Here is a 144,179-nt window from a genome sequence, read left to right on the forward strand (position 1 = left end):
ATAAAAAGAACTGAGAAGTTCAATTATGCAAGCAAGTAAGGAGCAATATATCTATAGGAAATTTATTGATTATCCATAGAAATAAATGTGGTCTAGAACTTTTAATATTCTAAATATCAAATATATCAAGCTAGTTTCAGAATATCAGTGATGTGTTTAGGGTGCTTTGGATATATTTGGAAGATAATTACTGATTTCTTTCAGGCTGTACTGTGACTACCAGAAGTTTGGCTTTAAAAAAATAAGAAGTAGAGACATTGATTCTGGAGTCTGTGAATATAAATAGGTCTGAAATTATCGAAGCTCATTGCTTTCTGGGATGTATCTTGCATATAGATTTTTCAGAAATCTTGGTGAAAGTGAATCAAGGTAAGGAACTGTATTTCCACTTTTCTTAAATTTGCAGGGCTAATTGACCTTGGAGATTAATAAATGCATTACAGTAGAGTAAAGCAGGGAAATTCCAATCATAGATACTCTATGAATTAACTTTTAAAAAAACACATTCAATAAATTCTACAATATGTAGTGACACAGATATTTGAAACAAATATTCCTCATGTATCATAAGTTTCACAGGTTGCTTTGATACTGGGTAGCTGATATTCTGCTATTTTCTCTTTAAGGCATAGAATATTTCATTAATTTATTTTAAAATTTTCTGTCTCTCTAAAAAATGCTTCATACCAAATATGCAATCTGAAGAAAATATTAAATTTGGAAAATACAGTGAAAAATATATCCATATGTGTTTTAAAAATGTGTACATGCTTTATAATTCTCATTATCAATTTATTCTGTTTCATTTTCTGGATTGAGGTCATAATAACAGCAAATGTTCGGATGAGTGTTGAACTTGAAAATTATCCTGATTTTTAAAAAATGTAATATCCATGTAGGTGAAAGTTTGAAAGTATCAACATACTTTTTCAATGGGCTTCATATTTGTAATCTAAAGAAATACTTTAAAAGTTATATAGTGCTTTAATGTTCTATGCACTTATCTTTGTTTAAAAATGCCAATATCTAAAGAGTTACCTTATTTCTGAAGAGTCCGAGTTTTCTGCAAACTTGTCTTTGGTTCAGAATTACCCACTTTAACATTCCATTGTAAGCACCTGGTACCTTACAAAAACAATTCAAGTATATATTAACGTTAAAAATATTTTTCCCTATTTAGTAGAATGATGGTAAGCAAATACATTTCTTTCCTTTACTTCTGCTACTGTCTTTCTTTTAAAATATAAGTTTAAAGACTAGGTAATACTTTTTACAGTGTCTTCAGACACTAAATAGATGTTTGCTGTAAGAATGATTGAATGAATGGCTTGATGCATTCTTGTAAAAATACTAAATATTGATGTTCATGTTAATAGTAATTCATAAGGCCATGAGAAGTCTGATCCATGTGGTATTCTGATGCTGCTTTTTGTTCATTTTCTAAATACTCTACCAATAAGAAATATAAAAAATTATTGGCAGACCTTTAGAGGAAATAGTATAATATTTGCTCAGTTACCAATATGTAACTGAGCACACACACACACACACACACACACACACACACACATATCATAAATACTCTGCATGTGTGTTTACTTATATAGAGAATTTTTTGCTATATGATACACAATTATTTAAAATATAGTCTTTATGGTTTAATATAAATAAGCTTACTGTTCCATATGAAATGAAAATCAAACAAAACAGTGTTCATTGGCGTTATTATACTTTCATATATTTACTCTTAGTATTAAATCAAACATTTCACAACTAATCCCATTGAAAAAAATAAACAGGTTTTGAAATATTTAAGTTATTTAAAGTTAGTTGGAAAAATTGTTTCTACATCATGGAAATGTATTTTTATTGATTGAAATATTTCAACTGCACAGAGACAGATAACTACCATGAATATGGATTTAAAGGAGTTTTGAAAAATGGACTACAAATCAGGGTAGTTTGAATTTTATTTTCTTTTTTCTCATATAATTATGTTATTGATGAAAATACTGTGTAAGAAAGTGACCACCAAAAAAACAACACTGTATTTTTTTCTGCCTTCATTTGGAAGAACTACAGAGCTATCATAGCCTCTTGGATCTGGCTCAAGATATTTCTTGTTCAAATATGGATGGAAGGGAAAACTATCTCTGGTAACAGCAAAGATAATTGTCCAGATGGAATTCCATCTCCACACCTGGATCACCACAATGCTTGCCTAGAAAAATCAAAATCCATGACTGATGACATTTGCACAATATGAAGTTATAATTACATATAGGGAATTCTTAAGATGATTTATTACTCTAAGCAACGGCTGCTAGAACTGCAACTCTACTTCACATACATTATTTCAAAACAACTTTAAAATTTAAAAAGTAAAAATAAATGAACCATTCTGACATAGGGACAAAAAAAATCTCAAAGGAAATATCAAACACCTATTATACTTCTCTTTTTGTTCTAAACACATCAAAAACAATGCATGGAGTGAAATATCAGTATCCAAAATATAACTTCTCTTTAAAAAGATGAAAAATAAGAAAAAAAACTTGTATACATGCACCAAAAAAAACCCCAATAATTTTCAATGTGGTAGATATTTATGGATTTTTTGTGTGTGTGTCCAATTTTTTATTTTCCCTTTTTATTAGTATCTTGGTAGGAGAGTAATTCCCGATGACCACCTATTGGAAACCAATCAGTCATATTAACCCTCCACACTACATAAAGGAGCAAAAAGGTACTTGAGATAAGCTCAGCCAGTCAGCTGTGCCATCACCAGACTTTGACTCTTCAGCTGGTGACATGAAGAAGAGAGGAGTCATTCTCTGTATTGATGGGGAAGGCAGTGAGTTCAGAGTGGATCACATCTGCTCTGAAATTGTTGCTGTGGTTTCTCCCACTGGCGTCAAATCTGCATTGGCACCATACTGTTACTCAGCTGGTTCTCAAGCCTCCAGCAAACTCCGTGATCTAACCTACGTCTCTAATACACTTCCAATAAATTCCATTTAAAAAAAATAGCCAGATTCCATATCTACTGGTTCAAACAATTACCTTAACTGATTAAGTTTTAAACATATTAAATGAACTGTAAGTTGAATAATCTTCTGTTATTTCCATGGAATGATACATGTGAACAACTAATTACCCCCCCAAACCTATGAAACAATTGAGAAATTATCTTTTTAACCATCCACCTATTTGTCTGCATATACATACTTTTGATTTAAATGTCTTTTCTTGTGGTAAAAAACCATGTAAAATCTACCCTATTTAAAAATTTTTGAATGTGCTGTAGAAGATTAACTATATGCTTGCTCATTGTCATACAGAAGATCTCTAGGACTTTCATTTTGCGTGACTGAATCTCTATACCCATTTCACAGCAATTTCACGTTTCCCCATACTCCTAGCCTTTGAAAACCAACATTCTACTTTCTGCTTCTATGTGTTTGATTGCTTTGGTACTTTTATAGGTTGAATCATGCAGTATTTGTTTTTCTGTGAATATGTTATTTTACTTAGCGTAATGTCCTCAAAGTTAATCCATTTTGCAGCATATGACAAGGTTGCTCTATTTTTTAAGGCTGAATAATATTCCATTGTATGTATGTACCACATTTTCTTTATCCATTCATCAGTATATGGGCATTTAGGTTGTTTCTGCCTCTTAGATACTGTGAAGAATGCTGCAATGAACATAGGAATGCTAGTATCTGTTTGAAATAATTTTTGGTGTTTTTGGAGAGATACCTGGAAATGGAATCAATGGATCACATGAGAGTTCTTCTAAAAATTTATTTGAGGAAACTCAATAATGTTTTTCATAGCAGCTGCACCATTTACATTTCTACCAACAGTGCAGAAGGGTTCCAAATTCTCTATATTCTCTTCAACACTTGCTATTTTCTGGTTTTGTTTTGTTTTTGTTTGTTTGTTGTTTTGATAATAGCCGTCCTAACAGGTATGAGATAATTCTCATGAAAGTCTCTGATCTATATTTCCCTGATGATTATTGATGCTGTGCATCTTTTCATAGACCTTTTGGCCATTTATATGTCTTAAAATCATTTGCCTATTTTTAAATTTGGTTATTTGATTTATTGAATTGTGGCTCCTTATATATTTTGAATATTAATCGCTTATCAGATACATGGTTTACATGGTTTGTAACTATTTTTTTCTGATTCCATATGTTGCCTTTTCACTGTGTTGATTGTTTTATTTGCTATGCAGAAACTATTTAGTCTGATGTAGTCCTACTTGTCTATTTTTGCTTTTGTTGCCTGTGCTTTTGGTATCATATCCAGGAGATCATTGCCAAGGTCAATGTCAAGGAGCTTTTCTCTTAGGTTTTTTCCTAGTAGTTTTAAGGTTTCAGGTATTACATTTAAGACTTTGATACATTTTGAGTTGATTTTTGTGTATGATCTAAGCAAAGGTTTCATTCTTTTGCTTCTGAATATCCAGTTTTCCCAATAAAATGTATTCAAGAGACTATCCTTTCCCATATATACTCTTGGTACCCTTGTCTAAGATCAATTCACTATATATATGTAGATTTATTTCTGGGCGATATTTCTATTCTGTTGCTTTGGTATATATATCTATCTTTATATGAGTGCCATACTGTTTTGATTACTCTTGGTTGGTAATAATGTTTTGAAGTCCAAAAGTGTGAGGCCTCCAGGTGTGTTCTTCTTTTTCAAGATTGTTTTTGCTATTCAGAGTCTTTGTGGTTTTATTAGGATTTTGTTTCCATTTATGCCAAAAAAATGCCATTCATATACTAACTCCAGTGAGAATGGCCTTTATCAAAAAGTCCCAAAATAACAAATGCTGGCATGGATGTGGAGAGAGAGGAATACTCTTACACTGCTGCTGAGACTGCAAATTGGTACATCCCCTGTAGAAAGTAATTTGGAGGTATCGCTAAGAACTAAAAATAGAAATACCATTTGATCCAGCAATCCCACTACTAGGCATCTACGCAAAGGAAAAAGAGACATTGTAGAATAAAGACATCTGCATTCGAATGTTTATGGCGGCACAATTCATAATTGCAAAGATGTGGAAACAACCCAGGTGCCCATCAATACATGAGTGGATTAATAAAATGTGGTATATGTATACCATGGAATACTACTCAACTACAAAATGGTGAACTAGCACATCTTATATTATCCTAGATAGAGCTTGAGCCTATCCTTGGAAGTGAGGTATCGCAAGAATGGAAAAACAAGTACCACATGTACTCGTTATCAAATTGGTACTAACTGATCAACATTAAGGTGCTCACATGGAAGTAATATTCATCAGGTGCCGGTCAGGTGGGAGGGGCATGGTGGGGGTGGGTAAACTCACAACTAATGGATGTGGTATGTCCTGTATGGGGGAAGGGCATACTTGTAGCCCTGGCTTGGGTGAGGCAAAGACATTATATGTAACCAAAATATTTGTACCCCCATAATATTCTGAAATAAAAAAAATGCCCTTCAAATTTTGATATGTATTTCATTGAATCTGTAGATCATCTTTGGTAGAATGAATATTTTAGCAAAAGTAAATCTTCCAATCCATGAACACCGGACTTACTGTTTGTTGCACAACAATGGAAAGGCTTCCATTTATTTGTGTCATCCATAATTTCTTTAAGAAATATTTTGTAGTTTTCAGTGTACAAGTCTTTTAGCTTCCTTGGTTAAGTTTATTCTTTTTTTTTTTTTTTTTTTCTTATTTTTGAGACAGAGTCTCGCTTTGTTGCCCGGGCTAGAGTGAGTGCTGTGGCATCAGCCTAGCTCACAGCAACCTCAAACTCCTGGGCTTAAGGGATCCTACTACCTCAGCTTCCTGAGTAGCTGGGACTACAGGCATGCACCACCATGCCCAGCTAATTTTTTCTATATAGATTTTTAGCTGTCCAAATCATTTCATTCTATTTTTGGTAGAGAAAGGGTCTCACTCTTGCTCAGGCTGGTCTCAAACTCCTGACCTCCAGTGATCCACCCACCTCGGCCTCCCAGAGTGCTAGGATTACAGGCATGAGCCGCCACCGTGCCCGGCCAGGTTAAGTTTATTCTTAAGTATTTAATTATTTTTGATGCTACTGTAAATAGGATTTTTTCTTAATTTCTATTTTGGATTACTCATTATTAGTGCATAGAAAGGCTGCTGATTTTTGTATGTTAATTATGTATCCTACCACTTTGCTGAATTTTTTTATTAGTTATCACAGGGTTTTTTGTGTGTGTATATGTGTGTAATCTTTAGGGATTTCTACACATCAGATTATGTCATCTGTGGACAGAGGTAATTTAATCACTTATTACTGACTGAACAGATGCTTTTTTACTTTTTTTTTTTTTCTTAATTGATCTGGCTAGAACTTCTAGTATTAAGCTGAATTAAAGTGGCAAGAGTGTGCATCCTTTCCTTGTTCCTGACCTTAGAGGAAAAGTTTTCATGTTTTTACTGTTGAGTATGAAGATAGCTGTGGGTTTTCCATGTGTGGCCTTTATTATTGAGGCAATTTCTGTCCATCCCCAGTTTGTTTAGAGTTTTTATCATTAAAAATGAGTTAAATTTATTTAAATGCTTTTCCTACATCTATTGATATGATCATATGATTTTTATCATTTTTCCATTAATGTCATATCTTATATTGATTGATATTTGTATGTGGAACTCTCTTGAATAACCTGGAGAATCCCACTTGGTCATGAGGTATGATCCTTTAAATGTGCCATTGAAATTGATTTGTTAGTATTTTGTTGAGGAATTTTGCATCTATATTCATCAGGGATATTGCTGTGTAGTTTTCTGCAGTGTCTTTAATTGGCCTAGGTACCAGAGTAATATTCACCTCAAAACATATGTTGGAAATGTTCTTTAGTTTTCAGTTTTTTGGAATGGTTTGAGAAGGAATGGCATTAATTTCTCTTTAAATTTTTGATAGAATTCTCCAGTGAAGCCAGCTGGTTCCTGGCTTTTCTTTGTGGGTAGGTTTTTGATTCATGATTTAACTACCTTACTAATTATTGATCTCTTTAGATTTTCTATTTTTTCATTATTTTATTTTGGTAGGTTTTATGTTTCTAGAAATTTATCCATTTCTTCTAGGTTATTCAGTTCGCTAGTGTATAATTATTCATTGTGGTCTCTTATGGTGATTTTTATTTCTGTAGCACCAGTTTTAATATGTATTATTTCATTTCTGATTTTACTTTTGGGGGTCCTCTTTTTTTTCTTAGTTGAGTAAGAGATTGTCAACATTGTTGACCTTTAAAAACAAACCCTCAAGTCTTGATTTTTTTTTTTTTTTTTATTTCAGCTCATCATGGGGATACATAAGTTCAGGTTATATACAATGTCCACGTCCTGCCCATCCCCCCGAGTCAGAGCCTCAAGTGTGTCCATTCACCAGACAGTTCGCCTGGCACTCACCATGTAGTCATACCTCCATCCCCTTCCCCCACCCCCCACCTCCCCGAGTCAGCACCCTCAAGCATGACCATTCTCCAGACGGTGCACAACGCACTCATCATGTAGGCATACACCCAACCCCTCCCCCCACCCCCCATCTCAATCTGATATCTAATTGGTACCCTTCCCCGATGTGCATTTAGGTGATGGTCAGGGGAACCAATTTTCTGGTGAGTACATGTGATGCTTGTTTATCCATTCTTTGGATACATCACTTAATATAATGGGTTCCAACTCTCTCCAGGAGAACCGAAGAGATGTTGTATCACCGTTATTTCTTATAGCTGAGTAATACTCCATGGTATACATATACCACAGTTTACTAATCCATTCGTGGATTGATGGGCATGTGTAATAAAGATTGGAGCAGGAAAGGATACTTGTCATGAAGTTACTGCAAGACCTATATTGCCTCTTTGTATTTTGCAACTGAAATTATTTAGTGCAATAGTAATGTGATTTTACTTATAAATCCTTCTCAACCCCTATACACTGTTCGAATTTCTCACGTTTGATCTATTTGACTTTAAGGTAAGATATGTGTGATAATTGGTGTTTTATGACTCATGCAGGGAGTTGTGTAAGAAAGTGCCTTTTGAGTATTGTTATATACTCAATTTAGATTTATGAAGTGTGAGAACTGGAAGAATTATTAGGTGTTATTTAACCCACTCCTTGAATTACTGATGATGAAACTGAAGTTCTAAAGGGGAAAAATTCACTATTTAAAGTCATGGTTAAGTGGTGGTATACAGTGGGGATATCTCAAACTGGAATTTCATTAGTACCTTTCTAAAAATATCAAGAGAAGGAGGAATGTTATAAAACAATATCTGGACAGGATTCATACAGTTGTAATTGAGGAAAATTTTTTCACAGTACAGAATCTTTGGGCTCGGTGTGTGTTTTCTTGGACTCAACTTAGTATATGTCTTTTCCTGGACTGGGCAGGAACTGGACAACCATAGACATGATTTTAGCGAGATGAAATAATGAAATAATTGCAGTTATCAAGACTCTTTATGTAAGCATATCATCCATATATTAACTTATTCATTTATCCACAGAATAAATTTTTGTTCAGTTCCTACAAATGATATACACTAGAGTACATTTGAGTTTGATATATTTTAAAATAGCCAAGATGATACAGGTTTCAACTAAGCAGTTGTATTTTTGGGTCTGAAGGTGGAATGGAAATGTGTATTTGGAACCAAACAACATTTGAAGTCCTGGTGGTGGATTATATTGTTCATGGGTGTAAGAGTGTGTATGGTGAGAAGACAAGCAGGCTGTGAACTGACACCTGGGGAATAGCAATATTTAAAAAATGGAGGATAAAGTGATCATGGAAATAACTGAGAAGCAGCATCTGAAAGGAGGAAAACTGGCAGAGAGAGGTGCTATAGGAGTCAATGAGGAAGAAATCTTTTAAGATGAAAGGTGTAGGCAACTATGTCAAGGCTCCTGAGAGTCAGGTAATAAAAAAGTTAAGTATCAATCTAATTTTACGAAACAAAATAGTAGTTACCTTGGAGAAAATAATTTCTGAGGAGTGGAAGATTCAGAAGGAATGTATTGGAGATAAGAAGTAGAGGCAGTGTCTGTAAACTAAGTTTTTTAAAAGCAGACTTGTTAAGGGAAGAAAAAGAAAGAGAGTAGTAACTAAAGAATGAGAATACTAAAGGGAAATATCCCATTGAAAAGAAGTGGAAAATTAATATGATGGTAAAATTCAAGCCATGCCTGTCTTTCTACCCAGATTTCCATCTTGGATTAATAATGAATTTAGGTTTGTCCCTTGGGATTGCGGCCATCCTAGAGGAAGAGTATATCGGTGAGAGTGGGGGAGGGAGTGGACAGGAAGTGAGAGGAATCTCAAACCCTAGTAATTGGTAGAGATTTGTTTCAGTAGTGAGCTGGCCATGTCAGGTGATCCAAGGGACCTTTAAAAGTTAGATGTCTAAGCCTTAAAAAGGAAAGAAATTCTGACACATGCTAAAGGGTTGATGAACCTTGAGAACATTATACTAAGTGAAAAAAGTCCTGTCACAAAAAGACAAATACAAATACAATCCCACTTATATGAGGTATGTATAGTAGTTTTTTGAAAGATTGACTAGAACCATATTGTTACCAAAGGAAACAATGGACTCATCATTTGTATTTTATGACCTTCATGGAAAACTGTAGAGATTAAAGCTATTAGGTGTAAGCCTTACATTATTAACTCTAATGGCAATAAATCTTCATCTTCTGAATGTCTGTGCCTTTAGTGAGGGAAAGAGGGAACTCTTTTCATTTAGCAGATGGGGCATTAAATAGATCTCATTGAATATGGGGACCAAATACGGCTTTTGTATAGTGTTAATAAACATGACCCCTGAGAAATTCTGTCTTTTGTTTTGGAATAACACCTACTCATGTGGCAGTGGTAGCATGATTGACAATGATGGATTAGAAAGTTTTTAGAATGTTCTTTCCCAACTAGAAGTTAATGTAGAACTATTTCAGACAAATGTTTTGCTATTATTGCCAAGAAATAAATGTGTCAGTTACATGGGGTAGCAAGGAGGATATTGTTTCTTTGAAATTTTGCACCTTTTAGAAATATTGGACTAGGGGTCAGGAACAGTCCTGACCATAAAAACATTGAGTTCCTGTATGACACTGGGCAAGTCTCTTAAGTTCTCTTGTCCCATGTGTCCACAATAATTCTTTTAAAGCCTAATAATTCTTTTAAGGACTAATAATTTTTTTAAGAACTAAATGAAATATAATAGTTTTCAAGATGCTTTAATATATTCAGGGAAATATATAACAGCAAAGTTATTATTCATAATAATTAACCTGCATTATGATTAGGAAAATAAATTAGTTGCTAACTATATGGATCAGTTAATAAAAAATTAACATAGTATAAGAACGAAAGTAGTATAGCATCCCAGTTCCCTCCATCCACATTTATTTTGAATTCTAGCATGAGTGTGGAAAACTTTATTCTTTTTCTGCCTAAAGAAGCTTTTACATAAAAGTGACCAGGACTATATCTTCATCAAAAGATTTTTATCAAGTAGGTATTAATGTTTTGATGTTTATCAGGCTGTGTCAGGTGTGATAGACTGGGAGTGGTAAAAGTAACCCCAGGTAGGAGGCTACTGACCTAGTCTAATTTGTGAAATAATAAGGCATAATTCGGGTGCCTGTAGTCCCAGCTACTCAAGAAGCTGAGGCAGGAGGATTGTTTGAGCTCAGGAGTTCAAGTCCAGCCTGGGCAACATAGTGAGAGCTTGTCTCTAAAAAAAAAAAAAAAAAAAAAAAAAATTTAAGTCTGAAAAAAAGAATAAATGCCTAAATTCCCCTAGATAACTTACCATAAGAAATTCAATCAATACATGTTTGTTGAAATTACACTATGTACAGGTCATTGGGCTGGTGTGGGTTCTTACCATTCTGAGATCTTAAGTAGGAAAGAACTATAAAATCTTGTATTTTCACCATCTTTCAGGTGGAAGAAGAAATTATAAGCTATAGCTGCCAAGTCCTTTCTTTTCCCTCTTTCCCATATTGTTCAAGCTGCAATTAGATGACCATTAAGCTTTACATAAATCATCTGAAAACATAACAGAAGAGACCTGCAAAAGAATTAGCGCATATGACTGTACTTTAACCTATTTAATATGATATTTAAGATCAATCTGTTTGCATTTATGTATTTTTAAATGAAGGAAAATATTTTATAAATTTTTTATTATTGATATTAGTTTCATAAGTAGCCTGAAAAGCTTACTTGGCATCCTACTAGGTTACAGTTTTTATTTTTATGCACTACACACAGCTATATAGGCTTTATTTATAGTAGGACACATGAACCCTATTTTAATGATGAGGAAACTGAAATCAAGGAAGGTTAAATATCATTTTCAGGGTCACACAGCTGGTTAGTGGCAGAGCCAAAATTTAAATTAGAGGTTTTGACTCAACCATTTTGTGCACAATTACTCAATTATATGTCTTTCCCACAAATACCTATGAAAATAAACTATTTTTTCTTCTCATCTTCTTTTGAAACCATTTTTTCCTAAGTAGTTATTAGCAACATAATTTGGGGATGATTGACTGATAGACTGAAAGAGCTCAAGGGTGGGGAGGGAAGGGGACTTATTTTCAGAAGATGTAAAATAGCTTGAAAAATAATGGTGTAAAACAAATAATTTTATTTAAATAGGTTTCTAATAGTAATGTACATTTGGTCTCTATCATTTAAATTGGAAATAATTGAGTCAGACAAATCATTGGTTTTTATATTTGTCCAAAGTCTGGTGAAATTGATTTTTATATTTCGGCTTGAATAGTTATAAGTAAGTAAGGCTTAAAATCACCCCACTTACCATGTTTAGGGTTGAATACATGAAAATGAACTTTGGTAGTAAATTTACTAGTTCTAAAACAAACCATATGTTCATAAAGATGTAGGTATTAAATGTTCTGCAAACACTTCATTAATTTTACATTAATCTGTGTTCATTTATAGTCTTCCACACTTTTAATTGCTTTAGTGATTTTTTGCCCCTAATAACTGGAAGCAATTTCATAGAATGTTAAAATGTCAATGTATTATATTTATTGGATGTTCTCATTATAGCTGAACATCATTTTACCCATAATTCAAATGAAATTTATAAATATTTGTGTTAATATCTTATCTCATGGATTTGTCAGTTTGTCTGGAAATGACTTATTCTAAGCCATGTTAATCTTTAGGTCATTATTAAATCATCATTTAAATTAATTAGTTAATTAAGCTTTTTGTGAAATAGAAATTGGGTCTTTAAAACAGTTTTTTTAACCATTGGATATTTTTACTTTAGCAAGAACAACAGTACAACATATATCTAATTCATGTTTCCTGTTTGAAACATAGCATAAGATGATAAAACTCCATTCTATTAATAGTATGAGGTAGCATGGTTAATATTTGCTATGAATTTAAAATATATTGAAGTTTTATTATATATTAGTTTGATATTTATTATTTTTTTGGAAAGAACTGGTATGTCTGCATTATATAATCTTAATAAAACTCAGAATAAAATGTAAAATAATAAGATACTAAAATGTAAATTTGTTTTACATTCTTTAGGTATCTTAACTCAGAAATATGTATTCAAAAAGATCTATTATTGGGCCGGGCGCGGTGGCTCACGCCTGTAATCCTAGCTCTGGGAGGCCGAGGCGGGTGGATCGCTCGAGGTCAGGAGTTCGAGACCAGCCTGAGCAAGAGTGAGACCCCGTCTCTACCAAAAATAGAAAGAAATTATCTGGCCAACTAAAAATATATATACAAAAAAATTAGCCGGGCATGGTGGCTCATGCCTGTAGTCCCAGCTACTCGGGAGGCTGAGGCAGTAGGATCGCTTAAGCCCAGGAGTCTGAGGTTGCTGTGAGCTAGGCTGATGCCACGGCACTCACTCTAGCCCGGGCAACAAAGTGAGACTCTGTCTCAAAAAAAAAAAAAAAAAAAAGATCTATTATTTAAGACCCTTGATAATGAAGTTGTGAGCATGAGAGTCTTGTTTACCCCTTCGCTATCTAGGAAATTGGTTTTTTACTAAAGAAATAGGATTGGAGATAGGAACAGTTTATTTAAAGGTTTATTAAAGCCTTAAGGTAAGACAAAATTCCTTAGCTTATTTTGAGCTGGAATTTACATTTGAAATAATATCCCTAGATTCTCTAATTTTGATTTTTCACTACTCCTGAACTAGTGTCAATGTGTGAAGTGTACATTTTTCTATAAATGTTCTCACGTGCATTATTGGATGCTCATTCATTGTTTACCCAAGTGCATGTAATTCACGTTGCAAGAAAGTAGTAGGTAATGCTTCTCTTGCTGGGATGTCCTTCCAGCAATATTCAATGTGAATTCTTAGGTTGATGTAAAATTCTAGTTGTGTATTTCTTTGATTACAATTTAAAAACTGTAATCACTAGTAAGAAATGATAAAATTAATCTACTTTGTCTTCTCCTGTCATGGGAACTTTGGCTATGTGGGACTGAATGACTGTACACTACAAACCCTTGCTAATTAAAGATGGTCCATGAGAAAGCAGCATGGGCTTCATCTCGGAATGTATTATAAATACAGAATCTCAGGACTCACCCCCTGGAACTCTTGAATGAAAAGTTTCATTTTAAGAAGCCCTGTAGGTGATTAGTGTGTACCTTTAAGTTTGAGATACACTGAACTAAGACTGAATTGACCATTATTCCTTTTCCCCAGCACGTGCCACAAAATTAGTGCTAGCTATATATTTGTTGATTAATTGACAAGAGTCCAAATATTTGTCCTGTGTTAACCCCAGGCCATTTGGTTATAGAATATGGGACAAAGAAGAATGACAGCACTTTTTCCTTTGTGCTTTGTCTCCTTTGTGCTTTCCTGTCATTTCTATCCTATTACTTTTTTCTAAGCAAAGTCACCTTTGAAATTTTCTCCAGGTGAATAAGAAAAATAGATATTTTTAAAAGATATGAGGCTGTTTGAATTCCAAGAACGCTAAATAAAAAGATTATAATATTTGTTCTTTACCTGATTGCATCTTAGTAAATGCTTAGAAAAGCATATTTAATGAAATGTTATACATTTTATTGGAATGTGATACCATCTTACACATTTTGCCTTTTGCCTTTGAGACAGTGAGTTCCCTCATGAAATGTTACTGGGCTTATTATGTAGTCTTATTGGAGCCTAAGCCTCAACTGAAGTCAGTGCTTGCTTTTCTTGACTAAGAACTGCACAAGCAAACACAATGTGATTTGCATTTTATGCCCCAGAGCAAAAAGTACAGTATACTTGATTTCATTAGAGGCATTACCTTTATGAAGTATCACAACATGGAGTGAAACAATGAGAATTTTTTTCTTCCATTATTTAACTTATTGAACATATGTATTTAGTTTCTCCTGCTATAGGAATGAAATAATTATATTGTAACTAATAAAGAAATTTTACTACTTTTCTTTTAAATTCTTCTTTTCATAGAGTTTTTATTTTGTTATTTTTTGCCTTAAGAAGGAAGTATTTTCCTTTTTTTAAAAAAAAAAAAATACTAGTATAAAAACATTGGCCTCCCCCTACCACCGGTCTCCAGCTGTAAGTCCCAATTTTAAACCCTGTTTCTTCTGGTAGTTACTGTATATTTCCAAATAATATGCATAAACTCCTCCTCCACCAATTATTTTCACAATAAAATTAAATAATATTTTATTAAACCAATATTATAACAATCAAATTTTAGAACAGCAGAGATTAAGAGAAGAGCCCAAATGTCTCCAGTAAGGAAAAAATAATCACACATCACATCAGGGATCAGAATGTTATTTGACTCCAGCATATCGAGAAGGGAATGAGGAGTGAAATGATAACTCTGATGCTGATCTGAGATGTCAGTGATAGTGTGCTTCATTATAGGTCATTTTCATTTTGTTGATGATAATATGAGCCCCTTCTGTTTAGAGAGCCATGTCCTTACTTTCTGGTAAACTTTATACTATTCCTTTACAATTACTACTTCCTTTTTCTCTAATCTTTTCTTAAGTTCCTATCAGTTGAGTTTTGGGTTTTCTGTTTTTATCTTTTAATTTATTTAATTAGGGGGCAAATTTGAAAATGGAAACAGTGAAACAAAATGTTTTTCATTTTCTAATTTAAATTTAAATGTTTGCATTGGAATGTTTTCCTGATTGGATAATGAGATGACTTAGGATAATCTAACAGTTTTTAAGTCATTTTTATGGCTTCATTGCTGAAAAATGTTAGCACTTTTTGGGTTGTGTCTAATTCTCCTGAGAATCTTTTTATAAATTTTCTTATATAATTTTGTCATCATACTAAAACTTATTGATCATAAATCTTTGTGTGGCTTATTACAGAGCAAAGTACACTTTGATTTACTGTACATTCAACTGCATACCTCCAACATCCGAGCCTCTGCTTCTGCTTGTCTATGAGTCAAGAAATCTAATTCCCACTGCTTTACTCATCTTTATAGTTCCAAAAATTTGGTTGTAAGCCTCTGGATTTCTGGCAACAAGTAATGTGTAAATAAATTATATTCTTTTAAGTTATTACCAAATCTAGGTGGGTAAGGTTATATATTAACATTTTTGATGCACATATCCAGGTCTCAATTTTCAAGTGAAGATTATGACATCTCTGCATGGCTTTGGACATGAATTTTATAGCCAAGATCTAGGCATAACTGGAATAGATAGTATTCACTGAGCACTTACAACGTGTCAGGTGTGATGTTAACACAAATCACAGCAGCTGGAGCCAGGAACAAGTTGTCACATGGATTCTTCTTCTATTGTTCATTGATTGTGTAGAGCAGTACTTCTCAAAGTTCATAAAAACATAGATTTCTGACCCCTGGAGTTTCTGATTCTGTAGGTCCTAGTTGGGGCCCAGGAATTTGCACTTGTCTAACAAGTTCAAAAGTGATGCTAATGCTGCTGGTCCTTGGATCACACATTGTTGACCCCTAGAGTAGAATATCTGAAGCTTCTTCAGTTTCTGTGAGCAATAAGGAGAAATAATTGAACATATTTTCTCCTAAAATTAGGAAGGCAATTAGACATCATCTTGGGAGAAGAGATATATTTTACATTTGGTTTTCTATGATATTTTAAAAGGCAACAAGTTGAGGTATGAGTTTTAAAAATGCACTATCATTAATATTATATATACACATAAATACATGTGAAGTATCTAAATGATATAAAAATAATGTTAAGTAACATTAAATTAATTGCCTTTATTTTAAAAAATCAAAAGCATTATATATATATGTTTAAATATGAAGTTAATAGATACTGATGGGACTTCAGAGTTAGGTATTATGCCCACACCTCCTTCCAAACCACAAAAATTTCTCTTCTTTACTACTTAGATGCTTGGCCAGGTAGACATTCTGCGTAGGTAGAATATTCAAGAATGCAAAGTACATTAAAAAATCTGCTAAGCTATGAAGAAAATAGCTGTTATATAGGCCATGCATGTTATTCTGTGGAAGAGGAAACTAAGCATATATAGGTTCTAATTTAAAAACCTTTTAATTTAGGCATGAGTCTAAAATTATTCTTTCTGAATGGATGTGCTTTTTTTTTTTAAATGATCTTAACTTCTGCCTGGGTTTCAATGAATAGGAAATTAGAGGTGGTGAGTGGAGAAGGGAGTTGTGGAGAAACTACAACTATGCTAAGACTTTAGAGTGAAGAAAGGCCCATAAGTGTTGGCTACCATATTAGAACAGTCATTCAGTAAAGGAGCAACTCAGCTTAACTTAGAATAGGCCCAGAGGGAAATTGAATGAAAACATGATATGGTGATTGATAGCCATACTGCTGATGACTATGTGGACAGACACACATCAGAATACCTTAGCTTAACTGTATTATATTTATGAAGGAAATCATATTTTAAAAATTCATGGTGATTTTTTTACAGAAAAATCATTCTTCAAATAGCTTTCAAAAATCTATAAAGTTCATTCAAAAAGGACTCCTGATTCTTCTATGCTATTTGTATAAAAGAATCAGTGTGCAAATATTTGTTTGATGTGTGTATGATTGCTTAGTAACTTATTTATTTCAAAACTAACTTTTAGGGGCCACTGATTTATACTATTTCTAATATTAAAACTGTAGTGTTAAATGCACCTAAGAAAGAAAAAATTAGTTGTTGTGGGAGATAAGATCTGTCATTTCCAGAATTACTAAGACATTATTTTTAACATTTATAGTCACCAGTATATAAGTATTTCTTAGAAGGGCCGATTATATGAGAGGCTAATTGCATCCTTAAATATTTCTCAAGTGCCCACTTTCCTCAAATGATTTCAAATGCACATGTTTTGCAGATACAAGCGCAGAGGTACAGAAAAGCAAATATATTGTGAAATGAGTATGATGTATGGCTACCTAGATTCACTCACCAATCTCAGTGACTCACTTTCCTGCCATATCCACCTTATACAGTATGAAATTCAGACAAATTATTCAGGTGTCTGTGGATTTTCCTACGTCCCTGGACTTTTAGACATCAAATACTAAGTTGTAGATGTCCAGAATCTTTTATACTTATGTGCATCTCCTCATATATATGTAATTCATCTGCCTTCCAAAATTGCAAGGATCTAATATTATTCAGTTTGGGTGAGGTTTTAGAAAAGTGTAAGAGATTTTATAAATATACATTGCATTTATCTTGCAAATTATGTTTTCTTCTTTTATAAAGTGGAGAGAGCTGGAATACATAGAAAGCTTTAGATTTAACATAAAGAACTTTCACTTTAATGGCCAGTCATTGAAATAGTCTACCTTCTAAAGAAGCAAAGACTACTGTGCATATCTTGACAGATGAAATATGTAATGGAGCTTCTGAAATTATGCAGGTGGAAATAAATTGATTTAGTTAAGCATTTTATGCAATACGTTTTTATTCACTCGACTTAAAAAAATCACTCACAAGCAAAATAAGTGGAAAAAGCTTATATGTAAACCCAGTCTACACAAATGGCTTATATATAAATATGTAGATTTCCATTCAATTTTGTACTCCAAATGAGATTGAAATAGAAAAATGCTATATATTTTAGCAAAATGGTTCTAGCTATTATGCAAGTAAATTTCATCTAAGTCAAGGATAGAAAAGAAAGAGCTAGAATAAGTGCATTACTACAGCTTTGCAAATAATTAGGCTCACAGAAATTCTATTTCATAAACAGACTTTGTAATCACACATTTTGCCTGTTTGCATTTATTCTTGTCACCTGCTTCATTTCCTGGCTAACCCTCAACACACAGTGTTGGTGCCCACTTGAATAAATTAGCAGGAATTCAAGCATATTCCTGTAGCCAAAGTCATGTAATTAACTCTGCATTATCCATGTGTTTATTAATTCTAGAATGATATCCCTTTGCCTCGGTATATACCTCTAACAGCCTCTCTCCTGTCAGCTGATGTCTGCCTAGGGAATGAGATCTAATTTTAGTATTTACCTAAATAATGTATAATAAGCATAGCTACTAATCTATAATGCAGTACATTTGTGTCCAAATAGAAATATACTTTTAATTGGTAGCATGTTTGCTCTTTGCTATTAGCTTACTTTATTGAAAACTTATTGAATCCTGGTAAATTAACAGTCTTTGGAGGCCAGTTGCTGTATTTCCCTTAGACCCAGTGACTTATAGTTTCTGAACCTATTGTTAGAGTTTTAAAGCTCACACTGATTTATTTTAGTTCTTAGAACATGCTTACTTTAATAGCTAAACAAGTGGAAAGTTTCTACATTCTAGTTATCTTGTCTTCCAATTACTAATTGCTTTATTCATCATTTTCTTCCAATCTGAGAAGCATCTCTTGTTTATGGCAAGATCATCTTTGCAGGTGTGTGTTCTCCCAATTAAGCAGTGAAATAATGTAGTTGATAAATGAATGGCTGGATGCGGTGTGACTATTGCAGCAATGACTATCGAAATAAGAGTAAGAATTCCTTGTCTAATGGTTTAGAAACAGACAAACATATTTAGTTTTACAGGGCCTTCCTGAGCCTTTATAGTTCTTAGGTACTAAGTGTTACCCATAGATACTTAAGTGATTTTGCTTGTGGCTGCCTATGAGTATTTTCCTTTTAAAGAAGCTTTAATGTATCTTTTCAATCATAGAATACTCCCTCAGTGTTTTATTTTATTTTATTTTTTTAATTTTCAGGTGAGTAGAGGAGCAGGGCATAAGGAGGAGGGTGGAAAGAAAGCTAAAGGTTATTTAACTTATTTCAAGAGTCAGAGTGGATTTGATACAACATCAAGAGAAACATTTCAATGATTTATTATTTCTGTTGTGCTATAAATCTGGATGTTTAAGAGTAACAACTATTGGCAAATGAAGATTGCCAAAAGAACAAGAGAAAGGTGCAGTCAACCTTGGATAACTGTCCTTTTCTTCCAGATTCTCATTCAGTTTGAGAATTAACAATTTTCTAAATATAAAGTAATAGCTGCATTGTCATCTCTGTAAGATTTTAAAAGCTTGAATTGTTTCATAAAGGAAAAAATAAAAAAGATAATAATTTTGAGCTTTTAAATGCCTGAGAAACTTTGATAGCTTTTTATATTCTGGAGAAAACAGGTAGAGAAGATCTTTTTGAAGACATGCATTCCAAGGTGACTCTAAAGCTTTGACTAAAACTCTGAAACAAACTATTTAATAAGGGCTTTCTTAAATTTATACTATTTATTCACAATAGAGAATGGAGAAAGCATGTTGAATTAAAAGTACAAAAATACTATTTTTCATTTATTTATGTACTATAGAAGAAATAATTTGTTACAGAAGTGCCCTTAGGTATATTATAATCTCTGTGAATTTTGTTAAGTATGATTGGAGAATTTTGTGAATTTTAACTGCCAAAATACTGTGTGTGGTATGCATAGATTCGAGCGGTTTTGCATTGCAGTCTGTAAGTACAAAGGATTTTCTAGTTTGAAGTTCTCTTGTCTTTATTTGTATTGTCTGTCAATTTTCTGTACTGAAAGTCTCCTAAGCACAATAACATGAAATCATGAAACTAATACAAGCTTTAGGGCAGACAGACCTAAAATTTTCTTTGCGTCCATCCTTTAAGCTAGGTAATATTTATCAAATTACTTAGTCCTTATAAAACTTAGTTGACTCCTTTTTAATGAAGAATTAAAACTTCCTTGCATACTTACTGTGACAAAGTAAAAATGTATAAAGAGTATATGATGTCACCAGAGCTTCATTATTAGTTACAATTATTATGAATATTATTTTTCCCAGAATATTAGAAGTATAATAAGTTCTGGCTGGTATTAACTGTATTCAGTCAGCTAGCAAACATGTTTAGCATATGTGAGATGCTTGACCATGTCCCTGTGGGAAATCAAGGGTGGAACAAAATAAACATGGTAACAACCCTCAGTGTTGCTTTATAAGGCACCTGAGATTCATAAGAGAATGTAGTGTATTCTCATATGCTGTAAGTGTCAAGGGAATTACAAAAGGAAATGGTTCAAAGTAGGCAAGAGCATAGTAGAAAGAAAATGAGTAACGTGACTCCCGGAACTTTACCCCTTATGGATTCAGCTTCCTCATCTATGAAATGGAGATGATATCCATGCCATATATAACTCACAGTATTAAATAAGAAAAACATTTGAAAGCTACAAGATGATCCCCAAACATAAGTGACAGTAGGGTATTTTCTAGCAGTTTCCTAACACTGTGCTGCATCAAGCATACCATTTCCAATTAAGATAATCTAATCAAGAGTATATTAATATGTAAATACCTACTGCTACTGTATTTTGTATCCTGGAGAATATGCAAAGTATAAAGACTTGGTCTCTGCCTGTATTAGTTTTCTATTGCTGCATAACAAATTACCACACAATATTTTAGGTGCTAAAGGAACACAAGTTTAATATTTCACATGGATCTGGCATATTTTTGTTGGGTCCTCAGGTCGGGATCTTATAAGGCTAAAATAAATCTATCAGTTTATATGGTGGTTTGACTAGGGAAAGAGTTGTTTCCATGCTGGGTTACATTGTTGGCAGAGTTTATTTCCTCAGGGTTGTAGGACTGAGGTCTTCATTTTTGTGCTAGCTCCCTGAGGTGGGAGCGTGAGGGAAGCGGTCACTCTCAAATCCTAAATGCAGTCCTGGGATCTGAGCCATGTGGCAACTGCCATAGGCAATTCATAACAAGGCTGTTTCTTTTCTTCCAAGATAGCTGAAGAATGTCCCCTAATATTTTACTCTCTATTAGAGAGATCCACCAATTAGATCAGGCCTACCTAAAAAGAGATAATCTCCCTATGATTAATGCAAAATCAATTGATTAGTAACTTAATCATGGGAGTGATACCCCATCCTAGTCACGGATCCTGCCCATACTCAAGAAAAAGAGATTAGACAGAGCCTGTATACTAGAGGGCAGGAATCTTGAAGTCTATCTACATAGGCTTGGAAAAATGCCCGTGTCTTGCTACTTTATTTTTTGATGACTGAAGTATTAAGGAGTATATCACATGAGCCATATTTTTTGACTGGATGTAGATGAGATTCAGGTTATATAGAAAACTCATCTTGCTTTAAGGCATGAGAATACATACAGAAACCTCCTGTAGGTGTTTCTGTAATGCCAGTAAGCTTGTTCAGCTTTGTTGACTCTTGACTGGCCCAAAATGAAATGACATTAATTTAAATTATGTCTCATGGATTGATAATGAGGATAAGGATTTCTCTAACATGTTATTTACCATTTGTCTTATTTGTATTCTGTAATGTAGAAGCTGCCCTTACTTAGTCCTTTTGTTCTTGGTGCTCAAATATTTGTGGAATAAATTAAATAATGATTTGATACATTAAGTTCCTCCTCAGCCTGCATTCTGTGGTTTACCAAAAAATACAGTGTTTGGGTTTAAGGTTCAGAAGATCTTATTTCTATTACCTTCCTCTGTGACCAAAGGAAACCCACTGTGGTTCCAGAGTCCCACTTTTCCATATGTAAAATGAGGCTGTAAACCTAGAAGATCCCTTCTGATGCCAACATTGTATAATCTTCTCAGTATTTCCTACATAAATTTTGAGAATATCTTTTAAAGAAAAGTGCTTTTAATATGTTAGTGTTGACATGTGACCTTCATAAGATGATTAGCATTTGAAATCAAGTCTGCAAATGATTATGGATTTGCACATGATAGACTTTTTTAAGATGTAGAGTACTAATCCACAATATTATAACAGCAAAAATAAGTTGAATAAGTTTCCAAATAAAGAACTGCAAGATAAATGAATTTAAACGTCTGTTAAAAATTTTGACCCTGGGGGACTTTCACTCTTTAATATTTATTCTCCTTAAGCAAAAAACCATTATTCACTGTTTACATTTCAGATCTTTCTTTACCTTCATTCACCCAGTGTATGCAATTTTAGATGCCAAAAATTAATTAATTTATCTAGCCCTTCTTTTGTTTCATGACAAAGTTGAAAATCAGAGCCCGTTTTTATTGAGCACTGGCTATTTGGCACTATATTAAGCACACTATATGCATAAGCTAGTCCAATCCTGATAACTGGGTCAGTAGCTGTTCTTGTCCAAATTTAAAGTTAGAGAAATGAAGCTCAGAGAGGTTACATGACTAATCCATGAGGTACAGCTATTAAAAGTCAAAGCTGGGGTTTGAATCCAGTTCTTTTTCCATAATTTTCTTGCTTTTGCTTCTACTATAATTTAGAGTTAATTTGCATTGTCTCTGTTATAGCCATTTGATGATTTAAAAATTGACCACAAAATATGGATCTGACTGTCATAACATTCCCCTTCTTCTGGCTATTGATACTGACTAGGGATGGCAGCCTTTATCTTCCTTGAGTACAGTTACCTACATCTCAATTAATAAATTCCCCACTAATGATTTTTTTATACTGAGAAGAAAGGAAGTACTGATATTTGGTATTTATATTTACACATTGGTGCTATAATTTTATCATAAAGTGTTTAAATACATAAAATAAAGAAATATATTAAAATAGATAATACATTCAAAATAGAAAGATTATAAGCCTATTACTAAGTATTAAATGAAATATGAAATTACAAAAGATAAATATGGAACATAACATTATTGTTTTATTATAGATTAGTACCAAATAAAATACATTATTACTTACCAATAAGTAAAAAGTATTAAAATGAAGAAATTTTGACCATGAAAGACTGGAAATAAATATTGTTTCATAAATTCTTCAAAAATATGATCTTAAATATACAGTCCATCGTTAATGTCATTGTAGAATAACAAGTTCATTTTGTGTGAAGTTTTACGGTTTCTGTAAGAGCTCTTTATAATTTGACAGTTCAGATAATGTTGAAAAGATAGTTATAAGGCAACTGTGAATATTTTCCTCTTCTGTGATACTTTAAAAAATAATCACAACTCTTGTTTTATGTGATATTTAGAATTTTTTTCAGGCTAGTGGTGGTGCTGTGACTAGAACTACAGTAGCAGTTATAACAAGCTGAGGTTATATAAATGTTGTTTTCTATCTAAAAAGTTCATTTCCATTTTCCTTAATGTTCTTTTGTTTTCTCATTTATTGCTGGAGATTCTCTTATGTTTTATTTTAGCTTATTATCATGTTACTTTTTGAGCTTGTTTGACATGTTATTAAATCAAAGAAATATATAGAAATAGTACACATTGCTTTTTCAGTTGGTATTTTCTTCCTCTCTTTGGATATCATGAAAGTAGAGAGGAAGCTTTCTAAACACCTTTTGTTAGATTTCAAATTTTAATGTGGCGTGTAAGTGTGTCTCTAGATATAATGTTTAATAGTTGATATATTTTAATATACCAAACAATAAATACTATTATTTATTTCACTATGTAAAAATAGCACAAAATACCAAATAATATAAAGTGGTATTGCAGTCTCTATTCCTTTCCCTGGTATGGTCTTCCAGAACACATACACCCATGCATGCCTGCACATGCATGCACACACACACATACAGTCCTTTCCTTCAGTTTAGGATAGACACACAATTTCCACACTTAAGGAGCTTCCAGTATAATAAAACTATGACTTTGTTATTCTTATGAATACTGTATGTTCTTTGTTTTTGAAAGAATAAAAACCTTTGACAAGGGGGAAAAACAAACACACATTTGCTATTATCTCTTCCTTTATATGCCAGCCCCAATCATTCTGTTACTGGAGAGAGCTAAACTTATATAAACAAATTTTATTTCTTTTAAAACTGCAAATATTATTAAAAAATATAAGCATACCTTGCTTTTGTGATAGTTTCACTTCTGAAAAATCACCTATAATGTAAATACTTTTATAAAGCACTAGGAAAGCTGGTTTAACCAAAAAATCTTTCTGAAACAAGGAATCAGTCTATAATGTATATAGTAAGTTATTGGTCTTTACATGTACCTTTATGACATTCTCACAAGTTGGATTCAGGCTAATCTCCTGACAATTTTGTTGAATAATTCTCTGAATGTGGGAATTAAATTTGCATGTCTATGATTTCAGTTATGAATCCCTTTTTGTAGACTTATCCTACACTGAATTTTTACTTATGTCTCTAGTCTTCAAGTATTCTTAGAAATATAGGTTGTAGTTTCTTCCCTGTTTATTGCTGTCAGCCATAACAGTACCTTTGATTAATTGCACTAAAAGTGATATAAAGGCTCTATTCCTCCTTTCCAAGTGTCATCACTCTCATCATATAAAATATGTTTTTCTTATCCCTAAGAAATTAAATGACCTTGCCAAAGTTATGACATCCTTTAACTATAAAGACAGTATTACAAGAAAAAAATAAGATGAGCATAATCTACTAATAGGAATGGTGGAAAGTTAGTGGAAATAACTTTATTTATGGACCTGAGCCTTGTTTTCACTTCTTCATCCCCATCACTACCACCTTCATGCAAGACACCATTGTCTTTTGCTTGGGCTACTGCAGTTACTTCTTAACTGGTCTTTCCTTAGCTCTTATTCTACTACATTCACTTCAACACAGAAAATTTAAACATTTTAAAATATGATCTTAGTGATGGAATTATCCTGGTAAAAATTAGCCAAGACTTCTTATTACCTCTCAGATAAAGTTCATTATTACCAATATCATGGATTATAAATTCTTGCCTGATTTGTCTTTGCCTATCTCACTGGGTCAACTAATGCTATTCTCTCTCGCTGTTTCCCTGCATTCTATCCACAATGGCCTTCTAGTATCCACTCTATTTTTCCATGCCTCCCACATGCTGTTGCTTTTGCAGAGTTTGTCCACTTCTCCACTTCCTGCTACCCTCACTGCCCTTATCCTTCAGAACTCAGCTGGGATTTCACTGCTTCAACCTTCCAGAGACTAGATCATTGCCCTGTTAGGTGTTTTTCTTAGTACTCTGTGATTCTACATTCTAGCACTTTTCATAATTTTTGTTAAATAAAGTGTAAGCAGTAGTTTGATTTCAGTCTCCTTGATGAGAATCCAGGAACAGTGGTTGTCTTGATCACTGCTCTATCCCCAGTGTCCAGTTAAGTGCTCAATTACTGTTTCATAAGGGAATGAATGAATGTTTAAAGAATAACTGATGGGCATCCAATAACTCTTTTGTAATTGTGGAATTTCATATCCTGCATCTATCATAGATACATTATAAAGATCCTAGATTTTTTATTCATTCATCAAACAATTATAATATCTGTTACATTCTAGTGTTGTATTAGGTCTAGAATTCAAAGATACATGAAACAAATCCCTGTATTTTATTTAGATAGTACTTTCCTATGGTGTCTTTGGGCAGATTGTCATGAACTCACCATAATCAGTCTGGTATATTAGTGATTATAATTCCCATGCTACAGGTTGAAGAATTAAGAATTATTATCATTGCCCTGATCTGTATCTACAGGCTGCATTCCTCCTAAATCAAATTAGCTGTCACAGAATTCTTGTTAAAAATATTGCATCTTACTGAATCATAATCTGTAAGGAAGGGGCATGCATTAATGTAGTTTATTAACAAGTACTACCAAATGATTCTTATCAACCATTTTAAAGTGCAGGACACCCTACTTGCCTGCTTAGGAAGTAAAAAAGAAAGTGGTTAATTTTGCACATTATGCCATAAAGAGTATTTGAAGTAAAAATATTTGGATTGGAATAATATTAAAGATTATACCATAAGATTAATCTTAATAGCATTTTGGTAATATTCATAGCATAGATAGTGTCAACTTCCTCCACTCACTTATTGTTTAATTTACTTTTAAATTACTTGTAGGAGAAAGGACATGATTTGTTAAAGAAAAAAATCAAAGATGGCATATGGTGTTTGGTTTATGAACTAAAATATATTAAAATATAGATAGAATTTTTATAGGTTTCATAGCATCGAAAATAGATTAAAACTACTTTAAATTATTCTTCCATTTTCCACTGAAATAACATACTATTCAGTTTTTATGCATTCTGTTTTGCTTATAAATGATGAGATAAGGGAGGTTGCTTTATGATGTTTACAAAAACCTCTCTAGAGAATAATACATTCAGAATACATTAGACTTGGCCATGGTATGTGAAAAGCAAGAACAGGTATAATTCTTACTAAATATATAGTTTTAAATTTGAGTGTTTAATGTGCTATAAATAGCTTGGAATGCTACTATCTTGGAAATTTTCAGAATTACAGTATTATGCGTCTCATTAACTTATAAAAATTCCATAGCAGTTTTTATGTTTTCTGCTTATATATAGTACTCATTTATGAGATAAATTTTAGAAATTAAATTAAATTTTAAAATATATGACTAATATAAACAACTAAAATTAGAATAATGGTCAAAAACTTGTGACTTCCAGGAGATTTCTGTGGAACGGGCTCATAATCTTTTGAAGGTTCACAAATCTCCATTTAGGAAATGTGGATTTAAAAGAATGTAGACACCATCTAGTTCCGCTTTTGAAGTATTTGCCTATTTGTTTTCAGGTTCAAAGAAGAAGTTGGCCCAAAGCCATTCTGGGGCAAAGCAGATTCCTATCTTGCAACTCATTTTTTAAAAGTCATCATGCTGTCTTTCATGTCTTACAATATGCATCACAGAAATAAAACTCCAACTCCTTCATGTCAACAGTAACACTATTGGGCTTCTGAAATGAGATCTGGGACTAGGGATTGCCATGGCTGCTTCATGACTGACGAAACAGGAAATCCTTCATGATTCCATTTCTAAGGGCTAATCACTGACAGCCACTTCTCAACTCCTCTTCCTTGATATCACCCCAATATGTCCAATATCTTCACAAGCACTCAGTGGTTCTTAGGTTCTAGAAAACTAAAAAGTGACCACTCTTCCACAGAAAGGTTGGTTACTCTTAATGGATCAGTGTTGTTAGGAGTGTCTGTGTCTAGAAACCACTTCTGGATGGGGAGGGGCAAAGAGAGTCCCCCCGATTTGTACAAAGGCCTCCTAATCCCAACCTTGATAGCATAACAAGTATTATCTGCCAGTCGTTAGAGGGCACACATTCCTGATTAATTCATTTATTTTAGAAGCCTCGATTTTACTAAGAATTTGGGGTAGAAGAATAGTTTTGAGGGGGAAAGTTTATTGCCTGCTCTTATGAAGTGGTCTTTGCTTGCAAAATACTGGTTTAGTGAGAACATTTATAGATACTCTATTGTCCATCAGGTATAAATGTGAGTTAAGGGTGACCTACTGTGATTTGGGTGTTTTGTTATGTTTTGCTTTCATTTTTATTATTCCTTTTCTTACTAGACCTTCAAATTAAGCAATTTTCAGCTTTCAGGCAGGATATGTTTAAACTTTGACTTGTTATGTGAACATGATTATTTTTCCTTTTGAGAAATGTTGTTAGCTATTGCCATAGCTCAATAAAAAATTTACTCTTATTGGAATTATCTTCGATTATTCTCCCGTGACAATGAGAATTCAATGCCCTCTTTATCCTTTTAGCCCATTGCCTTGAAAGCATTTATCAAAATGTAGAGTAGATTTTGGATGACTGTGGAGTGTAGGGAATAATATCTTAGAATTGTAAAATTAATGTGTATGAAACCAAGAGAAGCACTCCTTATGAAGGACAAAGTGATAATGAAGGTGTAAACATTTCTGAAATTCATTTGATATTTGTTGATTGGTATGGTATTTAGATTATGTAAACATAGGCTCTCAAATGACAAAGGAGAATTTTTCTAGTTAACTAATGAAAATATATGAATTGCACATAAGAAATTACTGTACATACTTGGAATCTCAAAAAGATATATTTTAAAGAATGTAAAAGGTAATGGTGTAGAACAGTGCTGTCAGATAGCAATATTAATATAATGTGAACCATGCACATAATTTAAAAATTGTAGTAGACACAAAAAAGAGTAAAATGAAACAGATGAAATTTATTTTAATAATACATTTTGATCTAGTATAGCTGAAATATTATCTTTAAATATAGAACTAATATAAAATTATTAGTGGGATTTTTTTGTTACTTTTTTATAGCAAGCCATTAAAATCTGGCATATATTTGTTCTCCTACAGCACATTTCAATCTCAATTTTAATTAGCCATATTTCAAATGTTTAATAGTGCATGTAACTAGTGGCTACTGTGTTGGACATAACAGGTACAGAAAGGGCACTGATATGCTAGCTGTGAGATTTAGGCAACCCACTTACTTTTTCTTTGTCTTGGTTTCTTCGTTTGTAAGATAAATGGGTTAGATGAATTGGTTATGGTGTTTTTTCCAATATTAAATTTTGTTACTCTAGGAAGTTATGTTGTGCTACTTAAGAAAAGGCCCTATAACATCTTCTTGAAAAGGTTTGTATAATGAAAAATGATAGCTTGTAACCTTTTAGTAAGGTGCATTCAAATTACTGGGTTTACAATAAAATACTTTAGTACTTTGTGTATCATTATAAAATGCTGTTTATTTATGAGAAGGATTCAATCATCTATATTCTTCCAAGTCAGAATGACGTATAATTTTGGCTCTCAATGATTAAAGGATTTCATTATTACGTATATTTACTTCTCTTTTTTGTTATTTGAGGACATTGTTTAATGACCAAATGCTTTAATTGTTGCTAAGTCAGTTTGCTCAGATAATTAAATATTCAAAGATCAGGTAGTGCTCATTCTTCAGAAACTAGTGTACGTGGATGAACTTGCAATGCAGAAATGTGTTCTGACTTCAAAAATATATTTAAGGCTGGGTGTCGTGGCTCACACCTGTATTCTTAACACTCTGGGAGGCTGTGGCAAGAGGATCACTTGAGGTCAGGAGTTCGAGACCAGCCTGACCAAGAGCGAGACCCTATCTCTACCAAAAATGGAAAAAATTAGCTGGATGTGGTGTTGTGCACCTGTAGTCCCAGCTACTTGGGAAGTTGAGGCAGGAGGATTGCTTGAGCCCAGGAGTTTGAGGTTGCGCTGAACTACCATGAAACCACTGCATTCTACCCAGGGCAACAAAGTGAGACTCTGTTTCAAAAAAAAAAAAAGAAAGAAAAAAAAAGAAAAAAAAAAGGATAAAATATACAATTTTTTTCTTAAAATTATTTGAAAGTTACTAAATCAAATTGGTCAAAATTGGATACAACTTGCAAAAATATTGCTTATTATATAGTTTAACATATTCAAATTTTTCCTTAGGGGAGGGAAAATCCCTATTATGTTTCATTATTTTTAGAGATAAAGTTCAGTTTCCACTATTTCTTCCTTCCTTATTTATGTACATATTAATGTTCCTTTTAAAATTCAGAAGGTCTTTGTACATACCTAAATATGAAAATCACACAGGTGACCTTTTAATTCTGTGCTCGTTGCTGGGCTACCTGTTTATACTTTCTATTCTAAAGATTCTTGAAGGTAGGATAGTGATAGTGCATTCCTTTTTTTCTAATTTTAAAATGTTAAGGGTATACAAATGTTTTTGTTACATGGATGGCTTTTATAATGCTTAAGTCAGGACTATTAGTGTGCCCATCCCCGAATACTGTTCGTTGTACCTGTTAGCTAGCTTATTACCCTTCCTCTTCTCCCCTTCCCCCCTTCTTCATTTCCAATGACTTTTACTTCTCTCTCTGCCCCTGTGTGCCCATTGATTAGTTTCAAATTATTAAAGAGTACATGTGGTGTTTGTTTTTCCATTTTTGAGATACTTCACCTAGGATAATAGTCTCCCATTCCATTCACATTGCTGCAAAAGACATTATTTCATTCCTTTTTTATGGCTGAGTAGTACTCCATGGTAAATATATTTCACATTTTGTTAATCCACTCATGAATTTATGGACACTTAGGTCGATTCTGCATCTTTGTGATTGTGAATTGTGCGGCAATAAACATTCAAGTGCAGGTGTCCTTCTCATAAAATGACTTCTTTTCCTTTGGGCAAATACTCAGTAGTGGGATTGATGGATTGAATGGTGGGTCTACTTTTAGTTTTTTGAGAATTCTCCACACTGTTTTCTATAGAGGGTGTACTAATTTGCTCAGCATCACTGATCATCAGGGAAATGCAAATTAAAACCACAATGAGATATCACCTTACTCTTGTCAGAATGGCTATTGTCAAAAAGCCAAAAAAGAAAAAAAAATAGATGCTGGCATGAATGCAGAGAGAAAGGGATGCTTATTTTTTTTATTTTTAATCTAAGCAGTACTATTTAGATGTTAAATTTTACATTGTTTATATACCATTGTCGGAAAATGACAGGTTATTTGATTTTAAATAATTAACTTTTTTGAAAAAATTTTATATGAAAATTGATAGGATACATTATAAAATAAGGTAATTTTAAGAGTTTAGTGTATGTGAAAGTGTTTTATAAATGGCAAATGATTTATAAATATACATTTCTTATTTATTATTAACAGTAGGAATAATAATGATAAAACAAATTAGTGTAGGATGTCAGATATATTTATTTTGAAATTATTGGTTTCTTATTCAGGTGTAAAACGGGGCTTTTGAATTATCTTAGTTCTTGATAAAATTATTATGATGACTCATTAATTATAATATTTTACTTTTATTATAAACTACCTGAATTATTTCTATGGGAACTATTTATTCTATATTTTTGTTTGTTATTGTTGCCAGAAAAGAAGGAAACGTATGTATAAGAACATATAAACAAAGATAGATATATTAAAAAATTAGTCATTCCCATAGGATTTTGATTTTGTTGATAAAATATCATGGCAAATTTCATGACTCTTTTCTAAGAATCTTTTTTATAGAATTCGTTATTATGTATCTACTACTGTATTATAAAATTAACTTTTTTCAAGTTTATTTTTAAATACATGAATTATGTTCATGTTTAAAGATGTTACTGATGATATTGTAATCTAGACCTTATTATACAGATATATTTCATCTCTCTGTATCTCTATTAAATATCCTCTGTTGTCAACCCCAGAGAGAATTTACAAATGACCTTGGACAACGGAAACTAACACAAAAGCTCTATTAGCACTCTTTGTTAAGAAAAATTCTGTGTCATAAATAGATTCGTCATCAGTAAGATCTTTCAAGTAAAGACTCCTTTACTTTAGAAAGCCCTACCCCCATCACATAAAGTATGTGATGCATTACATCCATATTAATTATGGTTTATATGTCACTATATGAGTTAAGTTACTTGAACCTGATGATGAACATATTTGGTTTTATAGTTAACTATTAATTAATCTTGATTTTGTACTTGACTTTCCCTATTTTAGAACCAGTAACTGGTTTATGTTTACAACCGTTTTATGAGTGCCTAGGAAACTTTTATTTTTCTTGGAATTGTGTCTAGAGTACAAGTGGATAAGATGGCCTTTGTCACTCACAGATGTTGTTACTTGATTGTGTTGTACCTGGGACACAACACTGGTTAGGAATGTAGTTTGGAGCCCAGTAAACTTTGGTGTGAACCCTGGCTCCAGCTGTTATAGTTATGAGGCTTTGGATATGTTGCTCAGTCTGTTTAAGCCTCAGTTTCCTCATTTTATAATGAAAATATCATTAGTACCTATTTTTTTGTAATATTATATTAAATAATACAATTTAGGTACAGATTCTAGCAAAGTGGCTGGCATATGGTAGCCAATCAATACATGCTTATCATCATTCTTTTTCATGGTTATTACTAATATTTTTGTAGTTATCAAAAGTTAGACTGATGCATAACTAACTAGGATATCTATTTGGGAACATATATAATTAGTTGTGCTTTACTTAGTTTCTTGAAGTTTTGAATATGAAGTATGGGAGACTGTGAGCCAAACTATTTATTAGTCAAGAAAAACATTAACTATAACTTCTAATAGTGGAAAATAGAATCCAAAACAAAAATATCATGTGCATTTCATCCATCTTTCATGTCTGTGGGGCCCTTTAAGGATTTGGGGGACCTATAGAAATTCATGTTTGAACCTGGCTGGCTACTTAAATCTTGGGCAAGATGAGTTAGCCAAATGTGAAATTTAGGGTTAAAATTATTTTGTTGCTGTAGACACCCACCTATGACTTGGAGAAATCAGTATTTGCTTGGACTGTCCTGTGGTCACGATATGCATTATCTGATTCTGGTAAAGTACCTGGTGGTTGAGAGCACAGAGGCTTTTCACTTTCTGCACTGCAACCAAGGCATCATTTATCAGGTGGCCCAGATATGTAGATCATGGATAATACCTTATAAGGTTCCCCGAAACATTTGGTAACCAGTGCTGAGTGAGAGCTGTTTCACTCTCATCTAGTTTTTAAGTTTAAATAAAATGGATTCTGTTTTTCTACCCTTGTAAATGTTTAGCAAAAACACATTTTAGAAATGTCACTCTGCGTGGAATTCTTCCTCTTCTTACTACTTACAGTATTTTATTTTGGCAATAATGTCTGTAAATCTAAACAGGGGAAGAGTCTGTGTTTCCATGGGGGTCCATTGGCATAACTGAGAAACATAAAATAAAATGAATAACTATTTTGGCTGTCAAAATAGAGCATTAATTTGTAGCTTGTACTTTTCCTTTACAATAATCCTTTGATAATTTCCCAGGAGGTATCAGATTTGGAACTGCAATTTTCAATTCTCAAGAAGAATCTAAATTTCAACCAGTATCATGGCTGTCAACAGAAAGGCTGGACAAACAGAAAAGATGAAAATCTTATTTCATTTTCATGATCACATAAGAGGATTCAAAAGAATTTGTGTTTCATGTACCTTTTCTTTTGTAATCTGGGGGAAAAATAAACAACTGCGTGTGTAGAAGTTATAATCAGCTAATGTTTCTTGTGGAAAATAGTTTCAAGACTCTAATTTTTGAAAAATAAACATCAGATGGGGAGTAAATGACCCCTACATATACAATATAATAGAAAAAGTTGATATTATTTCTATGTAATGAATTTATAATCTAGTCTCATCAAGTAATTGAATCAGGGGCAAGTAATTAATAAATTTACTAAAATCTTGACTTTACGTTTCACTGCATGTCATACCATTACTTATTTTTTTTTTTCCAACCCTGACATTTCTAGGTTGTCATTTTGGTTTGACTGAAGACATCATAACCAAAATTGTTTTCCTTCATTATGTGTAAAATTAATAAGATAAATTTGCTTTATGGTACTTTCTAAACTCTCCCAGCTCGTAAGAAAATATGTTGCTAAATTTAGCATCCTAAATTCATTCATTCTTTCAGTTCGCAGCAATTTAGGACTTGCTCTATGTCAAGAACTGTGTTAGGCCTTTGAGATACAAAAGTGAATCAGGAAAAGTCTGTTAGGATAGTTAGAGAAATGGCAGAGACAGACATACACATACCCTTATGCACTATGTGAAAATTGCTCAGAAGGTTTTTGGGATGGAGCCACTGCATGACTAGCAGTAAAGAAGAACAGAGGAAGGAATATTTCAGAGAAGATGAATATTTCAGCAGAACTTGGTACTACATGGAGTTAGGCAGTGGAGTAATGGATCTGGAGGACAGATGGGATGTCATAGAGGATGAAAGAACATGATGTATATAGGGAATGACAAATATTATTATAATACATTGTGATGAATGCAAGGCTGGGGGTACATTAGCACAGATATGGGAGCAGAATCCTTCTCTATTATGAATCACAGTGCCTAGCACATTAAAGGACATCAAATACATATATTCAATAAATGTGACAGACCAACCATATTTACACATTCTTTAAATCCAATATAATACATAATTATAATTAAGTTATAATTTAAAATATCCTTAGAGAAAAAGTATTGAAAATAATGGAATTTGTGATTTTGTTATTTTGTTTCAGTATGAAAAGAACTCTTGAATTATGTGTGTCATTCAATATTTATTCAGCAAATATTGAGCACCTGGTATATTGCAGTATATGCCTGAAAATGATATAGGTATGGGGATACAGCAGTTAACAAAACATAAAATTATTTTCTCTCATAAAGTTTACATGTCATTCTGTGCACCACAGGAATCATCAGATAATGACTGGCATTCATGAGCTGGATTGCCTATGAAACATCTAAGATGAAGCAGATAAAAACCAACAAACCTGTCATTCATTTACAAACCCATGAAACAAATATTAACTGAATTCTGTTTGGTAGCAAATTATATTTCCTTGTACCTTTTCAGGTAGAATTTTTGATAAATTGCAGTGTGATCAAAATGATCATTATGCCCAAGCCTCATAAAATAGTGAAAGAAATAAGAGGAAGTGAGAATGAGACAACATAAACTCTGGAGTTTATTTGGTTGAAGTAATTTTTTAAATATCCTATTATATTAAAATTGATCTTTGTAAGCATTGTTTCCTTGCTCTGCCTTTTAGTTTACATCATTATTTATGTGCAGATTTTCAAGCAGCTTGGAAGTGTGTTAGAGATAATAATACTATTACTGCTACTGTATAGCTGTTGGAATTTCCCTGAAACCTTTCAAATGCTATGATTGTTTACTTGATGAAAGAATGTACTAAATCAAAATGTTCAACCAAAACTACTGTGCTCCATTCTAGAGAGATAGTATAATAATAATACTATGTAATATTATATTTATGATGTAATGATACATATAGAGTAGACTATAGCATAAAGATAATGTTTAATACCTATAGTATAATAAAAAATGTACTGGTTTTACTTGTTTTATGAAAACTTTCTTTGTACTTTCAGTGTATTCCAAAAATTAAGAGATGAAATATCTGGGGACATGTCAGATCACCTCTAATAATAAAGATGTTAATTGTCTGAGCTCTGGGCTTATAACTTTGGAAGGTGATGATTAACACACAAATATTAATAGCAAAAGGTATTTTAGCAAAATTGTTTACCATTGCATCAGAAGCACATATTTCAGAATTTAAATCAGTTGGGTTTACCTGAAAGGCACATACCAATATTATTGATAGAAATATTTTACTTGGATTTTAGATTTGTGAAAGAATTCTTTCAGTATTCCATGTCTTTCTTCTATATTGTCAGCATTACATATTCTAATGTAACTTTTCAGATAAACACAACTACATTTATGTGAGATTGAAGAACTGTGTATTTATAAAGAGTATCTTAGAATCAGATTTGGAGTTATGTTTATACTGCAGTATATTTGTTAACTCCCTCCCCCCACGAATCTGTATAGGTATCATTGTTCATCTTATTTTACCTAGCAAGCTACCAAATTATATTTCCTACCACTTTTTCATTTAGAAGGTTTTATAAAATTTCGATGCTATGACAGTGATCATTGGGCAGTTGCTGTAGAAATAAATGAAGATTTATGTGTCATTTGAATAAGAGCCCAGTATGGGGTGGTATCTAGGGTGTAAAGAAAGGTTCTCTGTATCATGGATGCCTTGTTAATTGTGCATTTACAGTGCACTCAGAGTTTCTTCTTTTGAGTAAAGCTTGGCCACAGTGTGCGTATGTGTTCTGAGTAGAGGAAGTGAGCATTGGCTAAGAGCTAGGGGGAAAAAAAAAGCCTTGGTAAAAAATAATATTTTTCTTATAATTATTCAGTCATATTGAAGAATTTAAGACTCTATTTCATAGAAATTTCTAAGATGTAATTGAAGAGAAATATATATTCTATTTAATTAAGTTATTCTCACTTAACTCTTATATTCCTCACAACAGTTCTTCATAGTTTCTCAATAAGGGGAATATCAACAAATTTGTTCTCTAACCCATAAAAGTTCAGAGTCTGACATGTCCTAAATTGTCTGCTTTTTGTCTACCTTATTGTTTTGTCTCACACATCCTTTTGGTCTCCTTATATTGGTCTAATTAGGCATTTAGGAAGTAAGATGAAATGGGCCTAGCATCCTCTCTTACCATTCTTACTGTGCTCTCTTTTTATCCTCCAGAAAAACAAACAAACAAACAAACAACGTGTCTCTATTGATTCAGGAGCCCATGTGTACTTGGCCATGGTGAGACAGAAGTTGGAACTACTATCAGGAATAAGTAGTGTAGAGACTAAGAGGACAGTCATAGAATTGGACACAACTGCATCTGAATGTTGGCTCAGTCTTCTAACAGATGTATGTTAATTGGGCAAGTTACTTAACTCCTTTGAGTCTCAATTTGCTTGCTGGTAAATTGTGGATAAACATTTATCTAATAGTATTTGTACTATATTTTTCATATAAAATTAAATACTATATCATGTATATAAAGTATTTGGGACATAAATGTTAGCTATTATTATTAAAGTCTCAGAAGTGTTTATTTTAATAGGGCTTCCAAGAATAAAATCATATTTTCTAACTATTCCTTGACATTAACTTTATTCAGGCCAAAATTATTAGAGATTCTACTTCACTCATTCGTTCCTTCATTTATGTGGACCCCCAAATTTAGGTATTGTACCTCTTTAGTCTTTGATTTCTTCTTTTAAAAATGTTGGGAGAGGGTGATATCCATTTCATAGGATTATTGGGAAGAATAAATGAATTTATATCTTAGCCTAGGTTCTAATATATAGTAAGCAATTGGTTGATGGTAGCTGCTATTGTTTGTATCATTATTTATGTGTTTCTCAAGAGAGCAAATATCTGGAAATTTCCAATGGTTTAATTTATGTCTTTTCTACTTGCCATAGGACATTTCATTGCTTCCTGTTGAGTTAGTTAATAAGATAGTGACTTTCTACAACTGAGAGAGTATAATATGAGATGAATTTTTGGAGAATCAGTGAACCAGGCTGCCAAATATTAATTTTGAATCATGCAGGTATGATAATGATAAAATAGATGGATTTAGGAACCAATTCCCACATTCAGTTGAAATGTTATTACAGTAAATTTCATATGGAAAAGAGAGTGCCTGTGATTGAAGTTTAAAAATAATTAGATGAGTGAATTTCTAATTGAACAGCAAAGAAATATAACAACAATACAACCTTTGCAGTTGACCTTTTACTCAAGTTCTTTCTATTGAGCTATTGCATTCTCTCATTTGCTAATTTATTTATTTAACTGCATATTTGAGTGCTTCCTATGTGGCAGGAACTCTGCAGTTCTGGGCATTTAGTAGTTCTCAATGAGCCTATAATTTAGTAGGAGAGTCAGACATTAATCAAATAATCACATAAAAAATGTTAAATCTTAATTTTGGCAGGTGTTACAAAAGAGAGGTGTGCAGAATAACAAGAGCTCTTGAAAAGGGAATTTGATATGATTAAGCAGGTTAAAGAAGGACTCTCTAAGAAGAGATGAATGCTTGATATGAGATCTAAAGAAGTTTATGTGTAGCTCAAGATCAGATTCCATAGTAATTCATTGGAAGATGTCACAGATCTTTATTGCCTACAACCTTATTCTGCTACATGATTGTTTTGAGGAGACGGTGAAGGGAAAACCAGCCCTAATGATTTTATTATGTTTTATACTATCCTCCAAAATGCAGAACTGCTCAGGAGGGATGATAAAAGCAGTATAAAATATAATCAAATCATAAGTATAGATTTTCCCTTCCCTGTCTGCTTGAACCAATAACTTAAGACAGTCACATGCATTTATGGTAACAGTGCCAAAATATTCTTGCTCTTTTTTGATTAATTGATGGTCATAGCACTTCATTAATTCCTCCCCCAAAATAAGTAAAGATTAGAATACTAATCACTTTTGCACTCTCTTTACTATCCCAGTGACTTTATAGTTGAATAATCTGATTTTTATTTTTGAAAGATACCTTTAACATGAATCGAATCATCTGATTTTTTTTTATTTTGTAAACATATTTGAAAAAGTAAAAGTTCATATTAATTAAAATACATTACTTAATTGTACATATTTATTACAGTAAAGGGTCTAAATCAGATTTCTGAATTTTTATTCCTATTTGAATTCTACCAGGGTAGGAAGACATTCACATAGAAAAGATTGTGTCCCAGGTACTTGATAAAGTTCCTAGAGATTAAAATGAAGCACCAAGATACCAGGTAAAGTGCTTATCATAATACCCACTATGGGACTTCTTAAAATGAGTTAATATAACTGAGAAATCTCCTAGAGATAGTAGCCTGCAAATGTCTGAAGACAGATGACTTTGTAGGATGAGTATGGCAGAATCTTGCTGATGCTCTAACTGCAGTCGTGGAAGGTGGTGGAAATGGCATTCATAGGTGGCTTTCAGCTGGTGTATCTGGTGCTGTCAAATCTAGTGCAGCCCCTTACAAACTAATCCAAAACACAATCTCTGTTTAAAATGGTTTAAGGACATTTTTACTTTGCAGCATAAACTTTAGCATTCATAAAGCTGGGTGTCCATCCCAGCTATGGCAATTTAAAGCTGTGTGACTTTGGGCAGGTTATTAAACCTATAGTAGCTTCTTACTTATTTTGCTGTAAATTGTGCCTGTTCATACCTCACAAAATTATTGTGGGGAGAAGAAATTAATGTGTAAAGTGTTTACTATAGTGCCTGATACATAGAAAGAACTTAATAAACTGTGACTGTTCTTATTTTTTATTACAAAATATGTAAATACATAGCATGTGTCTGATGTCATTATTTGCCAAGCACATACTTGTCCTTTTCTCTTCATCTTCTATTATTCTGAATGGTCCTTTCCATATTTACTACGTCGAAGGGAATCTTTGATAATGGACCATTCGTCCCTATATTTGGATAGGCATACTTTGCTTATCTTTCAGTGCTTGTATGTTCTGGACAAATCCTGTGAGCAACGGAGCTCTTTAATAGTATGATAAAGGCAAGGATTTGTATTTAATTAAATTTATGTGTGATCAGTATTTTGAAAATATTTTCCATAGACTTCTTGCCTTCACAATATAACATATATCTTTTTACTAACTAGGTAAACTAGTATATATCAGAGTTTCATGATACCTGTAATAGCTGAAGTTATATATATTTTAGATATAAATATCACAATCTCTGCAAATATCTATACTTAATAGGAATCACTAAGCTATTTCATAGAAAATCTATTAATATATTGCTTTAAGTGGGTATTTTTCTCTTTGATCTGTGAGTTCTTGTTTTTTTTTGTTTGTTTGTTTGTTTATGCATAGTAGGCGATTGATTCAAAGGAGGACAAGTTAAAGATACCTCCTTTTACTTTTCATCTTTTGTCCTTGGTTACATTTTCAACATGCCATAAGCAGAAAAGAGAGATAAAAGGGGAGAAAGAATTTCTGTGATGCTTGTCTTTCTACTCATCCACCCATCCACTGAACACAATTACGATAGCATTTTTAAGTCAAAAAAAAAAAAAAAAGTGGTCCCGTGTCTATACCCAAATTAGGAAGAAGATAGAATAATGCAGTGTTTTAGTGGTTGAACTGTGGAGTCAGATTTTGATTTGAACCCTGGCTTTATTACTTTGTACTTGTATAACAAGGTCATTTGTAAAATGGGGTTTTAATATAGTGCTTCCTATGTCATAGGTGTGATATAATGATTTAGGGAAATAAGCACTTAGTGAAGCTTCTTCTTCGGCCCTCTAATAATAATTAAAAAGATCTAGGTTGGGACCTACGAATTTGGACATCTTAATATCACAGACAATTCTGATGCAAGCAGTCAGTTGAACATTTTTTTTTAAGACACAGTGTTTATTGATTTTCATAGTGCACATACCCCCACTATGGCTAATTTCAAGCTACTAACATGACATTACTGAACACAAAGTTGGGAAGAGACACAAAGTAGCTCACTATTATATAGTGTTTCCACCAAAGACATACGATAGATATAAATAACATCCAGTGGACAGATAACAGTAAAATATAGTAATTAGGAACTGATGAGTTCTGAGTATTTATTAACATTGTTTTAAGTATAATTTATGTAATTGTATATTTGTGTAATTTAATTTTCAACCATGGATGTTTTAACAGACAGCTCACAACATTTCTGAAACATTAACCATCGGCACTCATAAACAGATATGTGCCGGTTGAAGCCCAACACTAAACAGAGATAAATGATGCATCTTGTCCACTTTATGAAAGTTTATTTTTACTCTAGAAAGAAAGGCATATGCATATGTAAATAAGTAGTAGCTATATAGTTGATGTGATAATGCAGTAGGGGAAAGTGCTGGGTATAGAATTAGTAGGTAAGCACAGGAAGACCTTGTTACGGAATGAACGTATGTTTCCCCCGCACAATTCATATGTGAAAACCCTAATCCCCAGTGTGGCTGTATTTAGAGTAAGGAAGTAACTAAGGTTAAAAGAGGTCATAAGGGTTGTGACCCTGATCCAATAGGATTAATATCCTTATAAGAAAACACACCAGAGAGCCCTCTCTCTCTCTCTCCAAGTGTATGCACCGAGGAAAGACCATGTGAAGGCATGGTAAGAAGGCAGCTACCTGCAAACCAGGAATAGAGCTCTGACCAGGAATCAAAACAGCTGTGATGGAATTCAGGACATGCTACATCAAAATATGACACCTTGGCATTTGAGACAACAGTAGAAGCAGGAAGGTCATTCTCTTCTTCCCCTCCTCATTCTCTCCTGAAGCAAGTAATAAGAGCCTTATTTGAGAAGTACCCTTAGTATACCTGGAGGAAAGGAACATCTTAATTTCTTAATACCCAAGGACATAAAGAAGAATATGAACAAACAGTCCTTGCTCCATTCCTGTGGTTTATTACCAGTAGATTATCCCATCGTCCAATCATACATCTGTATGACTGTCCACTCTTCATCAAACCTAAGCATAAAATTATACAGGTTTCTCAGTTTCTTTGGCTCTCCATTTTTGAAGGCTCCCATGTCACACAAAACTTACATTAAGTAAATTTGTATGCTTTTCTCTTGTTAATCTGTCATTATCAGGGCCTCATCCATGAACCTAAAATAGGAAAAAATTTCCCCCCACCCCCTCACCCCCAGCCAGAACCTTGATCTTGAACTTCTAGCCTCAAGAACTGTTAGGAAATAAATTTCTGTTGTTTAAGCCACCCAATCTATAATAATTTGTTGTGGCAGCCCAATCACACTAATACAGAGCCCTAAAATAAAATTACCTTGAGAGGAGGCTGGTAACTTGAACTCAGCAAAAGTACCTGAGAATACACACAGGAAGTCTGGTTTGAGCTCAGCAAGTGGCCCTCCCTATTCAGGGGTATTTTCTCATATTGCTAGTCAGTAGCTTCAGATGCAAACACTTAGTGGGACATTCGTTAAGATAATGGGACAAATTGCTTTTTGTCAGTTTGGATCACAGAAGCTATATGTCTATTTTGGTCTGTCTAGCTTAATAACTTTCAGAATAGAAAATTATCCTACATTTAATGAAAGGTTAATTATAATTTTGATTTTACAAGTAACCTAATTGGCATGTATGAATACATATATCCAAGTGCATAGGAATGAACCAAATTTTGACAACTCATGCTTAGGATGTGGTGAGAAATGCTGTATTTTTATTCACTGAAAAACTTTGAAGCTGAGTAATATCAATGTCAGTGATATTATGTACTCAAGGTTTATCCAAGTTAAGGAGTAGAGAAATTTATTAAGAATAAATTTGTCCTTTTTTCAGGCTTGATTAAGACATTTCATTTTATAATTTACAAACATGAAATATAAGATTTTTATTACCAGTGTGGTTAGTCATGCTGCTCCAGATACTAATTTTCATTTCCTAAACAAGTTATCAAAGTGAGAAATGAGTTCTCCAGATTTTCATTTGGTGGCTTTAATTTCAATCCATTCAGCAATAACTAAATGAAAACCACTCTGCCTATACAATACTAGTTATGTTCCTTCTGCTTCATGGTTTTCCCCTGTAGTTTCTAATTGTTGCTCCTTTTCCAACCTGTATCTTTTTTCATTGCTTTCTAAATATTGGTAGGGGGAGTTTATTGCTATCAAAATTAATATCAGTGATAATCAGTTTAGGAAATGCTTACTGCTAAAGAAAGACTAAAGGATTTCTCAAGTGGCTTCCTGTGTCCCATGCAAATATAATCCTCTTGTATTCTGATTCTATAAACCTGATAATTTGCTCTTTCAGATTTAGATACCTTTGAAACATGACTTTTGCCTTAACTCTTATTTCCCATTCTTTGAGATCTTTTAGCTGCTGCTTTCTTCAGTTGCATATTTTTCTCTCCAAGCTTCATATTTATATCTAAGATAGTACTGGTTTTTAAAAAGTCAGTGTTTCTGTGATTGGTTTATATGTGTCCTCATGTTTTTGTTTTTTATGGTATGTCAACGTATTTTTATTTCCCTTTATAAACCCTGCTCATGAAAGACCATGAAAAATTATTTCATGATCTTTATTACTAATTTATATTCCATTTCTGTTTTTGTTTTACTTTTGCTTTTTGGTTTTGCCAAAGTATAACTAAAATCTTACTTAATATCCTTCAATTTTTGTTTGTTGTATAGTTAAGTTCAATTCAAGAGACATTTTTGTTTGTTAATTCAATTTAATAAGCATTACATATTTGCTAAGTGTTTAATACATTGTCTATAAAACATTGTTACCACAGACAACTTCCTTGATCTATTATATGTAATCTCATTTTTCTATGTCATATTGACACGAATAACACTAAATTCGGAGAATTTTCTGATGGAGTGCCTTGCAAGGCAGCACATTTTTAAAAAGTCACCTGGGCAAAGATTTAAACTAGGGCATATTTGTTTCTTTCCATTAGTTTCCAGCTTTATGATCTCTTTTTTCTTTAAATATAGATTAATGTAATCATAGAGAGTCAACTTTTTTATCTGTGAAAATTTAATGCCATCTTTTTGTTTCCATTTTTGCAATGATTATTTCACCCAAATAGTATCACATATGTGACGCACATTTGATAGATACTTAAAAGAATAATTAGATAAAACTATTTGAAACACTTTTCTTGGTCTTCTTTCCATATTTTTATGTTTCAAAGTGGAGCATGGCAATAAATACTCTCAATATTTGCTGAGATCAGATATTAAGACCTTGACAGCAGTCAGTATCCAGAGTACAGCAGTCCCCGACCTTTTTGGCACCAGGGACCGGTTTCATGGAAGACAATTTTTCTGTGGACGGGGTGGGTGGTGGGTGGTGGTGGTTTCGGGATGATTCAAGTGCATTACATTTATTGTGGACTTTATTTCTATCATTGCATTGTAATATATAATGAAATAATTATATACCTCACCGTAATGCAGAATCTAATGCCACTGCTGAACTGACAGGAGGTAGAGCTCAGGCGATGGTGCCGGTGATGGGCAGTGGCTGTAAATACTGATGAAGCTTCGCTCACTGTCCCACTGCTGCTCACCTCCTGCTGTGCGGCCTGGTTCCTAACAGGCCACTGACTGGGTGTGGGGACTGCAGCCAGAGCAGGAAGACCAAGGCAGTTATTCTAGAGTAACAGTTAAGAGCATAGGCTATGTAGTATGGTATTTGCTTCATTTCTTCTCTTTTTTTCCCCGGTTTTATTTTCTTTTTAATTTCAGCATATTATGTTGGTTCAAATGTTTTAGTTACATGGATTGCTTTTGTACTGCTTGAGTCAAAGTTATAAGTGTGCATTGTACTCGTTAGGTATGATTTCACCCATTCCCTCCTCCCCACTCCCACCTGCATGGTTTCCCTTGAGTTTTACTTCCATCTGTGCACAAGTGCCAATCAGTTAGTTCCAATTTAATAGTGAGTGCATGTTGTGTTTGTTTTTACATTCTTGCAATACTTAGGAGAATTGTCTCCAGTCTGTCCAGATCATTGTAAAAGGTATTAATTCATTTTTTATGGCTGAGTAGTACTCTGTGATATACATATACCACATTTTAATACTTATTAACTGCCAGGCATTATTCTAAACACTTTAAAAATATTATCTATTATTATTCTCATTTTACTTATGGGGAAAATGGGACACAGAAAAGCTAAGTAGCTTGTCAAAGGTCAGCATAGAAGTGGCTGAACTAAGTAAAATTTGAACAGAATGCTCTTACTACTATGCTAGGTTGGTAGGATTAGAATCCTAGCTCAGTCTCTTATGGTGTGTGTCCACCCAGGAAAATTTCTGAATCTCTCTTGACCTCAGGGTTATCATTTTTATGATAGGGATAATAATAATAACCTCAGTATAATGTTGTTTTGTGACAAAATATACTAGTCTAGTGCCTTTTAAAGAACAAAGTCCCCTTTAAAGAATATTGTTTAACATTTATGTGGCATGGAATACAGTTACTGCTACCACTGTCTTAATCAGATTTTAATGTAAAGGATTGTCTTCTTGGTGGTCACTGTAGTGCCTTTCTTGTCTCCTAGTACCCTCTGCGAACTCAGTGCCCTCCTTTATAGCCTTTGTGTCTTCCAAAGCTGCAACGGTGATACCTCTTTTCCCACTTAAAACGCCAGAAATTCAAATTTTATACTAATTCTTCTTAATTAAGAGGTCATTTTGACAGTGTGGCTGATATTTAATTCATCAAAGCAATAGAAAGAAAGTGTAAATAGGCTGAATCTTTTCACGCACTTATGCCTTTGAAGAGGAAGAATTCCAAATCAAAGGAAGAGTATTAGGGGAATTAGAGCAGAGGGTCTTATTAGTATCTAATAAGCAATTTTTCTATTTATTTTATTTTATTTTTTTAATTCAGGATATTATGGGGTACAGACATTTTGGTTACATGAAATGCATTTGCCTCGCCCAAGCCAGGGCTACAAGCAGGTACTTCCCCCACACAGTGGTGAGTTTATCCCCATTAGTTGTGAGTTTATCCCCCACCTCCTTAAACCCCTACCCCCCAACCCACCCTACCTGACTGGCACCCAATGAGTATTACTACTATGTGAGCACCTTAGTGTTGATCAGCTAGTACCAATTTGATGGCGAATACATGTGGTGCATGTTTTTGCATCTGAGAAATTTTAAAGCTATTGCATCATTTCAAAATGCATTCCTTCTGCCATCCCAGTATATATCCATCTTAGATTTATTTTGGCCAACCCAAACATTCTTCATGAAAGAATGAAAAATGAGTGTTTATAAAATTGAATATTCTAGCAGTTAAAACTTAGGTATCATTTATTATTTCATATAGGAGGATAATTGCAGTTTTTTGACAAATAATTTTGAGCAATTCAGTTCAGGATTTTTTTTATGTGCTTTGAGTTTATTTTTACTAATACTGCTCAATTTGAATATAATGAGTGAATAGCCTGAATTCTGCAATTGCCTTTTCAGCACTAAGCTATCTTAAATCACAATTATGAATACTGTTATAAATTAAGAATGCATTTTCCAAAAGAGAAGATACAATTTCAGGTATCCTAGCCTAATTGAAAAAAGCACTTATAATCATGAATATTTATGAATATCACAATGGAGTTTGAAAGTAATAAAAAAATCAATAGCATGTTTAATTGTGTATGTATTTAATGGAAAACAAGTACACAAAATGATGAAATCTGATACATGCTACCCTTACTTATACTTGTAAATCTATGGAAATGCCTTTATTTCCACCCAGTTCTAGGCTTTTCCTAAAGGTAGCTGGCATTTGATGACGAGGTGCATTTTGTTACAACAAAGTGAAATTTTAGTACTAAATGAATAAATAAATTCAAAGAAGGAGCCAGAGGAAGGATGTAGGAAAATTAATGTTGTTAATGTACTTTTTATTAGTTTGAATTTGGTGCTTTTTATGTAAGATATAATTTTTATTTAAACATGATACATATATTTTACATATTAGCTTCCATCTTATATCAATAAAATATCAATATATAGTTATGAAAACATTTAATTCACTGTCTCTTTATGATTGATTTCATTCAGTTGACATATTAACTAATTTGTGCAGATGTATCAAATAGAATTCTTCTTTAAGGATGCTAGTTTTATTCCCAGATTTATGCATGCATCTTTCAAAAAAAAGTAACGCTACTTGCTTAATAAGATATTCTTTGTCTTTCTTGGAACAGTTGATTAATGGTAACTTGAGTAGGTCTGTTCTAGATTTTTTAAAAATAAAAACCAAGGATTTTTTTTTTAAAGAAAAATTGTTGTGAAAATCCCAGGTATAGTCATCATAGTCTGGGTATTTTTCTGAATAGTAGATTTCATAGTTACACGTCTTTTCAGTACTGAGAATAGGCTATTCAATTTTAAAATACTGAAATTTCAAATAATCACAGTGGTTGAGACACTATGATATTCAACTTTATAACAAACAGTTGTGTTTAGTGTACTAGGCAAAAACTCAGAATTATGGATTTCAGAAAGGTTCTCAATAGCCAACATTGAAGCCAATAAGATTTAAGCACAAATTATTTCTCCCTGTATCCTCCATTTTAGACCAAGAGTTGGTAGACATTTTCTATATAAGGGACTAGATAGTAAATATCTTAGGATATGGGGCGGATATGGTGAAAGCAACCATAGCCAATACAGAAATGATGCGTTTTGCTGTTTCAATAAAACTTCATTTGTAATCACTTAAACTTTGAATTTAATGTGTCACAAAATATTCTTTTTTTCAACCTTTTAGAATTTTATAATCATTTTTAGCTCACAAACTGTACAAAAACAGGCAGCAGGTTGAATTTGTCCCGTGACCTTACTTTGCCTTCCCCTGCCCTAGACTAAGAATTCCTGAAAGGCAGTGAGATGTATTCTGTTTATTTTTGTATTCCCCAAGACTTAGCTCAACAAATGTATGGCAGATAAGTTATCTGAATTACATCTTTAACATTTAACAGTATATTATACATTTAACAGTAATTTGTTCTTATACTGACTTAGCAAATGAAAATTTAATTTTTATGTTAATTAAGGAAAAGGGGATAGATATACATATCCTTTAATTTCTTTAATGTAAAACACACACATATATATTTAAACAGCTTCATTGAGGTGTAATTTATATACACCATAGAATTCATCTATCTTAAATATATAATTTAGTACTTTTACTAAATTTACTTAGCTGTGCAGCCATCACCGTAAGTCCACTTTTTGAACATTTTCATTGTCCCTAAAACATCTCGTGTGGCCATTTGCTGCCAACCTTTATTTATATTTATTAAAATGAATGGATGAAAGTAAGCTTCTATTCTCTTATTTACATCAAAAATTCAAAAGACAAATTTCATCTTTATGGATATATGTGCAAGGCTTGTCATCTTTGAACTTTACAATCTAATGTGTTTTTTTTTTCCATTATTATCTACAGTTTACTGATAAGCAAACTGAGGTAACTTTCCTGAGTTTGCTCAGCCATCTAGTCCAGGTATAGGTCTTTGAACTGATGCACTATGGCTCCAGGGTGCATGATTCTGATCACTTGAAGAGTATAGATACTTTAGAAACCACTGATAATACTTATAAGGTTAATAAAAAGTATTTTTAAACAGGCAATTATAAATTAGTTTTTGATTTAAAATTTTAGGAAAGCAATAATTATCATCAAAATCCTTTCTATTTATCTTTAATCATACCTAAACCAGGATCATTAGAGAGCACAAACAACTAAGATTTTAGGTGTATAGTTTCAAGTGGTAAATAGGAAGCAATTATTCTGCTACTCAGGAAAACTGTAACCTTAATATTAACATTCCTAGTGTTATGACAAGCACTGACTGATGTCCATCTTTCCAACGTATATCTTTTGAAAAGCATTGTTGAAAAAAACTGTGAATAGGACTGATATTGCATGGTGTGAAGCTTTCACCTCAGCACTTTGCTTACATAAGTAACAGCTTGTTTATTTTTGTCACTGCTTAAGTTGTTTAAAATTGTTTTACAATCCCCATTGTATTCTGCTTACTTTATAATTTAAAACACGTATATTGTTAAGAGCAGTTGATGAGCCATCAGCAATAGTTGTGTATTCGATTCTCTCTAAGCATATAAATCCCCAAAATACAGTTTTGTCCTTGGAGAAAATGTTTAATAAAGTTATTATATATTTAAAATAATATTATTGTAGATGCTTATATATTGTATATATTTTCTTTTTCCTTCTAAATTTCTTTGTCCTTCTAATTGTAAATAATAAAAATTTATGTGAAACAAACAGCCTTATTCTTTTTTGAGCAAGTTGGTATAGACATAAAAAATTAAGAAATTACCAATTTTCTGTCTCTTTCTTTTGGAAAATGGGGGAAAAAAAGTAATGTCTTACAAGGTAAAGACCTACAAGAGTGTTTAGAAAGATCTCACATGAACAACAAGATCCCGTCATCTGTTTTAGAGATTTCACATATGTTGTCTCTAGGAACCATATCTCACTCAATATCTGCCAGATTTCCAGTGGGTTCCCTCTGGCACTTTACACTGTAGCTGTTCTTTCAGGCCTCAGCCTTTTTCTTGAGGTGTGTAACCCCACTGATTAGCTTCACTATTCCTTCCTCTCCTCTTCTTCATTCTCATTATCACTGCCACTCATTGGGATTGGGTGGCAGGAAGGCTTCAGGCCATCACATTGCTTCTGTCTTCAAATTGGAGTTGTTGAGTAATTTCTCCACAACTTTATGGTTTCCCTAAAGGGATTTTCCACCCAGTTCCATCTTGATATTCTTACTTGATAAGGAAACAAGAAGTCTGAAGATGTATATAGGCAGTAAGGCAATGATTAAAGCTATGTTCTCACTCTCTTTCTCCACCATTTATTAGCTGTGACCTTGATTGAGCAAGTTATTTAATATTTTTAAGCTTCAGATAGGGGATGATAGGAGTTATTTTGCATATTAGGTGAAATGATACATATAAAAGAGTTAGCAAAGTGTTTTGTCCAGAGTAAGAATCAATGAATGCAAACTTTTAATATAACTATTTTTTGTGTTTTTAAAAATTTATTTGTGTATTTATTTATTGTAGAGATGGGTTCTCATTATATTGGCCAGGCTGCAGTTTAACTCCTGGCCTCAAGAGATCCTCTCACCCTGGCCCCCACAAAGTGCTGGGCTTACAGGTATAACCCAGCATGCCCAGCCGTTTTTCTGTGTTTTATCTCATGCATTTAGCAATAACTAACCTGACAGGCATTTTAGAGCTATTAAACTCTGATGCTACCTGTGCAATAAATCCTGTTATGCCAACTGGAGTATCTTGATGTCCATGGCTATATATTAAAAATAGAATAATAAAAATCTTACAGTTGAAAATTATTTTAGGGATAATTTATTACAAATTCCTTTTCAAAGTGTCTCTTTTATAAAATACCTTGATGGGTTTCCCACACTGTATTAACAGATTATTAGTCCTAGAGAAAATGCTTTTAAAAAGTTTCAGATATTAAAGAGGAGATATTGAGAGAATAAATTATTAACCAAGGAGGCTGTAATCAGATAGCATAGTGACTACTTTTTAAAAAATGTTTCCACAGCACTGCAGCCTTGAAAAAGAATTCCATAGTATAGGGAACTCTGCATACAATCTTGCTTTGGAAAGAGAGAACAGTATATACACAATAAATAATCTGGAATTCTCTATAATAAAGTGTTTTATAAACCTTACTGAACTAGAATACTTTGTATAATACTAATTGATATCCATTTTGAAAAATTACATCGTAGTAAAAGGAAGTCAGTTGCAGAAAGAGAAGTTAGTTCTATTTTGAGATAGTTCTTATTAAGACATTCTTGATTTCAAGACAAAATAAACAATATAACTTCTAACTGTCCATCCCAGTTGTGTTTTCTGGAGCAATACCTAAATACCATATGTCCACTTAAACTTACCGTTTCTTCACTTAACAGTCCAGCTTCCTCATGTCATGTGGTATGTGTGCCCCTTAGTCTTCCCATTTCTAAGCTTAAGCAAATATTTCTTTGAATGTCTATTCACAACTGAATGCAGTGCTGCATATGTAGTCTGCCAATAACTGAGAACAGATGAATGGACCCTTTTTGGTTGTGGAAATTTTCATAATGCTGCAACTATGACTTAACAAAAACATATATTACTCTATTGGCTTACACTAAATCTCTGGTTTAAAAAAATCCTCCATGTAAGTAACAATGAGACCAGATTTTCCTCATAGTATACTTGTGCTTCAGTTCTTGAGAACAAATGTGCAACTTTACATCTGCCCGTGTAATGTTTACTTTGTGTTGGTTTCTATTCATTATTATAGGTTGTCAGGATAAATTTGAATCCTGTTTCTGAAATCCAGTAACTAAGCTGTCTTTCATAGCTTTCCACTGATCAGATAAAGACTACCCATTATGTTGAAATGGAAACATTAACTAGCATTATTTACATACAGTTACTAAAATTTCGTTGAAGCATGAATATAAGGAGAAAATATGTCAAACACTTTGTTACAATCAACACATACTTATATATAGATATCATAATCTTCCCTACTAATCTAAATTTCTAAAATTTTTCCTTTTAGAAAAGGAATGACCTCTTGCACAAAGCTTATCTCAATGGTTCTTTCTCTAGTCTTCCTGCATTAGAGTATAGGTAACCTTTTCCCAGAGCACTGTTAGACAATGAGTTGCCCTTTCCAGCCTGATTGGGGTTAGTTCTAATAATTGCTATATGAATATTTGAAATTGGTTAACTTAAGGAGGTATGAAGTATAACAGTAGGGGGTCTGATAAAGAAAGCCACTATAAATCAAGTTTTTCATTTCTAAAAGCAGAAGAGTAAAGAGTATAAATTAAGGAGTTTTGTATTGCAAGATTTCAGTGATTCCATGTTGGTTTTAAGTATTTGCAGTTAAAAAAAATACCTACGAATACATTATTAATTACTTATTTTTTAAGCTCCATGTGCATCTGTCTCAAAATTAACAATATATAAGCATCATTCAGTTATTAACATATGTCTGCACCTTTCATTTTCTCCATTATTTCTTGGATGTTATTAACTTTTTTGTATTTGTTTATGTGTTTATTTATTTTTTAATTGATTGGAGACTTGAATTTATTTGTAATGGTTAGAGGCATTATTATTGTTTTTCCACAAATCTGGTCAGAGAGAATAAAATGCTTAAATTTTTGTTGTTATTTGCTATCTTATGCTCTTTTGCTTTGACGGATAAATACAAAATGAAAATAAGATTAAAAATTGGACTTTGTACTATATTAGTATTATATGATCTTTCCCCAAATTATATTATGATCCTAAAATAGCTTTTAAAGCTGTTTGCTTTCCATAGCAGTTTTCAGTAAGTTCAGTTCATTCTGGGGCTTTAGTTTTCTTGGTGCTATCCTTAAAAATTTGTGTCTATTTTCCATTGCCTGTGTGTCCTTTCTACCTTTTGTTAAAAATACCCCCACCGTATGTTGAAATAATAAAAAAAGTAAAAAAAAATATGCTCATTAGCCCTTATTTTTTTTTCCATTTAAATGCTTCCTGTTTTTACTTTCACATCACCTTGTATAGTAGGAATTGTATTTTGTGTTCTCTTGAGTTTTCTGATTATGGAATTGTTCATTTCCCCTATCCTTTTTTTTTAAGTTTTCCAACATGTAGGGCACTGACATTTCTTTTTCTAATTTAAACATTATTTACATATCCACTTGTCCTTAAGATTACCATAATTTTTTGTGAAAAATTGGTTCTTGCTTGTTCATTCAAATTATGTTGAGACCACCAGTCCTCATTTATTCTTTCTCTAACACAGGAGAAAATTTCAGCCAGGTAAATCATGACATTCCAGGATTTTCACAAAGTAATAGGATACTTCTTTAAAAAGGCCTAATATTTTATGTCTTCTTTGATTTCTTTCTAGTCTGTTCAGTATCAGGTGTAGAACTGTCCACATTTTTCTCTTGCAGTATTGTCGCTACTATTTTCACTTTTAGTATATTATCTGAATTCTCCATAATGTGTTTCCAGTCTCAGTTTATATTTCTTTTCTGATCATATTATGTTTCTGATTTAGAATTAAATAATATGGTAACCCTTTGGCTAATACTACATTATGATTCTCCCTCTTTCATGATATTAACTTGACCCTTCAAAAAAGGTGTGACCTCCTGCACAAAGCTCATCTCAATGACTCTTTTTCTATTCTCCCTGCATTAGAGAATAGTTAACCTTTTCTCAGTGCACTGTTAGAGAATAAATTGCCTTTCCCAACTTGATTGGGGTTAGTTCTGGTAATTGCTATGTGAATATTTGAAAGTGGTTAACTTAAGAGGTATGAGGTATAATGGTGGGAGTCTGATGAAGAAAGCCATCATAAATCATGTTTTTCATTTCCAAAAGCAGAAGAGTAAAAGCCAAAGAGTAAAATTTCACATTAAGACAATAACCACGCTATGTTTTATGCCTTAAATTAGACATAATTGGTACAATACAATTAACTTTTACTTCTACATCCTTTGTTAACAAGAAATTTTGGCTTCCCTGCTACCCTTATTCCCTGTATCATCAGCCTGGCCTTCAGGGTTTTTGCAATTTCATTTTGCTTAGTTACATACAAAGAAGCATTTTACCACTGTGATTTTTCCTCCATCTAAATGTTCAATGTCTTCCCAATTTTATGACTCAGTGATATTAATTCTTTTCCTCTAGGGTGCCACTATGATCCCCAATACACTGAGTAACTTGGATGCTTGCAATGCAAAACACTTTGAGTAACTTTTATATAACCTACTTGGCATAGCTGAGTATGTATGTCTCAAATTCCCTCCTCAGTACGCAGGATTATTAAGACTTGGTTATGCCACAATAACTTCATGCCAAAGCACCTGCCGTCAGCCCTTCTGAAACATGATTCAGCTCTCTCCCCTCTACTGGATTCTGGAGGGCAAATCTTAGGTCTGAGTTAGCTTTACTTCAACTTCAGTTTTCTCTATACTTCCTTTAACTTGTCTAAATATTTTATTGTTCATTTCCTCAGTATTTCTGACGGAACTGACTACCATTTCAAGAATAATGAATCGAGAACACATACGGTTGAGGAAAATACATGAAAATCTTTAATATCTTGATTTTTACAGAAGAGGAACTCTGAGGATGAATTTTTTTAAATCTAACTTTTCTTTCAACGGAATTTGCACTTATGTGGGAGAAACAATTTCATTTGAGAATGTAGCACATTCATAAGTGCTTTTAAATTTAGGTTTCTATGGATGAATGAGATTGAGGTCAAATTTGGAGAGGGACTAAGAATACTGGCTTTGGAGCCAGGCAGACTTCAGTTTCAGTACTAGCACTGTATTAACTAGCTGTGGAATCCAGGACAAGTTAACTAACCTTTAATTTTTCTGACATTTAAACGAGAGGTAATTATTCTTATCAAGGTTGATTGTTGATAGGATTAAATGATATATGTGTAACATAGAGCAACATGTCTGCCCTATGATGAGTGTTTTTTTTTTTTAATTATAACATTTTTGCTTCCCATCCCCCATCACAGTTACAAACTAGAGGTGTGCATGTTAGGCATAGAAGTATCAGATGTGACCATGCTTGGGCATTAGAGTATCATCACTTAATTTTTGATGGAGAAAAAAACAGATCTCTTATGTTCACCTTTATTTCTGTTTATATTCTGTGCCATTGTCCTTTGGCTTTTCAACTTGTCCACGGTCCATGTGCCTGGCTCTTAGAAGGCATGAAATTAAAATTGATTATGTGATGTTTGATATAATATTACAGTACACCATCACACACACATGGTTTGGAACTTTGATAGTGTGATAGTGATCAGACTTTATCTATGATAGGAAGCATCACCTTACTCCTTCAATTTATTTTTAAAAGGGTCATATGAGGGATTGTTGTGACGATGAAGAGGAAAATAATCTGAAAATGGAGTCAAAATTTAAGTTTTACCCCTTGCTTTACCACATTTGAAATACCACCTTTGAGCTTAGGCAGAGCCCTTTCCTTTGAAGTGAAAATAATGATATTTGTTGGGAAAGTTAAGTCGGATCATGTATGAAAAAGTGCAGTGTAAGCCATAAACTTGTTATTGCATCTGGGCAGGGTGTTATACAGATTTCCATTTTTACTTCCACACCTCGATTCAGGAACTTCCAACTTAATTCATATTATATTAGGCCAAGTAAATGGAGGCTCTCTTCCCTTCCTCCCTCACTGCCTTCCTTTTTTCCTTTCTTCTTCCACTTCAAAGAAGCTGGATGTATGAAATCATTAGATTTTGCTGAGATAATATAATCTGTGCTATCTGCAAGTTCTATCAAACTTTTAAACATCAGCAGGCTGTATGAAGTACTTTTATCACATTCAATGTCTTCAAAACTATCTGAAAGTTTTTGATAATTCATAAATAGATTATATGACACAAGGCATACTTCTCTGTAAGAAACTCCCACCAGCTGGATTTGATTCTGAGAATATACTTAGTTTTACAATTTAAAATGAGAAAATTGTTCCTGCCCTAATACATAGGATTTTTTGAGATAAGATGAGATAGAAGAAATAAAGATGTGTGCAACTGGAAAGTTGGTAAAAATTTATTATTTTCTTATTTCTTATAATTACAGTATCCTTCTCCTCTTTTACATCTTAGGATTCTAGAACTCTTGTCCTAAAACTTCAGGGAAGACAACTTGTTCCTCCTAACTCTATAAAAATCTCTCCCAATATTTTGATCTGGAGTCTCAGCTGATTTCGTGCCTTCCTTTTTTTTCCAGTATATCTAAAAACATTACAAAATGGGCAATTAAATATTGATGGTTCTATTTATGCTCTTGTTGTATATTTGTTATTTAACTGATTATTGAAATGAAAATTTCACTGGTCATTCAACTAGTGTATTTTAATACTAGTAAATGTATTTACTTCTAGAAACAATACCTTGCTCAAGATTTCTTAATGCATTAAGACATATACATGATTTGATAGCCTCTTCACTTATTTTTAAATTGCATAATCAAAATTACAGATTTTTTTAAAATATAATTTTAGTTTCAGTTTGTTTGCTATTCTTTTTTCTGTTTGCCATGTTTCAGCCACTTAGCTTTAACTCCCTTCCACAGTGTCCAGAATTTCTAGTTTCGTCCTTTGCTCATAGATTAATGCTAGCAGAGGAAGCATCCAACTGCAAAGCTTTAAAATGTGTTATATCAGAGATGGCATCTTGGCCTTCAGCTAGCCAATCTGGCAGAACTTTTCTTGGCCCTTTTTATCTTGCAGCATACTTGGCTAGGGAGAAAGCCACTGAGCTTTTTCTAGAGTTGAACTGGGATCTGACCTTTCCGGACTGCCTTTAATTCATGTATTATATACTTCTGCCTTGCTGCCTGGTGTGCCTAGAGAAATTGCTTAATATTTATTCTGATAATTGTGGTGTTTTTTAACTTTTAACTCTGAAAATAAGGAGGCCTTTCATTCACCTGTGGGTTAGATGATTAATTATTTCGAAGTTAGGTAATATATTGACAGCTGAGAATGGAAGGCACAGTGATTAACTCTGCCAAAAGTCCTACATTGTAATGTTTAGTGTTAAATGTAAGTAAGTACTTCCTAAGGAAAGCTTTGAAGAAAAAAAAGCATAATAACCCATACCCACTAAAAATTTTAGGCCCTTTTTATGGTTATATCACCAATAATACAGAAGTATGTTTTGTTTTGTTAGGTATTAATTTTTGTCAAAATTCTACTTGGCCATTAATTCTGGGCCACTTAATGGTGTTTCAGAGTTACTGTTTTTAAGATGAAACTGGAGGGATCACTTTGTAGTAATAAAGTGAGCATCTTTTACAGACATTCTGTCAGGATACTGTTCATTTCAATGAAAATGTAGGTTATGCCTTTTATATTTTTTCTAGATAGGAATAATTTAGTTATAAATAAATCTTTTGAAAGCAGTGTTCATTATCTTTTACTGGTAGCTTTCCAGAGTTTTTCATTTAGAACTAGTTTTCCTGCTGCACATTTCATAATAAACAAAAAGAAACTCCCCTTTCAAAAACATCATGCCCTCTATTTTTATTAAGTTTAATTATTTAATAAATTTTTAATAAAATCAGGAGTCAATTCCATTGTATGTGCTTTAAAGTAACTTCAGAAAACCCTATATAATAAAGGCATTTGGTCTGGTAGCATTATAAGGAGGGCAGAAACAAAAACAAAAGCCACAACTATACATATATATATACTTTCTATATACATATCAAATGTTGAATTTGAAAGAACTCTGAAATTGAAATATTCATATGTAAATATATGCTACAGAATTCTTGGAAAGCCTGATGAAGCTTCGTTTCCTCATAAAGCTTGCCAAAAGATATCTCACTTGAGAAATATTGTATGCATTTTACCTTTGACAGATATTAGAAAAACAAGCATTAATTTGGAGTTTCATAATATGGTCATTACATAAGAATTTTGGGTATTAGGCGATATACAATGATGAGGGTCAAAAAGTTAACATTCAGGTCTTTCAGACTTTAGATTTCAGAAGCTATAATTCTTATGTTCTGGTATAAATCCATTGTGTACTTATCTGTATATTAAAAATAAATATAAACCTCTTTACTAAAATCAACTAAACATCTATATAAAATGGTACATATTCACAAGAACTTTAAAAACCAGAAGAAGAATTAAATGAAGAGCTTTATTTTGATATAAAAAATAAGTGGAGGTAAAATACTGTTGGAGTTTAAATGATGGAAAAGTTCATTCTAATTGGAGGAGTAAGAGAGGGAGAGGGCAGAGAATGATTCAGAACCCAGTTGTCAACTTTTGAAAATAGATATGAATTACCAGGTCGAGATGGCAGGGCCTAGAATTCTAGTAGGACTGAACAGCATGACTATACTATATACCTAAGTGCTTCAGATTCCATAATATAGCTATTAAATGTTGATTTTGACAAGGTAAAGAGACAGTCTGTGTGTTTGAGTAAAATCTACTTAATTTTCTAACATAAAGCTTAAATATGTAAGATTGTCTTATTTCTGCTTTTTTTCTTTCTTTTTTAAAGTATTATTTCCTTTTGAAAACCTCAAAACTCTAAAATAAGTCATTTGCTTTTTTTAATTTTTGGAAAAACAATTAACATGATTTTTGTATAGGTGAGAGAAGTAAGACTCTTGTTTCATTCCTCTGCATGTAGGTATTTAGTTTTTCAAACTAAAAGTGGATGAAATACCTAAATGGAAGACTTGAAACTATAAAACTTCTAGAAGAAAAATAAAATAACTATTAGAAGAAAACATAGGGGAAACGATTCAGAACATTGGTCTGGGAAGACATTTATGAATAAGACCTCAAAAGCACAGGCAACAAAAGCAAAAATAAACAAATGGGGCTATATCAAACTAAAAACCTTCTGCACAGCAAAGGAAACAGTCAACAGAGTGAAAAGACAACCTACAGAATGGGAGAAAATATTTGCAAACTACTCATCCTACAGGAGATTAATATCCAGAATATACAAGGAACTCAAACATCTCAGCAACAAACAAACCAAACAATTGGATTTAAAAATGGGCAAATGATCTGAACAGAAATTTTTCAAAAGAAGACATCCAAATGGCCAACAAATGTGTGAAAAAACTCTCAGCATCGCTAATCACCAGGGAGATGAAAATAAAAACCACATGAGTTATCATATCACCCTAGTTAGGATAGCTGTTATTAAAAAGAGAAAAAATAACAAATTCTGGCGAGAGTGCAGAGAAAAGGGAACCTTTATACTTGATTGATGGGAATGTAACCTAGTACAGCCACTATGGAGAATAGTATTGAGCTTCCTCAATAAACTACAAATAGAACTACCATATGATCCAGCAATCCCACTACTGGGCATTTATCCAAAGGAAAAGAAATCAGTATATGAAAGAGATATCTTCACCTCAATGTTTATTGCAGCACCATCAACAATAGCCAAGATATGGAATCAACCTAGGTGTCCAATAGCAAATGAATGGATACAGAAAATGTGGAATATATATACAATGAAATACTGTCATTTGCAGCAGCATGGCTAGAATTAGAGAACATTATGTTAAATGAAATAAGCCAGAAACAGAAAGTTATACACTAGGTGTTCTCACTCATGTGTGGAAGTTAAAAAAAGTTGTTCTCACAGAAGTAAAAAGTAAAACAGAGAATACTAGACACTGTGAAGGGTAGGAGGAAGGGGGAAATTGATAAAGGATACACAATTGTAGTTAGATAGGAAAAATAAGTTCTAGTGTTCTATATACCACTGTAGGATGACTATAGTTAGTAATAATATATGTTTTCAAATATTAATAGATAGAAGGAGGATCTAGAATGTTCTCAATACAAAGTAATGATAAATGTTTGAGATGATGGATATGCTAATTACCCTGAGCTAATCACTATACGTTATATGTATCAGAACATCACTATGTACCCCCGTAAATATGTAAAATTATTATATCTCAATTAAAAATACAAGAAAATAAATATTAATCACATCTAAAAAATACTGAAAGAAAAAACAACACTAAACATGAATTACCCTGTTAACAAAATGGTATAGCCACTATGGAAAACAATATGAAGATAATCTAAAAGAGTTGAAGTCAGGATCTTAAAGAGATATTTGCACTTCAAAAGAATGTTGATTTCAGCATTATTTACAATAGCCAAGGTATTGAATCAAACTATATGTCCATTGATGAATGAATGAATACAGAAAATGGGGTGTATATATATGCATATACACCATAATAATATATATAAACATAATTTATGTATATATTATTCAGTCTTAGAAAAGAAGGAAATCCTGCCATATGTGACAACATGGGTGAACTTTGAGGACTAAGTCCTTTTACTATTTCTGTTTTGTATTCTACACTAGGTATAAATAACCCCAAAACATTGTCTTTTATATGCCAGATTATTTCTACTAATACATTGTACTTTTTAAGGATCAAAGTCTAGTTCAAACCATGATTTAATACTCAGCTTCTCCAAGAAAACTTTCCTGGCTCATTTCATCCTATTTTGTTATCTCTGGTGGATATGTTTCATTTTATTTTATATATGTTTTTGTTTTTTATTTTTCAATGTGATATCTCTGTACTACATGCTTGCTTGTATGTTTTCATTGATGGATACTCCCTAATTTATGCATGTCCTTATTACTCTTAGATTATATAAATCCTGAAGGATAAGAATTGTTTATTCTTCTGTTTTGTCCTGTGTACCATAACTGTGAACACAGAAGAGAAGTTTGTGAAAAGCATAAAATAGTAGTTTAGGCCCATTTTTCTCTTGGTCTATGGCAAACTGCTATTTTAAAAGCATTCATAATTTTGCTGTAGATACTAAATGAAAATAGGAAAACAATTCCTTGGAAACATATTTTGGTGCTTTGAAAAGAAATTTATGAAAGAGTAAAAGAACCCCAAAGCACGTACATAATCCAAAGAAATGTGGAGGTAAAAAAAAGTAAAAAAATATTTCAATGCCTTCATTCACTTAGAAGGGACTGTGAAAGAAAAGCTAACCATTGTAATTAAATTCCATTTGTTTGTCTTCTTTGTGATATAATATAAACATTGATATTTGGAGCCTTTTAAAAAACAGTAGTTTTAATAAGCAGTAGAAAGTTAAGGATGTTTAATTATATTACACAATTGGGTTGCTAATTTTTTCTAGAAATCCATAAAATATTAAACATCTAAAGGACTTCGTTAACAAAATTGGACTTTAATAAATTTGAGCTGTGTGTTTTTAGAACTATAGTCTATAGATATATAATTGTAAATATTTATCCAGAAAAATATGCCTCAATTTAGTAAATGTAACGTGAAGATGAATACTTACCTCATCACTAAGTTAACATTTATAAACAATTTTAATATTGTCAATATGAACTATCTGCATTTTTCTTCATCTTCTTTTCTCTCTTTTAATTTACCTTAGAATATAGCTTGTATTTATTCCAGAATCCTATATAGAGTGCTATAAAATATATTTTCATAATAGAATTTAAAGAACATTTGGTAGAAGATATTTTCTAGAGTATAAATTTTATTACATCGAAATAATTTAGGTGAGTTTTTACCTTAAATACAATGACAGTCTGTGCCCAGTTAAAGCCCAGTGAGCAATGACTAGAAGGTTCCTCAACAGTTTATAAACTCAGTAGACACAATTAATACTGTCCTCACTATTGAGCATTTTCTAGCATAAGGTATCTTAATATTTTAGTTTCCTATTCCTTCAAAATAGAAATTGTTCACTTAATCTAATGCTATTATCTATGTGTGCTTTAAGATAATAAAAGAATTAGAAATTATAAATGAGAATATACATGAAAAAGATGTTACCCATCCCCAAGATCAAATGCAGGCACTATATGTGTGCGTGTGTGTGTGTGTGTGTGTGTGTGTGTGTCTATTTAATGTGATACTTCTGATTATTGAGCTCTGTTTAATTCTTTTGTGCAGTTGTCCTTACCCAGTATGCCATCAATAATTTATAAAATACTGCTGAATTCTGATCAAGTATAAATATTATTTTTCTTTTAATGAATATATATGCTATATCAGCAAATTTTGTTAGGTTTTATGTGGCAGGAAGTCCAGTGTGCTTCAAGGAAGAGGTGAGAAACACAAAATGATAGCATTCAGGAATCAACAAAGGTGGAGATTTATTCAATCATAAGTGAACATTTCCTTCAATGTAAGGAAATATTCTTACCCCTATAGCAATAGTGCTGAAGAAAACCATAGGAATAGTTGGATAACTTTGAACATTGCAAAGACAGCATGAGATAGTTTTACTGTAAATGGTCATGATATTATAATTACTGCTGATGTGTTTATAGTTCTTTAGTGTCTTAAGGCTCTCAGTGGAACCATCTAAAATTACAGATTTCAAAATTTGCAGCAAACATAAACAATTTAAAAACTCTGAATTAGGATATCTTCTTTAATAGATGGGTACATTATTTCATTCAAGGTTAATGAGAACAATGAAGACAGGCATCTGAAAACTATGTTGACTTGTTTCTGTAAATTATCACCCACCTATAAAATCTTATAACACTAAATTTATAACTATCATATATATATGCCTATGTATGTATATACACATACACACATATATGTATACATGCACATATATATACATATATATATATATGAATTTCTCCTTTACTAAATTACAGACTACTAAATGAAAACACGACCAGTGACTAAACACAAAATTACCAATAGCAAACATTATTTTTTTCTATTCAAGGTTTATAGTTTATTTCTTCTTTTGTTGATGACTTGTGTAGGAGTTAATTGGGTGATTTTTGGACAATGACAAAGTTGGAGTTAAATCTCACCATGAACACTTTTTCACTGTGTGATTTTAGACATATTATTTATTTTTTGTAGGATTCAGATTTTCATCAACAAAATAGAATAACATAATTGTCAAATTATTTTCAAAGCTATATAAAAAAATAATGTAAGATGGTTGGCATAGTGCCTGGCACATGCTATACATGAAAAAAAAAAGTAGCTATTAATACAGAGAGGAGAATTAACCCGAAGATCTTCAAAGTGGCTTCCATGAGGTTTATTTTCTTGTTTATAGACACTCTTGAAAAATCAATTAGGGAAAAGCAGAGGAAAGGCAAAAGGGAGAATACTGCTGTTTTTTTTCTATTTACTATAAAAATCATAAAACTAAAGTAAAATAAAGCAAAGAATAAATTAAAAAACAATAAATTATAATGAAAGTAGTTGGTAAAGGTTAAGAAGTAGTATTAAGATTTTGGTTTTCAGTAATGCACTAGATAATTAGTCCAAACTTCCAATAAGAAAAATTGAACAAAACAGAAAGTGAAAGTTGAAGGCATTAGACACCTTATAGTGGACTGAAGAATGAAAGGGCCAAGGGTTGAAAGAAATCAAAAAGTAAGAGAGATGATATAAGAATTGGGGATGACTTTTCTTCTGAGGAATTTACTATTTTCAGAAGACAATACTGAGGTTGCAGATGGTTGAACATAATATTTGATAGCCACACAGAATTACAAGGACAAAAGTTTCAGCTGGGATCTGTCAAAATTGGGGAGCTTGGCAAAAAATCCCACAAATTGACTTGGGGTTGATCAGCTAACCTTAGATACAAGATTAGACAAGTAAATGAGAGTTAACCAGCTCTCACAAGGGCTAAACTTATGTCTTGCGGGTGGCCCAGGAAATAGAAAAATCTTTGAAAATGAATTAAGTTATTCCTAGATTAATGTGTCTAGAATAACCCTACAGAAATCCTGCAGGGTTAAAGAAGATATTGTTCTAAGAGTCAAATTATTTCTACAATTTTTCAACTAGAGAACCTGGCATACAAGCAGACAACACCAGTCACATCAGGAGACAATATGCCCAGCATCAGAAGAAACTCCAAACAGAATAATTGGTGTTCCAGATATTGGAATTTTCAGATAGAGATGTTAAAATAAGCAGGCTTACTATGTTATGAAGATACAAGATGACCATGAAATTTTTAGCAGAATCCTGAAAACCACCTCATCCCAAAGACACAAATCTGAAAAAGAACTCAGTAGAAATTGTATAATTGAAAGATAAAGTTCAGATATAAGATCCTACCATCAGCAAAGAGTGATAGTTTTACCTCCTGTTTCCCCATTTGGATGCACTTAATTTCCTTCTCTTGCCTGATTTCTTTAGCTAGGATGTCCAGCATTATGTTGAATAGGAGTGGTGACAGTGGGCATCCTTTTCTTGTTCCAATTCTGAGTGGGAATGCTTTCAAAGTCTCCCCATTCAGTATGATGTTGGCTGTGGATTTGTCATATATGGATTTTATAATTTTGAGATATAATCCATCTATGCCTATTTTGTTAAACAATTGTATCATAAAAGGGTGCTGGATTTTGTCAAATGCTTTTTCTGCATCTGTTGAGATCATCAAATGATCTCTGTTTTTGCCTCTGTTTCTATAGTGGATCACATTTATGGATTTACATATGTTGAACCATACTTGCATCCCTGGGATGAAGCCTACTTGGTCATGGTGGATTATTTTTTATATATGCTGCAGAATTCGGTTTGCTAGAATTTTATTGAGGATTTTTGTATCTATATTCATAAGGGATATTGATCTATAGTTTTCTTTTTCTGTTGTGTCCTTTCCTGGCTTTGGTATCAAGGTGATACTTGCTTTCATAGAATGAGTTGGGGAGGATTCCTTCCTTCTTGATGTTATGAAATGATTTCTGCAGTATAGGTACCAGTTATTCTTTATAGGTCTGGTAAAATTTGGCTGTGAAACCATCCGGTTTGGGACTTTTTTTGTTGGAGGTTTTTTTATTGCTGTTTCAATTTCATTGCTCAAATTTGATCTGTTCAAGAGTTCTATTTCTTTCTGACTGAGCCTTGGGATATTGTGTGTTTCCAGGAATTTTTCCATTTCCTCAGTGGAACAAATGGAAAAACATATGATGCTCATGGATCAGCAGAATCAACATTGTTAAAAAGTCCATACTACCCAAAGTGATTTACAGATTTAATGCAATCCCCATGAAAGTGCCAATGTCATTTTTCACAGATCTAGAAAAAATAATTCTATGCTTGGTTTGGAACAAAAAGAGGCCAAATAGACAAAGCAACCTTAAGCAAAAGGAACAAACCTGGAGGCATCACTTTACCAGATGCCTTTACCACTTTACCATCACTTTACCTTTACATTATATACAGAACTATAGTAACCAAACAGCATGGTACTGGCACAAAAATGGAGACATATACTAATGGAACAGAACAGAGAACCCAGACATAAAACTATCCACATATTGCCATCTGATCTTTGACAAAGTAGAAAACAATATACAATGGGTAAAATAATCCCTATTCAATAAATGGTGCTTGGAAAATTGGACCGCCACGTATAGAAGATTGAAACAGGACTCATATCTTTCCTCACTCACTAAAATTAATTCAGGATGGCTTACACACTTAAATCTAAGAAATGAAAACAAAGAATTCTGTAAGAAAATGTTGGAAAAGCTCTTCCAAATAATGGCCTAGGTAAAGAATTAAAAGTAGGCCTACCATTTGATCCAGCAATCCCATTACTGGGTTTTTAGCCAAAGGAAAAAAAAAAAAAAAGTCCTTTTATAAAAAAGACACTTGCACTAGAATGTTTATTGCAGCACAATTCACAATCATAAAGATGTGGAATTGAACCAAGTGCCCATCAATTCATGTGTGGATCAATAAAATGTGGTATATGTATACCATACAGTACTACTCTGTCATAAAAGAAAATGAATTAATACCTTTTGCAACAATGTAGATGGAACTGGAGACCATTCTCCTAAGTAAAGTATCACAAGAATGGAAAAACAAACAACACATGTACTCACTGTTAAATTGGAACTAACTGATTAGCACCCATGTGCACAGATGGAAGTAAAACTCAACAGAAGTCAAGCAGGTGGGAGAGGGGAGGAAGGGTTGGGTAAAATCATACCTAAGGGGTACAATGTACACTATCTCGGTGATGGGCACACTTACAACTTTGACTCAAGCAGTACGAAAGCAATCTAGGTAACAAAACATTTGTACTCCTGTAATATTCAAAAATAAAAAGTAAAGTTCAAATTTTTGGATTTCATAGCAGGTTAGAGGTAGCTTAAGACAGATTTAGTGAATTAGAAAACAGTTTAGAAAAACATATGTAGAATAAAGTATAGCAAAATAAAAGGAAAGAAAGAAAAGGAAAGACAATGTTTTAGTCCATTTTGTGTTGATATAAAAGAAAATGTGACGTTGGGTAATTTATAAAGAAAAGATGTTTATTTGGCTCATGGTTTTGCCAGCTGTGGAATAACCATGGTGCCAGTGTCTGCCTCTGGTGAAGACTTCCAATCATAGGGAAAAGTGAAAAGGGAGCAGACTTCTCACCACACTCTTTTAAACAATCGGCTCTTCTATGTGAACTGATAGACCAAGAAGTCACTCATTACTGTATATTGTGTATTGTTAAATAGTTTAATTTTCTAGAACTCTATCAAGTAAGTGATTTTTAAATCCCTATTTTACATATGAAAACTGAAACATGGAGAGTTTAACTTGTCCCAGGTCACAGATGTTTTAAGTATAACTAAGAAAGTATGTAAAATGGAACAGATTTCTGATTTCATTTACCAATATGAACCTATAAAACAGTAAATGAAGCAGTTTAGTTCTTGGATGAAATTAGTTGAATGCATTCCAATTGGATAATATTGCAATTTCCATACAATCCAGAAGCATATTTAAAATAAAAATACACAATATTATACAGTATATATTGTGTGGTATCTTTGATCAATGTGAGTTTTCGAGAAGCTCCTATAGTCTTCTCAAATTATTGATCATACCCATTGTCTCAGAAAACTAGACTGTATTTTGTGAATACATATTTTACACATAATAGAAATTATAATTAAGTCCTATGGAAACTATAAGTATCATGTAATAATACACATAGTACAAATTTAAATAACCACTATTCATAACATAATTTAAAGTTTCAAATTAATAAAATTCCCAAATATTTGCCACTAGAAAATTCAGTTGACTCTTATAAAGCCATTGATCAAAACTAAATTAATAAGGTGCCTCATCATTAAGTCCTTGTGCTTAGTGTGTTAAGAAAATAACTCCAAAAGAAATTGCTATGAATAGATAATGATCCACACTTTTAAGGATAACAATAACTTTAAAATTGGTGAGAATAGGCCAGTTACTTATAGTGGGGCAGAAGAAACAAGAGAGTAAGCAGAGAGAAAATGTACGGGAAGGTCATTGAAAGGCATAAATAAGGGAGGATTATCTGACATAAATAAATAAAAGCAAAATAGTCATTTTCATCCTAACATACATTATTACAACAAATCTTTTTGTTGCTAATAAAAATCTTAATAGTTCATTTTTAAATTTATAAATTTTATTGGAAATATAATTCTCAGTTATGTTTCTCTCAAATGAACATTTATTAAGTATAATATTCAAGCATGAAAAAGCAGTATAGATTTTTTTTCATAACTGAATGATAGTTTTGAAAAGTAAAACCAGTCTGTCAAAAGTCTGTCTCTGAAACTTGCTGTATTAACATTGGGCAAGTTAAACTTTTTCTTAAATAAAAAAGCATTTTTGATAGATAGAATGAATAATAATGCTCAAAATGGAATCACGATAAAGCTCATTGTATTGCTCACTGTACTAGCAATATTTCCCTCAATATATTCTTCCATGTTGATTGCAGATTGTATAATTACATGCAGTATGCCCTTCTGGCTAGTATTAATAGCATCCCACTTTTCTACTTTCCAATCCCTTTACAAAATGTCATCAAATTCTTCATTTTAAGGTCTAATTACTTTTTAGTAGTGCAGGTCGACATTGCTATAATTATTATTTTTTCCTCTCTGTTGCTCTGAGTTTTTAATATTTTTCAGCTAGTTTTATACTTCTAAAATATTTTAAACTTTTCATGAAATAAATAGTTATACCCAAATCTCATTAGGGTCTTTGACTGAAAAAAAAAACCTCTCAAAAACCCATTCATTTCTCACAGTCACTTTTATGCACTCTTTTTAACATTGTACATGTAAATCTAATCTTAATATAAAATGCTAAATTGCAAATGCTTTGAACAAGTTAATATTTGCTTTTTGCTTTTCCACCTCTTAGCTTCAGTATTTATAAATTAGCACTTAGGTTTTTCATTTGGTCACTGAATCTTTTCATTTTCCTAGTTGGAAGTAATAGTATTGAGACCATCTAAAATGAATATCGCTCAACCTACTAAAAGAGATAAGATATCCCACACCATTTCCTGATGTTGCAGCTCCCCATCCCATTTGGCTTCCCAAATTCTTTCACCAGAAGCTTGCCTGGTTCCTTTGCCTCACCTTTAAACAGGTTTCTCAGAGATTTCAACACTAGTCCCCCTCCCTTATATACATCTCCATTTCCATGACAATTTACCTGCTTCTCTGTTTCCATTTCCTTGAGGGACAAATTAAAATTAAGGTGCCAGGGAACAAATTGGGCTTAAAAGCTTATGATAATTTGATAATGGCTCAGTACATGTACAAGACCTTAAGTAAGCTTACAAGTATGTTTTTGTCTTCATCATCCTATCTGGCAGCCTTTATTAGCCCTTCTTCTCTTTCCCATTTTCTCATTTATGCTCCAGCCATACCGCACATTGTTTAGTTTTGACTCTAGGCTTTTGTGCATATTGACCTATTTACCTTAAACTCTTCCCTCTCTGACCATCCGTCTCTCCCTGCCAAGATATCAGCTTAGCTGATGCTGTAGACGGTAAAATACCCAATACCCAATACCCAAGTCTGAACTGAGCGAAAGTTTTTTTCTTAATAAGATAATGCATCCTCTACAATTTTCAGTCCAGGAAGAATATTATCAAACTAAATGAAAAGATAGTGGTATATCAAGAGTTGAGTCATGGCGACCTGTTCTACCACTTCTGTGTTAAATAACATAAATGGCCACAATCTGTGTGACCTTCATCTCATGGACACAGGTTCTTCATCATAAAATCACAGGTTTTGACTATGGGACCTCTGAGGAGTTTCCCAGTTCTAATGTGTGATGGTTTTGTGATTTTTATAATAAAATATTATATCAAATTACTCCTCTGTATTTCTTTATGTTTCATATATATTTCTTACAGCTTCATGGTTTTATTATTTAATTATCTAAAAGGACTTTCATAATGTCGTGAAATTTAGCATTTGATTTCTTGACTTGAAAGTAAATATAGCAATAATATTTAACATTTGTTGAGGCTTATGATTCCAGACACTTTTTATGTGTTATTTCAAATTGACTTTTGTTCAACTTTTTAAACTAGGGACAATAAAAATTTCACATTAACTTTTTTGATACTTCAGAACAAGATCAGAAGCAAAGTCATTATGTCACTGTCAGTAAATCGATATTGCCGAAGGCAGCAGACATGAAGGGTGAAGGACATACTACAGGGTCTCTATAAACAGAGACCAGATATTAGTAAAATGATATTTCTTCTAAATTTTCCCATCTCAGTAATGCTTGATAATGTTCTATTTTAATGATTAATGATCAAATGGATATCTTAAAATAGGCACTGATGAATGCACTTGTGTTCAGAAATAAATATTGATTGGAGATGTAGTGAAATTCATAGTAATGGGGCTTTTTTTTTAATGGAATGAGGAAAGTCCGTTTCCAGAAAAGGAACAATAACAACAAACATATGGCAGAGATTAATATACAGTTGGTATCTTTCAGCTGTGGTTTCTAAATTCAAATGCTTACAATGTGCTAGGTTACTTGCCCAAGGACGTATAATATGTTAGTGCTAAACCCTGATCTAGGTTATCTGCATATGGAGTTTCTAATGATAAAATATATCTTGATATTTATGCTACATAATATAATTAATATCATGCTATATATTTAACATTCTTTTGGAATAAGATAGAATTTAAATGAATGAAATATATATGTTTTACATGTGTTTATATATGTTGTGTGTATATTTAATAATATTTCCTTAAAGTTTGACAATTTATTTGTTACATACACGCATTTATCTATTCATCCATGCATACATACATCTATTTATTTAACAAAAATGGAATAATTACTATGTCTCTGATGTGCAAAGTGGTAAATATATGGTGTATGTAATGATCTCAGGAAACCAAAACATTAAAGTGGTAACATGTTTATATTCTAACTCTTCAGCCAGTATTTATTCATAGTAGCATTTTGCACTCACAATTCCACTGAAGAAGGTAGTATAGGTAGAATTATTTTTTATGTATGAAGAAATAATCATAGAATGTATTTAGACACAGTCTCAGTTACACAGTAAGTTAACACCAAGACCGGGAAATAAACTCATATGTTTTGACTCAAATTGTATTGAATCTTCTACTGAGTATTAATGTAATCAGAATGATGCTTACAGTTATTAAGTTATTTCAACCCCATAATGTGCCAAATGACAGTAATCAAAAATAATGGTCTTATACTAAAGCAAAACCAGTAACTTTTTAAATGTTTTGTTTTTTTTTTCCTTCTGTTTCACATGCACTGAGTAGAAATAACAGTGAACAAAACATTTGGAGCTACATCAGAGGAAAGGTTTCTTTTAGTAGAATTCACGTGAACTTTGGAAAAACATGATGGAAGAATAATATATTGATATAAATTGTTCACATGAGACTGCAATTTTAAATAAAAGCAAGAAAAGCATGCGATTGAAGGATAAGGAGCTGTTCCAATTTAATGGCAAGTCAAGGAAATAGCCTGAAATGGTTAGATGAGTGATATGTGAATAAAGCATTGAGTATGAATTATGAATTAAGATTAGAGTTTTCTCTTCATCTATATGACATAATTTTAATTGGATCCATTCTACTGTCCTCAGATTTGGTTTATTAGGCTTAGTTTAATACACTGGTGAAGGAATGACATGGTTCCAGAGGAGAGCTCTCTATTAGAACATTTTGAAAGGATGGAAATGTTCTATATATGTACTCTCCAATATATAAGTAGTCACTATCCGTACGTGGGTATAAAGCATTTGAAAAGTGGCTGTTGTAAAGAACTAAATATTTAATTTTATTTAATTAAAATGATTTAGATTTAAATAACCAATGTGGCTAATGGCAACTATATTTATAGTTAGTGCAGTTCTAGAGGTTTTGGCATCTATTTCTAAGTTATGTGGTTCAAATGTTCATTTGACATAATTGCATATACCACAGAATCTGAGGCTAGAATGATTCCTAGAGATGAGCTACTCCATTTTCTATCAGTTTTTATTGACACAGACTCCCAGGGAGACATTAAGTTAAATTGAGACATTATAGATGCATATATGCATACACTCAAAAGTTTCATAAAGAAAAGTTATTTTTAGTATGTTAGTTGCAAACTGATGGTTTTATTCCAGTCTGTTACATTTAAAAAGTAGTTGTCTAAATTAAAAAAAAAAATGTATCCACTTACCTCATTTTTCAGATGAGGGAACTATGTCCCAGAAACATTGGATGAACCTTCAGTTATATCAAGAAAGTCAGACTAAAACTCATTGTTCTGCATTTGGCAGATAACCTTAAAAATAGACACTTGACTTTCCTTTGTATTCAGTTCAGAAATGTGTACTAGAAACTGTAAATGAGCCATTGAATATGCCTGCTGTATTAATCTCCTTCCTCTATGAAACATATTTATAGACCAAATGCACTTTTATTTGGAAATGTTTAAAATTATGAGGGTTTGTGCACCAGCCTACAAGTTTCCCTTTTGGTGTTTGTTTAGTAGAGGGGTAAACATGGGCCTACCACTTTCACTGCTCATTGGCTTTAGGGAACTACTTCAGGAACAAAAGTCAGCACATCTGAGATTCTGGCCAAATGCGGTCCTAATCTCCACCAAAACTCAGAGTCACCTGTAATTCAGTACTTCACCACATAATTGAAACTAGGGCCAATGATTAAAATACATCTCATTATTTTATGTATCCCAAAGATGCTGAAGAAAGAATAAACACTATCAAATAAATAATAATGCAATGGTGTATCACTTTGAATTTCATACTTATTGAAAGAGCTATGTTAGATTAATTTATGTAGTTTTAAAAATTATATGTAATTTTGGTGTCTATATAAAATAAAGAAATAAATTAATTAAGGCATTCCCAAAATTCATTAAGAAAGTTTGAGTCTGACATTGTTAATTACATTTGCTTCCCTGTCGTAGATACAGATTTAAAAAAATAGAAACAAAAACAACACTTCATTACTTTCTATGCATCACAGTCACTGGCATGAACCATATCATGGAAATGTGCCTATCTTTTGTGTACCTGATTTTCTTCACAGTTGCTGACACCCATTCTATAGTTTTTGTTGTGGGCACATTCTTGATCGTACTAGTTAGTGTCAATAGGAGATTTTCATATGGCAACCAGGATTCATGGTTCTTCTTCAGTTAATGTATAGTTTGTTAGTTAACATATAGAAAGGTAGCCTTTGACTAGTCATGACACCAGAAATAAGAAACGAGTTTGTTCATGTGCAATGACACCTACGCGATGACTGCTAGCTGGCTGATAGCAACAGTGTGGGGTCAGCAATTTAAGGATGCATCCTGGTTATAGATTATATTAAAATGTTTTAAAAACACCCATGTTAGTAATAATTGCCACCAGTATGCTTCATTTCAGTTGCTAAATTTGGTGAGCGAAAGATGAAGAAGGTGGTAATGGGCCTAGCCTGAAAGTATCTCCCTAAAAGATATTTATTAATTACTGAGGGAAAATGATTACAGTGGGAAAACACCACTGATACCATTTTAACTGAGTGAACAATGTTAACATGACCATTAGTAAGATATATCTACATCATAAGCCTCTTGATATAATGGAATGAGAAGGATCTAATCATGGGAAAACATCAGAAAAATCCAAATTGAGGGACATTCTACAAAGAAGAGGTACTCTACAGAAGTCCCAAGGTCATGAAAGACAACGTAAGACTGAGGAACTGTCATAGGTTGGAGAAAACTAAGGAGAAAAGGCAATTAACAGAAATAAGACATTAATAGAAAACTACTGAAATCTGAATTAAATTTAGAGACATCTGGGTGAGGGGTATATACATTCTCTTTTTCAACTTTTAAGTCTAAGATTAGCTTTAAACTAAAAATAGTAAAAATATGCATTGTGGAATTGATGAATTACTTAATTTTGGGCCAGTATCTCAATGTAGAGGCATTTTATATCATTCAGATCATTTTCTGATATAATAAGAATTTGCCTTAGAAAAATGACAAAAATCTTTACAAATGTGCCACAGTTTAAAGTATATTTGACTATACTTGGCATGCCTAAAATAGGACTTAAGTCAATACATAAGAATTTGTACTATCACTCCATAAAATAGCAGCAATCTTTTGCTTTTTTCCTTACAGAAAACACATTTAATTTTCCTAGCACCATTTATTGAATAAGGATTCTTTTCGCCAGCGTATGTTTTTGTCTACTTTGTCAAAGATAAGATGGCTATATGAGGATGGTTTTATATCTGAGTTCTCAGTTCTGTTCCATTGGTCTATGTCTCTTTTCTTGTGTCAGTACCATGCTGTTTTAGTTACCATAGCCTTGCAGTATAGCTTCAGGTCAGGTAAAGTCATGCCTTCCAGTTTGTTCTTTTTGCTTAAGATTGCTTTTGCTGTGTGGGGTCTTCTCTGGTTCCATACAAAATGTAGAATTATTTTTTCTAGATCTGCAAAAAATGATGTTGGTATTTTAATAGAGATTTAATTAAATCTGTACATCACTTCGGATAGTATAGACATTTTAACAATATTGATTCTGCTGACCCATGAGCATGGTATGGTTTTCCACCTGTTTACAGGCACATGTAGAGGACTGAAACAGGATCTGCACCTTTCACCTCTCACAAAAATCAACTCATGGTGGATAACAGACTTAAACAGAAGGCACAAAACTATAAGAATTCTAGAAGAAAATGTTGGAAAAACTCTTACAGACATTGGCCTAGGGAAAGAATTTATAAAAAAGACCCCAAAAGCAATCACAGCAACAACAAAAATAAATCAATGGGACCTAATCAAATTAAAACGCTTCTGCACAGCCAAGGAAACTATCATGAGAGCCAATGGACAACCTACAGAATGGGAGAAAATACTCACATGCTATACATCTGATAAAGGGCTGATCTAGAATCTATATAAAACTCAGTAAAATCAACAAGAAAAAATCAAAGAGCCCTATCAAAAGTGGGCAAAGGACATGAACAGAAACTTTTCAAAAGCAGATAGACTAAGGGCCAACAAACATATGAAAAAATGCTCAACATTTCTGATTATCAGGGAAATGCAAATCAAAACCACAGTGAGATATCACTTAACTCCAGTGAGAATGCCCTTTATCAAAAAGTCCCAAAAGAATAAATGTTGGCATGGATGTGGAGAGATAGGAACACCTATGCACCGCTGGTGGAACTGCAAACTAGTACAACCTCTGTGGAAAGTAATATGGAGATACCTCACAGAGCTACATGTAGAACTGCCATTTGACCCAGCAATCCCATTACTGGGCATCTATCCAAAGAAACAAAAGACATTCTATAATAGAGCCATCTGCACTAGAATGTTTATAGCAGCACAATTCACAATTGCAAAGATGTGGAAACAACGCAAATGCCCATCAATGCATGAGTGGATTAATAAAATGTTGTGTATAGATACCATGGAGTTCTACTCAGCCACAAACAACAAATGGTGATCTAGCACCTCTTGTATTATCCTGGATAGAGCTGGAGCCCATTCTACTAAGTGAAGTATCACAAGAATGGAAAAACAAGCACCACATGTACTCACCATCAAATTGGTATTAACTGACTTAACTGACCAACACTTAAGTGCACATATGGTAATAAAATTCATTGGGTGTTGGGCATGTGGGAGGGGCAGGAGGGTATGGGTATATTCACAGCTAATGGGTGTGGTGCACACCATTGGGGGGAGGGGCACGCTTGAAGTTCTGATTCAGGTGGGGCAAAAGCAGTATATGTAACCTAAACATTTGTACCCCTGTAATATGCTGATATAAAAACAAAAAAAGAAAACACATTTAAAGCCTAACACCAGCCAGTACTAAGTCTTAAGTTTTGTAAGTTTAATAGCTAATTGATGTAAAAATTTTTCTAAACCAGTCTAATGATTGTAAATACTGTCCAGAAGTTCTGGGAAATGGGCATGAAATGTGTGCATGTCAGTTTTTCAAGAAAAACTGAAAGCTTCTTTTCAGTAGGATCTCTCCATCGATTTAGATGCTGCATAATCCAACACTGTTTAACATAATCTTGGAGAATAACTGAGGCTGAAATTTGCTTGAGGAGAGAGGAGGGTCTTACCCCTCACACCAATCCATCTCCTGATTTGTATATATTAACACATATATTAAGTGGCTTGAAGCATCCACTAGGTTTTTACATTTGTCTTTCAAACTGATGCATTTTTCTGGTGTTTAATGTACTGAAGTAAATGAGTTCAAAGATGTCAGGCTGACAGTGTTCATGTAAAATATGTCACTATGTTTTCTTCATCCTCAATTCAACAAGTAGTCATTGTAAGTATGACGAGTCAAATAATAGGTTTCTGAGGATTACATAATGAAGTATATAATTGTAGGGCCAGAGATGATAAAGACTACAAAGTTCTCTGCTTGCCCATTTTAAGGGTTTATTTTGGCAATACCTTTTTGAGAATCTAATAATAATAATTAACACAATTATGCTTACCGTGCATCAGCATCGACCATTATGATACATTGTTTAATCTGTATGAGGCAGATATAATTATTATTCCAATATTACCGATTATAGAATTTGAGTTTATAAACATTAAACAATTTAGCTAAGTTCACTCACTTAGGTTTCAAATTGAGGAAATATGATTTCTGGGCCCATTCTTAACCACTGCACCACACTACAAGCAAGATTTGAGCTTCAAAGATGGATAAGACAGTCATTTAGACTTTAAGGAGTTCAGAGATGAAAAGCTAATTTTCTTGTTTCCTCAGGACAAGGGTCACAGAAGTAATGAGGCCTGAGTGTTTTCAGTTAACCATGAAATTTACTAGAATCTGCATTTCTTTCCATGTGGTACTTTTACCATCAAACAACGTATCTAGTTATTGCTGTGTGGCAAACTACTCCAAATTTATCCTCAAATAATAAACATTTACAATTGCCTAGGAATCTGTGGGTTTTCTGGGAAGTTCATGTGTTCTGAACCAGGCTTGGCTAATCTGGGGTGGCTTACCTATCCATCTGACTTTAGACAGCCATTCTGGGTTGCCTTACTCACATGTCTGACTATTGACTGTCAGTTGGGATGAAGAGAGTGATTGGGCAAAATTGCTTATCATTATCCAACACACGTCATGGTGATCCAGGACTCTCAATAAGAGTGCAATATCTCTTGAAATCAAGGTTCAAAATAGGCACCCCATCATTCTACCATATTTTATTGGCTACAGCAAGTTACAAAGGTAGCCTAGACTCAAAGGGATTATAAATGCACTCTGCTTGTTGATGGGCATAGCCATAGTCACAGTTAGAATATTTGAAGAATTGAGGATATATTGCAATCAGTTTTGCTCTCTCTCTGTCTTGTCCTTCTCTTTCTCTCTCTCATATGCACTCACACACACACATACATGCACACATGCACACATGGAAACACACATACCCATTTGCATAATTTATTATCTTCTACATGGATAATTTTATGACCTCATCACCTGAAACACTCCTTCCTGAACTGCACAATATTCTTACTTTTTACTTTCATTTGTTACCACATATCCTAGATGTTTCTTCTGAGAACCCACTAATACTGGGCTGCCTTTTTAACTCAGATGAAAAAATTCAATTTGCAGTTGTAACTTTTATGTGTGTAGCTACAAGATAGGCTCTGGAAGATTGATTGGTTTCTACCATAGTCTCAAATGCTCTTCTTTGTAGCAAGTTTGTGAGTTTGTTGAGAGTGAGAAGGCCTTTCTAGATGGCCATATTTATGATACATTGCATTGCATGACTATGGGTCACACTTTTTGTGGGCCTTCTTTAGTATAGTTTATTTGTCTGGAATTAGGAAAGTTTGGAATCACATACTTTCCATTGGTTTAATTTCATCTTGTAAGTGTGGAGGGTTGGTTTGCCCCTGTACCACCTGCTAGGTGCACTGTATTAGTTATTTTACACACAATGTTTTATGTAATCCTCCTAGAATTGCCCTGATTTAGATATTATTCCCACTTTATTAAGGGAAAAGTAAAGTTTAGAGCAGTTGAGTAACTGTCTAGGATACAATTAAGTTTTTATGCAGAGTTTGAACTCAATTTTATTTGACATAAAGGTTCATTTCCTAAGAATGAAGTTGTACTGTGGAAATCTTAGAACAATCAAACAAATAGAATAATTTACAATGCTATTTAAGAAAAAGAAAAAAAAATAAGGTTATCTCTGCCTTACACATTATGAGGTTATAATTTATGATTGAAAGAAAGTCTTCATTTGATGGTGGAACAGTATTCTTTTAATATTCTAAATAAAGTCTAGTCCTCAACTTCTAAGGCATTAGTTGACCTGTTATTTAACCTACTTATTTTTGCCTCTTTTTATTTCTCCTATATTGTTTAGCACATACTATATATGATGTTATTGTAACTATGTTTTTTGTCCTCTTTCTAGATTGTGCATTTTTTTCTTACAAACTAAGCACTGATTTATAACACTGATTGAAATATGACATACATTTTCACTTTTATTTAAAAATCTCACACCTTTAACATTTATATTATTTAAACATATCATTCTTGTTTTGTTGGTTTGTAATTGTTATTTTATTTAGTTTAAATATACTACTGATACATGCCTACACGGCGGAATATATTCTAGCTGTACCATTTAAATACATAGACTGGTAATGATTTGGTTTATTTAGAATGAGGAATGTGTGATTGTATAGGAAACTAAGATCCAAGTCTTGCTCATAGAAGTGGTTGCTGTAAGAGTAGATGCCTATTACAGCTGTATTGATCAGAATGATGAGAATATAATGGGATTTTAATAAAGAATTGTCCCTGATTACACAAATATTATATATTTATTATAGAAAAATTGCAAGTTAACAAGAAGAGAAGAATAAAATAAACTCCAGCAATCAAACACCCAGAAGTAATTCCTAACACTTGGAAACATTTCCTCCCAGTATTTTTGTATGATTTTTAAAATTGCATATTTGACATAATACTCCATATAAATATCTATGTTATTTTTTCTACATGTAATGTAGCATAAATGTTTTTAGCATAAATATGTTAAAGAGTAAAAAAAAACATCAAGGAATGAAAGAAGTCAAGTACATTGTGTTAAGTTCATCATTAGAATGAAAATTGTATGAACTTCATTTATTTATCATTTACCAAAGGATCATTTATAGAAAGTCAACATTTTAGGCATTGGTACAAACATGGAAACACAGTCTATATCCTTAAGAAACTCAGGGTGGTAAAATTGCAATGTCATGATAGAAGAACAATAATAGAAGTATCTGCACAATGGAATACTATTTCAGTTATAAAAAGAATAGAACCCTCTCATTTGCAACAACATGGATGAACCTGGGGAACATTATGTTAGGTGAAATAAGCCAGGCACAGAAAGGCAAATATTGCATGATCTACTTATACATGGGAGCTAAGAAAGTTGATCTCATAGAAGTAGAGAGTAGATGGGTAGTTACCAAGGGCTGGGGTGGTTGGGTATGGGGTGGGAGATCTGGTCAAAGGCTACAAAATTTCAGTTAGGGAGAATAAGTTCAACAGGTCTATTGTACATCATGGTGACTATAGTTAATAATATATTGTATTCTTTGAAAATATTGAATGATTTTTTTCTTGTCGATTTTTTAAAATTCTAGATAGATTCTTGTTATCAGCCCTTTATCGGGTATGTAGAGAGCAAATATTTTCTTCCATTCTGTGGGCTGTTTGCTCTAATGATAGTTTCGTTGGCTGGGCAAAGGCTTTTTAATTTGATCAGGTCCCATTTATTTATTTTTGTTGCTGCTGTGATTGCTTTGGGGGTCTTCTTCAAAAATTCTTTGCCTAGGCTGATGTCTGAAAGGGTCTTCCCAACATCAACCTCATCAATAAATGGGCAAAGGACATGAACAGAAACTTTTCAAAAGAAGACAGAATAATGGCCAGCAAACATATAAAAAAAATGCTCAACATCTCTAATCATTAGAGAAATGCGAATCAAAACCACAATGAGATATCACCTAACCCAAGTGAGATTGGCCTCTATTAAAGTTATAACATGCACTGACCTGGATGTGATTCCTTTCAGTGTTTACAAGGTTCACGTCATTATTTATTTTGCCCCTATTCTCAGTAATAGGGGGGTGGGGGGAGTTCCAATTTATTGTTTGTTTTTTTTTTTCTGTTTTCCTCCTTCCTTTTATTAAGCTCCACAAATGTTCAAAAAGCATATTGCAATCTGTGAAAGGAACATTTTCTCATCCATCAGTGGAGATACTATGAATGAGCCATCAGGGAATTGTAATTGGCGGTGTTTTAATAAAGCCACTCTCTCTTTTTTTCTTTTCTTGGTAAACAGTATGAGTCATTGTATGGTTTTAGTAAGGGAGGAGGTCATCCATTTTGTCTGCAGACAGGTTTAATACAGCTAAAGGCAACCACTAACTGTTAGAAATGAGATTTACAGCAAAGTTAAACTGAAGTCTTCCAGATTGAAACACATTTTGTCAAAGTAGATTTAGTGTTAGGCATACATCTCAGCAAATTCAGAGAACAGTAATAAGAAATTATCACAATGTGTATCTCATTGGGTTAGGGGTTATGACGTTATGTAAGATACACATTTCATTAATGTTCTCCCTTTTCTATCTCTCCCTGCTTCTCCCTCACCCTGCTTCTCCCTCTCCCACTCTAATGATGCACCAGGTTGTTGAAGTTGACCATTTTTTAAAGTTCAGGTTTCTTTATGGGTAATCTACTTGTTTAATGATAATCTTTTAGTATCTATTAGTGAAATGTATTTAAGGTACATAGGTAAGACTGTTGGCCTAGCTATAGTCAAATTAGTACTAACTTAAATGGGTACTAATGCCACTGTATCTAAATTTAACCATGAACAACATTCATGCATTCAGGATTGATTTTGACAAACATTTATTAAACACTTACTATATATTCAATTCTAGAAATAAATTGATCAATAAGACAGTCATTTTCCTCAAAGTTCTACCTACCCAAAGTGCTATGAATATAGGTAACTATTATACTATGTTAATCATCCTATAATAGATGTGTTACAAAGTTCTAAGGAATCACATATGTCACTTGAAGATGCTAAGTAAGGGGTTCAGATTTCTGTAGACAGTGATATAACATTGGAAATTGATATGATCAGATCCATGCCTTAGCCAGAAATTTCTAACATAGTGTAGAGGGAAGTTTAAACAGGTTGTTGATGCTGGAATTAGGAAGACAGGTTGGAGACTATTGTTCCAGTTGCAGTAGGGCAAGTGAGGGGGTTATTGGTTGTGGGTGGAAGGAGGATATAAATTTATAACAGAAGAAGGAAAAAGAATAGACTATTTGAATTTCTGTGGACAAATGAAGTTATTAACCTTTGGCTAAGAAAATTAGTGTTTCATAGGAAAACATAAACATTATACAAATTATTTTTTACTAAGGATCCAGGTAGCTCTCCTAATGTTAATATATAGCTTCATATATAAAAGTCTGTTATAATTTTTTGACCTATAACCTCATGAGATCACAAAGATTTTGAGCATTCTGAAATTACTTACCTCAGGTTGAATATTTAATTCTCAGGTTTTAAGTCTTATGTGTGGCAGTTGAGTTAAACTAAAAACTATGTAAATATTTTTATATCATTTCAAATGGAGATACCTTAAACAAATACAAGTAGACCTACCATTTGATCCAGCAATCCCCCTACTAAGTGAAGTATCTCAAGAATGGAAAAATAAGCATCACATGTACTTACCATCAGATTGGTTTCACTGATCATCACCTATGAGCACATTTAGGAATAACATTAATCGGGTGTCGGGCAGATGTGTCGGGGGGACGGGATGGGTATATACGTATATAGTGAGTGCAATGTGCACCATCTAGGGGATGGACATGCTTGAAGCTCTGATTTGGGGGCGGGTGGAGGGAGGCAAGGACAATATACATGACCTAAACTTTTGTACCCCCATAATATGCTGAAATTAAAAAAAACATAAAAATAAATGGTAATAAAAGGTAAAAGAGATAAAAAATAAATAAATAAAATGAATGTAGATATTTATAGATCTGAATTTCTAGAGTAAGATTATTCTTTGAACATTAAAATTTATCTACAAATATTTTATATTTGGGTATAATTTTATACTGTATAAGGATTATTTGTGACTGCTGTATCTGCATTTTGGTCATCACATTGAAGATTTATTTCAATAAGATTCTTTAAATGAGAGTGTTAACCAAAAGTGGTGACTGTAATATTCATTTATATTTATTATTTAATTTCTCAAATGGAAAGGTAATTTTAAGCAGGTACTCATTATTGCAATTTACTGAAAAATAAATTTTAAAAAATATTAAAGGAACATATAGTACTCTGTTGTCCTTAAATTAGTAGACCTTTTTATTAGACTGTTTCCATAAATGTCCCCTTTTTTCCTTCATTTTCTGAAATAAATTCCCTTGAATAGATGCATTTTTGTGCATATTATCTAACCAGTTTTCAAATATTCAAAGATTAGATAACTTGACCAACTAGTACCTTATCCTTCACATTGGCCATATGTATGTGTCCAGGTCTCTTTTGGTCAGGAGTCCACTCAGGCTGCTGGATACTTAATTAGTGTGCCAACAAGTATTTGTTTAAAATGCTGACTATGTAAGCAGCATGGTGTTAAATACTAGAAAAAAAAAAGGAGAGACAGACCTTTTAGACTAATCCCTCTCTCTTTCTCTCTCTCTCTTTTTTGGCTCAAAGAGAATAGTCTGACCTTGTTTGATTCACTGATTGTTTGAGTTCCCTTATTTAGAAATGTATATCTGTATATCATGTGCCTACCAACTACCAGGTAATGCACTACCTATCAAGAATTTAGTATAGTTAGTAAGGGAGGGAAATGCACAAAGAATACAGTTAGAAAGGGAGGTTAATGTGCACAGAGAGTGACAGTGCCCTGTGATAAGTGCCATTGTATCACAATGAAGAGTTTGACCCATAGAGAAGAGTAATTAACTTTGATTGGGAGAACATGTCTAATTGCTTGATTAATGTAATGTAGTAAAAAATCCATTGTAATTTCATTTTAATAAAATGCCAGTGTAGAAGGACCAAGGTTTAGTCATGAGTATTGTGTAAAGAAATGAAATATAAAAACTTGAAATCAGTATTTTTTTAAAAAATGCTTGGTTTTTATAGCTGTTTTGAACTATAAGATTAACCTTGAGACCTACTTAGAATTAGTTCTTTATTGACTGAACTAATTGAATTTCAGTCATTGACTTGGAAGAAAATCACCTGACAGAAAGAATGCAATTAAAACTCAGACCCCTCTCTTGTCATAAACAATCCAAACGAGATATTAATGGAGAATTGTTTTATGGGCATAATAACAAGGGCACGCCAACATTCTGCCCGAGTGTGGAGGAAGACTAGCTGTAAATCTTATAGTGGGCAAAGAGAAGACACATTTTACTAGCAACTAGCTGATTTAATTATTATCATTGATCAAGTTATGTGACAACTGTGTGCCTTATAAAACTGAAAATATTTTCAAGAAATTTCTATATTCAATTTTGTATTATCCTTATTTTAGGAAGGAGGAAATCAGTAGGTTTTTAGAAAGTTTGCAGTGGAGAAAAGTGTGAAAGAAAATAAAATATTCAGTAGCAGCATTACCAATAATTTGAGAATATCGGACAATATCCCAAGATTTGCAGAAAAAAATAAAACAAATAAATATAAGCATAAACATTTTTTCCTTAACTGCTCCATCTTTACTGCCATAAGCAATATTGATTTAGGCCTAATATTTGTGCTACTTCATGAAAACCAGACACTCTCTCTGGCAAAGTTATACATTATGTTAATCCATTTAAAACTTTTATTTGAAATATGATTTCATTCCTCTGCCTCAAATCCTCATCACTTCCTTGACTTTTATTAAAGTAAGTTGTAATTTCTTTGCCTTTCCTCAATGTTTATATATGCCTGTTGCCCTTAAATTAGTGCACATCTTTATTAGGCTGTTATCATAAAAGTCCCCTTTTTTCCTTCATTTTCCAAAATAAATTCTTTTGAAAACCATTATGGAATTTATTTTGGAAAATGAAGGACAGATGCATTTTTGTGCATATTATCTAACCAATTTTCAAATTTTCAAAGATTAGATAACTTGACTAACTAGTACCTTTTCCTTGACATTATTCATATGGATGTGTCCAGGTGTCTTTTGGTCAGGAGCCCACTCAGGCTGCTGGACACATAATTAGTGAGCTAACAAGTATTTGTTTAAATGCTGACTATGTAGCCAGCATAGTGTTAATTACTTAAAATAAAAAGAGGCATTTTAGAATAATCTCTCTCTCTCTTTCCTCTCTCTCTTTTTTTTCTTTATTCTCAAACAGAATTGTCTGAACTTGTTTGGTTCACTGATTGTTTGAGTTCTCTTATTCAGGAATGTATATTGTGTCCATTTCCCCCCAGCACAACTCATGCTCAATTTATCCCAGTATCCTCACTGGTCACTGCCTGTCTTGCTCACCTCTGTGTTATTACTTCTATGGAGTTTCTCCTTCTTTAATGAAAAATAAGTGACTTCCTACAGGTCTGGCTCGGTTCTTCTCCAGAAAGTCATCCTTGACCAAAGTGTCTCTTCTGGCTTCCTGCAGTTAAGTAACTGATTCTAAATATTGCCTTTTAGTGGTAAATTTTGTTTCCGCATGGAGCTTATATTTTTGGCCTTCTCCCTTTGCCAACCTTTTAGAAACTTGAGAATAAGACTCACCTGTTAGTACAGCCACAATCTAGAAACATCTTATTTTTTTTCCAAGCCAAGCCCATGTTTACTGTATGTAGACTGACAAAGCAGAGATCCTTTCTTTTGAAATATTCCCATGTGATAATGTAAACATTATTTCTGGGTACAGATTACGCTTGAAGTAAAATGGATTCAGGTATGCATGTGCGTGGCTGGTAAAAAAAAAATAGCCCAATTTTTTATGCTTATGTGATATATTGTGTTTGGTTTTTGCCTCTGCAGTTCTATTCATTAGTTTCAGCACCCAGTATTCCATACTGTATTTCTTTGCCAGGGAGATATATATGCCCAAGAAGATGAGTGTGCAAATAATTTTGAGCATATGTTAGCTATTTTAGTGTTTTACCTTAAGCACTCAGGTGTAAGAGGAATTTTATATTTGATTTCTCATTAAACAGTGATTGGGTGCACTCAGCAAAACATATGGCTATTAAACATATGCCTTCAACCATCTTATGCTACCTTTTTCTTAAGTTCATTCTTCCTTTTATGTGGGTTACTGATTTTGCAACTACTGACTCCAAGATTTTTATTATCTCAGCAAATCCACTGAAAATCTCCCTACTGAGCATTGTTACTTAATTCCGTAGTTTTCTGGGTTAAATATGATTCAACCTGTTTAATAGGGATTGAGCTTTCTAATTCTTAAGGAAAGGAATAGGGAGATATCTGGTAATCAGTGTGTAGAAACATATCCTTATCTCTTTTTTAAAATATATATCATTGTGTCTTGAATTCTAGAAAGAATTGTAAATATTAGACTTTTAATCCAGTGCCACCAACATTTCCCAAGCACCTATTATGGTCAAGGTACTATGCCAATCACCGTGGAGTGACAGGGATGAGAATGACATAGGATCTGCTCCAGAATCAGCAGAGTAAGTGACAGACATAGGCTGAACTGTCCAATTTCACTAAACAAAATATAGCCAGTATCAGTACGATAATTAGCAGAAGAGGAGACCAGAAGGGAAAGTAATTGGTTCTGCTAGAGCATCCCTTGGTCACCTTTTCATCACGTCAACGTGTACAAATGGACATAAATAACAGAAGAGTTTCATAAGGTTAACAGTAAACTGAAAACTGTAATACCTACTCTCTCCTCAGGAATATAAAATATGAATATTTGCAGATGTAATGTATAGCACATGTGTAACTGCTCCATTTATAAAGCACTCTGAAAAATACAATTTGAAGTCTAAACCCTAAGATATATGTCATGTATCATTTTAGTGGTAGTAAAACATATGCCATGTGCTACATGGTGTATCTTTTATTCTTAATCTTCAAGACTTTATTACATTCCTAAAACAGATCAGTTCATCAGGTTATTTTGTATTTTTGAGAAAAAAGTCTGAATTAGTGTGTAGGAAGACAGTGCAATACTTGAGGTTTCGCAAAAACACAGAATTTTCTATGTACTTAAAAATACCTCTGAGATCACTTTTAAAAAAAAACAAACGTGCACTACTTTATTATTATTATTATTATTATTATTTTTATTTTTATTTCAGCTCATCATGGGGGTACATAAGTTCAGGTTATATACATTGTCCATGTCCCGCCCATTCCCCTGAGTCAGAGCCTCATGCGTGTCCATTCTCCAGACAGTACGCCTGGCACTCACCATGTAGTCATACCTCCATCCCCTCCCCCCACCCCCCACCTCCCCTAGTCAGCACCTTCAAGCATGACCATTCCCCAGATGGTGCGCAACGCACTCATCATGTAGGCATACACCCATCCCCGCCGCCCCCCACCCCCGTCTCAGTCTGATATCCAATTGGTATCCTTCCCCAATGTGCATTTAGGTGATGATCAGGGAAACCAATTTTCTGGTGAGTGCATGTGATGCTTGTTTTTCCATTCTTTGGATACTTCACTTAATATAATGGGTTCCAATTCTCTCCAGGAGAACCAAAGAGATGTCGTATCACTGTTGTTTCTTATAGCTGAGTAATACTCCATGGTATACATATACCACAGTTTACTAATCCATTCGTGGATTGATGGGCATTTGGGTTGTTTCCACATCTTTGCAATTGTGAATTGTGCTGCTATAAACATTCGGGTACAGGTGTCTTTGTTATAGAATGACTTTTGTTCTTCTGGGTAGATGCCCAATAATGGGATTGCTGGATCGAGTGGTAGGTCTACTTGAATCTGTTTAAGGTATCTCCATAATGCTTTCCACAGGGGTTGCACTAGTTTGCAGTCCCACCAACAGTGTATGAGTGTTCCTGTCTGTCTGCATCCACACCAACATGTGTTGTTTTGGGACATTTTGATAAAGGCCATTCTCACTGGAGTTAAGTGATATCTCATTGTGGTTTTGATTTGCATTTCCCTGATGATTAGGGATGTTGAGCATTTTTTCATATGTTTGTTAGCCATTCTTTTATCTTCTTTTGAAAAATTTCTATTCATGTGCTTTGCCCACTTTTTGGTAGGGTTGTTTGATTTTTTCTTGCTGATTTTCCTGAGTTCTAAATAGATTCTTGTTATCAGTCCTTTATCTGATGTGTAGTATGTGAAAATTTTTTCCCATTCTGTAGGCTGTTTATTTTCGTGACTGTTTCTTTGGCTGTGCAGAAGCTTTTTAATTTAATCAGGTCCCATTCGTTTATTTTTGTTGTTGCTGTGATTGCCTTAGGGGTTTTCTTCATAAATTCTTTGCCTAGACTAATGTCTGTAAGAGTCTTTCCTGCATTTTCTTCTAGAATTCTAATAGTTTCCCACATAAGATTTAAGTCTGTTATCCACTGTGATTTGATTTTTGTGAGAGGTGAAAGCTGTGGGTCCTGTTTTAGTCTTCTACATGTGGCTATCCAGTTTTCCCAGCACCATTTATTAAATAAGGAATCTTTCCCCCAGAGTATGTTTTGGTCTGCTTTGTCAAAGATTAGATGGCTATATGAGGATGATTTTATGTTTGGATTTTCTGTTCTGTTCCATTGGTCTGTGTCCCTGCCCTTGTGCCAGTACCAGGCAGTTTTAAGAACCACAGCCTTTTAGTATAGTTTGAAGTCTGGCAAATTAATACCTCCCATTTTGTTTTTATTGCCGTGGGTTTGAATCCCACATTGGGTGACTAGTTTACCTGTGCCCACTTAGCTCAATGGTTAGATCAGATCACTTTTAAAGGTAAATTGGTCTCAATATAGTTAGTTACCTGAGTTAAGATTACTAGTGACGAATACATATTTCAAAGAATAACAGTGTGAAGAGCTTCTTTAAGTTTTTTTGCTCATACTAGCCCCACCATAGCCTCTACATACATGGTCTCTGTGAATTTTGTTTCAGAGATGTACCTTGACTAGAGAGATGCTTTAAGAAACACTTGCCTTATGCAACTGTTGATAGAGGTAACTTTTAGTACATTCCTCAGTTATCTATTGAAGAACTCATGCATTTCTTTTAGATCTAAGGGATAAGAGATGCCCTACAACATGTGGTTAAGAGTCAGGACTTTGAAGCTGACTGTCTTTGTTCATAATCCCAGGTCAGCCATTTACCAGATGTGGGGTCTTGAGTAAATTACTAAGCTTCTCTATCCTCTGGTCCTCAGTTTTCTCATCTATCAAATGGGGATAGTAATGACTATTTTCTGGAGTTATTGTGAAAGTTAAATGAATTAATGCATATGAGGCATGAAAAACAATGGCACATAATAATAGTCCATAATTAGTAGTATTATTGCTATTACTACTGTCATTATGAAATGGTATACACTTCTTTGCACCTCCTGACAAATAGCATTTTTCCCTGAAGAGCATTGACAATCATGTTTCTCTTTTAGCTCCAAAAAGCTGAGAGTCAAATTCTTTGACAGCTTTAGTAATTTGTATGGAATGAGGGTCTTAGATATCAGTACTTGTTTTCCTTTCACTTCAGCCTCCATTATTCATATGGATTTTCTCTGGCTCTGTTTTTATATATTTATTTGTATTTTAAAATTTTATCATATGTATCATATGTATAAAGCCACTCAGATTCTTCCTTTTCTGTAGTATGATAAACAAGCAACATACAAAAAATAAATAAGCAAGCTGTTCAAGTTAGTCCAAATTAACTTTAAAAACAATGTATTTGTAAGTAAAAATAAAATGTACATGTTTTCAATGTCAAAAGTTTTATTCTTAAATCTTACCGTTATTCCACAAAATACATAGCAATTGAGGGCATCAGAAATGTTTACAAATGTAGAAGTGTAGTGTTGATCTCTCTGACTTAGTTTTATACTTCCAGGAGATTCAGGTGACAAAATCCATGTAGGCAAGATGCACAAAAAAGCAAAAAGACACTAGTAACTTCCAGCCACTAATGGTGATTTTCTCATATGTATAATAGATAAACAGTTGGATTTTGGAGTATTCAAATTTATTGGTCAGTTGCATACTTTTTAACAAGAAGTATTTCATTTATATTTTATGCCATTTTGAAAAAGTAGCTTATGAAAAATATGTCCTTTACAAATAAGACTGAGAGCTGTTTATGAAGTGGCTTTAGATGCTTCTGGTTACCCTGAAAGTTTGGGTAAATGTAAGATTTTTGATATTTGTGATCAGGTTATGAATGGTTTTTATTCCTTTGTGAAAATCACCACACTGGTTTATTTTCTCCTTGCTGGCACTTTTACTTGAGTAAAAGTATATGATGTTTTGTCGATATATGTCTTCTATTTCCATAAGTATCTAAGCTAAAAGATTAAAAGAAAGTAATTATAATTTCAAAGATTTAGGCATTCTTCTTTAGCTTTCCTGGTCAGTACATACATTGTGAGGAATGAAGCCCTCAAGCATTGCTTGGCTGAAGGCCTCCATGTTGGCAGAATTATGGTTTATTTAGCAGAAAACTCCCATAATTGAGTGGCTGCTGTGCATCCTTATTCATCTTGCTTTCTTTCTGTTTGGGTTCCCAGGGAAAACAAGTGTTTTTGGTGTAGGAGCAACGCTAATTTCAGGTAAATGAATGAGTTTTATGTGTCAAACACTAAGCAGATGGCACTTTACCTATGTTATAGGTTTGAAAATTCAACAAATAAAGAATTTCTTGGAGGAGCCTACTCACTGGGTTAAGGAATTTATATGCTAGAACTGTAAACTCTAAAATATAATATTTAGACATGAGTTACTTAAATGGATAGTTTAGGCATGGTGTAATATTAGGGATTGGGGAGATGCACAAAGGAAGAGGATAAGGAGATGTAATTTAGAAAGTAGAAGTGACCATTGTGTGTTATAAAGGTGAATCTGATGGCCATTCTTGAGAACATGATGTAGGGGCTTGAGGAATTCTTTTGTGTGCATTAGAAAATCAAAGAGAATAAAAAATTCTAGACTGAGTGGAAAAAATGCTTTATAGACAATTTCAAAAGTATAAAATTCCAGTGAAGTAGACAGTAATTAGCATTTCCAATTATGAGGATGGTGAACATGAACTGGCACCTCCCCTCTGAAACCAGAAATTAGGAACGAGATTCCTCAAATGGAAGAGAAATCCAGACCTTCTCTGCAAGACCATGAGGAAGATTTATAAACATTAACATATTTTTAAAGTCTGCAGGTTTTGCTGGTGGAAAACAATGTACTGTGGTTAGTACTGACTTAACATAGACCAAGGGTCAGCAAATTATGGTCTATGAGCCAAATCTGGCCAAAGTTTTATTGGAATGCAGCCCATTCATCTCTTACATATTGTCTATACCTGTTTTTATGCTACAGTGGCAGAATTGAGTGGTTGCAATAGAGACCTTAAAACATTTACTGTCTCTCTCTTTATAGAAAAAGTTTGCTTAAAACATTTACTGTCTGTCCCATTATAGAAAAAGTTTGCTGACTCCTGTTGTAGACAAAAATGCAGGAGGCATCTGTAGAATTTTCAAACACATATGTACAATTTATTATTTTAGCAAACTTTTAAAAAATTATTTAATTCAGTGGACTCCAAATTATCCTGCTTGTTCATGAAGAGTGAGTGATAGTATGAAAGCAAACCAGAGGATCATCTTTAGAAGTTATCAAGAGTGTTAATAAGTGTAACAAGGGTTAAGTAACAGGACCAGTGGAGGGAACTCTTAAATAGGGTCTCCTTTTGTTTCTATGTGATAATTTGTGTAAGAATGATTGTTAAGACTCTGACTAAAAGATGTTAGAAAACCAAGGTGAAAGCTAGAAGTTAGTCAGAGGCTCATGACTTTTTTTCTCATTTGTACTGCTCACCTGTGGTGCTGCCTTACTACCTCCTTCCTCTGAGAAGCACTGACACAGAACCAAATCCCCACCCTCACACAGGCTCCCCTGGATAGGGGAACTTGATAACCACTGTTTTGTACTGTCTAAGTGTGGTTGTGTAAATCAGCCAAATAGTAGCATTTTGTTAGCATCTTTTGACCAGAATTTGAGTCCAGTCTATAATACTTACTGATTGAGTTTTGAGCAAGTCTCTTACTCTATCTTGGTTTCAATTTCCTTGATAATGGTCCCATTATCTAGGATTTTTTTTTTCTTTGAATGACTTTGTGTTCATTTTATGAACATAAAATAAGATGATATATGTAAAAGTGTTGTGAAGAGCTTAAAGTCCATTCAAATATAAATTGATATTACAATGTTTATTATTAGGTTACAGCAGTGACACCTAGGACTAGAGTAATCCTGAGGTAGCTAACCCCAAATAGGCTAGTGCAGTGATGTCATCTGATCCAGTTTGACTCAATGGTGATTAGCTCTGGGGAGCCTTTGGGACAAGAAATTTCAATATTTATGTGTATTTTAGTGTGGCTAATGCATCAAATTTGAATTGCTCTCCAGAGTTTGTGGTGGTAAAGACTCATTCCTTGCACTTTCCTATGATTTGCTTTAAAGATTTGGAGGAAATAATAAATATATGCATCTATAACATATATGTGGCATAGCTCATAGTAGATAATCAATTTGATTGAACAAATAACTGAAAAAAATAAATGAATTTGTATTTGCCTGGAGTTGGAGAGAAGGAAAGTGGGAAGCGGAGAGGGGAAATTGAGAAAGAACCAATTAATGAATGTTAAATGTCAGGAAGTCAAATAAGCAATAAAGATTTTAAGGAGAGTGAAAGAGTTAATAAAAAAATAAAGTGCCTGATGAGGAATGAATATTAATATTAAGATGTCTAAACATATTAGGCATTACATATAAAATTTTCCTGTTATAGTATTAGTGAAAATATATCATAGACATACATATAAGAGATGAAATTTCTATTCTGCTACTAGAAACATGAGACTTACTTAAACGTAAGTCAACATATTCTGCAACATCAATAGGATCCTATTATATCAATAGGATATAATAAATATGCTAATTGAATCTGGAGCTGGGGCCCTTTTCATTTTGTCAGCTGTTGGATGACAATTTAAGTATGAGTTCTTTGTTCTTTTCCCACAATAAAAGCAAAGTTCTTATAACATTATGTTTGAAAGGCATCTAGCACTCAAGCAACTGTATTTCCATGTTTCATAGTCTAAGGAATTGCACCATTGTTGAAAACATTTTAGAGTTCTTTACATTATTGTCTTGGGATGCTCTATGCTAATCTAGATTATTTGATAGCTATAGCAACTAAAGAGCTATAAAGTGAGCTACCAAGAGAAACTCATAATAAAATATTAAATTAAATACACCTCTAAAGTATAAGCTACATCTAAAAAATGAGTTGGGTACTTTGTTAGGTACGTGAATTTTCAGAGCTCACTGGGGTGCCATTTAGCATTGGAGCAGTTCTTGCAAACTTCCCAAGAGGTCTGAAAAAGTGAGTGAGTTTCTCAAAGTGCCTGTCTTTTACCCTGGGGAACAATTGAAGTTAGAAGAATCTGGCTGAATAAATGGCTTCTCCCTCCCTGTGTATTAACAGAACGATTGCAGTCAATACAAAATTTTCCCATTTCACCAAGTAGGGTGGGGAGAAGTAATCTAAAACTTGTTTCTAAGGCTTCCCTTGCCAAAAGCTTCTTTAACTGTAGTCAGTCATCTTGGGATGACTGGAATTAAGTACTTTGGGAAGCAATAGGTGAATTTGCTGGATGAAGTGTGGAGATTTTATCTAGAACTAAATATTTTTCACTCATAGAAAAGAACCTTTCCTGATATCCTAAAATTGCATATGGTTTCTAGAGGATCAAAGTTTAGTGATGAATAGATTTAACCACTTTTCCAAACCAAACTAACATAGGATAACCTCAGGTTACTAAAAATAAGAATGAGTATTTTGTTAGTTACTTTAAATCAAAAATTTCCAGTTACTAGATATATGTGAAGTTACATTTCAAAAGTCCATAAAGATTTTTAAAGTTATTATTGAAATTTTTTTTTATTTTCTACAGTTAGGAAAGGTCCTAATTATGTTTTTGTTAATAGAAATACTAATGATAATGACAAAAATATTAAATATTACTTACCATTTTGTTAATTACCAATGTTAGAATGATAATATACTCTGATACATGAAAAATAATGTTAGAATCAACTGGGAACAGTAAGCTGGAATGGTTAAGTGTACAAATACTGGAGCTGGTCTACCTGTGATGAAAATCTGGTTACTCCACTATCTAGGTGAGCTCAGGCAATTGTTTAAGTTCTTTAAGTCTTTTTCTCTAAATGTGCATGGTACGATAATATTTCTAGAAGTTGATTTGGTCATTAAATTAAATGATGTAGCCAAAGCATTTATCACAGTGTCTGGCATATAGCACTCATAAATGTGAATTAATGTTGTCATTATTTATTCTTATTTCTTTTCCCCATGGATTTTCAGCACTGTTTATAAATTGTGCCATTGGCGTTTGTGTTGGTTGAGTGTATTAAAAAGTAATTTTCTGTTTCTTAGCTAATGAATAGATGTTAACTAATGCCTTTATATAAAAAATTGCTTCATGAGATGTAATGTTTCTTCCTTAAAAAAAAAAATAACTTTTGGCTAATGAGTAGTAAAATGTTGAAGGAGATCAGGCTACTTGTCTCACAAAACAAGGACATATAGGATGTCAATGTAGATAATGGATGATGATTTAAGGAATGGTTGGTGATTAGTGGCCAAGGTATCATGTCTACCTATTATTTTTTTTTTTATTATGAAGACATGTCATTCTTACTTTGAAAGAATTATTCACTTATTCTGAAAGAATAATGTGTCCCTTTAATGTTTAATTATGTATTTTGCTTCTATTGCCTGGATTCATATACCAGTTTCACTGCATAGTAGCTGTGAGAACTTGCATGACTTAATCACTGCAAGTTTCTGTTTTGTTTTTCTCATCTGTAAAATGAAAAGAATAAGAATCTCATATAGTTGTTAGAATGACTAAATGGTATAGCACATAGATTGGCATGCAATGTGAGTTCCATAAATGTAAGTGATTATTTCTACTTGTTTTTTAAATTGACACATAATAATTACACATGTTCATGGTGTGCAAGTGATGGTTCCATATATATAATGCATAGTCATAAGATCTGGGTAATTAGCATACCCATCATTTCAAAAGTTTATCATTTCTTTGTGTTGAGAACATTCAATATCTTCCTTCTAGCTATTTGAAAATACACAACATAGTACTGTTAACTAGAGTCATCCTATAGTGGTAAAGAACACTAGAACCTACTCTTCCTATCTAGCTGTAATTTTGTATCATTTAAAAAATCTCTCCCTATTTCCTCCTTCCCCTTCCCCTTCCCAGACTCCAGTATCCTCTATTATACCTTTTACTTGTATGAGATCAACATTTTTTAAAGCTTCCACATATGAGTGAGAACATGTGGTGTTTAACTTTCTGTTCCTGGTTTATTTCACCTAACATAATATCTTCCAGTTCCATCCATGTTGGTGCAAATAATATTTCATTATTTTTATGACTGAACAGTATTTAATTATATATTATTTCTTTATCCATTCATTTGTTGTTGGATACCTAGTTGATTCCATATCTTGGCTATTGTGAATAGTGCTGCAATAAATGGTGAGATACTGATGTCTCTTCAGTATAGATCTCCTTTCCTTTGGATAAATGCCCAGTAGTGGGATTGCTGGATATATGGTAGTTCTATTTGTAATTTTCTAAGGAAACTTCATACTGTTCTCCATAGTTGCTGTACTAGTTTACATTCCCACCAACAGTGTATAATAAGGATTCCCTTTTCTTTCCATCCTCACCAGTAATTGTTATTTTTTGTCTTTTTGGTAATAGCCATCCTAACTGGAGTGATATGATACTTTATTGTGGTTTTGGTTTTCATTTCTGTGGTAATTAGTGATGTTGAACTTTTTTTTTTCCTTTATTTATTGGCCATTTGTATGCCTTCTTTTTAGAAATGTCTGTTCAGATCATTTGCCCATCTTTTAATTGGATTTTATCTTTGCTGTTGAGATGTTTGAGTTCCTTGTATGTTCTAGATATTAACCCCCTGTTGGATGAGTAGTTTGCAGATATTTTCTCCCACTCCATAGGTTGCCTTTTCTCTTTGTTCATTATTTCCTTTGCTGTGCAGATAGTTTTTAGTTTGATAAAATCCAGTTTATTTATTTTTGCTTTGTTGCCTGTGCTTTTGAGGTCTTATTCATAAAATCATTTCCCAGACCAATGTCCTGAAGTATTTCCCCTATGTTTTTTTCTTGTAGTTGTATAGTTTCAGGTTTTACATTTAGGTCTTTGATTCGTTTTAATTTGATTTTTGTATAGAGTAAGAGGTCTAGTTTAATTCTTCTGCATGTTAATATCCAGTTTTTCCAGCACCATGTATTGAAGGGACTGCTCTTTCCCCAGTGAGTGTTCTTGGTGCACTTGCCAAAAATAAGTTGACTGTAGGTACACAGATTAATTTCTGGGTGCTCTATTCTGTTGGTCTATATGTCTGTTTTTTGTCAGTAGTATGTTATGCCATTTTGGTTACTACACTTTTGTAGTATGTTTTGAAGTTTGATAATGTGATACCTTCAGCTTTGTTCTTTTTGCAGGATCGTTTTGGCTATTTGGGGTCTTTTGTAGTTCTATACACGTTAAGGTTTTTTTCTGTTTCTGTGAAGAATGTCATTAGTATTTTGACAGAGGTTATATTAAATCTGTTGATTGCTTTGGGTAATATGGTCATTTTATATTTCTGTTTCTACTACTATTATAATTAGTATTGTTTTGTTTTGTATTAGAGTGTTACTGTTGACACACCAGAGATAATATATTCCTCTTAAACTATCACTGGTATTTCTAAAAAGTAGCATATTTTATTTAGCAGCCATATATTTCTCCTATATAAATTATTTTTAAAATAATTTATTCATTCTCCAAAATGAAACATTTGAGGAAGATCTGTTTGAATATAAAATAAAGCATAAAGGCAAGATATTACTCACCAAAATACCGGAAAACTTCCTTTGGTTAAGTAAACACATTTTTCATTTTCTTGTTTTCCTTTTAAACAAATGCATTAAGCCAGTTGAACCTGTTGTTTACTCTTGTAGCACTATTTGTAATCATACAATTGTTATTAAAAATAAAATAAATTTTACTCTTTAATTGTATGATTTAAGGTTGCTCTCCCATGGACTGAAACTCCATGAGATTAGATTATGTCCTGTTTTAGTTTCTGTTGCATTCCCTAATGTGGATGCCAGCACATAGTGGAGTAAAAGCAATTTAAATAGATAGATAAGATGAATTTGACCTTATGATATAACAGATATAACCTTTATAACCTTTATAAAGATTAAAATCTCCAGATCATAAGACTAGTATAAAAATTTGAATATGCCTATATGATGAGTGCGATGCACACTGTCTGGGGAATGGACACACTTGAAGCTCAGACTCGGGGGGATGGGGGAGAATGGGCAATATATATAACCTGAACTTTTGTACCCCCATAATAAGCTGAAACAAAAAAAAAATAAAAATAAAAAAATCTTTGAATATGTACAAATGTGAGAGAGAAGGAAAAATTGGAAAGCATAAGATGTAATCATCAATATTATTTATTCTGCTTTTGAAATTAAAAATACTTAGAGCTGAGAAATAGGAAACAGGCATCTTAATTTAGTATTTCTAAAGATGTGGCCCAAGGACCACTCAAAGTATAAATTCTCAGCATTCTTATTTAAAATACAGATTTTTTTCTTTGACCTCTTAAATCTGATCATATATACATATTAATAGGATCTTTTTTGAGTAAGTTTAACAAATGATTCTTATATTCCTTGCAGTTTGAGATTAGCTACCTTTTCCTCAACTTTAGCCCATAAGTTTTCTGGTGATACCTATTTTTAAAGAAATCTAAATATATATGGCCTATAACTTAATTTTCAGGAAAACTTCTCTAGTTCTGTATTAAGTAGTAATGCTAGATTCTAAAATAAGTAAGAAAATTGTCACAGATTTTAGAAAAAAACTCCTGATATGGTATTTTAAGTATTTTTGGAGCACAAAAACTTACCTGTTTTATTATTTTTACGACAGCAATGCATGTGCGTTTCAGGAAATTTTTAATTTACAGAAAAGTAGACAAAAAAGGTAAAGGCTGTTCTATTTCAGTCTTCTTCTTGCTTCATTCTTTGTGTCTTAGTGTCCTTTGCTAATCCATCCCCATCATCCAGACCTCTGAATGTTGGAGCGCACAGGGCTCAGTCGTGGCACATCTTCTCTCCCCTGTCTACATTATCTTTCCACATAATTTCATTGTCTTTAAGGCTTTCAAGAATATCTACATCCTGGCAACTCGCAAACATACATCTTTTGCCCTTAACTCTTAAAAAAATTCTAGATTCTTATGTCTACCTGCATACTAACATGTTTGCTTAGACTTTAGACTTCTAAATGAACATGTCCATAATCAAATGCCTAATCCTTCTGTAGTTTCCCTTATCTTCTGCCATCCAGATACTGAAAGTAAAAAAAGAAAAAAAGAAAAAGAACTGGGATTATCCCTGAATTCTCTGACATTCCCATCCCATGTCTAATCCATCTGCAAATCTTGTTAGTTCTGCCTTTAAAATGTGCCCAGAGTCCTACGGTAGTACTATAGTCTGTTTCCCAATACTGCCAGAGTGATCCTATTTAAACTCGAGTCACATCATGTTACTCCTCTTAAGAGAACCTTCTGTGGCTTCTCATTTCATTCAAATATAAACCAAAATCCTAAGCCATCCCTAAAAAATATTCCCTGACTTTCTATTATTATTGTCCTTATTTACTTCAGTCCAGATGTGCTGATCTCCTTGCTGTTCATCCAAAATGTGAGCACACTTCTAAATTAAGACACAAGCACTGCTGTTTTCTCTATCTGGAATATCTTTTTTTCTACAAATACTAAGATGAGTAGCCTATTCATTTCTTTCAGTGTCTGTTCCAATATCATCTCATCTGTAAGATCTTCCTGGTTATCATAACTCCCTTTCCCATCCTCTGTACTAGCTTAACTTCCTTTCCCTCTGTGTCTGTCTGTCTGTCTGTCTTTCTCTCTTACATACACACAGAGGCACAGAACTGGACACATACCTGTGTTCTCTTTATTTCTTCCTTCCTTCCTCCCTTGCTCCGTTTTACCCTCTATGTCTCCTTTCCTTTCTCCTCTTTCTCCCTGCCCTCCTCTTATTTTGTTTTTCTACTCTTATCCAGTGGAATTTAAAGCTCCATTAAAGCTGGAACTTTTTGACAATTTTTGTTGACTGATGTATCTAGTAACTAGAACATATGAGGTACTTGGCACATGTTTCACATTGTTTAAGTTTCACTTCTTCCAGAAGCAGGAGTAGAGTGAAAGTAGTCTATTTGGAAAGGGAAGTAGAAATGTGATACAGGGAAGGAAGATTTCCTTTCCATACTGGTAACTGAAACTTGATCTATCTGGGAAATATTACAAAGCATATGCCTCAGAATTATCTACTGGGGAAGGGAGAAAGGCTGGTGCGTTTACCCATCAATTTCTGAGAGTATTGGTTGAGGGCTGCCCCTCAGGAGGTGTTAATTGTCCTTTATGTCTGACCTGCCTCTGTGGCACAGCCTTCCAAGGTTCCTGCAAAAAAGTCTCAGGCTCACAGTTGCAGGTAACCTGGAAATGAGGCAAGGGGAGCACGCTGAAAGGTCTGAGGAATAGAGGTGGGTGCACTGCCAACATCTGCTACATATATTAAAACCATCTTATAGATCTATTTGCCATATTATTGGAGGGCTTTAATTATTTAGGCCTATATTTTGGGAAATGAAATATATAACCGAGTGTGAGAATTCCAAAAAGAAAATTCCCACAGTCCAAAAGTTTATATCTGGGTGTACTGAATAAAGTACCTCAGTGATTCAACAGATGGCGTCAGTATTTTAAATGGGGACTCGTAAAATTCCTCATGTATGACGTGACCTATGAAGAAGTGTTCAGCATTAATCTGCAGTACCCAGTTTTCATCACCATTGTATTACTATTTCACAGAGAATACTGCTGAGGCTGCTGTTCTAAAAGCATCAAGGCACCTTGGAGAGCATCTATTCTACAGCCTCAGTTTTACAGATGGGGTTTTTCATTTGTCTTGGTCTTTCCTTTGTTTGATTTAGGGTATCTGGCCCATTTGATAATGTGAGGTGGTACAGCTGTACTCTGCTTATTATTAAATATTTACTAAGTAGACAGCTAAGGAAACTTATAATTACTCAGTTGAGGTTCACTTACCCTATGCTATTCCTGCAAGAGAGAAGAAAAAAGGAAAAGGGAAAGGAACAGAAATGAACCAAAGATGATTTGTCCATTAATAGTCCAGAGGACATTCCTGAACCATATGGCCAAAGGCTTTATTTCCCTTTTATTGAGAATTTTTATGTTTCATCTGTGAAACATATCTGGTAAGATACTGGTTCTAGATTAATCCTCAAGGTTCTTAAAGGCCTGGATGCCAGACACTTAGGAACATTTTGGACTAAAGAGATACATAATTTATATGTCTCTTCATACTGTAGGTGAGTTTCTCTTTAGACTACAAATAATACCAAGAATTAATGTATGTTAGTATTAGTTGGCATACCAATCAGAGGCCTGGCATTGGCAATGTTCCTTTTTTTCCTAAAGACAATAAATGTGGCAAAGGGCTGTCGAACAATTTCCCATGCATTTGAATGCTAAATGATGTAGAATATATCATTCTCATTGACATATATGTGTGTGTATATGTATGTATGTATATAAAATTTCCTTATGAATTAATCAGTGAATTCACTAAATATTTATTGAATATTGACTATGTGCCAGGCAGTACACTAGGTATCAAAAAATATAAAACATATAAGAATAATAGTCTTTTTGAAATATAATAACTGTTGATTACCAGTCTGAGTTGAAACACAGAGAGTCAAAGATTGGAATAAGTTCAAATCTCCTAAAATTGATTAGGCAGCCCTTCCTATCCATGGGTTTTGCATCTACAGATTCAGCTAAACCATGGGTCAAAAATATTTGAAAAAAATAAAATAAACATAGCACAACAATAAAAAGTAAAACAAATAAACAATATAGAATAACAACTAGAGTTGTCGTTTGAAGCAATATGGGTTTGAACAGTGTGGGTTCACTTTATACACAGATATTTTTCATCCAAATGTGGATCAGAAACACAGTGTTCATAGGATGTGACTCCCTCAGATATGATGGGCCAAATTTTTGTACATGCAAGTTCCACAAGGCCAACTGTGGAATTTGAGTATGCTCTGATTTTGAGATATGTGGGCAGTGGGGTAGGGTTCCTGGACCAATCGCCTACATATATGGAGAGCTGACTTTATTCACATAGGATTTACATTGTATTAGGTACTGTAAGTAATCTAGAGGTGAATCAAAGTATACAGGAGCGTATGTGTAGGTTATATGCAAATACTATGCCATTTTATATAAAGGACTTATGCATTTGATATCCAAAGGGGTTTTGGAACCAATCTCTTGTGAATATCAGGGATGACCGTATATTTTCTATCAATCTATATAGTTTCTGTAGTTTTCTCATAGGTTATTTTTGTGTCTGCGTTTGTGTGTGTGTTTAAGCAAGTGTTCTGCAGTGGATAATATAGGAAAAGTAAGCCTGGTTTGTTTCTAAATTTTTATAACTAAACTTTATAACATATCTACTCTAAGAAAATCTGTTGAGCAAATTATTTTTGCTGTATTCACATACAGTGCATGAAATCTTGTGTAAACAATGTATTTTATGTTGGCAATAAAATTGGGCACTCTATATTTCATATTCACCATGATGATGACACTATGATATATACAAACATGTGTGTATGTTTGTATGAATAAGCTAACACAGCTTATCACAGGTCTATGAGTAAGATGACTAGTATTTACATTTATTATTTGGCAGGTACTTTCTAATACAATAGATATATTAAGTCATGTAATGTTTACAATGGTCCTACAAAAAATGTACTATAATTAATCTCACTTTGTAGATGAAGCAAGTGAATTACATAAAGGTTAATTAAGTTGTCCAAGGAGACACAGGTAATACATGGAGCTGTTTTGAATTCAAGGAAACCACATTGTTTTACTTTCTGCATGCATAGTATGTGAGTGCATGAGTATGATAAGTGTGGGTGTTTACCGTGCATCTAACAGTAAGATTAAAGAGTAGAAATAGCCTTGACTTGCTGTTATATAGATTTGAATTCATGTTTCTATTTTACCTCTTGCTAGTTTTATACTCCAGGAAAGTATTTGAATTCTATGTCTCAGTATATATGGTTATGCCTATCTCATAAAGTAAATAGAATTACATAATATACGTGTATGGGTGATTATTCACAGGCTGGTGTTGTGCCACATGATAGTCAATAAATGTGTATCTTTTCATTTGTGGCATTTCTCAATATACTAAACATTGATCTACCAAAAATTTCATGATGATGATATTCATGGCAAAATTAGTGAAGTTTTTAATTCTGCTTTGATAATTGAAGTCTCCATTTTAATGCCATATACACACACACACACACACACACATATATATATATGCATATATGTATATCTAAACACACAAAATATCACTAAAATTTTATGGGGTTATATTTATTTTTTCTTTAAAATTATTTCCATTAAAAATCAAAGATAAAGAATGAGGAGAGAAAGATCACAAAAAAAGAGTAAATGGGCTTGTATTTACATAAGCTAAAATTTAAAATAAAAGAAAATAGACCTAAACTATATTCATGGAATAATGTATTTTTTGTGTGTATCTTATTTAATTAAATATTTATGGGAATTCTGTGTTGTAGTCAGTACGTTGGAGACAGTAAGTCAAGTGGGCTTTTCTTAGTTTATCAAATGAGTTATATGGTATTTGACATGGATAAGGAAGGGAGGAAAAGTGTCAGTTTAGATTCAAATGGATCAAATTAAGATTTTATAGATCATGAAACAAATACTTGAATCTGTCAGGGAGATTGTTCCAAGAGGAACTCTTCTAGGCAAATAATAAAGAATACTATAAAAGAAAACCTAGTGATACTGATTCTCTGCCTCAGATAAGTTGTCTTTCTTTTCCACATGCCCTGACATTGACCTACACAATGCATAACCACAGCTGAGTTTGGGACTAGAGAAGAGATGAAGACAAAGCCTTATGGATTCTATGGAAACTGTGTTGCCCATAACCCCTTCTTCCTGACCATGAAGTAGGTTCTGAATAAGACCATAAAGTGTCCCAGATATAAGCTATACATTACTTAAGTATCTCAGTCTCAGAAAAAGCAGAGTATAGTCACCTTCCCAATTGTTACCTCCAGAAGGGAGGAAAAAGTTCTTTGTTCACAGTTATCACCATATTGCTGTTTTTTTATTGTGTGTGTGTGGCTTACTCTTCCCCATTCTGTACTCAAGTGGCATTTGTAGTTCATTATCTCTTTTCTTGTCTATATGACTATAAATGTGACAAAAATTCTAGGTTCCTGTGGACTAATAGTGTTTACTGAATCCTAACTTTCTCGCATATGCTGCAAAACCATATAGATCAAAGAAAGAGCATATAAAACTATATTAAACTCTTATATTGTGTAAATCCACACCCACATGAGTTTCCTAGGGTTGCTGTAACAAAATACCAACAATTAAATGGCTTAAAACAACAGGTCTGACATCAAGGTGTCAGCAGGCCTATGCTCTCTCTGAAGGCTCTACGGGAGAATCTGTTCTGTTCCTTTCTCTTAGCTTCTGGTGTTGGTATTCTTGTCATGGAGACACATCACTCCAGTCTTTGCCTCCAGTGTCAGATGGTGTTCTTCGTGTGTGTCTGTGACTTTTCTCCTCTTCTTATGAGGACACCTATCATACTGGATTTAGGGCCCACCCTACTCCAATATGGCCTTGCTTGATTGCATCTACTAAGATCTTATTTCCAAATAAGGTCACATTTAAAGGTAACAGGGATTTGGACTTGAACATATCTTTTCGGGTATTACAACTGAATCCATAATGACACTGGTGGCAAATTAAGGGGTATAGAATACTACACATTAGTTATAAGTAGGTGGAGAGAGAAAAATTTGAAACCAGAAGAGCCAGCTTCAGAGCATCCACCTGAGCAGAGTCAGGCCAACTGCATGGAAAACAAGAGAATGTAATAATGATACTTATAGTGACAGAGCATAAGTCAATTTAGTTCTAGGAGATAGGCTCCTACCATGGCTGGAAAATTACTGAAATAGGATATGAGAGCAGGTTGTTCACTAAATATTAAATTCCAACAAAGTACTGGGGACTGTGTCTTTAGAGTTTTGTCTATTTTGTGTAGTGGTACGGATGCTTTCCTCAGTATACCCTCACAATGTCGAAGCAACCACACCTAATATGTTATCAATAGGACAGAGTATTATCTGATAGTCATGTTTATCCAGAGTAAGTTCGTGTTATTTACTCAGATATGTGTGTGTGCTATCCACATGCCAAATTAACTCTACCCCACTGAAACATTTGTTCTACTTCTTGCCTATATAAATTATTGCTGTTCAAGATATGTTTAATTAATTATCACTGTCATCTCTCAGGAGCCATAGTGAAAAATCTGTATTTATTGTGATGTTTGAAGATGAAGTGCATTGTATTGCTGGCTATTTGTAGTCATTATTTAAGAAATAATTTATGATCATAAACTTCTTAAATCACATGAAAATCAATAGAACAGTACATTCTTTCCACAAACATAGCCCAGATTCAATACTGATGATAATCAGAAATATACATTATAAATTTATCATTTTACTTTAAAAATCAATCATGTTTGGTATATTCACACACACGTATGCACACAAGATATGTTCAAGTCTAAATCCATGCTACCTTTGAATGTCACCTTATTTGAACATGGGGTCTTTGCAGATGTAATCAAGTAAAGGCTACAATAGAAGAAATTAAAATAAGGGAGGAATTTAAGGATTGGTCAGGTAATGAAGATATCAGAGGATTCTATGGCATAAGAATACCTCTCTTTGAGACAGAAAAATCAATAGAGACTTTAATGATGCTGACTCAGATCTTCTCAGAAAGGAGAAAGAGAAGAGAACATAATTCAAGTGAAATAAAGTACAAGTATCACAAAAGAAACAAAAGCTATACCAAGGCACCTTTAGAAGAAATTTCAGGCCAATTCCAATATTGAATAGCTGCTTGGAAAAACCAGGAAAACCCTGGAAAAATCAAGGATGAATAGAGAAGCAGGCGCGTGTTCATTCTCATAGCCAATGTAGAAAATAAACAAAATTCCATTAGTAACTGGTGGGGGAAATGGATTTGCTATTTGAGGTTGCCAAGAAAGTCTGTTTTGTGCAGTTGATTTGCACTTAGTGCTTGATATAGATGCAATATGTCATTGTATTAATTATTATTTAATACAATGATTAATGTAATAATTAAATATTTATGTAATTATTTAATTATAATATATGATTACAAAATAATAAATAATTCAAAATATCATTTAATAAATTTCTTCAGAGAAAATTTATGGTAAGGATCCTTATCATTAGGTCAGATTCATAAATAATTGGTTTGAGTTGAGATAATACAGGTATATTATTAAATCTATTTCAGTTGAAAATTTTATTTGACTATCTTTGCTCTTATTTGGACAAATAGCCCAAATAGCAAGGAAGTGAAGTTGCTGATGTTGTGAGATAATAAATCTCATATTGAGGTCAGCTTCTACTGTAATTAAAAGATTTTCATTTTTATTATCTGCTCATAAATGCAATGAACAGTGTCGTGTACTTTTTGTAAACTTTTTAAAGAGTACCATGTGGTTAAAAATCAATATAAAAATAGCCGAATAAACAAATTGGTCACATAAACTACTAAAAACTTATATTATGGTATGTTTATCCGTAGGAGGGAAAATCTATTTCACTATATTGCATTATAAAAAGGAAGTACTATTTTTCATTGTGATGATAGAGTAGATTTCTCCATTATGAAGACTGTTACTGAATATCATTTCCTATATTAAAATGGCCTTTAAAACTTTGTGAATATGATCCAGAATAAGTAATATATTTCCCATTGCAATCTACTACACACACACATTCCCACATACACACATGGAATCACTGAACAATAATTACCTGTTATCCTTATGCATGCAATATTGTTTCTTTGTGCGTGTGATCTTCATTTCTATTCATTTCTAGTACATTCCCTGACTTAAAACTCTGATACTCTTTAAATTGATTTCATAACCTGTGAAGGATTCAAAGTATAACTTAACAGTTTGAAATACACTGCTCCACACATGGCCAAGAGGCATGGAACATGACGTGCCCTCCTGTGAATATTCCTCAAGCTTAATACAGGATCTTTGTACAGCAGGCATATAGTGGACAATGATACATTTGAAAAGGTTGAAGCAAAATGTAACTAAGGGAAGAAAAGAAAAAAGCAAAGTATATGTGGAGATTAATTCTTAAAAATGGTGAGAAACAAAGGTGGCATATGTACTTGAGAGGAATAAGTGCTCTATGTTTGTAGTCTTTCATATTGCTGATGAAGTAGTTCTTTCGTTATGAGTCAGCACAGAGGTATTTCCAGAATGTAAGCATACACACTAACTTCATGACTAGAGTTCTAAACCTCTAATCTTTTCTAATTTCTGAGTAATTTTGTTTTTAGTAGGGATAAACTGTAAATTAAGTTCATTTGCTGAGGATAATTGGTATGCTTGTATTTCAAAAAGGTATTTTAAAAATACATAGTGGACATTGTGTATGTTTTCCAGAAAATTAATTCCTAAAAGATTTTAAATTGAAACTATATATGTAGACACTAGGAATGACTTACTATTTATTTTTAATTCAGTGCATAGTGAATTTATAATTAATATTAATCTAGTCTTTTTTTAATATTCTCACAAAATTAATGGAAAATATAAGCACATAATAGGAAGTCTATTGAGAACTAAGATAAGATTAACTCATAGAAATAGGAGATATATCATGTTCATAGGACTATGCCCAAGATCACTTATCATAATACCTAAACCTTTGCAATTTAGACATATAATACATGGTTGAATAGGCAACCATCCTGAAAAAGAACCAGTAGTACTTGGAAAATTACCTTATTAATCATGCTTATATTCATGGATATTAACAAAATCATTGTTTTCTTTCTAACATCTAAATGAAATAACTATCACATAAGAAAGAGGAAGTTGTGGAAGAATTTTGAGAAAGAGGTGAAGTACATTTAATACATGGGACTCTTTGATACCTGAATGGAAAAAACAGACAGAAACATGCATATACTTACTTAGGAATGTATCAGAGAATTAGAATGTATCACAGCAGTAAGAGTAAAGTTTCAAATTCTCACACTTTGGTAAAAATGTTTCTATTGAGAACTCCTCCTTTTTTGAAATTTTTTTTCTTTCTTTTTAAGATTGCATGAAGCTGTTTATTATGTTGAAGTTGAATTTAGCAAAAAAAATTACATACAATGTTTTTCTAATTATCACTCTAACTTAATCATCTAATCACTCTAACTTATTTCACTTATAATTTAGTTTATCAAATATTTAGAAATAGATTTTGGAGGATTTAACAGGAATATTTGCTCCTTATCAGATTAGCAATTGCGGAAATGATAAAGGTTGAAAGAAGTAGCGGAAACTCTTCATACACTACGAAGTTATTACAAGAATTCTTAAGTCATTATGGAATAAATAGCTTATTACCCAAGAATATTTATTGAACTCCTTCTGTGTCTCAGCCCTGCACTAGATAAACAGATATACAGAAATAAATCATATATTAGTCAGTTCCCCCCAAAAAATCACAGTCAGATGAGAAATTTTCATGTTACACTACTATGTTTCTCTATTGGCTCTCTTGACAGTTTGCAAGCAATCACATCACCCCAGGAGAAGTGAAGCTTACATGTCTGACAGAGCTAGACAAATAGAATCAGTCATATGTTTGGCTCTGATTAGATAGAGTTATCTTTATGCTGACAGCAAACCCCCAGCTTTGTGTTTATTTCCTGTGTAATGTGATTAAAACCTTGTGTACACTGACAACACAGTGTATCATAATTAAGAATCTTGTTCAAATGTATAATCCCATCTATGGTACCCTCAGGAATAAACGATCACTGAACTTTATTTACACTGGAAATAAAATTCTGTTCAGTCTATGTATGTCATAATAACTAGCTCTATGCCTGACTCATGGTAGGATTGACTAGTATTTGTTTCATTTTATTTAAAACTAGTTTATAATAAAATTAAAATATTTCTAAGATATCCTAAAATAATACAATTTGAGCCGGGTAAGGTGGCTCATGCTTGGAATCCTAGAACTTTGGGAGGCCCAGGCAGGAAGATCTCTTGAGCCCAGGAGTTTGAGACCAGCCTGAGCAATACAGTGGGACCCTGTCTCTATAAAAAAAAAAAAAAAAGAAGAAAAGAAAAATTAGTCAGGCATGGCGGCACATGCCTGTAGTCCCAGCTATTGTAGAGGTTGAGGCAGGAGGATCTCTTGGGTCCAGGAGTTTGAGGTTGCATTGAGCTAGGATGACGCTACTACAGGAGACTTAACAAGACCTGTCTCAAAAAAAAAAAAAAAAAAAATGTAGAAGTGGGAGAAAAATGTCATCTTCATTGAATTTAGCATTTCTCATATACTGTCCCTAGATCTGTGCTATATATAAATAAAATGATAACCTGAATGTGAACTTGATCTAAGGCATAAGAATTCCTATGTTTTAAAAGCAGGTGATTATGATGTATTTGTTTATGACTGGGAGGCCTTTAACTGCAATGAAGAGTTAGCTAGGCTCATGTTGCAGAGGCATGCTGAGTACTCTCTCCATCACATGTTCTTTTGCCTGCAATCCTTTACCTTAGCTAGGAAAGTATACATTCCTATCTAGGAAGTACTGATTCTATTTACAGTGAGCTAGGAAACTAACAGCTCAAACTAAATTGTAAATTAAAAAAAAAATCGGTGAAAATTTTCTTATCCTTTTCTTTTAAAAAGGATATTTTTATTTCCCCCTTTCATGTTCATTGAGGGAAAACAAAACAAAACAAAACAAAACACTTGCACTCACATGAATGATATCAACAGATTAGATTTGTATTTTGGTGGTAGGGTAGTCTGGCTGTGATATTTGTCTTCTCAGCGAAGTTTGTTGTTAACTCTATAACTAACATACTAAACTCTGTGTTAAAAAAAGGAAAGAAAAATTAAAGCAAACATGGCATTGAATCAGACTTCAGCTTCACTCTCCTATTCCCCCCCATTTTAGGCATAGCACATATTCTACCTCTCACCCTCTTCATTCTCACGTTTTGTTAGCGTGCTGTGAGCATGAGAGGTAGCATGAGTCAAATCTTATAATATTGGTTATGGTATTTCTGCTGTTACTCCCCTATTCCACACTGATAACAGACATTGGTAATCAATCACAGCACTCTTCCCTACTGAACCGTCCCACATCCTCAAAATAGTGTCTGAGACTGCCTCTACTGGTTTGCCATCCTGGGCTCTTTAGATCTGGCTTTGGATTTAAGAGGTCTGGGTTTGAATCTCAGCTCTGCTACTCACCAGTTTCATGGTCTTCAGAAAGTCATATAGCTTCTTTGATCTTTATTTTACTTTCCTATAAAGTATGCTAATAATAGTTACTTTGTAGGGCTGTTGGGAAAGACTAAATAAGTTACCATTTGTGAAGCATACAATGGTATGCATGATAATTTACCAATCAAAGTACATGATGAGTGACAAATAAATTATAATATTTGTTTGTTATTTAGGAGATGCTCTTATGTATTATTATTTCCAGGGTATCCAGAACATATCACATCATAGCATTTAACAAATTTTATTTGCCATTGTCAATATTCTAGTGGCACATAATATCTGTGAAAGTAGATAACATAATCCCATCCTAGCCTTCAGAATAATGCTTGGCCAATGGCTAATGCAAAGTAATATTTGTTGAACAACTGTCATGAGCATGCCCCTTACCCTTCTTTCCCCATTATGATTCTTAGTTAACTCTTTACTTACAAACAAAAAATTAGCAAGCCATTTCAATGCATTGGTTGCAAAAATAATCTAAAGTACTTTCAGATGGTAAATTAGGCATATTTAATACCACTATTATCTTATTTCTAGTCCTTACCTGACTAAAGAAAGGGAACACATGTTAGCAGAGTAAGCTTTGAAAAGAGGACATGTACAATGCCCCTAACTTTTGGTGACTCAGTAAACCTAGGTTTTTAAGTTCCTCCACTGTCTATTCATAAAATACTTCATTTTGACCAATTTTTTTGCTTTGTTGTTCTATACATTTTCTTCCATGCCTAGAAATTTACATTTCATTCTAAGATACAAATATGGGGTATCATTGAATTACAGGAAATGTATGAAAAGAAAACATTGTGGTCAAAAATCCCTTCCTTGATATATCTCAGAATACCTGAATCAAGCTGGAATTCAGAATGAATACATTAATAAATATCAAGAGACAACAAAAAGGAAATTGAATACAAGAAGTATTATATATAGCTCAATTTGAAAAGTATAGGTGTTCCAGCTCTGCCATGATTGTCTTACTCTGACCCTGCCCCAGAATCTATACTACCTAAGCTCTTCCCAAAGAAAGGTAGTGGAATGTCATAGGTGATTTATCTAGTACCTGGCTTATTTCCACAGGAGAGTGCTATCTTACTACCCAGAAGGTGGTATGATTCCTGATCTATAGTGTACCTAGAGTTCTTCCTCACATTTTTGAAATCCAGTTACAAAGCTCAGCATTCTCCACTATTTGACACAGTAAATCACATCCTCAGCCCTCAGTGACACAATATGCTGTGCATTCATTATAATTGTGCTGGTTAAGGTAGTGCTTTTTATTATAATAAAAATACTGGAAATTTCAGTGACTTAACATAATATAAATTATTTCTTGTTCAACTCATAATCTTAGATAGGAGACAGTTTGGTAAAGAGACCCTCCTTCACACAGTCTTTAACATGTAGTTTTTAAGGTTGTCATGGTCATCTCCATGCCAACCGACCAGAAAGTGGAGGATTTTATGAGCACACAGCATATCTGGTCATATTTCATTGCCTAAACCTCAGTCTCATGGAGTCACACAACTTCTAAGGAAGCAAGAAATATAGTTTACTGTGTCCCTAGGAAGAAGAAGCAGGGTATTTTCATGAACATTTGTAGTCTTTGTAATAATAACCATATCTTAATACAAAGGGATAGAATCTAAATGTATAATTTTGGTATTAAAAATTACAGATATATGCAAACAATGGGTGAGTCCATAACACAGGCTCCTAAAGGCTAAGTGACTGCCTAAAATCACATAGCTTATTAAAGGAAGATCCTGGACCCATGATTTCTACAGGAGGAAAAGAGAACCAGAGGTAGACTTGTTCCCACTCTAGCATTTTTTTTAATATGTTATCTGGTAATAGAGTTATAATTTATCACATTCAATCACTCTCAGAAGCAGTTCTGCAGTTAATGCAAATAACAAACAGAATTTACATTCTGCAATTAATATAAATAGTTAATGTAAATGGAAGTCTTTTATGTTCACAAAGTTTTATTGAGAATATTTTACATATGTTTTCTCTTGACTCAATGCTAATATGGACACAGCTGAAACCTATTAGTTTAATTAGAAGTCATTTAAACATCATTTATTTCATTTTTCTTTGTTTGGTGCTAGTAATTTAGATTGTCAGCCCAAAGGACAGAAATTGAAGTTAATTTAACATGTTTTCAAGCATCCTTTGAGGGTATTGGGGGTAAATAAAGATAATCTATGTATAATATCCATTGTAGTATTATTGAAATGCCATTTATGTTTCACTAGACTGCCTAAGTATAGTGATTTGGGGAGTGACATCAGCAAGACAGTGGAATAGAAAAGTCTCAGGCTTCACTCTGCCCCACAGAAAGTTAAACTATGAACCATTCACAGACAAGAACATCTTTTTTTAAAATCCCAGTACTCGGAAAAAGTCTAAGACACCCATGTGATTCACAGAACTAAATGAAAAATGAAATAGAACAGTAAGAATACTGGTCTAACTTTAATTGCCCCATTCCTCCCCTTCCCCTAAGTAGGCACAATGTCAGATGAAGAGGATTTCCCTGGGCCCATGTTTCTGTAGAAGGAAGAGAGAACCAGAGGCTGTGATCAAGTTTCTTTAGCATTTTGAGACACTTCCCGGGAAGATGATTCTGATTTCACCTCGTGGGGAACACTGGGGGTAACAGTAAGGCTATACCACCAGGAGTCATGGAAGAAGAACAAAACAAAATATCAACAAAACAACCAGAAAACAATGAAGAATGACAGTAGTATGTTCTTACCTGTCAATAATTACATTCAATAAAAAGACATGGGGTGATTGAATAGATTAAGGAAAGAAGACTAAACTGTAGTCTACCTAAAACAGACAAACCTCACTTTTAGGAACATACATATTAATAGATTAAAACTGAAGGGGTGGAAAAGATACTCTGTGCAAATGGAAACCAAAAGAGAGCAGGGATAGCTGTATTTATATCAGACAAATAGATTTTAAGTCCAAAATGAAAATGAGACAAAGAAGATTATGATATAGTGAGAAAGGGGTCAGGTAATCAAGAAGGTATAAAAATTGTAAATATGTATGCACCCCACATCAGAACACCTAAATACATAAAACAAATATTAAAGGATCTGAAGGGAGAGATAGACTAGAATGTAATAATATTAATAGTAGGGGACTTAAGCACCTATATTCAACAATGGGCAGATCATTTAGACAGAAAATTAATAAGGAAACATTGGAATTGAACAACACTGTAGACCAAATGAGCATAAGTATATAAAATGAATACACACACACACACACACACACACATATGTAACAATTTATCCAACAGCAAACATAATATGCATTCTTCTCAAGCACACTTGAAACATTCTCCAGGATAGAGTACATGTTAGGGCACAGACAAAGCCTTAGCAAATTTCAGAAGATTGAAATCATATCAGGTATCTTTTCTGACTTCAATGATATGATACTAAAAATCAAATACATGCGAAATTTCAGAAAATTCACAAATACATGGCAATTAAATAATATGCATCTAAATGAGCAATGGGGTCAAGGAAGAAATTAAAAGTGATATTTGAAAATATGTTTAGATAAAGGAAAATGCAAACACAACATACCAAAACGTATGTGGTGTAGCAAAAAGAGTTTCAACAAATAATTTTATAGCAATAAATGCCCACATCAAAAAAGAAGAAAGATCTCAAATAAACAACTTAATGTAGCTCCTCAAAATGTTAGAAAAAGAAGAACAAACTAAGCCAAAGATAGCAGAAGGAAGGAAATAATAAAGATCAAGGCAGAAATAAATGAGACCAGAAAAATATTACAAAAGATCAATAAAACTAAGAGTTGCTTTTTTTCCAAAATATAAACAAAATTGACAAACTGTGAGCTAGGGAAATAGAAAAGAGAGAAGAATCAAATAAATAAAATCAGATTTGAAAGATGAGACATTACTACTGATATTACAGAAATACAAAAGATCCTTAAGAATCTACTATGAACAGTTATAAACCAACAGATTTGATAACCTAGAAGAAATGGATAAATTCCTAAACATATATAACCTACTAAAACTGAATTATGAAGAAATAAAAAAATTTAACAGACCAACAATGAGCAAGGAGATTAAATCAGTAATAAAAATTTCCCATCAAAGAAAAGCCCAGGACCTGATGGATTCATGGCTGAATTCTATCAAATACTTTAAAAAAGAACTAATAGCAGTCTATCTCAAACTGTTCTGAAAAATTGAGGAAGGAGTATTTCCAAACTCATTTAATGATGCCTCCTTTCACCGGATACCAAAACCAGACAAAGACAGTATAAGAAAAGAAAATTACAGGCCATTGTCCCCGATGAACATAGGAGCAAAAATACATAACAAAATACTAGCAAACTGAATTCAAACACCCATTAAAACAATCATCCACTATAAATAAGAGGGATTTATTCCTGGGATGTAAGGATGGTTCAGTATACACAAATTAATAAATGTGACATATCACATTAACAGAATGACGCAAAAAAAAGTGATCATTTCATTTAATGCAGAAAAAAGCATTTGACAAAATTCAACATTCTTTTATGATAGAAAACTTTTATCAAATTAGGTGTAGAAGGAATGTAACTCAGCACAATAAAAGCCATATATGACAAACTCATGGCTAATATTTTACTGAACAGGGAAAAATTGAAGGCCTTTCTTCTGAGGACTGGACCAAGATAAAGATGCCCAGTCTTGCTACCATTCTATTCAGCATAGCATTGGAAGTCCTTGTCAGAGCAATTAGGCAAGTGATAGAGATAAAAGTCATCCAAATAAGAAAAGGCAAGGTGAAGCAATCACTATTTGCTGATGACATGATCTTATATATAGATAACCGTAGCGACTCTACCAAAAAGTGGTTAAAATTTATAAATAAATACAGTAAAGTTGCAGGACACAAAATGAACACACAAAATGGTATCATTTCTATACAATAACAATAAACTATAAAAAAAGAAATCAAGAGAACAATTCCATTTATAATAGCTGCAAAAATATAATAAGATAAAATACAGATGGTTCCTCACTTGCAATGGTTCCACTTACAATTTTTGAACTTTACAATGGGTACCCCATACAACCATTCTGTTTTTCAAATGGAAAGATGTTTTGTGTTTATGGATTGGAATAATTAATATCATTAAAATATTCATACTATCCAAACCACAGATTCAATGCAATTTTTATTATAATTCCAATGTCATTTTTCATGGGGAAAAAAACAATGTTAAATTCAAATGGAACCACAAAAAAAAATCTCCCTGAATAGCCAAGACAATTGTGAAAAAAAGAAAGCTAGAGGCATCACACTACTCGAATTCAAATTATATTACAAAGCTATAGTAATGAAAACAATATGGTACTGGCTAAATAAATAAATAACCACATCCACCAATGGAACAGAATAGAGCTCAGGAACGAATCTAGGCATGCACAGTCAACTGATTTTCAACAAAGGTGTGAAGAACAAGCAAAGGGAATAGTATAGTCTCTTCAATATATGGTATTGAGAAAACTGGATGTCCACATGCAGAAAAATAAAATTAGACTCTTATCTTACACTATACATGAAAATCAACTCAGAATGGGTTAATGACCTTTAAAGTACGATGGGAATATATAAAATTACTAGAAGAAAACAGAGGAAACAACTTTGGACTGGACAATGATTTTATTTGGATTTGATTCCAAAAGTACAGGCAACAACAGCAAAAATAGACAAATGGGATTGCATCAAACTGAAAAACTTCTGCACAGTAAAGGAAACAATGGTGACAAGAGACACACTATGGCCTGGAAGAAAATATTTACAAACCATACAGTTAATAAGTGGTTAATTTCCAAAATATATAAGGAACTCAGCTCAAGAGCAAGATGACAGAAAACTCAAAGGAATGGACAAGGGACCTGAGTTTCTCAAAAGAAGACATAGAAATGGCCATTAGATATATGAAAAAATTTTCAACATCGCTAATCATTAGGAATGCAAGTTTAGAACACAATGAGACATCATCGCACACCTGTTGGAATGACTATTATCAAAAAGGAGAAAGATAACAAGTGTTTGTGTCAATGTGGAGAAAAGGGAACTCTTGGTGTGAATGTAAATTAGTGCAACCATATGGAAAACTGTATGGAGGTTCCTCAAAAAACTGAAAATGGAATTACCATTGATCAAGCAATTACACTTATGGATATTTACTCAAAAGATTTGAAATCAGTTTGTCAGAGATATCTGCCCTCCCATGTTTATTGCAATACTGTTCACGACAGCCAAGATAAAGAATCAGCCTAAATCTCCATCCATCAACAGATGAATGAATAAAGAAAATGTGGTATAAATACACATAGAATACTATTCAGCCTTAAAAAATAAGGAAATGCTGCTATTTGGAACATGGATGAAATTACAGAATGTTATCTAAGTGAAATAAGTCAGGCACATAAAGACAAATACTGCATATTCTCACTTATATGTGGAATCTAAAGCAGTCAGACTCATTGAAGCAGAGAGTATAATGGCAGTTACAAAGGCCATTGGGTAGAGGCAAAGGGAAGGTGATGTTCAAAGAGCACAAAAGCTCAGTTATACAGAAGGAATAAGGTGGTTTTTTTAAAAATCTATACTCAGTGTGGTGAATATAGTTAATAAATGTATTGTATATTGCTAAGAGTAAATTTCAAATGTTCTCACTATAAAAATGATAAGTATCTGAAGTGATGGATATGTTATTTAGTTTGATTTAATTATCCCACATTGTATTCATGAATCATAACTTCACTTTATATCCTATAAATATATAATTATAAATTGTCAATTTACAATAAAATTTTAAAAAATTTACATGAGTTAACCTTATATTACGAAGTCTTCTTATTCATTTTTATTTCTTAACTGCTTTTGAGATTTTAGGTGATCTTTGCTATTTTAATGATTTGAAAATAATGTCATTCCTTTTATTTCCCATATCCTGGAAAGCATCCAAATAATACAATAGTAATTTTGGGCCTTTCAAGCTCTGTATGATCCAATTAAATCCCTGTGCCCTCTGATTCAAATAATTGTTATTTTGTATTGTGATTGAAAGGTTTTCAAGTATCACAAAAGATGGAAGTAAGAAAAAAGGTGATAGAATTAAACAGAAAAATATTGTTTTAAGTGTGAAAGGAAGCAGTTTTAGCATTAGTCTATTGAAGAACTTCTAGCATTTTTGAACAAAAGTTTATGCCACCGTGGGAAGTCTTTTATGTTCACAACGTTTTTCGTTTTTTTTTTTCCCTGAGTACCCTACAACTTTATGAAAACTTCAGAAATCCCTAACTATTACCCAACTAGCACATATTCTTCCTTGTGGCTGAGCCAGGCACTAGAGTAATAGTTTTGTATTATGTGTTAGAACACTTTGACATTATGCAGTATAAGATTACTATAGACATAACTGACGTGTTCTTTGCAAGGATAAAATGAAAAGATAGTAAAGAAGGGATTATGTGTGTATATGTGGGTCTTTTTTTTAAAAAAAAAATTCTACTTTCTTCTAAAAAAGACTTCTTATAGTTGAAAAAAGACAAAGTGAGTAGTATCTCTACTGAAGAAAACTTGAAGACTTCGGGTAACAGATACTATAAAACCTCCAAATACAGATAAAGGATGATGGGCTGAGGAGCAAGTTATAACAATGTACAGTGCTGTCTTATTTATCAGCATTATTAAGGACTTGATATAACAGGAATGGAGTGTACCCTTTGAACACTAATTTCTTTATTTATTAGAGTGAATAAGAATGAAGCTTGCTTTTTTCATTTGTTCAACAAACATTATTGAGCCCTAACTATGAGCCAAAATTTGGACTAGGTGCTAGGTACTAGATGCAGTCCTTACCCTCCCTATCAAATGAAGTTTGATGAAGACTTAAACACATTCTTTAATAAACCATACTCAAAATTTTGTAGTCAGGCTTGTTATTGCCCTGAGGATCAGTTAGGTACTTTAAAGTGTTGAAATTTTGTCTTTGCACTAAATTGGCCCACAACTTTCCACTTTATACTTCCTTAGAATTTTAATTTATTACTCTATTGTTGTATATTCCCTCTTATTTGCTACTCATTTTGTGTTAATTTTAGGACAAAAATATCACTTATGTGACTTCCACAATGAACTTTTCTGTCCCAGGCAAAGCAATTTTCTTAATCACCAGATTTTTATAGGGCTCTTCGTATAATATAATAAAGGGGTCACTATCACTATTTTATCCACAAGCCCAGATAGTAAGCATTTTAAGCTTTGTGAGATTTAAGTTCTTTTTTGCATATTCTTTGTTTTTTCTGTTCAACTGTTTTAACATGTTAAAACTATTCTTAGCTTGCTGGCAATATAGAACACAGCTATGGCCCAAACATGGCACACAGGTTGTATTTTGTCAACCCCTAATTATAATATAAAACAGCAATATTTGAAGTTCAACTCACTGTTGAGTTCAAGTGATTCCTGCTTGTATATCTCTGATTATAAAATATTGGGGAAAAGTAGGAGAGAGATAGACATGGAAAAATGACCAAATGACTTGTTAGTCTCTAGCAGCAAAAGATTCATGTATGAAGAAAGCAATGGAAGCACATTTTAGCTAAACTGTAATTTATTCAAAGGTTTTTTAATAGTAATAAATGTGAAAGTGAGCTGTATATTATTGATGGTATCTGTATGCATTCATTTAAAATTTCTCTATATTTTAGTATAGTACATGTAAGACTTCAAAGACTTCATATATTTATTGTGAAGGTTTAGAAAAATAATCTCTAAGGGGTAGTCACTAAAATTTTGTTCTGTTACAACATTACATACTATCCCAGAAAAAAATATGATGCCTTACTTTAAAAATATAGCTCTTCAAACGGATTAAACCACTTGGGTTCTTAGCTGGCAAATGTCCACAGCACTTAGAATTCTAAATTTAACTAGCAACTTATGGTCTTGATCTGCATTGTAAAAGTCAACATACACATAATACAAAACTCTTAATGAGAATAAAAATCTCCAAGCTCTCTTCCTGAGACTTACTTCCATTTTCTAACACCAAAGGACTTTATCAATTATTATTGAAAGACTGAAATGATCGTTTATTTTAGTTTAATCATCACATTTTTCCTTAGTTCAGCAGTTGTTAAGCTTTACAATGAATATAAATCACTTAGAAGGTTTTATTTATATATATATATATATTTTTTAAGTTCTTCTCCTGTCCTATAGACACTGATTCAGTAGCTGTGGGATGATGCTCAGAAATTTGCATGTTTAAAGTATCTATGTCAATTCTAATGTAGATAATTCATAGCACTGCAATTTGAGAAATACTCTCATAACCCGTGTAATGCCTACATTGATTACTGAAATAAAATTAAACTCTTTTAACTCTAGACTTCCATTTCTCTGATGTAAAACTTACGCCTGCAGTTGAATGAGCGTGATCTTGAGGAAGACAGGATCACATCTGAGTTTCCAAATTACGTTTCAATGTTGTTTGTAATATACCAGCCTGAATATCCCAACATGTATCATCCTACAGACATAAACTCCCTATAGAAATGGAGCCTGCTTTATTTGTCTTTGTATCTGTTCCTGATATTCTGTGCTTCACAATTAGTAGGAACTCAATCAATAAGGTGAAGTTCTTGAAAGCACCATTCCATGGAGTACTGTCTGGAGCAGTAGATACATGGTAGTGCTGGTGGGAATTTGTACCTTCCAAAGATGTCTGGATTCAATACCATTTGAATTTCTGCCATCATCATCACATATCTGCCACTGCAAGTAGTTAGTACTTTGTTGAGTAGTATTAGGATGAGTTTGTCAAGGATAAGAACAAAATGAGACTTGTTTAGTGATTTCATTTGAAGGAGATGTGTAGAGGAATGTCATATTCTCCATAGCATCAGAAAGTTGAACAGGATGATTAATGGCTTTAAAGGAAGGTCAGGGACATTCATGAGTACATTAAAAAAAAAAAATCTGTGTTGTCAAGCTAGGAAATATTATGTATTCTTTTGAATGTGATGTGATTTTAGAATCTAAAAAATTTAAATAGAAGAAAAACAAGCTTATTTTGTTTCAAATGGTACAGGCATTCCTTTACTAAAAGCGAAAGTCTGAGACCAGTCTCAGACTCAGTTACATAATCTTACTTATGCCAGATTCCTTGTGTTCCCAGAGATAGCACTATTTTGCTCTTAGGGTTCTTTGGTGGGTGAACTGAGAAATGCATATAAAGGCACTACAGATGTTTGTATTGTTGATTGAGAAGCTAGTTACTTCATCTCAGAATAATTTCTCTTCCAGTTTTGTCATTTCACTTGATGAGAAGCAATGTGTTGATTATGGCTAGTAAGAGAAATTTGATTCCTAATGCCAGTTATCAGTATATATGATATATGTTATCAGTAATGTCCACGTCGGCACATGTTGTCTTGTCACATTATGAATTCTCCAGTTTTACCCCTTCTTTCTCAATAATTACTTCATTCAACTCAAACATTTATTGAGCATTGATTATGTGCCAGGCACAATTCTAGGCACTTGTGATACAAACAAAACAGACAAAAATGCCCATTCTCCTGGTGTTTATATTCTGTTATGGAGGGGGATACCAATAATACACAGACAAATAATAAAATATATAGTATATCAGATGATAGTAAATACAGCATAGAAAATAAAGCAGAGAAGAGAGATAAGGAAGTCTTTAATTTTAAATGTGGTGGACTTAGAAGAGTTCAATTAGGAGTTGACCTTTGAGCAAAGAATTAAAGAAAAGAGAGGATCACATGGAGATGGGGGAGAGCATTCCATGCAGAATATAGCAAATCCTAAGGCCTGGAATTGCATGTGTACTTAGTGATTTTGAGGACAACAAAGTAACTAGTGTGACTGGAATGAAGTGAGGAAAGGAAAAAATAATAGGAGATTAGCATAATATCCTCCAGAAAAGTCAGAGAAGTGTAATTGGGGAGGGGGTATAGATTCTACACGTCTTTGTATACCATCATACAGACTGTCTGATTGAGATGAGAAGCATTGGAGGGATTTGAGTGAAGGACTACATCTTCTTATTTAAATGAAAAAAAAAATTACTCTGGCTATTATTGAAAATGGACTATAGACACACACAGATGGAAGCAGGGATATCAGTTTAGAACCCTCCTGAATATTCTGGGTGAGAGATGATGATAGCTTTGAACTAAGGTGTCATGACAAAGTTGGAGAGAAGTATTACAATTCTGGCTGTGTTTGAAGGTAGAGCCGTGGTTTGATGATGGGTTGGATCTAAAGTGTGAAAGAAAATAGGTCTTTGTTTTTGTCCAGGGAGTCAGAAAATGGAGTTGCCTTTTTAAAATGGGAGATTGTTGGAAGAGAAGATTGGGTTGGGAGGAGCATAGATCAAAAAATTGTTTGTAGGTCTGATAGGTTGATGATAAATATTATGTTTCCATGTGAAGATGTCAAAAAAGTGTTGGCTTGCAGCATAAAATGAATGATACATAAAGCAGTGGTGTTTTGTTCATAGCTTATTTGGGCCTCAACTTCAAACATTGTGTCTTATTTCCCCTACTTGACATTGAGTGAGCTGACATTGAGTGACTAGGTGGCTGGCTTTACATTATGAATGCTGCCTTTATATGCCATCAAATTTGACAATCAATACCAAGAAGCAATGTATTCTTTAAGATAGAATGAGAATATTACATTCATTTTGTCCAATATGCATTTGTGTCAATGGTCCTCAACCTTTTTGGCACAGTGACCGGTTTCATGGAAGACAATTTTGCCATGGGCAGGGGTTGGGCGGGGAGCTCAAGCGGAGATGCGAGTGATGAGGAGCAGCTGCAAATACAGGTGAAGCTTTGCTTGCTTGCTCACTGCTCACTTCCTGCTGTGCCTCCCCCGCCCACACCGCCCCATTTCCTAAGTTTCATGGAAGACGATTTTTTCACGGATGAAAGGGAGACCTCTGTGGCCCAGTCCCTGAACAGGCTGCAGGGGTTGGACCACAGTGTTAATGGATGAATCCAAAATGTAACCCAGATTATCGTGTACATTGTTGTAATTGATGGATTTGCTATTTTTTTTTCTTTTTACTTTGTAGAATATATGTATAGATTTTTCCTATTAGTCCACATGTGTACTAGAATCAATGTATAGTACTCAATCAAATTTGCTAGATATTAGAATACAAATCTATTGAAATATTAAAAGGCCCCATTCGTATTACATATAAATATTATGCATATCATGGTATAACAAAGGTATATATTAATGCAAATGTCTACATGTATCCCTGTATATATTTTTGGATATGGATGCATATTGAAGTGGACGCTTTCATTTTGCTAACCCAGTAACAGCTTTCTTTTCAAAAATATCCCTTCTTACCTTTTCTACCATTTACGTTGTTACTTTGATAGCCACTTTACGGTACTCTCCAGAAGTCCAGAGCTGGGCCTCTTCCTTTCACTATCTAGTCATAGACCTTACCTGACAGTTTTGGTACTAAAATTAAGAAATAGAAGATAGTGTTTTCTTGGGAATTTTGCACATAAGTTAAAAACTGGGGAGCTAAAGCATTTTAACTTATGGGCAGTAGGCCCACAAAATTGAGCCTTATATATAAGCATTATTTTCACAATATGGCTCAAAAGAAGCAAAGAGAAACAGCGAAGCAGACACTAAGACAACCAGAGACAAAACGGAAGAGAGAAAAAAAGATTAAGAATAAAGAAGCAAACAGGCTGAGTAGAAGAGAAAAAATAATGGAGAGTCCTGATAGTATTGGTGTTTCTGGTTTTTAGTGCCCAGCCTCATGCCTGCATCTGGATTCTAGACATTCTCATACACTTACTGTGAATAAGTCAATTTGATTAAGCCAATTTGTATGATATTTGGTGTCAAAAGAACTTTACTCAATGTACCACTGCATACTTGTACAGGCTAAAATGAGAATATTTCTTTCTTTTTTTTTTTTCCCTTCCAGAAATGAAATAGTTTTCTCCTCAGAATGTCTGTGTAGGGAAGAACTTTTTCCTAAGGTAAAATGAAAGAATAACTTTGTTTCAGTTGTTATTTTGTTTGTGTTCTTTTGTGTTCCAAGAATTGGTTAAACTCCTTGGTATTGATTAAAGAAGAAAAGCTTTGGGGAAAGAAAAGTTGATGGTAATAAATTCTACTGTTGCACTCAAAATCACCGTATTATTTCTTCCAAGTTTAAAACAAAACAAAATACTCTGAACATTTATTGAGAACTTAATGTGTGTCAGGCATTGTACAAAGTACTTACTCTACTTTATCTGATTTTCCTGTCAACAATCTCTAGGGTATTATTTGTATTTTATAAAAAGAGGAAACTGAAACTTAATTAGGTTTCTTCCCCAAGGTCTCACAACTGTTGACTGGAAAGAAGATACAGGACTCCAATAACCACTACAATATACCTTGTCATGGCCACAGAAATATCCAGGAAATTTTGTTCCATGAATATACTATTGGTTGACTGTTAATCTTGCCCCGAAGCACTGTTTTCAGTTATGATTATTCCCATTCCATTTTAGGAAGATGAATATTAATGTATGCTGCCAAAACATCAGATTTCACATTCATCTTAATAATTCATTCCAATATTTGACAATCCAATGTTCCAAAATTTAATGACTTTGAGTATTATGGAGTTTTGATATAGTCTTAATTCTCAAAAGAGTACTTTTTTATTGTTCACATATATAGTGGAAATGGAAAAGATTTGGTTGCCATAGTCTAAGTAACATTTTTTTTTTCATCAATAGGAAATAAAAGAAAATTATGCCATCTGCCATCCCTAACTGAATAAAATAAGTTTCTTCATTCTTCCAGAGGTTCTGGTTTCACAGCTTTGTGATTGTGGAATGACTGTCCCTGAATTCTCTCCAGGTCTTTATATAACAGAACTCGTCAGTTTTGGAACCCAGAAGCCTTCAGTTTCAAAACAGCAACATCATTTATACTGCTCAGCCAGAAATTCAGCTCAGCTCCCTTATGAACCCAGTGTCAGGTTCAGTTCAGCTCAATGTGTCACAAGCGGATATTTGACACTAGGTTGTGTTAGGTCATTAAATATGAAATGTACAATTTTGAATCAAAAGTTTAGTTTATTATATCTTAAACAAGAAGTAGTGCAATTAATCGTAATATGCAGCTAAACTATTGACACAGTTTTGCTGTCTTAATGGTAGCTTGTTTATTTCAGCAGTGAAGAAGCCTGGAGAGCAAATGGTGATGGAATCACAAAAGGCATTTTCCACAGCTTGTTGAGAATTGAATATTTTTCTTTGCAAGAAGTGGTCCAGAGCCTGGAAAAAGTGGTAGTCAGTTGGAGCAAGGTCTGGTGAATATGGTGGATGACAGAGAGTTTCCAAATCCAGTTTCTGTGGTTTGAGCATCATTGTTTGTGTGACATGTGGTTGAGCATTGTCTTGCAAGAGGATTGGCCTGTTTGTATTGACCATTCGCAGCTGCTTAATCGCAAGCATCTTCATCATTTTGTTCAATTGGTTGCAGAAGACATCAGCTGTAATCTAGTGACCAGGTTTCATGAAGCTGTAGTGAATAATACCAGTGCCAGACCACGAAACCGACACCATTAGCTTTTTTGGATGAATATTGAGTTTTGGACTGTGTTCTGGAACTTCCTTTTTATCCAACCACTGTGCCAAATACTTGCGATTATCAAAAAGAATCCATTTTTAATCACCTGTAACAATATGGTGTAGAAATAGTTCGCCTATATGTCATCACAGCAAAAAAAGTCAAACTTAAAGACAATTTCTCTTCTGACACCCATTTAGTTCATGTGGAACCCATCTACTCAGCTTAATCTTGCTGATTTGTTTCAAATGGTCAGATATGTTGGAACATGAACCTCAAACCTTGCTGCTAATTCATACACAGGTTGAGATGGATTTGCTTCCACTAGAGCTTTCAGCTTATCATTATACACTTTGGTCTCAGGTCTCCCACATGGCTCATTTTCAAGATTAAAATTACCAGAATGAAACTTCTCAAGCCATCCACATACTGTGGGTCATTGGGTACATCATTCCCAAACACTTCCTTGATATTTCGAGCTGTTTGTGCAGTATTGGTTCCATGACAGAACTCATATTCGAAAATAACACGACTTTTTGACTTATCCACAGTCTCACAAAAATTGCTCAAAAAGAAAAAAAATCTCTGAAAGATAATCACAAGCTCAACCATGCATTTGCAAGATTGAGGATGTACCTTCACAGTAAAAATAAAACAAGAAGTGTCAAGGTGAAATGTCAGGAATATCAAATGTCAAACTTAGTACTTAAGGAAATTGGATATTTTATACTTAATAACCTTAATAAAATCCTCAGAGTCAAGGTGTGGTTGGCCCAATTGCATTCTGGCTGGACTAAACTCAATAATGTCCATCCACTAGTGAAAATAGTATCTTACAATGCCATTTTACATGTGTGTGTGTATATGTGTGTGTGTGTGTGTGTGTGTGTGTGTGTGTGTGTGTATGGAGAGAGAGAGAGACTTATACAAATTTACTTTAGTTTGAACTTTGATTTGGTTACATCCAAATATTTAGAAATCACACATTAGGGCAATACAGTAAAACTGTGCCATGACATTATAAGCAGTGTCTAGAAAATTCAAGTGGATAAAAGTACAGGGCCCATTTATTGCATATTAAAGAAAATCAATATTTTTTAATAACTCTATGCTTTCAAAAAGCACACATTAAATATAATGAACTCATATTATATATACCTATCAGTACAGACTCTCTGGTGAACTGAGAAAGTGAAGCACTCACCTTCCACGCACTCCCTTCAGTATATGCATTTGTGGATCTTCTCTTTGATGTTTATTTTGAACTAAGATCATCTGTATAAAATGTGTTTGGAGGATATAGTTTAATTTTTCCAGGGGGTAGGTATAGATTGTACCTGAGCAGGCTCTTGAAGGGAAGATCTCAGCTCCTTCTCCCCATCCCCTAGTTCTAGGGTGGGGCCCGGGGACATGCATGTACAAATGGTCGAAGAAGTGTTGTGTTAGAGATTTATTGTTCATTTTTTTTCACATTTTATGTTTCTGAAATAAAGATGAGTATTACAATCAAAAAAAGAATTCTGTATATATTTGTAATTTTTCTTCTCTTCAATTTGTCTAGTTTTGAAAAGATTCATAATCTTATGTAATAAATTATTGATATAAATTAAAGGACTTCTAATCAGAAAAAAATAGTTGACCTATGTCAAATTTTCAATGTTAGCATCTCTTATTACATGTATAATCACTAAGCAAAATGATACCATATAACCATGGTTATTTCTTCCTAACAAAGTATAAATTGCTAGTAAACCCTAACCCACATTTTCTGCTAATTCAAGTCAACTGCTATGGATCCTCCAGATATTTTTATATTCTTGCTTAATGAGAATTGATGGGCCATTTCATTCCTTTCTTCCTCGAAACTTGAGAGTAGTAAATATCAGCTTGAGAAGGCACTTCTTTCTTAAATGTTGCAGCGCTCTTTGAACTGCAACTTAGAAAATACCAACACTCTGTGCTTTGGCTTTTTGAGAGTTCAGCACTTTTGTGACTTAATGGCAATATCTTATATAACTGATGCTATCCTATCAGTGTTTTGAAATGGTTTCTCTATAGGTAACATAGTGGCAAATTCAACATGATAGTGCCTGTTTGTCACAAAATGTACTTTAAATTTGAGTCCAATAAGAAATGTGTAAAAACATGCAACTTTCATTGCTTAGTGTCTGTGAATCAGTTATCGTGCAATGGTGAGTGTGTTTACATTCTTATATAGTGGGCTTATCTGCTTATCTGTATCAATTGGCATGAACTTCCGAAAGTACAGATTTTAGATCCAATTTTCTCCAGATCACAGTATGAAATTGAATGGGCTAAATCTTTATTGCCTCTGATATGGTTTGGGAATAAAGTTGACATTAGGCATAAGGAGAAAAGTATAGCTGAGGTTGGGTTCTAAATTTTAACTTCGTATTTAAAGGAAAAATTACTTCAGGTATTGTCAAAGCCATCAGATGGCCACTTGCTTTTGGGATGCTGAGAAAGCAGCCTCATGACCTTTAATGATGTCTCAGTTCTACTATCCCGAAGACACCACTTATTTATCCTCCGATAAGACCATTTAGAATCATCAAAGGAGAATCACAGTGTGCAAGTAGATGATGGGAGAACAATAGAATTTAATTCCTTGTTTGACATCAATTCTAATAATAACCTGGAAGAAAGACAACTGAAAAATTAAGTTAACTTAGGCAGTGCCCAAGTTAAAAATCAACCACCTAAAATGCTCCATAATTGATATGATGAGTGTGGAAGATTTACAGTTACTTAAGTAATTTATATATGATGAGTAAAATTGAATTCAGTCATTTGCAATTTCATATTCCTTTTGCAGACAATAAATTATTAGCAAATCCATGGTAAATACTTGTAAATTTCTTCTGTACTTACTGGCTTTAGATTATCAACTTGTGTAATTCCATAGGACAGTGGTTTTTCCAGGGTGATAGTTTTAGCCCATCTAAGCAAAGGTCTATTCTTGAGATCCTTAAATAGATGAAAAAAGTATTAAAGCCAATGAGTATAAACTGTTAAGACCCATCATAATTCTACATAATAATACCATAGGTTGTATATGAGCCCCACTGGACTGGATGTTGTAGATAATTTTGAATAGCAGAACTGTCTCTATTTTGCATGTAGGAGATAGGGCCACATAACTATATGCCAGAGAGCAAGTGGCACAGAGCATTGGCAAGTGTCAGGCTTAATGGTAGAATTGTTAAGACGAGTAGCCATCTTTTCTAATATGGAAGTTTATGTTATACCACAGTCATCCTGGAAGTTCTCTATTAATTTTGGATGTCTATTGCATTAACTGAGTCATCATGTGAGGTTCAGAGGTAATATATACCTCTGTCAATATAAATTTCAGCCTTAACATATAAAGTTAATTGGAGTCGAATATACTAATTTGGGGCATTATCTTTTCATTAGCTTAGAGGCTGTAGACTTGGTTTTTTCTTTCTCTACTACTTCTAAGGATTTTCTATTTTTTTTTGTGTGTGTAAACTATACCAGTGGGTGAGAAGTGAACATCTTAGACCAATCTCAGTCAGCCTCAAGCCTTTATCTACCACCTTGATATAACTCATTTTTAAATTCCTCTCCATAATTAAGGAAGTCTTACTATGTGCATTTTGTTGTCCTCACAATCATCCTGGGGGATGGGCACACTTACAACATTAACTCAAACTCTACAAAAGCAATACATGTAACCAAAACTTTTTTTATCCCCATAATATGCTGAAAAACAATAGTTAAAATAATCTCATTTGTCTATTTTTTATTTATTTTGCCTTGGATGTTACGTTAAATTCAAAAAGTCATTACTCAGATGGGTTTTATGGCGCTTTCAACTCATGTTTTCTTGTAGTAATTTCTAGAGTTTCAGGTCTTAGGCACTTATCCAAACAAAATAACCAAATCTGCATTAATAATAGAAATAATTAATAAAATAGGTTATATATCTTTTCAAAAGTGACATGCATATACAAAAATTATTTACAACCACTTTAAAATGTGTATGAAACTTGCAAATATAATGAAATTAGACTGACATAAAACAGTACATTCTGTATGATTTCATTTGATTGAAGGCTAATAACAAGCAGAACAAAAAAAATAAATAAAAATAAATAAATCAAAACACTGGTTCTGTTCATGTCTATCAGACATAAATCCTAGCCCTGTATGACAAGACTGCAATCATGGGTTATAAGCTTTTTCTCTTAGATGTCTACAGTCAACTCAGACTAATAGTAAATTTTGTTGCCAAGGGGAATAAAAGGTGATAAAGCATAACTGGATGATGTAGGCGACAAGAAGTCAGGAATTAAAAAGTAATAATGTGATCGGCCCATGTTGCTGGATTCTCTCTCAGAAAGAAAAGGTGCCTGAAATGTAGAGGAATGCCCCAGGTTACATTTGGTTTTATTATTTTCACATTTACTTCTAGAAATGAAACAAGGGTTCTTTCTTTACGCTTTAGTTTTCTCATTTTCTTTAGGAACTGGTTTTTGGCTTAGTGGTGGGATAGTTTATATTCTCCAATACTAATTTTTTTCTTCCAATATTCCTTCTGTTAATTTCTTTAGACTCTACTTCATGCCATTTTCCTAAGTCAGTCAGAAAATAATTATTTAGGCACTGTGTTAGTTATAAGAACTAGGCTAAGCCCTCAACCTTGAATGTGAAATTAGGACAGTGAATCCTCTAGACAGATTCTAGACAAGGCAAGTTGATATAGGACCTGGCTCAAGGGGGGCTCATATAATTGAGTTTCGGTGTAAGGTGGTTGAAGTTAGAGATGCAGTCTAGTCCTAGAGCTTTAGACAGAGTTAGAGTGTAAAGTCATGAGCCCCCTTTCTTCTCTTCTAAAATGAATAAAATCTTGAAGAATAATTCTGAGTATAAGCACTTGGCACGTACTCAGCTCTCAATATGTATTAGTTTCTCTATTCCTGAAATAAAAGGAAGACTCAATTTAATGAAAAAGTGAGTATTAGTTAGAAGTGTACTCCCTTCCTCTAGATAAAAGCAAAAGCAATATACTCTGCTTTTCTTTTCAAATAGTTCTGCTTTTGACTACTATTTTAAGAATTTGTCCTGACATTGAAAGCACCTCATAGTAAGTACTCCTCATTACCTTTATGGAATACATTAAACTTTCTCATGGGAAGCAGTTTGATGTACTAGAGAAAAAAATAAAACAACAATAACAAAAACAAACAAAAACTAAAAATATACTCAGTGCTGCATGCCAGGGTATGTAGGTTTTTAACCCTAACTTTGCCATATACTAAGTGACTTAAGTTACCAAGTGACTTGATATATCTCTATTCATCCGTTTGTTCATGTATAAAATAGGAGTTATAATACTGCATATTTCACACAATGATTGTGAGGATTATAACCAGCACATGATGGCTACTCATTTAAATGCTAGTTTTCTCTCCAAACTTGCTTTATCTGAGAAAAAAAAATCACCTCTGCCTACCAGACAAAGTTGATTGATTTCTCAAGATAAGGACATTCAGCACCAACCTTGAGAGGAAACAGCCTTTCAGTCTCAACTTTTTAAAGTCAAAACCCTAAGAAGCTATACCAATCAGCTTCCTCTTGCTAAATTTTGGGAAGATGCTGAAAGGTGGTTTTCCTCTTCCATAGACTGCCTAAATTGGTAGGTCTATAGACACACAATGGGATAAAGTTTGTCCTTCAAATTGGCTTTGGGGACTTTCAAGTTTTACATCACACAGACATCTTATCTAGACAAATTCTTACTTAAATTTCCCCTGTGTAACCCTATGAAGACGTATTTGGTCTGAGAATTACTCAGCCAAAAGAGATATATATATCTCATTATTAAGTTGAAATGCATTCCACTTATACTTTTTGCCATGTTTTATGCACGAAATGGCAAATTAGCTCCAAAAGAGCAATGATTTAGCTGTCTTACCCTCTATTTTTAAGATTGTGTATTCTTCTTTATTTTTTTTAATTTCAGAATATTACAGGGGTACAAACATTTTGGTTACATAAATTGCTTTTCTACCATTTGAGTCAAAGTTATAAGTGTGCACATCCTCCAGAAACTGTGCATTGTACTTGTTAGGTGTGAACCCATCCCATCCTCCCATCTCCCACCTGTTGATTTCTGAAGAATGCTATTTCCATACCTGCACATAAGTGTTGATTGATTCGTTCTAATTTAGTGGTAAGCACATGTGATGTTCACTTTTCCATTCTTGTGGTACTTCACTTAGAAGAATGATCTCCATTTCCATCAAGGTTAATACAAAAGGTATTAGTTCACCGTTTTTTATGTCCCAAGTTATGTTGAATTAAAACAATAACTTTAAGAGAGTATCATTATATTTAATTATAAATTACTTATTGATATAAATTAATATAGTAGATGAAACATTCTGTTTCTCTAGGACTGAATTCAGTTTGAATTTTATCTCAAAGCAGGGAACACACATTAGTTATCATGTATACCCCATTATCTGCAATCATATATAAAAAAGACCAAATATAGGTTCAATCATTGAATTTTATTATGAGGAACAGAATGTGGTCGGGCAATAACAGACGTGTGTACATGTGAGATAAGCCTGTAGACTCTAGAATACAACAGATTTGTACATGCTGTGGTATCTAGAGAAAATTATTCACTGTCTCTGAGCTTTAATTCTTTTACCTATAAGAAAGTGATACTCATTCCTACTTAACAAGGTATTAGTATGACAATTACGTGATATTACAGATGAAAAGTATACAGCAGAGCTCCCGGCACCTAGTGTCACATAAATATCACCTGTTATCATGAATAATGGGAAACTCATCCCTTCTTTTTAAATTTAATTTAATTTACTTTTTGAATACATGATGTTTGTACATATTTGTGGTGTACATATGATATTTTGATACATACATACAATGTGTAATGATCAAATCAGGATAATTAGGATATCTGTCACCTCAAACATTTCTCATATCTTTGTGTTGGGAACATTTCAAATCTTCTCTTCCAGCTATTTTGACATACACAACACGTTGTTGTTAACTGCAGTCACCCTACTCATCTGTCAAAGAGAACTGATTATATAATAATTGTATGTTTATATCTTTTAACCAACTTCTCTTCCTCCCCCCTCCCCACACACACCCTTCCCAGCCTCTGGTAATTATCATTCTACTCTCTACCTACATAGGATCAAATTTTTGTCTTCCACCTATGAATGAGAACATGTGATATTTGTCTTTCTGTTCCTGGCTTATTTCAGTTAACATAATGACCTCTAATTCCATCCCTGTTGTTGCAAATGCCAGGATTTTCTTATGGCTAAATAGTATTCCATTGTGTGTAGATATGTGTGTGTGTGTGTGTGTGTGTGTATACCACATTTCTTTATCCATTTATCTGCTGATGGACACTTTGGTTGATTCCATATCTTGGCTATTGTGAATAATGCTGCAATAAACATGAGGGTGTGGGTATCCCTTTGAAATAAAGATTTCTTTCCCTTTGGATAAATACCCAGTAGTTGGACTGGTTGATTATATGGTAGGAATCCTATTCTTTCTTATCTTTGGTGTACTAGGCTTAAGCTGTGCTGTCTAATAAGGTAAGCGTCAGCCATATGGCTATTTAAATTAATTAAAATTAAATTAAATTAAAAATTCAATGCTAAATATCTACATGTACACATAAAATATTTTCAACATTCAGAAAGTTCTATTAGTCAGTACTATTCTCAAGTATTACTACAAAATGTTTTATTGTGATATAAAGTCTCCATTCCCTGCTTGTAAGTAATTGTTAGCAGTTAGCACTCTTAAGCAAGTGCAGAACTTTGTATATTATTTAGAGACAACACTGTAGGCAAAATATTATTCAATGTAGGTGGTGGATTATATGAATTTGACCTTAAATGATAAGTAGGATTTGAGGTATTATGGAGGTAAAAGATGAAAGGAAAACATTTCAAGTGAGTAAAGTTCCAGGATTAGGCCCAAGCATGTCCTGATGAGTATGTGGGGGTGAATTTCTTTAAGGAAGTAAATAAAGTGTGTTTAGGATTAAAGTAAGAAAGATGTATAAAGTAAGGAGAAGGATACAAAATTGTATATAATAGATGGATAGATATATGATAAACAAAATATAGTAAAATACTAATGGCAAATTCTAGTTCTTGGTATATGGGTGCTTACTGTAAAATTTTGAAACTATTCTCTATGCTTGAAACATTTATAGAAAAACATTTGAAAATTTGCATGTGTTTAATATTTTTAGCCATGTAGCAGTATATAAAACAGAAAGATAGAAGGAAATAGCCCAAATGGCTATTTGTGCTAATAAAAAATGTTAGACATATTTATTTTTCTTGTTTTATAAGAACATTTAAGAACATTAAGAACATTTTTAAAGAACACTTAAAAAGTAGAGACAAAAATATTTTAACTAAGTTTGGTTCTAAAATAATGAATTCCTGATCCAACTATAGGACTCTGAAGACTTGGACATTTACTATCTGTATGACTTTGGATAAATTACTTAGTCTCAAATTCTCTAATCTTCACTTTCCTTTTTAGTAAACTGTGATTAACAGTAGAACCAAATTCCTAAGGTTGTCGTGAGGATTGAATGTCTTAATACAGGCAGTGTGCACAGAATAAGACCTAGCACCTGGTAAATCTTAGCTAATACTTTTAGGAAACAGACATTTTAGAAAATACTATTATACAAATAGCTCCCGCCCTACCCCCACTATTGCATTTGTTTAGTAGGTTTTGCATTCTTTAATCCCTGAAACCTAATGATCTATTAATATTTTTTTATTAAAGGGACTGTATTTTTTCCTTAAATCTTGAGTATTTGAAAGTCTTGGAAAAGAGACTTCAAAGTAGCAACAAAAGTTATGGTAGAGGGATAGCAGCTCTCTTGGAGAAAGTCAGAAGTAGTATTAAGTTTTCCACAGAGCACTCTCTGATCCTGCTGGTTTATAGAACAAAACAGACTTCTGTAGCTGTTAGCTTATTAGCGCTCCCCGGGGAGAGAACTTGATGAGGAATAAGATCACTGTATAGAGAAGCACAGCACAGAGAAAGAGGTATCTCTTGAGGTTCAGTGGATGATTTTTTGTGGTGTCATTGATTTCTTCACCTTGAACCAAATTCAGCACAGAACTCTCCATGTAGTTGTTTATAGCTCCAACTTTCAGACTTTTCATTATAGAAGGCTCATTTTCTCTTTCTGGGCTACATTTAGCACTGAGATGATAAATAGCTCCTCTGGGGTGAAGGAGGTTCTAAGATTATAAATTGTGGTTTAAGTACATATCCTATCTTTTCTTGAGCCCACAAGAAAGAATATGAATGATTTCTTTGATCTATTTACTTCTTTTTAATAAACATGCAAAATACAATCATGGGCTATCTCTTATGGATTACTTTGTTGGTATTACCTGGCTATGAAATCATGAACCAGATGTATCCCAAATATATAAATCATCAGACTATACTGGGGCAGGGATTTGCCGCAGAATCCTTATTTGGCTACTGAGAACTAGAAATCCAGGGGCTGTCTGCCAGGATGATAAAATACAGAAGGGGAAGACAAAGCTATGTGCATTGCGGTGTTTGGTTTCATTCTTGTCACAGATTGGACTCTTGATGGTGACAGTATGGTTGTTAGATTGTATTGCCATCTAGAGAATTATACCCATCCCAATTATTACAAACCTGAGAGTATCTAGTTGGGTTTATACTATTAGCAATATCAGAATGCTTCTTAGCTAATAGATCTAAATAAGCATAAACTTTCTCCATCATTTTATGATTTCATGGTATTTGGTATTCCTTATGGACATATATGGTGCTTCCTCTATCTCTGTAGAGCTGGAGATTAGCAGTGATAGGCATGTAATAAATATAAAATAAAGATATGTTGGCCGGGGGCAGTGGCTCACGCCTGTAATCCTAGCACTCTGGGAGGCTGAGGCGGGTGGATCACTCGAGGTCAGGAGTTCAAGACCAGCCTGAGCAAGAGTGAGACCCCGTCTCTAGTAAAAAAAAAAAAAAAAATAGAAAGAAATTTTCTGGCCAATTAAAAATATATATAGAAAAAATTAGCCAGGCATGGTGGCGCATGCCTGTCGTCCCAGCTACTCGAGAGGCTGAGGCAGTAGGATCGCTTGAGCCCAGGAGTTTGAGGTTGCTGTGAGCTAGGCTGACGCCACGGCACTCACTCTAGCCCGGGCAACAGAGCGAGACTCTGTCTCAAAAAAAAACAAGAAAAAAAAAAAAAAAAAAGATATGTTGAGTAAATGAATAAATGAGGGAATTAATCTGTTTCAATTATTTTTCAACATTTTCTAGAGAGCGTTCTGATAATTCAGCAACCATTATTTTTCATAAAAATGTTTTTGAAATACTGAACATAGAAGTAATTTTTGTAACCTATTTATAAATTACATATGCCTATATATTTTGGAAAATGATTTTTTCCATTTATAAAAGTAATGTGAGCCCACAGCAAAAATAAAATTAAATAACAAAAAATATTTTAAATGACAATTACACATTTTTCCTACCACTCACAAATGAATACAGTTAATATTTTGGGATACTTTTATATCTTTTTTCTATACATTGCACATAATAACACACACATATTTTAGATTATATGATTAAAAAGGTATGAATTTGCCATTATTCATTTTAATGATTCTCTATTGATGAACATTTATGTTTCTTCTAATTTTTGCTATCTTTAATAATTAAAAGTAAATATGCTTTTAGTCAAATTTCTACATGTATGAAGAACAGATTCACTAAAGTAGAATTTCTGTGTCCTTTTTTGCTCTAAAAAAGAGTATCTGTTACTTTTGAGTCTGAGTGTTGTGAAAAATCTAATTCACTTATGCTGAAAATCTTAATACCAGCATTAAAGATTTAAAATACGATTGTTGCAGACACAAAGTTTAGCATTAAAACTATCCTAGGAGGAACATTTCTTTTATTATCTTTGAGATGTATACTATATTTACCCACATGGTTATTGCCATCACATAATTGCAGCTTTTAGAGTTGGTATATATAAAAAAGCCTGAGCTTTCACATCCAAAATGTATTTTATGTTTCACTATGTCTAGATGGCATTTATATTCTCTTCCAGGCCTTGAAAATTGCTGTAAGGCAGTAACCATTTGTAAATAATCACATTCTTTTTGTTGCTATTCAATGTTAGATAGAACTGGACTAGTAGACTAAGTTCTGAATCTTGGGATTCATTGTTCACTGTGTGTGTGGTGGTGGTGGCCGGGGGGCGGGCCGGGGGGAGAGAGAGAGAGAGACCCAGAGATACAGAAAGAGACAGAGACAGAGAGAGAAAGAGAAAGGAAAGGAGGAAGGAAGGAGAGGGGGAGAATATGAATATGAATGATGAGTGAATTTAATTCCTCTCTCTTGAGTCATTTTTGCTTCCTTGATTCTCCAACCCAGATGTCTATTTTTCTCACCTTTATTTTGTCCACATCTTGCACTCTTTAATTCACTCTATCCTTCTATTCCCTTCTAACCACAGGATTTGGGTTATTCCAATGTATCTAGAACTCACCTCTGATCTATGTCTTTTTTTTTTTTACCTCACCAGTTTGTTTCACAGTTCTTCTGTCTCCCTTCCTGTTCTCAAGTAACAGTAAAATATGATACTTTTCCAAAAAGAACTTTGTTTTGTTTTCTTCTTCCTATCTTCTAACGTTGAGACTGTTGCTCTGTTTTTCTTTCAATACCCTAACCTACTATCCCACAGACTCATGGGTTTTTTTCTCATTTCCAATCCAGTGATTTCAAAACCCATACAACAAACCATCTCAGCAAACTTTGATGACTTGTTGAGATTGCACCAAGGTCTAATGAACATGAGCAGTATAAATGGGGTGATGGGCATTTACAAAAGCAGTGGAGATTATGTGGTGAAAACCACCAAGCTCCACTCCAGATGATTGTGTACCACCAAGTTCTACCACAAAGTTCTCTGAATAATTGTGTTGGACATTGCTCCATGTACTTGTCCCTACACTTTCCCTTTGCTTGTCATTAGTTTTGATCTCATCCTCCTGTTACTAGGTATTATAAGCAGAGTTTCTGAGGTCTTGGCATCATCTTTGGTTGGGTTCTCTTTCCTTGGGTAATTTGCCATGGCTAACCTCTCTCTCTTTGTCTCTCTGTCTCTCAGCATTTCTCTCTCTCTCTCTCCAGCTCAACTCTCCTCTCCTCTTCTTTCCTTTAACATCTTTTGAATTATATCTCACAGCAGTTTAACCTGCCTGAGGATTGAAGCATAGGTATGTAGTATTATAAGGGGGCTTCCTACTATAAAGAAAGAGATATGCCAATTCCAGGAGGCTGTATTTCCTGTCAGATACAACTGGGTATTTTTTTAAAACATGTCTTCATGCCAAAGAGGCTGGAGGCATCCTACAAAAAGTGTCAGTATACCTCTTTCCAGTACCACAGGGGATCTTTCTAGACTCCTTCTGTTGCCATTTCAAACTGACTTGCTATTATTATATTTCCCTTTGCTTCTATTTTTTGAATTCATTTGTTGTCTTCTTGTTAGGATCTTCTGGAATGATGCTTTGTTCATAATTACACTTTGGTTCATTATTTAGGGTCTCCATTAGACCTGTCTTTAGATGAGACCTTGTCTTCAGATTTTCCTAAGCTTCATGCTCTACCCACTGAAGTCAACATGTTACATTGCTTATACACAGTTGTAGAATCCAAACAAATTAGAACTGATCTAGTTAACCATGCAGAGAGTTCAGAGTCCATGACAAGGGCCTTAATATATGGTAATTGTTTTTTGTTACTATTGCATTTAATCAAAAAATAATTAGCAATGGAGGACCATCATTAAGAATTTGTACTTTGGAATCAGACAAACCTAGATCTGATTACAAGATCTGCCACTTACAAGCAGTGTGACTTTGCAATAGTTTATGTAACTACTCTGAGTTTGAGTTTTTCCCATTAATAAAAATGGACACAATAACAGCACCAATCTCATAGGCTTATTATGTGAATTAATATGCTATAAGGGACTTAGTGTGTTGCCTAGAACTTAAAAAGTACTTAATAAATGATTCTTATCATCTTTATTTTAGTGGTGGGTGGAAATTCTAGGACAAAATGATCTATGAATGTATTTTTCACTAAATGTTAAAATCTTTAGGTAAATTTTATTTTCCCAGATCCACCTCTTTTATGATGGTCTGGGTGTTGTCATGTGAAGTGATATAAACAATCAAAACAACAAAAAACATGATGAATACCAAATATCATCCTGAAAGTGAAGGCACTGGATTTATATATATTTGAAGTTTATATTCTACAGATCGGGGATATTGGGAGATCTGTAAGTATGCACTTTATTACATCCACCTGGAATTGTAAAGCTTCACATGTATGAGACAGATGATAGTCAAACAAGAATCATAAAGTTTAGGAGAATCTAGGGAATGCTGATCTAAAAGGAGGAACATATCCATAAAGTAAAGCATTAATGTTTACTTCAGGCATATCATTTTCATTCTGGTTCTCCTCCAAGGTAAAGCCTCCTAATTCTGCCAAATTTCACATGCATACGTTTGTACTTTGCAATTTGGCATTGCACTGATAGGGAATGGTAGCTAATTCCTGAGATCCTACTAATCTTTCCAAAAGAAAATTTCCCCTTGTGGTCGTTGACCTGAAAATGAAGTGGTGGTAAGTAAATAGCACCTCCCAGGGAATGCTTCACACACACTGTTTTAATGTGATGCTTACTACATCCAAAGAGGCTAAGTCATAGGCCATTTTCTATGGCCCTCCACCATCAATCTCCTGAATGTGCTGAGTCCAAACACCTGGGTTACACAGGCAGACAGAGCTATTTTAAGGGACAATTCCCCATGCTTCCACTTGGTCCCACTATATTAAACAGCTCCTCTTCTTGAAATTACAGAATGCTGGAGTCAGAAGGAGTTTTAGTAAGCACCAAGTTTAGCATTTTTCAAATGGTCCCTGAGTATTGTCATTATCTCAAGAGATGGCAACATGGAAAAAGATGAGGGCATTTGGGATTGTTAGTGGGAAAAAAAGGAAAGAAAAAGCAAGCAAGCATGGAATATGTAGCATTTCTCAACCTTGACTGTATGGCCTGCATTAGCATCTTCTGGTGCACAAACATCATGCAAAATAGTCTAGGAAATCCAGTGTGATTCCACTCCTTCACTTTTGCAATATAATGCAATAGTATACTATCATTCTCTCCTTCTCTCTGACTGTGTTTATCTTTGCCTCTCTGTATCTCTCGGTTGGCTTTTATGTGCCCATAAAACTCTCTCTCCATGTTTCATTTTGACTCTCTGTTGCTCTTTTTTCTCTCTCCTCCTTTTCATGCATTTATCTATCTCCTAATCTGTGTTGTTGTTATTGTTGTTCTTGTTTGATCTGTCACTCTGTGTGTCTTCTGTGCCTTTCTCAGTCTCTGTCTTTTTCTGTCTCTCTTACTCTTTTGCTTATTACCTCCACTGATGTAGAATACTTGACAATGGTTGGGCAGGAATCATCAGAGTCCAGGTACGGTGTAAACAATTGCTCTAACAAGCAATGAGTTTTAGGATCACCAGTGAGCAAGGTCATTTACCTTGTTTCAGCCCTAGTTATTTTAATCTTAGCTTAAATTCATCATAACTCACCACCGTGATATCATTGAGGGTAGAAAGGGGTATCTCCAATCTGTCCTTAAAAAGGGCTGTCTATACTCAAATTCCTAAAAGCACAAAAAAAACTTTAGTTATTGTTTTTAAGTCACTACTTGATAGTGGTTCTCAAAATTCTTGTCCTTGGAACATGGGGATTTACAAGACCCTTTTTGAGGGGTGAAAACTGTTTTCAACATAAAAATAAGGTAGAATTTGTTTTTTCATTGTATTGACAATTTCCCTAATGGTGCAAAGGCAATGGTAAATAAAAATGCCAGAGTCTTAGCAAAGTTCAAGGTGGTATCACTAAACTGATACTAGCAGTCATTGTATTTTTCTTTTTTTTAATTTTTTTTTATTTCAGCATATTACGGGGGTACAAATGTTTAGGTTACATATATTGCCTTTGCCTCACCCAAGTCAGAGCTTCAAGCATGTCCATCCCCCAGATGATGCTCACCACACCCATTAGGTGTGTATATACCCATCCCTTCTCCCCTTCCCACCTGCCCAACACCTAATGAATGTTATTACTGTATGTGCACTTAAGTGTTGATCAGTTAATACCAATTTGATGGTGAGTACATGTGGTGCTTGTTTTTCCATTCTTGTGATACTTTGCTTAGTAGAATGGGTTCCAGCTCTATCCAGGATAATATAAGAGGTGCTATATCACCATTGTTTTTTGTGGCTGAGTAGAATTCCGTGGTATACACATATCACATTTTATTAATCCACTCATGTATTGATGTACACTTAGGTTGTTTTTACATCTTTGGAATTGTGAATTGTGCTGCTATAAACATTCTAGTGCAGATTTTTTTTTTTTAATAGAATGTCTTTTGTTCTTTTGTGTAGACGCCCTGTAATGGGATTGCTGGATCAAATGGTAGTTCTACTTGTAGCATTTTGAGGTATCTCCATATTACTTTCCACAGAGTTTATACTAGTTCACCACCTTTGCAATTTATTTATTTTTTTCCTATAGTCCACAGATCAAAGAGTAACCATGTTTTATTTGAATTTTTAAAAAAAGCCAGTTTACTTAACAGTGTCCTTGATGGAGTAGCATAGATTATTATTTTTTATAACTTGTCCTCTGAATAAATGCCTGCTTAATATTCTGTGTGATGAAATGTGAAGAATGCATAGAGCACTTTTACCATAAACTGAAGTATGATGTTGTCTTCAGCAAGTGCACTTGTGTGATTGTTTGAGTTGCAAACTTAACTTTTTCATTTCACACCATTTTAACATGAAAGTGTGACTAATAGTCAAACTAAAGTATTGAGACTTAGATATTTGGCATAGATTTCTCAAAAATAAACAAAGTAACCTTTCACTTCAAGGAAAGCAACTGTTTTGTATTTGTTTTTGTTGCCAGTCATCAAATTCAAGTTTTCAAGAGAAAATTAAAATTTTGAAAATCTTTTATATACCACCATAAGCTTGATGGCTTCTCAGTACTTAAAAAAAGTTCTGATAAGATTGGTGGTAATTTTAGCAAATGTGACTTGTTGGTATTGTATATCTGTTACTATTTGAAAATGTGCATAATTTAGTGAACCGATATTTGCCAGATGGTCAATACCTGATAACCACACATGCACAGGTAAAAGATCTATCTATTAACAGTAAGAGATAGACCAGTGGTTTTTAATATAATGGTATAAAAAGTTATTTGATGTGGTTTTAGATTTTAAATTGTGACTAAACTTTTAGAAACTACTTTTAATAGAGTGTTGCCATGCAATCAAAGAATTTGTACAATAACTTAAAAACCAGTGAAAATCTCTCTCTTTTCTAAATAAATGTCTGCATCAGACTGGATTTTCTTCATATGTTTCAACCAAAATAACATATCACAGAGGTTGAATGCAGATTGAATCTGGCTGCCTTCTAGTAAGCCAGACTTTAGGGAAATTTACCAAAAATGTAGAACAGTCTCACTCCCCAATTCTTTTGTTTTGAAAAATATAATGATTTTTTATAAAAATATGTCATTTATATCACTATGTTATGGGTTTATTGTTATTTTTAAATTAATTAATACTTTGAATACTAATGAACTAATAAGCAATAAGAATAATTTAAAAGTTTCTTAGCTTTCATTCCTAATATGAAAAATACAAGTTAATATAACCTACATAAATTAATACTTTTCACATTAAGGAGTTAAATGGACCCTGAATCCAAAAGTTTTGAGACCTGATTTAAGACACCTTCCTGCCTCTTCATGCCCATGTATTTTAGTTCCGATTGCCAGAAAGAATCTTAGTATCTATCGATGGTAAACAAAGGATGGCAAAGAAGTTTAGTATTAATGGTATATGTTCAATTCAGTACTGTCTTTATTTTGCTTTGAACCAGTAGTCTGAGACCAAACTTATGTACATCTATTCTTAAGAATTGCAGAGTAAGTAACTTCCTCAGCAGTATTCATTAGTGGCCCCTTATTGTTTATCCCATGATGATGCTGGGAAAGTCATTTATACACTAAGTAAACATTTGGATACTTCTTCTGTGCCAGCTCCCAGCATTGTGTGTACATTTTACACACATCTTTTATTTTAATCTTTAAAAGAATATTACCAAGGTAGCAATTTGAATCAGTTGTCAGTAATTTATTATGCCATAAAAAACCACTCCAAAACTCAGTAACTTAAAACAAATATCATTTTGTTTGCTTATAATTCTGTAGGTATGCACTTTGTTCTGGTGTCAGCTCGGTGGCACCTCTGCTTATCTCTCCTGGTCACTCATGCACCTGCAGTCATCTGGCAACTCAACTGAATCTGAATGGTCTAAAATGGCCACTTCTCTGTCTGGCAGGTGGTGTTGCCTGCCAGGTGGGCTGTCTGTCTCTGGCAGTCTAGTGTGGTTTCTTCTTATTGTGGCAAAAGAGTTCCAAGAGGGTAAGAGCAGAAGATGTAAGGCCTCTTAGGTTCTAGCCTCAGAAGTCACATTCCTCTATATTCTGTAAATTCAGATGAGGCTTTGGTTTCATGCCATCTTTGTACTAAACTGTCACTGCCTGTCCAACATCTCTGCTGCCACCCTCTGTGTGGTTCTCCATGTTCTGTGATGTGCCCACACACTTCCCTGATAGATATGTGTAAGAAGTATTGTCAGAGACCCTTGGACTCAAAGCAAAATGTGGATGCATAGGTTTAGGGCTAAGAGAAAATACATTAAAAACAAAATTCTTACCTGGCTTCTATTGAAAGGGAAATTAGAACAACATTCTTTGCTCCAGTCTGTACCCGAAGTGAACTTATGAGAGGACTTGAGATGTCAATATTATTTAATGGACCCAGTGGACTCTTTTGTATCTAATTTCTGGGAAGAAAGACCCACTTGTGCCATCTAGTACCATTGTAATTACTGCTTTTTACAGAAATAGAAATCCAGTAAGCCACCAGGAGAGTGAAGCAACAATTTGTTCTGAAGTGACTAATTTAAAATTGATCACTATGACATGTCTCCTTAAGCTTGAGATGTTTTACACAATGAGGTGTTCAGTGTTTTCAATACTGTGATTTGCATAACCAGGATTTTATTAATTATTTTGCAGAAGATTCTATTGTAATGAAAGCAAAATAGTTATTAAAGGGTATAGACCTAGGCTGATGAATTCATTGTATTGTATGTGATTGCAGTGTAATTTCTTGCAATAAATTTGGCTTTTAAGTGCTGTGTGTATGTGTATGAGTGTGCACGTGCATGTGAGAGAAACAGAGAGACAGAGAGAAGCATCCAAGAACATTGCAACATAGCACGATGCTTTGCAAATATATGAATGAGGCTTTACTTTGCAAAATTGTCAATGCTAGAATATGTATCTACAGAGTAATATATTTTATAATTATTAATATAAATAGATAAATGTGTTCTACTGTCATATGCTGGTTTTATTTCATTGCTTCATCTTTTAGAAGGCCATCCATAAGCATCTTAAAAGTAAAAAAAGCTATATATTCAAATTATTTTTCTTTTTCTAACATGCTAACTATAAATTGGTTGCTCTCATATTTTCTCTCATCATCTATATGCTATTACTGATATATAGTTCATTCATTTTGTCCAGATTGACTACAATTACTCAATTAGATGTGGGAGTTGTTTTATACCCTAATTATTATTTTCTAGTATCTATTTATGAACACACCGTGATTTACAAAAACACATATAATGAAGTACATTATATGAAAATGCAAGCAATACTGTTGACAGGGATGGATATATCCATTTGGATTGTGAATCTGGAGCCTGGAAACACATTTTCATTTTTTTTTTTTTTTCATTAGAGGAAAAATAGCCAGTTGGAAAACAACATGAGGAATTTGAGATGAGCACTATTGGAAGGAGCTAAGGTGTTTTATTTTTTTCCATGTTCCCAAGAGTTTTTGTTTCATTTCATTTAGGAAATCCACTGGAGATGGTTTCAAGATGTAAAATCTTTATATGTGAAGTATCCCAAATGAAGTTGGAGCATCCGCGTTGAGAGTGCTTCATGTTGTGGTAAGAGGAAATGATTCTTAATATTTTGCCTCTTGAAGAATATAATGAGAAATACACGTGTGTGTATGTATAGCTAATGTGTGTAGATATATATAAAATACCTCTTCTTCTTATGAACATAATGAAATACAAATTATGAAGGTTTGTAACCCACTACATGAGTTTGAGATTAAAAAAAAAACTCTTTATTATTTTGCAATGATTATTTTCTGCCTCTTGAGGTGAAATAGAGCATAGTAGGGGATTCAAATTTGTCATTCATTTCCTGTTATGTGTATGTGCATTATGTATGTTAGCCAATAAGTTATCCTAACAGCCTGAGGAGGTAGGTATTATTATCCCCACAGTACAGATGTGGAAACAGAAGTTCAGAGAAATTGAAACCTTATCTGTGATCATGCAGCTAATAAATGGCACAAGAGTGATTTGAGTGTAAGTGCTACTCTATCTCTGGTGTGCTGCCTCTAGCACTTGTGATAGGCGAGGAGCCAAAAAATTAAGTTGAGGGCAACAACCCCAAGTTTTAACCTGTCATTTTGAAAAGAGTCATAAATGCCTTTCCACAGATGGAATATTAAAGTGAAAGAATTTCCTTTATATTTCACTATTCTTAAAGAGAGAAATATTTCTATATGTCTTTGACTAGTTACATAGATGGTGGTAATTCAGAAGAAATTGAAAGTTATAGAAATACTGATATAGAAAAATGTATGGTATAATTTTCTTACTCATTTTTGCTATAAGATGAAAATCTATAGCCTTCCTCTATACAAATACCCTGTCATGACTGCTGACATGGTTTAATGGAACTAGTATTAATCTTTCCTTTATGGCTAATTGGTATATAACCTTGAGCAAGTAACTTAAAAAGTCCAGTTTCCTTTTCTGGTTACCTGTACCATGAGATTTTTGCAAGACTCCATTGAAATAAGAAATAATACATACAAAGCACCTATCAGTCTTCCTAGCACACAGTAAATATTCAATAAATAGAAGCCATATCAAAGACCATATAATGTAAAAGCTATTAAAATATAAACTACTATTTTGTTATGGCTCTGTCTATGAAGATTTGTGATTAATGTTTATCTGAAAGATTCTCTTCATTCAACATTATGGAAAGTTTGGCTTAAACATATATATGAGGTCTGTCTGGAAAGTATAAAGCCATGTAACATGAAAAACAGAAACCTTTATTGAAGAAGTTACAAGATACAATAAACATTGTACTTAGGACAATGACTCCTCAGTCCCCTTCCAAGTAGGCACTTGGGACCTCACATGGTTCACCCAGCATCTCTTCCACTGTTCAAAACACTTTGCAAAATCCTTTTTTGGAATCACAGTGCAATCAGCCGTGCCATATTTTCCTGAATGCCATTGACAGTCTGAAATATCTTCCCTTTCAATGGTGATTTTAGTTTTGGGAAAAGCCAGAAGTCATAGAACATCAAATCTGGGCTGTAGTGGGGTTGAGTCACCTGTGTGATTTGATGTCTTGCCAAAAAACATTGCAACAGCCGTGATGGATGGGCGGGCGTGTTGTCATGATGAAGCTGCCAATCACCAGTTGTCCTTAGCTGTGGCCATTTCTGTGGCATTGTATCTGTCGACCAACAAACATTAAGATAGTACTCCTCATTAATTCTTTAGCCTGGAGGAGTGTAATCATGATGGACAACACCTTCCCAGTCAAGAAACACACTTAACATGGTCTTGATCTTGCTATGACTTTACTGTGCCTTCTTCCGGTGTGAAGAACCAGGCAACCACCATTGGGATGACTGAACCTTCGTTTCTGGATCACAACTATAGACCCACAATTCACCTCCAGTTATGACCTTCTTGAGGAAATATAGTTCATTGGTAGCAGTTTGAAGGAAGTCATTAGCAAATGCTGCACAATGTTCCATCTGTTCTGGTAGCAGAAGCCGTGGAGTGTATTTTGCCATGACAAGATCCTGTCTCAAGATCTTAGACACAGTAGTTTTTGGAATCTCCAGATCAGCTGCTAGTTCTTGCACTGTCAGTTACTGATCTTTGTTGATTGCAGCCCCTATACATTCAACATTCTCAGGTGTTCTGCTTGTTGCAGGCCTTCCAGAATGTGGATTACTTTCAACAGATTCTCGACCATCTTTGAAGCGTTTGTGCCATACTTTTATTTGTGCTGCACTCATTGCATCATCCCTAAAAACCTTCTGAATCATCTGAATAGTTTCCACAGAGGAATGTTCAAGGATTACGCAAAATTTGATGCAGATTCACTGCTCTCCTCACTGAGTCATTTTGAATGTGATGGCCACACAGTAAACATGCTCACTCAGCAGTGGCATCTAGCACCCCACTGACTAGTCCAGTGAAGTTGTCATTGTTCACACATGAGCATTGCAGTCCACTCGCCTTGGCTGCCAGGTTACATCCATGTCACACAACCAACTGTTCTCCTTAAACTAACAATGGCTGGATACTTTCCAGACAGACTATAAATATATATATATATATATATATATATATTTATTATGTTGAAATATATATATAATATATATATATTTATTATGTTGAAAACATTTGTTTGGGGCAATTGTGGATTGCTGATTAAAGCCTTTAGACTTCCAGTACACTTTAGGGACATTAGTTTATAAATGGCAGAACACACACTCTTGTTCTTGGGACTCAGCAGTACCATTGGCTTTAGTTAATCCAGCTATCCTACCTAAAAAATTTCAAACAAAGCTGCCCTAGTGATCACAAACTAGATATCCACTCTGTGCCAGGAAATAGATTTTCTTGGGTTATTCAACAGTGACACCTTAGGAGGCTGTAAAGCATTCTCTC

Source organism: Lemur catta, chromosome 10, assembly GCF_020740605.2.
Source record: "Lemur catta isolate mLemCat1 chromosome 10, mLemCat1.pri, whole genome shotgun sequence".
NCBI classification, from domain to species: Eukaryota; Metazoa; Chordata; class Mammalia; order Primates; family Lemuridae; genus Lemur; species Lemur catta.